A 140,678-nucleotide genomic window follows, 5' to 3' on the forward strand; every position below is an offset into this window, starting at 1 on the left:
CACCATCTGGAGGATTGCCAGCAGTAATGGATTTGTGGTTTCTACACGGTACTGGGCTGTGAAGAAGTTCTGAGCCTAAGCAGAACCCATAAAGATGAGTTTAAGCAGAGCCCATAGTGATGAGTCTGAGCAGAGCCCATAGTGATGAGTTTAAGCAGAACCCATAGTGATGAGTCTGAGCGGAGCCCATAGTGATGAGTCTCAGCAGAGCCCATAGTGATGAGTCTGAGCAGAGCCCATAGTGATGAGTCTGAGCAGAGCCCATAGTGATGAGTCTGAGCAGAGCTCATAGTGATGAGTCTGAGCAGAGCCCATAGTGATGAGTCTGAGCAGAGCTCATAGTGATGAGTCTGAGCAGAGCCCATAGTGATGAGTCTGAGCAGAGCCCATAGTGATGAGTCTGAGCAGAGCCCATAGTGATGAGTCTGAGCAGAGCTCATAGTGATGAGTCTGAGCAGAGCCCATAGTGATGAGTCTGAGCAGAGCCCATAGTGATGAGTCTGAGCAGAGCCCATAGTGATGAGTCTGAGCAGAGCTCATAGTGATGAGTCTGAGCAGAGCCCAAAGTGATGAGTCTGAGCAGAGCCCATAGTGATGAGTCTGAGCAGAGCTCATAGTGATGAGTCTGAGCGGAGCCCATAGTGATGAGTCTGAGCAGAGCCCATAGTGATGATGAGTCTGAGCAGAGCCCATAGTAATGAGTCTGAGCAGAGCCCATAGTGATGAGTCTGAGCAGAGCCCATAGTGATGAGTCTGAGCAGAGCCCATAGTGATGAGTCTGAGCAGAGCCCATAGTGATGAGTATGAGCAGAGCCCATAGTGATGAGTCTGAGCAGAGCCCATAGTGATGAGTCTGAGCAGAGCCCATAGTGATGAGTCTGAGCAGAGCCCATAGTGATGAGTCTGAGCAGAGCCCATAGTGATGAGTCTGAGCAGAGCCCATAGTGATGAGTTTAAGCAGAGCCCATAGTGATGAGTCTGAGCAGAGCCCAAAGTGATGCGTCTGAGCGGAGCCCATAGTGATGAGTCTGAGCAGAGCCCATAGTGATGAGTCTGAGCAGAGCCCATAGTGATGAGTCTGAGCAGAGCCCATAGTGATGAGTCTGAGCAGAGCCCATAGTGATGAGTCTGAGCAGAGCCCATAGTGATGAGTCTAAGCAGAGCCCATAGTGATGAGTCTGAGCAGAGCCCATAGTGATGAGTTTAAGCAGAGCCCATAGTGATGAGTCTGAGCAGAGCCCAAAGTGATGCGTCTGAGCGGAGCCCATAGTGATGAGTCTGAGCAGAGCCCATAGTGATGAGTCTGAGCAGAGCCCATAGTGATGAGTCTGAGCAGAGCCCATAGTGATGAGTCTAAGCAGAGCCCATAGTGATGAGTCTGAGCAGAGCCCATAGTGATGAGTCTGAGCAGAGCCCATAGTGATGAGTCTGAGCAGAGCCTATAGTGATGAGTCTGAGCAGAGCCTATAGTGATGAGCCTAAGCAGAGCCCATAGTGATGAGCCAATGCAGTTCACATAGTGATGAGTCTGAGCAGAGCCCATAGTGATGAGTCTGAGCAGAGCCCTGGGAAGGATGACACAGACTGGAATGTTGTTGGGAGTGATGAGAGTGCGGTGGGAATGCTGTGTATTGTGTCCAGGGTGAACAGCTTGGAGGGGGTGCTGTGCAGCGTACACAGCGACATACAGTACTTAGATGTGACAGTTGTATGAAAGTGCTGATATTAGTTGGGGTCACTCATGCGTGCCCACGGTGCCTTAGCAACTGGGGAGAGGACCTTGTTTGAAGGAGGAATAAGGACAGAGGTCACAATAGCAGTAGTCACTATTGAAGGGTGCGTAACAATGCCACTCTCAGCTGCACCCGGCACAAAGGTTTTCCAGCTTGCGGGACCACAATCTAGATGCCAGCAGGCTGAGAGCGATTGTCACCCGGCTAATTAAGCAATTAACCCTTTAATTGCCACCACTGCTACGTTATTATGAGCCCAGCGGACGCTCGTAATTGTAGAAATACCAATTATGATTTTAGAATAATCGTCTGTAACACACACTGTCACCACAGACAGGAATGTTCAGAGGATTTATTCTATACAGTAGCACTCTTCAAGAGACAGGTTCGTTGTTAGTTTGCATTAAGAGCTTAGGGACAAGATTAACACTTTTCAAAATAAAGTTTAATAATAAAAAGGTTAAAATTGGTGCAAATAAAATATTTACAGAAAAAAGTGTTTCAAAGAAATAGAGACACAATTCAGCAATTAGAAGAATTAGATAGAATTTGAGAAATAAGAATACTTGCATTCAATGTCCTTGGTGTTACCAGAGTTCAGAGCTGAGCCAGTGATTGGTTCTCAAACTTGATAGATGTTCCTTTCTTGATGTTACCATGAGAACTCTAACCCCATCTGTCTCTCTCTCTCTTTTTCTCTGAGACCACAGGGGGTGGTAACAGATGCTCCTGACCAATAAACACAGTGGCCATGGGCTGCCCCTAAGGTTTATGACCATACCAAGGAACCTCCCATATAGACAGATTTATAACACAATTCATATCTCTAAATATGTAATGGTTACATTCTTTAAACTGCTAGTTTATCATTCAGCATGTGATTTGGCTTCAAAAGATACTAAACATGAATATATTATCACACAGGGAATATCTTATTGCTATTTTCTATTCTATGTGATAGGGTGATCATGCATGGTCTCAATTCGATCAGTATTTTATTGTGCATTTAACTTTACACTTTATAGAGACATATCTTGTTTGTGTTTAAAGTTATGAATTTGTGTGTAAATGTGTTCAATTAACAGAGCTCTTGAATGGCTCTGTTTTACGACCCATTAGCCATTATCCTCCTTTGCTCGGTTATGGCTTTACGGATTGAGCAGGACAATTGAATTGAGTGTTAATTGAACACATTTACACACAAATTCATAACTTTAAACACAAACAAGATATGTCTCTAGAAAGTGTATAGTTAAATGCACAATCACCCTATCACATATAGAATAGAAAATAGCAATAAGATATTCCCTGTGTGATAATATATTCATGTTTAGTATCTTTTGAAGCCAAATCACATGCTGAATGATAAACTATGGCCCTCCAGTTGTTCAGGAACTACAATTCCCTTCGTGCCTAGCCATGTCTGTGAATGTCAGAGTTTTACAATGCCTCATGGGATGTGTAGTTCTGCAACAGCTCGATGGCCGTAGTTTGAGGATCCCTGCTCTAAAACATGCACTGGTCATCCCCATACTTTAAAAGCCATCCTTCGACCCTACCAATCTTAACAATATTCAACCTATCTCCTTGCTCCCCTTTTCCTCTAAGCTCCTTGAACGCCTGGCCTACAACCAACTGAGTGACCACCTCATTAAGAAAACCCTTCTTGATACCCTTCAGTCTGGATTTCGCCCCTTAACACTCCACAGAAACTTCTCTTTTAGAAATCACAACTGACTTACTAACAGCAAAATGCAATGGAGACTTTTCTGTACACCTACTTCTGGATCTTTCGGCTGCCTTTGATACGGTTGACCACCCCTTCCTACTCAAAAAACCTTACTCCTTCGGCCTCCGTGACTGTGATATCCACTGGCTCTCATCCTACCTATCCCTCTGCACCTTCAGTGTCACCTACAGTTCTACTTCCTCCTCTCCTCTTCCTTTCTCCTTCGGGGTCCCCCAAGGTTCTGTTTTTGGACCTCTCCTATTTTCAATCTACAGTCAGCTGATTGCCTCCCATGACTTTTAATATCATTTCTAAGCTGACGACCCTGAAATCTATCTCTCCTTCTCAGCTCACTCCATCAGTCTCCTCACGCATGACCAACTTACTAACAGACATATCAGCCTGGATGTCACACCACTTCCTCAAACTCAACTCCAAAACAAGCTCATAATATTGCCTCCCCCGCTTGCCTCTTCCCCTGACTTCTCTGTCGAGAGCAATGGCACAACCATACACCCATCAATGCATGCCAGAGTGCTAGGTGTTATCCTTGACTTCCTTTTGGCCCCACATCCAATCACTTTCCAAGACTTGCCGCCTCAACCTCCGCAACATCTCCAAAATATGTCCCTTCCGAACCAATGAAACCACAAAGCTTCTGATCCACTCCCTGGTCAGGGGAGTACTGGGCCAGAGGGCAATTGCCCCCTGGGCCACTCTGATGTCTTGTAAAAAGGCTGCACCGCTTCTGCCACGGACATGCCCACATTCTCTTCTGGTGAAGACAAGGACAGAGTGCAGGCCTCCCTCCCCAGCATAGATGGTCTAAACTGTCTGAGCCGAGGCTGGTTCCATGCCCCACTGAAGACTCTCCTCCCCTGGCCAGCCCCATCCAAGCTGTCCTAGCTCCCCCAAACCGCCCCCCTGCCGGCCAGGTTGGGAACCCGGATTCAGCCAGTGAGTAGAGAGTACCTGGAGCAGGGCTTCAGCCTGGAGTGGGGATCAGGAGGAGGGCGGGAAAAGGGAGAGTGGGAGGGGGGCTGAGTGACTGCACCATGGTCCTCTGGTTTGTACTTGCCCCCTGGGCCAAAAGTTGCCAGTCTGCCCCTGTCCCTGGTTATCTCTCGCCTTGACTACTGCATCTCCCTCCTCATTGGCTTACCTTCAAATAGGCAACCCCCCCCCCCAGTCCATCATAAATGTTGCTGCCAGACTCATCCACCCTGCTCAGCATCTGCTACCCCTCTCTGCCAATCCCTCCATTGGCTTCCACTCACCCAACAAGTAAATTCAAAATACTAACAATACTAACAATAACTTACAAAGTCATCCACAACTTGGTCCCCAGCTACGTCATTAACCTAGTCTCAAAATACCAACCTAATCGTTCTTTGCTCCTTCCAAGACCTCCTGCTCTCTTGTCGTCTCCTCCTATACTCGCCACCAGGACTTCTCCCGAGCCTCTCCCATTCTTTGGAATTCCCTACCCCAATCTATCCGACTGTCCCCCAACTCTATCCACTTTTAGACAATCCCTGAAAATGTTTGTCTAGAGAAGCCTATTCTGCCCCCACCTAACAACTGTTCTTTTATTTTCTTCATCAGCTCATCCCCCACAGTTATTACCTTTTATATCTCTTGACCTTCCCTCTGATTCCTCCTGTATTGAATTGTATTGTAACTGTACTGTATGCCCTAATGTTGTAACGCTCTGCGCAAACTGTTGGTGCTATATAAATCCTGTATAATAATAATACAAATATTGATCTGGTGGTCTGAGGACTTGTGAGATCCATCTCAGGTCTATGGTCTCCCCAGGTGTATGATCTGGGTGTGTGAGGGATTGTGAGGTCCATCTCAGGTCTATGGTCTCCCCAGGTGTATGATCTGGGTGTGTGAGGGATTGTGAGGTCCATCTCAGGTCTATGCTTTGCTGCAGGTTTTTCGCCTTCCTCTGTATCAACTGCGGGTATAGGATTGTGTATATGGGATTGTATGGTTGGGTTTTCATTACTGTTTTTTTTTTTATTGGTTGAGCCAGATGGACTTGTGTCTTTTATTCAACCTGACTAACTATGTATCTATGGCCTGCCCAGGTATATGATCTGGTGGTCTGAGGGATTTTGAGGTCCATCTCAGGTCTATGGTCTGCCCAGGTATATGATCTGGTGGTCTGAGGATTGTGAGGTCCATCTCAGGTCTATGGTCTGCCCAGGTATATGATCCGGTGGTCTGCGGGATTGTGAGGTCCATCTCAGGTCTATGGTCTTCCCAGGTATATGATCTGGTGGTCCAAGCGATTGTTAGGTCCATCTCAGGTCTATGGTATGCCCAGGTATATGATCTGGGGGTCCAAGCGATTGTTAGGTGCATCTCATGTCTATGGTCTGCCCAGGTATATGATCTGGTGGTCCAAGCGATTGTTAGGTCCATCTCATGTCTATGGTCTGCCCAGGTATATGATCTGGTGGTCCAAGCGATTGTTAGGTCCATCTCAGGTCTATGGTCTGCCCAGGTATATGATCTGGTGGTCTGAGGGATTGTGAGGTCCATCTCAGGTCTATGATCAACAAAATATCTGAGATTACGATTTCTGATGTCAGCATATCGGCCTGACTGTAACAACTACACAATGCCTGGCGGCTTCAAGCCGGCCCAATATGACCCTTTCGTTGCTCCCTCAGAGGTTCTGTACATCCAGCACAAACCATTTTCCATCTGCACCTCGCTCAGGAAGAAATTGTTTATTCTCCGTGTGATGAATATTTTGCATTTTATTAGCACTGATATGATATTTCCATTTTACAAAAAAGACTCCAGACGTTGTGGAGCCTTCAATATGCGGTGGCCCCGGTCCCCTGCTATAGCAATAGGGCCGCTGAGGTGACAGTTGTCCACCCTTAGCTGCACACAAGTCAGTCCACTACATGTTGGCAGCTCAGTGCTGATTGAGGTCTGCAGGCCCGCTCTGCCCGCTCTGCCCGCTCTGCCCGCTCTGCCCCTAATGTGAAAACATTTGTCCCTCTATTGATCATTGAATTAGTCAAATATCTGCAGGATCATCTCATCTGTCATTTTACTGTCACCGGTTGGACGGGAGTGATGGTGCGGAGGGCCCCACATTACCATTATATCAAAGTGGAACTTTAGTCAGAAAATGAAGTCCTGTAGATCACTCCAAGCCGGCCCCTGTTGTAGGTATAGGAGATTTATAACTTTAAAAATAAGTTTCTTTACTGTTTAACCCCTTCATGCCTACGCCTATTTCTGACATTTGTTGCTTATGTAAGGGATGCCAAAAATCAGGTACCCCATAAAAAAAAAAAAAAACCTAAGAAGTATCACATTTCCAGCTCCAGCAGTCCAGGATTATAGCACTGTTCACAGAGAAAGTAAAACTCATGGCATTTCTATTAAAGCACAAGTAGAGGAGTTAAAGCCTGAATGATGGAGTGTACATTTTAATGGAACAATGCTAATATAGCAGGGGGAACCAAAAAGACAGACCTTTGATTCTGGTTGGAACAAAAATGCAGTTGCTATCCTGTCTATCAGACTGAAGGTCATGCTTTATGTCATTGCAGAAACTTTTCAATAAAAACACTTCTGGTTTCACCTGACCCACTCCCTGCGCACATTGAAATTATTGACCATTTTAAGCATATGTGCAACACTTACAATTTAAAAGTAATATTTTTTGCTAGAAAATTACTTAAAACCCCAAAACATATTTTATATATATATATTAACAGAGTTGTATAAAGTACTCAAAACCCATACTTGAGTAAAAGTACAAGTGCTCGATCAAAAAGTGACTTGAGTAGAAGTGGAAGTGCTCGATCAAAAAGTGACTTGAGTAGAAGTGGAAGTGCTCGATCAAAAAGTGACTTGAGTAGAAGTACTAAAGTATTCAACATTTTTTGTACTTAAGTATTGCAAGTAGTTTTTTTTTTAAATTTTGCTACTCAAGTACTGAAAGTAAAAGTACAAGTACTGTGTTATGTAGTTATTAAAGAAAGAAGTCAAAAGTTTGAACATCATATTGTTTTTTATTATTTCAAATGCAGCTTTTATTTATACATACAGTAGCTTTTATTTTCGTATGCGCTGATAATACACAATGTTTTGAGCTTCATGAAACTTTCATCTACTGTTCTGGTAGTGGTAATTTTTATATTAGTAATGAGTAACTATGCAGCACAAAAAAAAATATTGGAGTAGAAGTATTGAAATCATCGAAAAAAATGTAGTGAAGTAAAAGTGGAAGTAGGAGAAAAAAATTCTACTCTAGGAAAGTACAGATACCGCCTTTCCGTACTTAGTACAGTAGTGAAGTAGTTTTACTTAGTTACTATACATCTCTGTATATATATATATATACAGTATCTGACAAAAGTAAGTACACCCCTCCCATGTGACAACACTGAAGAAATGACACTTTGCTACAATGTAAAGTAGTGAGTGTACAGCTTGTATAACAGTGTAAATTTACTGTCCCCTCAAAATAACTCAACACACAGCCATTAATGTCTAAACCGCTGGCAACAAAAGTCAGTACACCCCTAAGTGACAATGTCCAAATTGGGCACAAAGTGTCAATATTTTGTGTGGCCACCATTATTTTCCAGCACTGCCTTAACCCTCTTGGGCATGGAGTTCACCAGAGCTTCACAGGTTGTCACTGGAGTCCTCTTCCCCTCCTCCATGATGACATCACAGAGCTGGTGGATGTTAGAGACCTTCCCCTCCTCCACCTTCTGTTTGAGGATCCCCACAGATTCTCAATAGGGTTTAGGTCTGGAGACATGCTTGGCCAGTCCATCACCTTTACCCTCAGCTTCTTTAGCAAGGCAGTGGTCATCTTGGAGGTGTTTGGGGTCGATATCATGTTGGAATACTGCCCTGCCCCCCAGTCTCTGAAGGGAGGGGATCATGCTCTGCTTCAGTATGTCACAGTACATGTTGGCATTCATGGTTCCCTCAATGATCTGTAGCTCCCCAGTGCCGGCAGCACTCATGCAGCCCCAGACCATGACACTCCCACCACCATGCCTGACTGTAGGAAGACACACTTGTCTTTGTGCTCCTCACCTGGTTGCCCCCACACACGCCTGACACCATCTGACACCAAATAAGTTTATCTTGGTCTCATCAGAGCACAGGAGATGGTTCCAGTAATCCATGTCCTTAGTCTGCTTGTCTTCAGCAAACTGTTTGCAGGCTTTCTTGTCCATCATCTTTAGAAGAGGCTTCCTTCTGGGATGACAGCCATGCAGACCAATTTGATGCAGTGTGCGGCGTATGGTCTGAGCACTGACAGGCCAACCTCCCCCACCCATTCAACCTCTGCAGCAATGCTGGCAGCACTCATACGTCTATTTCCCAAAGACAACATCTGGATATGACGCTGAGCACGGCACTCAACTTCTTTGGTGGACCATGGCGAGGCCTGTTCTGAGTGGAACCTGTCCTGTTATACCGTTGTATGGTCTTGGCCACCGTGCTGCAGCTCAGTTTCAGGGTCTTGGCAATCTTCTTATAGCCTAGACCATCTTTATGTAGAACAGCAATTCTTTTTTTTCAGATCCTCAGAGAGTTCTTTGCCATGAGGTGCCATGTTGAACTTCCAGTGACCAGTATGAGAGAGTGAGAGCGATAACACCAAATGTAACACACCTCCCCCATTCACACCTGAGACCTTGTAACACTAACGAGTCACATGACACCGGGGAGGAAAAATGGCTAATTGAACCCAATATGGACATTCTCACTTAGGGGTGTACTGACTTTTGTTGCCAGCGGTTTAGACATTAATGGCTGTGTGTTGAGTTATTTTGAGGGGACAGTAAATTTACACTGTTATACAAGCTGTACATTCACTACTTTACATTGTAGCAAAGTGTCATTTCTTCAGTGTTGTCACATGAAAAGATAGAATAAAATATTTACAGAAATGTAAATGAGGGGTGTGCTCACTTTTGTGAGATTCTGTATATATATATATATATATATATTTTTTTAGCAGAGACTCGGGAGAATAAAATGGCGGTTGTTGCAATATTTTATATTACACAGTATTTGCTCAGCAGTCTTTCAAATTAAATTTTTGTGAAAGAAATACACTTTCATTAAAAAAAAAAGAACAAAACAGTAAAGTTATCCCAATTTTTTTGTATAATGTGAAAGATGATGTTGCGCCGAGTAAATAGATACCTAACATGTCACGCTTTAAAATTGCGCACACTTGTGGAATGGCGACAAACTACAGTACTTAAAAATCTCAATAGGCGATGCTTTAAAAAATTTTAACAGCTACCAGTTTAGAGTTACAGAGGAGGTCTAGGGATAGAATTGTTGCTGTCACTCTAACGATCGTGGCGATACCTCACATGAGGTTTAAAAACGTTTACATATGTGGGTGCGACGTACGTATTCTGCACGTGAGCCTGGAGGGATGGGGCGCTTTAAATTTTTTTGTCTTATTTATTTTATTTATTTATTAATACACTGTCCCTTTTAAAAAAGAAAATGAATCACTTTTTTTGCTGTGACAAGGAATGTAATCATCCCTCTGACAGTAACAGGCAGTGACAGGTCATCTTTATGGGGGTGTCCTCTCCCGCTGCTTGTAATAACAGATGAGCGGCTGATTAGCTGCATCAGTTATTACTACAAAAAAAGCCGACTGACCACTCTAAAAAAAACAGTCCCGGGGTGACGCCTGCAGCTGCATATCATCCCCCGACAACCTCTGGAAGCCGAGGTCACATATTTGTGTTCCGTCAGTGGGAAAGGGTTGAAATCCAGCAATGCTCGGTCTTACCCCGCTCTGCACACGCTCAGTTGCTCTCCATTTTAGGCATTTTTAGGCACTGCCGAGTTTGTAGAGACCGATCTACTGACAGCCTTCGGAATTAAACCCTCCTGTCCTTTACAGCCAAGGAAGCTGCTTCTGGTTAACCACTTACCTGCCGACCGCCAGCCATACATATACTGCGGCAAGTCGGTTTCGTGCAATAGCCAGATTGAGAGCCAATCAGCGGGTCCGGCAGACGCAATGTCTGCCGGCCATCTGAGATGACTCCCTGGAGAGACAGAGCGGCGGTCTGTCACAGATGAACACAGAGATCTTGTCTTCCTGTTATTTAGGAACACGGATCTCTGTGTTCATCCAGTGAGTCCATCCCCCACACAGTTAGTAAGTACTCCCTAGGGACACACTTAAAGGAGTTGTAAAGTCTCAAGGTTTTTCACCCTAACCACTTACCACAAACCAAGGAGGGTGTCTATGGGAATGTTTGATGAGAAGGCCTGGTCCCCCACCTTTCCTGGCCTGCCAGGTTGCATGCTCGGATAGGGGTTTGGTAAGAAATTTTCAGGGGACCCCATACCATTTTTTTTTTTCACATTTTTGTATTGAAAAAATCTTTTTGTTTGTTTTTTTCAAGAAAGCTTGCAGCCGGGAAAATGTATTTTTATTTTTCATTATAAATGTCAGTTTTGCTGCAGCAGGTTCTATACATCGTACAGATGCACCACTTTACCGGCAGACTAAAGGGTCGTCCCCCCCCCCCCCGACACTATATTTAACCCCTTCCCCCCTAAGGGTAAAACATATCTAAATGCCTAAGCCCAGTTTTGCAATTTTGTCACGTGTTGGTGAAACCGTACATATTATTACTACTTTGTGCTTCCAGGTGGATTATACCGCATTTTTTTCAGGACAAATCGGGCTTTCATTTGGTGGTAAATGGTAATGGATATGTCCTGATTTTTTTTTTTTTTTTTATAAAATGAAAACTGGCCCAAAGTATTAAAAAATGTATTTATTTTTGTTTTTTAATTTAATTGTATATTTCTTGGTACTACCATATCCTACCACCAAAGACCAACCCAAAATAATTTATACCACATTTTTTTCAGGACAAATCGGGCTTTCATTTGGTGGTAAATGGTAATGGATATGTCCTGATTTTTTTTTTTTTTTATAAAATGAAAACTGGCCCAAAATAAAAAAAAAAATAAAAAATTAATTGAATTGTATATTTCTTGCTATAACCATATTCTACCACCAAGGACCAACCCAAAATAAATTGCCGATCGCAGCAATACCACATATGTGTATGTTAGTTGTTGTTTGTACCCGTAGTACGGCCCAGAAACAATAGTACGCATTTCGCTTTTTTTTTTTAATCCTACCTAAAAATACGCCGACACTAACTGACACTGATACTAATTTAAAAAAAAAAATACTGACCCTGACCTGGACCCAAACACTAACCCTGGCATTGACCAAGATCAAACCTTTATTAATATTTTTTCTTTTTCTTCATGCATTTTTTTTTTTTTAATCTCTGCAAGGACAGAGAATGATACAATGTATCTCACTTGTCCATTCACAGAAGCAGAAAACACGGAGGCGGGCCTTTCAGTGACTGATCACTGTGCTAGCCAATCAGAAGCGATCACAGTGATCACGTGACCTGGAATCGGCTGTCCCGGTCTCTGTGCTGAGAGATGCGGCACTCTCCCAGCACCAAGGGAGATATGCAAATATGCGGCCCCATGGAAAAAAAGCCCAGTCCAGTGGGGGTCGCAAATTTGCATACTGTCGGGATTAAGGGGTTTAAGGGATTTTTAATTTTGAATTTTGATTGTTTCACTTTAAGCATCATTAAAAATTACTGCTCCTTTAAAAACGATCTTTTTAAAAAAAAAACATTTTGCATTGATCCGTGTCCCCCAGGTCAGTACCCGGACCCCCATGTCCCTTTTTATGGCCAATAACTTGCATATAAGCTTTCAAAATGGGGACTTTTGATTTTGCAATCTCGGGTCCCATAGACTTAAATAGAGTTTTCGGTTCGGGTCCGAACTTTTTCCATGTTCAGGAGTTCTGGTGTGAACAGAACCGGGGGAGTTCTTCCTCTTTGTGGCAGTAACATTTTAGAGGGTGTGGGTGGGAATTCGTATCCATTTGTGAGGTCAGGCACTGATGTTGGATGTGATGACCTGGCTCACATGTTGGGCCTCACGTTGGGCACCAAAAAAAAAAAAAAAAACTGGCTCCCAATTGGTATTCCCATTCATCCCAAAGGTGATCAGGTGATCGGGTGATCAATAGAGAGGAGGTCAGGAATCTGTACAGGACGCTGGAGTTCCTTAATGGAGCTGGCTTTGTACATGGGGGGAGGGGCACACTCATGCTGGAACAGAAAAGGGTCTTCACCAAACTGTTACCACAAGGTTGGAGGAGGACAATTGTCTATAAAAAGAGTCCCGTTGGCCTATGACAACCAAGGTCCCATGAAAGAATTGTTGGTCTCGTAGTTCATTCACATTTCTTTGGAGGTTCTGAGGACACTCAAGGTCCTTCAAACCCAACTGTCAAGCTATCATGTACCTGGTAGCAGATCCTTCACCTCTGATTCCGGGCCCCTGGTAGTGTAGACAGGAGGTGCAGGGGTACATCCCAAAGGTGATCAGTAGAGAGGAGGTCAGGAATCTGTACACGACACTGGAGTTCCTTAACACTAAACTGGTCACACCATTTCTTAATGGAGCTGGCTTTGGACATGGGGTGGGGGGGGGGGGCACACTCATGCTGGAACAGAAAAGGGTCTTCACCAAACTGTTAACACGAGGTTGGAGTTTGACAATTGTCTATAAAAAGAGTCCCGTAGGCTTATGTCAACCAAGGCCCCATGAAAGAATTGTTGGTCTCGTTGTTCATTCACATTTCTTCGGAGGTTCTGAGGACACTCAAGTTCCTTCAAACCCAACTGTCAAGCTATGACGTACCTGGTAGCAGATCCTTCACCTCTGATTCTGGGCCTCTGGTAGTCTAGTCAGGAGGTGCAGGGGTACAGAGAGGCAGAAGTGTCTGTATGTCTTGCTAGCAGCAGGGCAGGTGTCCATGCTGGGCAGGTGAAGTCATCAGACGGCTCCAGTAAGCAGGCGATCAGATGGACAGCCGGTACTGGACATCAGGCAGAGAAGCAGAGTCAGACAGGCCGGGTCATACACAGACAGGATGGATTGGGTACAGGGCACAAGCAGGAGCATGGTCAGGAACCGATCAGAGAAGCAGGAGCCAATGGAGCAGACAGATGTTGCGGTCAGAGGAGAAGCCGAGGTCAGTTCAGGCAGAGTTCGGAGAGTAGTCAAGACGAGCCGAGATCAGCAACTGGAATCAGGATACAGAATTACGGGATAGACAGGAGGCTGAAGACAAACCAGCACTGATCCTGAGCTATGGCCAATTTTAAAAAGCCCTTTTGGTGCCAACATCTGTCACAGGTGCAGGTGAGTGCTGGCGCATACGGGAATGTGCGGGTGCATGGGTCAGTGCGAGTGCATGGGTCAGTGCGAGTGCGAGTGCATGGGTCAGTGCGAGTGCATGGGTCAGTGCGAGTGCATGGGTCAGTGCGAGTGCATGGGTCAGTGCGGGTGCATGGGTCAGTGCGAGTGCGAGTGCATGGGTCAGTGCGAGTGCATGGGTCAGTGCGAGTGCATGGGTAAGTGCGGGTGCATGGGTCAGTGCGGGTGCATGGGTCAGTGCGAGTGCATGGGTAAGTGCGGGTGCATGGGTCAGTGCGGGTGCATGGGTCAGTGCGGGTGCATGGGTCAGTGCGGGTGCATGGGTCAGTGCGAGTGCCCAATTTCTACGAGCATGAAAAGGAAGATGTATTGGCCTGTGCACGGAAGTCCATCCAGAGGAGTCATCCCGTCTATTGGCAATGGCAAACCTTTCCTTACAAATCACTTCCTATCTCTTCTGCTGTCAGATTGACTGGAGAACTGAACACGGAATCTCCCGGTTATTGATGTCCTTTGTCTGCCCACTTATCAATGAATGAATTATTGGTAACCATAATGTGAAGAGTCACCGGCACAATGTTCATGTGATCACAGATTGTTGTGTGTGGACAAATCCTCCATAATGTCCTCACTCTTGTCTGTCCGTGTTTCTGTCCATGTTTGTCTGTCAATGTTTGTGTGTCCGTGTTTGTCTGTCAATGTTTGTGTGTCCGTGTTTCTGTCCATGTTTGTGTGTCCATGTTTGTCTGTCCATGTTTGTGAGTCCATGTTTGTCTGTCCATGTTTGTCTGTCCATGTTTGTCTGTCAATGTTTGTGTGTCCGTGTTTCTGTCCATGTTTGTGTGTCCATGTTTGTCTGTCCATGTTTGTGTCCATGTTTGCGTGTCCATGTTTGTCTGTCCATGTTTGTCTGTCCATGTTTGTGAGTCCATGTTTGTGAGTCCATGTTTGTGTGTCCATGTTTGTGTGTCCATGTTTGTGTGTCCATGTTTGTCTGTCCATGTTTGTGAGTCCATGTTTGTCTGTCCATGTTTGTCTGTCCATGTTTGTGAGTCCATGTTTGTCTGTCCATGTTTGTCTGTCCATGTTTGTGAGTCCATGTTTGTCTGTCCATGTTTGTCTGTCCATGTTTGTGAGTCCATGTTTGTCTGTCCATGTTTGTCTGTCCATGTTTGTGTGTCCATGTTTGTGTGTCCATGTTTGTCTGTCCATGTTTGTGAGTCCATGTTTGTCTGTCCATGTTTGTCTGTCCATGTTTGTGTACCCATGTTTGTCTGTCCATGTTTGTCTGTCCATGTTTGTGTGTCCATGTTTGTCTGTCCATGTTTGTCTGTCCATGTTTGTGTGTCCATGTTTGTCTGTCCATGTTTGTCTGTCCATGTTTGTCTGTCCATGTTTGTCTGTCCATGTTTGTGAGTCCATGTTTGTGTGTCCATGTTTGTGTGTCCATGTTTGTCTGTCCATGTTTGTCTGTCCATGTTTGTCTGTCCATGTTTGTGCTCTCATGTTTGTGTACCCATGTTTGTGTACCCATGTTTGTGCGCTCATGTGTGCTCTCATGTTTGTCTGTCCATGTTTGTGTGTCCATGTTTGTGTGTCCATGTTTGTGCGCTCATGTTTGTGTACCCATGTTGTGTGCTCTCATGTTTGTCTGTTCATGTTTGTGTACCCATGTTGTGTGCTCTCATGTTTGTGCTCTCATGTTTGTGTACCCATGTTGTGTGCTCTCATGTTTGTGCTCTCATGTTTGTGTACCCATGTTGTGTGCTCTCATGCACAGGGCCTTCCTTCTCCTCTTTATATCCTGTATGATAATATTGAATTATAATTGCGGTCCCGGTGCTCGGTCCTGCGTAGGACGGTCTCATCTGGTTCCAGCCAACACTCTAATCCCTCTTATCTACCATAGAGAGAGAAGGGGAAATGACAGGCAGAGGAAGATGGGACAGTTACCAGGAGACTCAGCGAAGTCAAACACTGACAAGTTCATAGCTATAGATAATTATCAGTGTGACCTTCCCAGTCTGTGCTGTACTCCTCTGCTGCACCGTGCATCCGGCCTGCAATCTGCCAGCTGCAACCTCCTCATAGCATGAATTCAGTCACTGCTTTCATTATTAAAGGAGAAGTATCAACAAAATCAACCTTTATAGGCACCTCCATTGGGGTTGCCACCTTTTCTTCAAGTTAAACCCGAACAATTAATTGCAGCACATCAAGTGAGTCTGCAGAGTTTCCCCTTTACATCTGAATCCGCAGAGTTTCCCCTTTACATCTGAATCCGCAGAGTTCCCCCTTTACATCTGAATCCACAGAGTTCCCCCTTTACATCTGAATCCGCAGAGTTTCCCCTTTACATCTGAATCCGCAGAGTTCCCCCTTTACATCTGAATCCGCAGAGTTCCCCTTTTACATCTGAATCCACAGAGTTTCCCCTTTACATCTGAATCCGCAGAGTTCCCCCTTTACATCTGAATCCACAGAGTTCCCCCTTTACATCTGAATCCGCAGAGTTCCCCTTTTACATCTGAATCTGCAGAGTTTTCCCTTTTACATCTGAATTCACAGAGTTTCCCCTTTACATCTGAATCCACAGAGTTCCCCCTTTACATCTGAATCCACAGAGTTCCCCCTTTACATCTGAATCCGCAGAGTTCCCCTTTACATCTGAATCCGCAGAGTTCCCCCTTTACATCTGAATCCGCAGAGTTTCCCCTTTACATCTGAATCCGCAGAGTTTCCCCTTTACATCTGAATCCGCAGAGTTCCCCCTTTACATCTGAATCCGCAGAGTTCCCCTTTTACATCTGAATTCACAGAGTTTCCCCTTTACATCTGAATCCACAGAGTTCCCCCTTTACATCTGAATCCGCAGAGTTTCCCCTTTACATCTGAATCCGCAGAGTTCCCCCTTTACATCTGAATCTGCAGAGTTCCCCTTTTACATCTGAATCTGCAAAGTTCCCCTTTTACATCTGAATCCACAGCTGTTTAGAAATTAATGGCTGTGTGTTGAGTTATTTTGAGGGGACAGTAAATTTACACTGTTATACAAGCTGTACACTCACTACTTTACATTGTAGCAAAGTCTCATTTCTTCAGTGTTGTCACATGAAAAGATAGAATAGGAGGGGTGTACTTACTTTTGTGAGATACTGTACAAGTACCATATAGAGGAATGATGACCATCAGCAGTGACTGCGACCTGTTCAGGCAAGAGCAGCTCAGTCTACGTGCCACCATGAGACTGGTACAGACATTCTCAACCAACTTTCTTCCACCGCCCCATTATTCTCCCTTTACTGATAAAATAATTTCTTGCTGCTCAGGACACACAAGTGAAGTAAGAAGTAGATGTTGTCACCTTCCATGATTTTCAATCCCATGCAGGCTCAGAGAACAGGCCTCATGTAGACACCATTGTCCTCTACCTGGCAGGAGACATGTTTTCATCCTCCAATGCCAACCAGTGGTGATCAGTTTACTGTAGTTTGGTCGGTTATAATTTGACTTTAATGGCTGCTATGGGTTGCTGCATATTGCAAAGGTTCATTGCTTTTTGCATTGTCAGTAGACAATCCAGGATGGAGCAAACATGGTACATTTGGTCCAAGAACCATTATGAGCAATCCCTTTAATTGGCCTTGTGCCACGCAGTAGAGGATGCGGTTACCATGACAATGGCGTGAGGCCCATTCAAACATTCCGAGGTTTAATGATTAAGATATTAATGGAAAACACAGCCTACCTCCAATCAGCACACTGTTTTATGTACACGGGAGAGTGGCAGGATAGCGCCCATCACTGTAGACAAGCACAGGAGAAAGGGGTACTGGGATGGCTTCTGTCATTAGGAGGGGAGATGATCCGGCTCTATAGAGACAAGAGCAGTAAGTGGAGGAATAAAGGGGGCTCCTGGTATTTGGAGATGATAGCTGTAAGGGGCAATGATAGTAGAAGAGAGGGGTGGTGAGAGGCACTTGGCTTGGTCTCTGAAGCTGAAAATGCTGAGGGGGTGGTTGGTTTCCGGAGATGATGGTGATAAGGTGGGGCGATGAGGGGTGGTTGGTCTCTGGGGATAATGGTGATAAGGAGGGGTGGTGAGGGGGTGGCCAGTCTCTGGGGATAATGGTGAGAAGTGAGGGGGTGGTTGGTTTCTGGAGATGATGGTGATAAGGTGGGGCGATGAGGGGGGGCTGGTCTCTAGAGATAATGGTGATAAGGAGGGGTGGTGAGGGGGTGGCCAGTCTCTGGGGATGATGGTGATAAGGAGGGGGGTGGGGGACTGGTCGGCTACTGGACATGATGGTGATAAGGGGTAGTCAGGAGAGAAGTGAGGGGGTGGTCTCTAGAGATAATGGTGATAAGGAGGGGTGGTGAGGAGGTGGCCGGTCTCTGGGGATAATGGTGATAAGGTGAGAAGTGAGGGGTGGTTGGTTTCTGGAGATGATGGTGAAAAAAGGAGGGGGGGGGGGGTTGAGTGGTCAGTCTTTGGGGATGGTGGTGATAAGGAGGGGGGGGAGGTAGTTGGTCTCTGGAGATAATGGTAATAAGGTAGGGCGATGAGGGGTGGTTGGTCTCTGGGGATGATGATGATAAGGTGGGTGGTGAGGGTTGGTTGGTCTCTGGAGATGATGGTGTTGAGGGGTGATGAGGAGCTGGTTGGTCTCTGGGGATGATGGTGATAAGGTGGGTGGTGAGGGTTGGTCGGTCTCTGGAGATGATGGTGGTGAGGAGGTGGTTGGTCTCTGGGGATAATAGTGATAGGTGAGGTGTTTGATCTCTGGTGATAAGGAGGGGTGGTTGGTCACTGGAGATGATAGTGATAAGGTGGAGCAGTGAGGGGTAGTTGGTCTCGGGTGTTAAGGGTGAGGGGTAGTTGGTCTCTGGAGATGATGGTAATAAGGTGGGTGGTGAGGGTTGGTTGGTCTCTGGGGATGATAGTGAGGAGGGGTGGTTGGTCACTGGAGATGATAGTGATAGGTGAGGTGTTTGATCTCTGGTGATAAGGAGGGGTAGTTGGTCTCTGGAGATGATGGTGGAGCGGTGAGGGATAGTCCGTTTCTGAAGATGATGGTGTTAAGGAGGTGGTTGGTCGGTCTCGGAGGATGATAAGGTGGGTGGTGAGGAGTGGCCAGTCTCTTCATGACCTTTGCTCTCCTGGGTGTCTTTGTCTCCTTCTCTCTCCTTCACATCATAAACTTCGGATTATTTTTCTCCATTGACGTGTACCAAGATGGTGGCTCAGGAAGGCGCTGTGATACTTGGAGGTCGGAGTGGAGTAGGACATGGCCAGGTTCTCTGCACAGGTGAGCAGGTCCCTGATAAGGCAGTACAGCCAGCCCTCCTGTACCGGCCCGTGCCTTATTAGCTGGAAAGGGGGGCCCGGGCAGCTGCTGAGCAGGAGAGCTGACTGTACTGCCTATGCTGACACTGATTTTCATGCTACAAGCAGGCAGTCAGCGCAGACAAGGCAGAGGCTTGGGCACTGCAATCTGTAACAGAGGAAGCACGGAAACGCACTTGTTGCAGTGCTTCTGTCACTATACATGTGGAATCGGGGAAGATGGAGGAGGGCAGACCAGTGTCAGTCGGGAAGAGGGCAGGCAGACCAGTGTCAGTCGGGAGGAAGGCAGGCAGACCAGTGTCAGTCGGGAGGAAGGCAGGCAGACCAGTGTCAGTCGGGAGGAAGGCAGGCAGACCAGTGTCAGTCGGGAGGAGGGCAGGCAGACCAGTGTCAGTCGGGAGGAGGGCAGGCAGACCAGTGTCAGTCGGGAGGAGGGCAGGCAGACCAGTGTCAGTCGGGAGGAGGGCAGGCAGACCAGTGTCAGTCGGGAGGAGGGCAGGCAGACCAGTGTCAGTCGGGAGGAGGGCAGGCAGACCAGTGTCAGTCAGGAGGAGGGCAGGCAGACCAGTGTCAGTCAGGAGGAGGGCAGGCAGACCAGTGTCAGTCGGGATGAGGGCAGGCAGACCAGTGTCAGTCGGGAGGAGGGCAGGCAGACCAGTGTCAGTCGGGAGGAGGGCAGGCAGACCAGTGTCAGTCAGGAGGAGGGCAGGCAGACCAGTGTCAGTCAGGAGGATGGCAGGCAGACCAGTGTCAGTCGGGATGAGGGCATGCAAACCGGTGTCAGTCGGGATGAGGGCAGGCAAACCAGTGTCAGTCGGGAGGTAGGCAGGCCAACCAGTGTCAGTCGGGATGAGGGCAGGCAGACCAGTGTCAGTCGGGAGGAAGGCAGGCCGACCAGTGTCAGTCGGGAGGAAGGCAGGTAGACCAGTGTCAGTCGGGAGGAAGGCAGGCAGACCAGTGTCAGTCGGGAGGAGGGCAGGCAGACCAGTGTAAGTCGGGAGGAGGGCAGGCAGACCAGTGTCAGTCGGGAGGAGGGCAGGCAGACCAGTGTCAGTCGGGATGAGGGCAGGCCAACCTGTGTCAGTCGGGAGGTAGGCAGGCCAACCAGTGTCAGTCGGGAGGTAGGCAGGCAGACTAGTGTCAGTCGGGAGGAAGGCAGGCAGACCAGTGTCAGTCGGGAGGAGGGCAGGCAAACCAGTGTCAGTCAGGATGAGGGCAGGCAAACCAGTGTCAGTCGGGAGGTAGGCAGGCCAACCAGTGTCAGTCGGGAGGAAGGCAGCCAGACCAGTGTCAGTCAGGAGGAGGGCAGGCAAACCAGTGTCAGTCAGGAGGTGGGCAGGCAGACCAGTGTCAGTCGGGAGGAAGGCAGGCAAACCAGTGTCAGTCCGGAGGAGGGCAGGCAAACCAGTGTCAGTCCGGAGGAGGGCAGGCAAACCAGTGTCAGTCGGGAGGAGGGCAGGCAAACCAGTGTCAGTCGGGAGGAGGACAGGCAGACCAGTGTCAGTCCAGTCGGGAGGAGGGCAGGCAGACCAGTGTCAGTCGGGATGAGGGTAGGCAGAGCAGTGTCAGTCGGGATGAGGGCAGGCAAACCAGTGTCAGTCGGGACCAGTGTCCGTCTGTGCGATGCGAATTCAGCCATGCAGATTGCATAGCTGAATTTGCATCGCATTCGGATCAAAGTCGCACTGGACCCTTTTTTTCGGTCTTCACCAGAATCGGATCGCATTGGTTTTCCTGTCCAAACCGGCAGTTTACACTGCGATATGCAAAATAATCTGGGGGTGTCGTTAACTTTGTATTGACACCCTCAACAATTTGCATATGGCAGTGTGAACTGCCTGCGAGTCGGGTGCGATGCGGGAACCCACAGTGGATTTTCAGGGTTCCAGTGTGGACCGGCTGCTGGAGGAAGATTTCTGTAAATGTAGTTCATCCCTAATCCCCCCCTCCCTGTGTGGGGCCCCCCTGTGTGCTTGGGCCCCCTACAAGAGGACCAGTTGTTCCCCCCCTCAGCAGCCCTGTGTATACCCCTAGCCACTGCCTCCATTACTAAAGGGGGGGGTGGCAATTTGGCGGGCAGTAAAAGCACAGCTCAACCATGGGTTTTTACCACCCCCCAAACTCAAGTGTAAATGAGCCCTAAGGACTCAGTCATCCAATACTCTGGCTGCATGAATGAGTAAATTGTTCACACAGCCGGAGCGGCCTGGAAGGAGACGCAGGGGATGGATGAACACAGCCACAGCTCTGATTTGGACAGGTGTGCAATTGTAGGGGAGTGGTCCTGAATGCACACTTTTTTGGGGACCGTACACCAATCACCTGGAGTGTAACATATGCTGCCTGAACGTAGCGCCCGGTGTCCCCAATACCTCATTCACACTCCGCTTTATTTTTAGATTTAGTGCGATTTCTATTGTGTTTGTTTCCACTAATAATGATTTTAGTGTATTTCTAGTCTATCAAATCAATATTTTTGGGAGGGGGGGCTGTCAGGTAGACTGTACAGGGGGGGGGCATGTCAGGTAGACTGTACAGGGGGGGGGGGCATGTCAGGTAGACTGTACAGGGGGGGGGGGGGCGGGAATGTCAGGTAGACTGTACGGGGGGGGGGGGGAATGTCAGGTAGACTGTACAGGGGGGGGGGGGGGAATGTCAGGTAGACTGTACAGGGGGGGGCATGTCAGGTAGACTGTACAGGGGGGGGCATGTCAGGTACACTGTACGGGGGGGGGGGTTCTGTCAGGTACACTGTAGGGGGGGCATGTCAGGTAGACTGTACAGGGGGGGGGCATGTCAGGTAGACTGTACGGGGGGGGGGCATGTCAGGTAGACTATACGGGGGGGGGGCTGTCCTGTAGACTGTACGGGAAGGGGGGAGGCCCTGTCTGGTAAACTGTACGGAGGGGGGGGGGGGGGGGGAACTGTCAGGTTGATTGTACAGTACAGGGAGGGGGGGGCCTTTCCGGTAGATTATATGGGGCCCCGTAATTTCTATCAGCAGCCCTGCAGGTGAGTGTGAGACGAAGAGGAGGGAACAGGTATGGGAAGGGTGGGGGAGGGGGTGTGAAGTTCCTCTTTTTGAGGGTGTGATGATGGGACGGTCCTGTGGTGAGGACAGGTTTGGTGACATCGGGGGAGGGGGACATTTATCACATGTGACGTCTGTCATGAAGTTCCCCTATTCTGATTGTTGTTTCTCCCCTCCCCCATTGTCACGTTTTCCTCCCTTCCTGTCACCCCGGAGGGGAGATTTCTGAACACTGGAGAGTGGAAAATCTGCTGCAGCTCTGCATGGGAGCCAATCAGCTTCCATTGTCAGAGGCTCCACCCCTAATAATACATACCTGTGCCCCCCAACCCCCATCTCTCAGCTCAGTGCAGCCAGGGACATGGCATTGTCATTTATTATATGGCCCAGCTGCAACCTCCAATTGGTGATAGCCGTGCGCCTGGCTGCCCCCTCACCAGGGTATAGTGCAGTTGGTGATAGCCGTGCGCCTGGCTGCCCCCTCACCAGGGGGGTATTGTAGGCATTTGGATGGGACCAGTACAGACAATGAAGGGGGAGGAGCTTCTCTGTACCCATTATAATCCTCATCCATATTCTATAAAAGGCTTGGGGGCCCCAAGCTGCTGCCATGCCGGGGGCCCCTCTGTGACGGAAGTGAATGATAGAGCGGAGTCTGGGATCTCGGACATTTTTTATTGCAGGACATTTGCAGTCAGTCCTGTGTGCGGTTCTATGTCTAGGACGAGGTGCTCCCCCGCCATCTGGAGGCGGGGTCTGGAGTGGAGATTGTCCGTGGTAACATGCTTTCCGTCTGTCCACAGGAAATGGGAGGTGCCTCGAGTGTGTCAACCAATCAGCTGGAAGCAAGAACGGTGCATATCAAAATCCCGCTACAGGAACAGGTGAGGGGAGAAGGCGGGGCGGGCGGAGCTACAGGGAAGACAGCTGGAGGTGCTGTGCAGGAGGCTGCCGGCGGTACCGGGTCACATGACCGTCCATTGCAGGATGGTGCTGTCCTTTCCGCCAACAGAGATCAGAGTGCTGTCGTTGTGCAGGAAGGAGACGCGGGTCACATGACTGCTGTGTCCACCATACCGGTGACTGGGAGCCTGGACCGAGACAATGCAGACAAGGGTCAGTGTCACCGCAACCAATCAACTTCCCCCTTCCCCCCCATAATCACCGCAACCATTCATCCCATCCCCCCCCCCCCCATAGTCACCGCAACCAATCATCTCCCCCCCCCCATAATCACCACAACAAATCACCCCCCCCCATAGTCACCGCAACCAATCATCTCCCCCCCATAGTCACCGCAACCAATCATCCCATTCCCCCAACCAATCATCCCCCCATAGTGACCGCAACCAATTATCCCACCCTCCCCCATATTGACCGCAACCAATCAACCCCAATAATGACTGGAACCAATAACCTCCCTCCGTAGTGACCAGAACCAATCATCCCCCCCCCATATTGCCCAGAAACAATCGCCTCCCCCATATTTCCTAGAACCAATCATTACCCCCCCCCCCCCCCATAGTGACCGTAACCAAACCACCTCCCCCAATAAGGACTGGAACCAATCACCTTCTACAATAAATGACCACCCCCAAAATGATAAAAAGAACCAATCACCCCCCATAATGACCAGAACCAAGTAGGCTCATTGATAGTAACATAGTAGTAGTTGAGGTTGAATAAAGACAATAATCCATCCAGTTCCCCCTGTGTAGGTGTGTGTGGGCGGAGTTCCCCCTGTGTAGGTGTGTGTGGCTGTAATCATCTCACATATCCCTGAATGTTCTGATCCTTGAGATGTACGTCTAAGAGTCTTTTAAAAGTAGCCATACTTCCCGCAGTTACTACCATTTGTGGTCGAGAATTCCACAATCTTGTAGCCCTAACAGTAAAGGGCCCCCTGCGTAGTCTGAGGTTGATGGAGGTCGGGAGGGAAGGCACATTGATGGAAGAGAGGAGAGAAGACTGAACAAGGCCAAACTAAATAATACACCTCAGGAAGTGCCGCCATGGCTAACAGAAGATAGACTTGGAACTAAACTAGAGAAACTTAACATAAATAAATCACTGGAACCGGATGGCTTGCACCCGAGGGTTCTTAAAGAGCTCAGCCAGGTGATTGCCAGACCATTATTCTTGATCTTTAAGGATATACAGACGGGTATGGTGCCAGCTGATTGGAAAAAAGCCAACGTGGTACTTAAAAAGGGGCCGAGATATATCCCGGGTAACTATAGGCCGGTCAGCCTAACATCTGTAGTCTGCAAGATTTTGGAGGGGATGATAAGTGACCACATACAAGACTTTAGTAATGAAAACGGTATTATTAGTAGTAATCAGCATGGATTCATGAAAAATCGTTCGTGCCAAACCAATCTATTAACCTTCTACGATGAAGTGAGCTGCCACCTAGATAAAGGTAAGCCTGTGGATGTGGTGTACCTGGATAAAGGAAGGCCTGTGGATGTGGTGTATCTGGATAAAGGAAGGTCTGTGGATGTGGTGTATCTGGATAAAGGAAGGTCTGTGGATGTGGTGTATCTGGATAAAGGAAGGTCTGTGGATGTGGTGTATCTGGATAAATGAAGGCTGTGGATGTGGTGTATCTGGATAAAGGAAGACCTGTGGATGTGGTGTATCTGGATAAAGGAAGGTCTGTGGATGTGGTGTATCTGGATAAAGGAAGGTCTGTGGATGTGGTGTATCTGGATAAAGGAAGGTCTGTGGATGTGGTGTATCTGGAAAAAGGAAGGTCTGTGGATGTGGTGTATCTGGATAAAGGAAGGTCTGTGGATGTGGTGTATCTGGATAAAGGAAGACCTGTGGATGTGGTGTATCTGGATAAAGGAAGACCTGTGGATGTGGTGTATCTGGATAAAGGAAGGTCTGTGGATGTGGTGTATCTGGATAAAGGAAGACCTGTGGATGTGGTGTATCTGGATAAAGGAAGGCCTGTGGATGTGGTGTATCTGGACTTTGCAAAGGCCTTTGACACCGTTCCCCACAAACGCTTACTGTACAAACTAAGGAAGGTAGGTATGGACCATAGGGTGAGTACCTGGATAGAGAACTGGCTCCAGGGGAGAGTACAGAGGGTGGTGATTAATGGGGAGTACTCGGATTGGGCGGGTGTGGAAAGTGGGGTCCCCCAAGGTTCTGTCCTGGAACCAATCCTGTTTAATTTATTCATAAATGATCTAGAGGAGGGGATATCGAGTACAATCTCAGTATTTGCGGATGATACTAAACTAAGCATGCCAATATCTTCTATGCAGGATGTGGAAACCTTACAAGCGGACCTGAACAAAATAACGGGGTGGGCAACTACATGGCAGATGAGGTTTAATGTTGAAAAATGTAAAGTAATGCACTTGGGTGTCAGAAACCAGAAAGCAAGCTACTCACTAGGGGGGGGAACCTCTGGGTGAGTCTAGGATGGAAAAAGACCTGGGGGTACTGGTAGACAACAGGCTTGGCAGTGGCATGCAATGCCAAGCCGCCGCAAGCAAAGCCAACAGAATACTGGGAAGTATAAAAAAGGGGATTCACTCCAGAAATAAAGAGATTATTCTTCCGCTCTACAAGACTCTGGTCCGGCCACATCTGGAGTATGCTGTCCAGTTCTGGGCACCGGTCCTCAGGAAGGATGTGCTGGAACTGGAGAGAGTCCAGAGAAGGGCAACAAAAATAATTAGGGGAATGGAGGACATCAGCTATGAGGAAAGACTACAAGCACTGAACCTATTCTCTCTGGAGAAGAGACGATTGAGGGGGGATATGATATCAATGTACAAATACTGTACTGGTGACCCTAGCATAAGGAACAAACTTTTTAGAGAAAGGGAATACAATAAGACACGTGGCCACTCACTAAAACTAGAGGAAAGGCGGTTTAACCTTAAAGTATGTAGGGGGTTCTTTACTGTCAGAGCAGTAAGGATGTGGAATTCTCTTCCGCAAACAGTGGTATCAGCAGGGAGCATCGATAGTTTCAAAAAACTATTAGATGGGCACCTTAAAGACCACAACATACAGGGGTATACAATGTACTAACATACAGGGGTATACAATGTACTAACATACAGGGGTATACAATGTACTAACATACAGGGGTATACAATGTACTAACATACAGGGGGTATACAATGTACAACATACAGGGGGTATACAATGTACAACATACAGGGGTAATACAATGTACAACATACAGGGGGTAATACAATGTACAACATACAGGGGGTAATACAATGTACAACATACAGGGGGTATACAATGTACGACATACAGGGGGTATACAATGTACGACATACAGGGGGTATACAATGTACAACATACAGGGGGTATACAATGTACAACATACAGGGGGTATACAATGTACAACATACAGGGGGTATACAATGTACAACATACAGGGGGTATACAATGTACAACATACAGGGGTATACAATGTACGACATACAGGGGGTATACAATGTACGACATACAGGGGGTATACAATGTACGACATACAGGGGGTATACAATGTACGACATACAGGGGGTATACAATGTACGACATACAGGGGGTATACAATGTACGACATACAGGGGGTATACAATGTACGACATACAGGGGGTATACAATGTACGACATACAGGGGGTATACAATGTACAACATACAGGGGGTATACAATGTACGACATACAGGGGTATACAATGTACGACATACAGGGGTATACAATGTACGACATACAGGGGTATACAATGTACGGTTAACAGCAAACAAACACACACACACACACACACACACACACACACACACACATCATAGGTTGAACTGGATGGACTGATGTCTTTTTTCAACCTCACTATGCAACTATGTAAGGTTGAGGTGTTGGATTTGGCTTCCAAATTCAACAGATCTCAATCCAAATCAAGCATCTGTGGGATGTGTTGGAAAAACGAGTCCAATTCATGGAGGCCCCACCTCACAACTTACAGGACTTAAAGGATCTGTTAGTGATGACTTGGTGCCAGAGATCTGAGCGTACCTTCAGAGGTCTAGTGGAGGCCATGTTTGGACTGGCCAGGAAAGGGGGACCTACCCAATATTAGGTTGGTGGTCATCATTTTATGGCTGATCAGTGTCTGAGTATTTATCCACTGTCCATGTATGTTGGCTAGGACAATGTAACTATACTGGATGAGGAACTACCTACCTACATAGTGACCACCTACAGCAACACACAGACATATCCTCACATATGAAGAGCCCCTCTTACCCCAGGGAACCAAACAGACATCCTCACATATGACGAGCCCCTCTTACCCCAGGGAACCAAACAGAAATATCCTCACATATGAAGAGTGACTCTTACCCTGGGGATCACACAGGGGTAGCTGAACAAACGCACTCCTCCAAAGTCATCTCCTGTGGCCACCAGCTTCCGGTCATGTGACTTGTTGACAGCATTTATATCTGTCCCATCCGCTCCGTCTGGCCACACCCCTGGAGAAGAAACGCATGTTAGTAGAAAGGGAGAGGGTTGTATCATCCTGTATTCTGGGCATTATATGTATATTATTATTATTATATTATACAATACGGGGCATTACACCCCCTGCTAATTCTCATTCCTTTATATAGAGGTCTCTTCGTATACAGGCCAAGCTGACCAGGTAAAGTGACATTTACAGGACAGAGACAAACCCTAGAACATTTGTGGGGGTGCTCACAGGGCTCACCTTCTATTCATAAACATAGTTAATATGATTGTGCTCTATATTATAAACATATAATCATATGCCAACCTCTATTTGGGTGGCTGGGAGAGACAGGTACTCTCCAGTGATTATATGGAATCTTGGCTTTCTTAATATTTTAATGTTCAATAGTTTTTATTAAAGATTTTACAAAAGAACATATAAAAAAGTAGGAAATTGGAACAACCAACAAGCCAAATAAAAAAAGGTTATGGCAACATTGTACAAACATGTCAATGGCTTCCTTATATTTTAGGTTGGCATCGTTATATAGACGATTTACTAATTATTTGGACAGGTCCAAGATAGGAATTAGAAAATTTCCTGAAAACTCTCAATACAAATGAATTTAACCTCAAATTCACTCATACCATCAGTACAAAAGGTTTATCTTTCTTGGATATCCAGATCAACATTCTCCCTACAGGAGAATTAGAAACAGACCTGTATAGAAAGCCAAGCGCAGCGAATACCATTTTGTGCGCAGCAAGTGCCCATCCTGCCCCCCTAGTGAAAAGCATGCCCTATGCACAGTTTCTCCGTCTTCGAAGAAACTGTTCATCTGATGCTAATTTTCAGCTTCAAGCGAATGGTTTACGAAACAGACTTCTGGAGAGAGGTTACACCAAAACTCTTTTAAGAAAAGCTTTCAATAAAAGCTAAAGCACGCCCTGGAGCTGAGCTAATCTATAACACAACAATTAAAAAAGAAACGAAAACAGTGAAATTCATTACTTAATATTCCATGCACGAAAAAACATTACGTAACATCATGGCCAAACATTGGCATCTATTAACAGATGACTATACATTGGCCAAGTATCTTAAACCTCATCCAGAAGTAGTTTACAGGCGAACCCCCTCTATCCGAGATAGTTTGGTCAGTAGCCATTATAAACCAAAAGGCCAACTCCATACACAACCAAAGGGGACCTATAGATGTAGGCACTGTGCCCGCTGCCCATGGGTTAAGGAGGGAAGAGGTGTGTCCCTCCCGAACGGCAGATGGCACAGGGCAAATTACTCTGCGGATTGTACCACACAGAGCATTGTGTATTTTATGCAGTGCACCTGCCATGCCTTTTATGTGGGAAAGACGGTACGCCAATTTAATCAAAGAATTGGCGACCACTTATACTACTAGGAAGGTGGTAAAATACAAAACAACAGTATCTCAACACATAGCATTACACCATAGATACAATAACTCAGTTGTCAGCTTTTATGTGTTGGAAGTAATACCCCCAGATCCTAGGGGAGGCAACTGGGACAAACGAGTGCTTCAAAGAGAGACCTATTGGATAGAATCTCTCAATGCCACTGAATCTCTCGGCATCAATGAGGTCCTGACATACAGGCCTTTTCTTTAAGGTGTGAGGACATAATAAGCAAGAACACAGGAATATATGGATCGAGTTTATTGATTGAAATGGAGAAAGTATACTTAAAACTTAATCCAAGCCGAGCAGCCCTTGAGGTCCAAAAGATATACAGTCTAAGGCAGTGGTCCTCAACTCCGGTCCTCAGGGCCCACTAACAGGCCAGATTTTAAGTATTACCTTGGGGAGATGCAGACTAGAATACTTTAATCACTGAGCAGCAAATTATATCACCTGGTATGTATTTCAGTTATCTTGCAAACCTGGCCTGTTAGTGGGCCCTGAGGACCAGGGTTGAGGACCACTGGTCTAAGGGATAAGTTCAACAATATGGTGGTTTTTGTTTTTGAAAAAGAGAACAATGGTTGTACGAAAAAATAGATTTGAAATTATGTAATGTATTTGTAACGTAGTTGTTCATAAAATTAACAAATTATGAAATAACTTTGTAATATAATGATCTAAATGCTTTTGACATTAAATCTAAGTATGGATAACATCTATATATGGATTTATTAAAATCTTCGTAATGCGTTTTGATTTCAGGTATGTCCTATATTGGATCCTAATGAGCTTTGGTGTTGTGCCCTATACATGCGGTGCTCCGATTTGGCCACTGGGTGGTGCTGTGGATCTTTCTCCGGCGAGTGCTGCGGTCTCTGAGCAAGGGGCGGAGACATACCTTTGATGCTTCCGCCCTCACTTGCGGCTGCTGGGAACCCACGACATGTGGAGTTCCCATACATAGCAGTGTGCGTGCGCCGAACGGCGCATGCGCACTTGGAGACCGGACCCGGAAATACGTCACCTCCCACCGGAGGTGACGTGTTTGGGTTGGGGCATAAATACAGCTACATGCTGCAATGGCGGTAGAGGAGCAGGGAGGCAATGGTGGCAGGACGTTAAGGTAACAAATCTATGTAATTACAGTGCCTTGCGAAAGTATTCGGCCCCCTAGAACTTTTCAACCTTTTGCCACATTTCAGGCTTCAAACATAAAGATATAAAACTGTAATTTTTTGTGAAGAATCAACAACAAGTGGGACACAATCATGAAGTGGAACAAAATTTATTGGATATTTCAAACTTTGTTAACAAATAAAAAACTGAAAAATTGGGCGTGCAAAATTATTCAGCCCCTTTACTTTCAGTGCAGCAAACTCTCTCCAGAAGTTCAGTGAGGATCTCTGAATGATCCAATGTTGACCTAAATGACTAATGATGATAAATAGAATCCACCTGTGTGTAATCAAGTCTCCGTATAAATGCACCTGCACTGTGATAGTCTCAGAGGTCCGTTTAAAGCGCAGAGAGCATCATGAAGAACAAGGAACACACCAGGCAGGTCCGAGATACTGTTATGGAGAAGTTTAAAGCCGGATTTGGATACAAAAAGATTTCCCAATCTTTAAACATCCCAAGGAGCACTGTGCAAGCGATAATATTGAAATGGAAGGAGTATCAGACCACTGCAAATCTACGAAGACCTGGCCGTCCCTCTAAACTTTCAGCTCATACAAGGAGAAGACTGATCAGAGATGCAGCCAAGAGGCCCATGATCACTCTGGATGAACTGCAGAGATCTACAGCTGAGGTGGGAGACTCTGTCCATAGGACAACAATCAGTCGTATACTGCACAAATCTGCCCTTTATGGAAGAGTGGCAAGAAGAAAGCCATTTCTTAAAGATATCCATAAAAAGTGTCGTTTAAAGTTTGCCACAAGCCACCTAGGAGACACCAAACATGTGGAAGAAGGGGCTCTGCTCAGATGAAACCAAAATCAAACTTTTTGGCAGCGATGTAAAACGTTATGTTTGGCGTAAAAGCAACACAGCTCATCACCCTGAACACACCATCCCCACTGTCAAACATGGTGGTGGCAGCATCATGGTTTGGGCCTGCTTTTCTTCAGCAGGGACAGGGAAGATGGTTAAAATTGATGGGAAGATGGATGGAGCCAAATACAGGACCATTCTGGAAGAAAACCTGATGGAGTCTGCAAAAGACCTGAGACTGGGACGGAGATTTGTCTTCCATCAAGACAATGATCCAAAACCTAAAGCAAAATCTACAATGGAATGGTTCACAAATAAACATATCCAGGTGTTAGAATGGCCAAGTCAAAGTCCAGACCTGAATCCAATCGAGAATCTGTGGAAAGAACTGAAAACTGCTGTTCACAAACGCTCTCCATCCAACCTCACTGAGCTCGAGCTGTTTTGCAAGGAGGAATGGGCAAAAATTTCAGTCTCTTGATGTGCAAAACTGATAGAGACATACCCCAAGAGACTTACAGCTGTAATCGCAGCAAAAGGTGGCGCTACAAAGTATTAACTCAAGGGGGCTGAATAATTTTGCACGCCCAATTTTTCAGCTTTTTTATTTGTTAAAAAAGTTTGAAATATCCAATAAATTTCGTTCCACTTCATGATTGTGTCCCACTTGTTGTTGATTCTTCACAAAAAAATTACAGTTTTATATCTTTATGTTTGAAGCCTGAAATGTGGCAAAAGGTCGAAAAGTTCAAGGGGGCCGAATACTTTCACAAAGCACTGTATATACTATGAGTATGATACCAATAAAGTCCCCCCAAAGCCCACATTCACCAATCCCCCTTAGAAGGGTTTGGTAATACAAACATTTCTATTCATAAACGTCATTGATTTTGCCCGGAGTTCCACTTTAGCAGGGAAGCCTACTGGTTGCATTCCAGGCCCTCCGTTTTTTTTTTTGGCAATCACTCGGGATTGGCTCCGGCCACATTGGGTTATTGTTTGGATGCGTTAGAACTTAACTGGAAAACCTTTTGTAGTTTGTCACCCCCTGCTGGCCAGTAGATCTGTCTTGCTCAGAAACGGCCAGGGCTGGGCACAGCTGACTGGTCATCACAATTGGTCTTCAGGATTTCATTGGCTTCCCTTGTAGGCTTACCCCAGCCTGCCACTGACACCCCAAAATCATCACCATCTCTGTACGGACACCCCAAATCATCACTATCTGGGGTCAGAAGTCGGTGTCAGGGACCACAGGTTGTGAACCTTTTGGAATTTATGGATTTCTGCACAGATGGCTCAAAAAATGTGATCTGATCGTCATCTAATCAATACCCCACACACACTCCTATCACTCCACCTTCACCTATCAATGATACCGATGGAAATAGGAAGTGAACCCCCAGAATTACGACACGGTGAGTCAATACAGAGTGCCCAGGTCTGATATCCATCTCATTGTAGGATATCCATAACCCGAGTCTGTTATCCATCTGATTGTAGGACATCTGTAGCCCGGGTCTGATCTCTCTCTTTGTAGGAAATCTATAACCAGAGTCTGATATCCATGTCATTGTTAGACATCTATAGCCCGGGTCTGATCTAATTGTAGGACATCTATAGCCGGGTCTGATATCCATCTCATTGTAGGACATCTATAGCCGGGTCTGATATCCATCTCATTGTAGGACATCTATAGCCGGGTCTGATATCCATCTCATTGTAGGACATCTATAGCCGGGTCTGATATCCATCTCATTGTAGGACATCTATAGCCGGGTCTGACCCCATCTCATTGTAGGACATCTATAGCCGGGTCTGACCCCATCTCATTGTAGGACATCTATAGCCGGGTCTGACCCCATCTCATTGTAGGACATCTATAGCCGGGTCTGACCCCATCTCATTGTAGGACATCTATAGCCGGGTCTGATATCCATCTCATTGTAGGACATCTATAGCCGGGTCTGATATCCATCTCATTGTAGGACATCTGTAGCCGGGTCTGATATCCATCTCATTGTAGGACATCTGTAGCCCAGGTCTGATATCCATCTCATTGTAGGACATCTATAGCCCGGGTCTGATCTCTCTCTTTGTAGGACATCTGTAGCCCGGGTCTGACCCCATCTCATTGTAGGACATCTATAGCCGGGTCTGACCCCATCTCATTGTAGGACATCTATAGCCGGGTCTGATATCCATCTCATTGTAGGACATCTGTAGCCGGGTCTGATATCCATCTCATTGTAGGACATCTGTAGCCCGGGTCTGATATCCATCTCATTGTAGGACATCTGTAGCCCAGGTCTGGTCTCTCTCTTTGCAGGACATCTGTAGCCCGGGTCTGATATTATGCATCTCATTGTAGAAGATCTATAGCCAGGTCTGATATCCATCTGATTGTAGGACATCTGTAGCCGGTTCTGACATTGATCTCATTGTAGGACATTTGTAGCCAGGTCTGATATCTATCTCATTGTAGGACATCTACAGTATAGCTGGGTCTGATATCTACCTCAGTGTAGGGCATCGATAACCCAGATCTGCTATCCAGGACACGCCATCCAATCAGAAGAAAGGCTTTTTTTTTTTTTTGGGTCTACAAAGTCCTGCAGCTGGACCCCTTACACACACACACACACACACACACACACAGAGATCACAAAGACTCCAATGTGCCATTATCAGGTTCCCTCCCCCCAGGGACCAAGAAGACCATAGTGCCACCATCATTGACCTGCATTCTCTAAGTCAGTGGTCCTCAACTCCGGTCCTCGGGGCCCACTAACAGGCCAGATTCTAAGTATTACCTTGGGTAGATGCAGACTAGAATACTGCAATCACTGAGCAGCAAATGATATCACCTGTGATAATTTAGTTATCTTGAAAACCTGGCCTGTTAAGCCCCGTACACACGCGTCGAAAATTGGCAGAGAATTTTCGTCCGACGACCGATCTGCCGATTTTCGGCTTGTTAGTATGATGATTCCGACAACCGACTCCGACTTTTCGGCCGAAAAAAATCTGGTATGCAGGCTATAAAATTTTTGTTGGCCGTCAACACAACGGCTGATTTTTGTGCAGTCAGTACAGATTTCGACAGGGAAAAATCTGATGAGCAAGACTGGGCATGCTCAGAGAAGAAAGAACACAAAGAAAGCAATCCAACACATGACATCACTTCTGAAGTAGAATTTTGTTGGGGAGAAAATTCGCGTCTAGGCACATTCCAACCAACAAAACACCACTCTGGACAAAAGACGGACGCGATCGGTCGGCCGATAATCGTTGCATGTGTACGGGGCTTTAGTGGACTAAAGCCCCGAGGACCGGAGTTGAGGACCACTGCTCTAAGTAATTTGTTATCCTGTAGCAGAGAGCTCAGCTGTGTACTGTCAGACAGAGAGCTCTGGTCTGGCCACGTCTTCCCACACTTCACTTACCCAGCACATGGAAGCTGAGAGTACAGGAAGCGTTCTCCCACTCCGCGTTCCGCACACTCTCCGCACTCACAATCTGCTTTGCCGAGTCCGGATCCCCTGAGCAGAGAAGAAAAGATCAACATCATCATCTATAAATATTGTATCCCATTACCCAACACCTCCTATGGGATCAGCACACTTCTACCTGCTGGAGGACTCTGCTCCTTCCTCTACAACTCTTCTCTCCTGAAATACTCTGCACTGCTGGAGGACTCTGCTCCTTCCTCTATAACTCTCCTCACCTGAAATACTCTGCACTGCTGGAGGACTCTGCTCCTTCCTCTATAACTCTCCTCTCCTGAAATACTCTGCACTGCTGGAGGACTCTGCTCCTTCCTCTACAACTCTCCTCTCCTGAAATACTCTGCACTGCTGGAGGACTCTGCTCCTTCCTCTATAACTCTCCTCTCCTGAAATACTCTGCACTGCTGGAGGATTCTGCTGATCTTATATTGAAAAGAATCAAGCATCAAATTTTATACAAAAGTAAAAAACAGAACTATAGTACAATATGCCAACAGAAAAAATAGGAATACACATTTATGTGCAGAATATATACAATATATACATAGTCGGATACCAAAACTATTTACATAAAGCAGCAGAGAGGGCCTAAGAGGCACAACCCATCACCTATGTATGCAGCCATTTATCAAAAACTGAGCATTAAGAAAAAATCTAGGGTGATAAGAGACAGAAAGCCACACCCGGGAAAGAGACTCCTGGCAGTCAGGGAGGCTTGAAACCCCTCCACGCCTTCAGCCAAGCCCTCTGACCCCACTTGTCTCTCTCAAACACCCGAATCTTCCCCACCTCATGCAGAATGTCACACACCACCACCTGAACAGGAAGGATTTTACGCCGAAGGGTGACCTGACACCGTGCGTTCCATGTGTAATAACGGACTACTAAGCTAACTAAAAAAAGTGTATCCAAACAAAAGCCCCCACCAGTATTGAATGCTCCGTACACCCACTCAGCATAACCCAGCCTGGAGAGGAAAGGAACACCGAGGGCCCGCCCCACCTGTTTGTATACCTCTATGTTAAAAGGGCAATGAAGCAGAAAATGGTCCATAGTCTCCTCCTCACCTGTACATTCCTCCCGAGGACAACCACGATCCATCCCACTGCGGAATTTCAAATTGCCCCGAACATAGAGCCTTCCATGGAAGCACAACCAGGCCAGATCCCTAAGTTTAAGAGGGACTCTAGCCAAACTAATCAGTGTTAACCCTTCCCTCAAACTGTGCCTGGGCAATCCCTTAAGGCCAGTGGGTCATGAAAGACTTCGCTCAAGACTCAGCTCATAAGGACTTTCCTCGGAGCGGATCTGAGATCTTCAGTCGACAATCGCCACTGCAACTTCATACTGGGAGTGACATAGCCTGGAAGCTGACCACGATGACCCCTGAGATTCTTCACTTGGCCACCTTCTTCCCAAAGTCGTAGAAAAAGCCTAAACCAAGATCTAAACCTGCCTGCCCATCCAGGAGGTTCCACTGCAAGCATACTACCAATGTTAAACTTGAGAAATAGCAGTGAAAAGAAAAAAGAACGGGGTTGACCATACCTAAGCCACCCTCCCTCCTGGACAGATAGGTGACATTCCTCTTGATGAGGTTCAGTCTGTTCCCCCACAGCACCCACAAGAACAGTTTGAGGCCATAATCGCCAGGTCCAAATTCAATGCCTAGTATCTTAATTTTTACCTGGGGCACTGGAAAGGTGTCCAGGAGATCAAACCCCTCACCTTCCTTTCCCATCCAGAAAACTTCACTCTTTTCCTGGTTGATCATGGAGCCTGATGCTTCAGAGTACCGTGATGTCAGAGAGACCACCTCCTCCGCTTCATCTACCCCAGTGACAATCACTGACACATCATCCCCATATGCAACAGTCCTCAAAAAGGCGGCTCATCTGGGATTCCTACTGGTACTCCACACAACATGCTGCTCTCTAGCCTCCTGATGAAAGTGTCAATTGCAAACACAAAGCAGGGGACTCAGGGGACAACCCTGGCGCACCCCAGAGCCAACCATAAAGGACTGTCCAATCCAATCCAACTATTATCAAGAGGGAAGCATTCTGCCCCCTTATACAAAACTTTTAACCAATCAACAAAACCACCCGGCAGACCATACTTCCTAAAGAGCAACCACAGGTACTCATGATTGACACGATCGAAAGCCTTTGCCTGATCCAATGCCAGTAAATACTTTCCCCAGCCTGCAGCCCTGCACTGCTCCAAGGCCTCTCGAAAAGCTAAAAACGCTGTGAAGAGGCTCCTACCCTGGATCGAACAGTGCTGATGGCGAGAAAGGATAGACTCTGCTACTGCCGATAGGCGCCAGAAAAGTATCTTCGCCAGCACCTTTCTTTCGACATTGAGAAGGCTGATGGGGTGCCAATTCTCAATCATCGAAGGATCTTTACCTTTTGAAAGAAGAATCACAGCTGAGTGTCTCATGGAAGGGGGAAGCACCCCCTCAGCAAGACAACTGTTAAAAACCTCTACCAAATGTGAGGCCAGAATAGACTTAATGGCTTTGTAAAACTCAGCCGTCAGACCATCCGGTCCAGGTGACTTCTTGATGGCAAGCTGTTCAATTGCCCTCATCAACTGATCTCCTCTGTCAAATTCATCAAAGGGACATCTCCACCATTTAGACCTGGAGTAGAGTCCAAAAAGCTTTCCATCTTGTCTCGGTCAAGCTTTTTCCTCCCAAGAAGTTCAGCATAAAAAGACCTCACGACCTCCAGGATCCCTGACCTGGACTTTGTCAAGGAACCTGTACTATCCTTAAGGCCAACGACCATCTTAACAGCTACACCCTGTTTGCAGTTCTGGTAAGGGTCAGGCGAGTGGTATTTCCCATAGTCCCGCTCCAGAACCAAAGAGGTATGCCGGTCATATTGACACTTCCTGAGGAGGATTTTCACTTCAGAGATTGCCCCAGGATCTCCTCCTCTCGAGACAAGAATATCCAGCTTCCTCCGCAAACGTTGGTAGGTCATGTATCTATTAAACTGTTTTTTATTGGCTAGGCCCCTGAAGAATCCAGCAATCCTCTTTTTGGTCAGCTCCCACCACTCAGCCTTGCTGCTACAAAAGTCCAGGATGGTCACCTGTGCCTGAAAGAATTCCTCAAAGGATTGTCTAACATGTTCTTCCTCAAGGAGAGTCGAATTTAATCTCCAGATGCCTTTGCCCCTCTGAGGGAAGTCTGAAGCATTCAAGACCACAGATAGCATACAGTGATCAGAGAACTCCACTGCCTGCACCACTGGGGGTGAGAAAGCAGAGGCCTCCTTAAAAAAAAACCTATCTATCCTACTCTGACTTACCTCGATGAAAGGTGAACCCTGTGTCATCCGGAAGGTGCTTAATGTGCACATCCACAAGACCAGCATCCCTAACCATACTATTTAAAAAAACGCTATCATATCCCAGCCGGTCATTGAAGTCCTTCCTGTCCTTGGGCCTAGTCACAGTATTAAAGTCACCTCCAAAAACCATTTGCCGGGATGTAAAAAGAAATGGCTTGATCCTTGTAAAAAGGCATTTCCTGTCCCACTTTGTGTGCGGCCCATAAATATTAATTAGGCGCAGGTCCTGCCCTCCCACAAGGACGTCTAAGACCATACATCTCCCAATCTCCACCTCAATAACCTGCCGGACAGTTACCATGCCGGTTTTAAACAACACCGCCACCCCGCCGTAAGGCTCGGCCGCAAGAGACCAGTAAGATGGACCATACCTCCACTCTCTCTTGGCCATATGAATATCTGCCAAGGAGGTGAGCCTAGTCTCCTGCAAAAATAAAATTTCAGCATCTAATTGGCTGAACAAAAAGAAGGCCATAGAACGAGTTCTTACTGACTTAATACTGGCGACATTTATTGTCACCACTTTTAAACGGAGGGGGAACCGCCATTTGGGTTATTGGGTGGATTGCTTCTTAGCTCCCCTCTGCTGCTCATCACCAGAAGCCTCTCTCTTTCTTGAGGCCTCCTCCAACTCCATTTCAGAATCTGACCTTTGCTCTGAAGAATCCCCAGATGAGGAGATATCCAAAGCAGAAGCCCTAGAATGGTTGGAGACAGTCACTGGGGCATCCTGTCCCTGTTCCGTCCTCACCGCCTGTCTCTTCCGCCTCACAACTCTTCTCTCCTCCAGGTACTGCAGGTCAGATTCAGAGATGCTTTCATCTCTTGCTTTTTTCTTTGAAGTCTTCACAGAAGACTTCTTTACAGAAGAAGCAGCAGGACCCTTTTTTGTACCCTCTACCACTCCTGGTGGGGGGGGGGGGGGGGCTTCCTTTATGTCAGACTTAGGAGGGGAAGACTCATGGGGGATAACTGACTTAGTGGGCACAGACTTGGAAGGTTCTGAAACAAGAGTAGCGGGTACACAGCCACAGAAAGAATACTTACAGACACAGGAACTGGGGAGGGATCCTGAACAGAACTAGGGGAGCCATGGGGGTCAGTCCCCGCAGAGGAGGATGGTACACCAGGGGCCTCATCCTCCAACCTGTCCAGCCTCAACAGTTCATCTATTCCCTCTTTCTCTATATTGTGCCAGGCCTTAGGACATTAGCTGTAGGGGTGGCCAAGGCACAGGTTACACCTTGTCATCTGGGTGCCGTCCCTGGCCACATGACCCTGTCCTCAACACACTGAATATATTTATGCTGAACAGGAGGAGCTAAAATGCCCCTTTTTTCCACAGCGGTGACAGCTTTGGCTGACCAGGGTTGAAAATAGTCATCCTATGCCTCCCTATGAAAGCCGAGGAGGGCAGGTGACACAACATTCCCAACCCTGGCTAACCTGACCGTTGCCAACCAACCCCGAGTCCAGATCCCACGTTCATTAAGGATTTTATCTGGCCTTGTCAAAACCTCACCATAATTCTTTAACCAGACCTATAAGTCTCGAGCAGGAACACTTTCATTAGTGAGGATGATAGTTCTCTTTTTTACAGTTAACCTTTGTGAAACAGCAACTGGTGCCAGACCTTCCCATTCGGGTCTTGACCTGCACAGAGCCTCATATCGTTCCCAGAACAAGTTAAGACCCTCTGGCCTGGTGAAGCCAATTGTGTACTCCCAGCTACGTGTATTAGGGCATAAAGGTCTTTTGCCCCAAAACCCATCTTCAAAATCATGTCTACCACCACATGCCCTGCTGGAGGGATTCCCATTTAAGAATGCCTACATTACACCTTGGACCCCCAGCAGAAGCCAGAGACCCAATACCAGATCCAGGGTTGCTCAAAGTGGCAGCTTGTGGTGGAAAACCTTGCTTGGAAGCGGAGTTCCTCTTTGGCTGTAGCACTGGCTTGATAATATTGGCATGAGCACAGCCTATCACCTGAGCAAAAGAAGGCTTATCAGGGCAAAAGCCCCACACTGATGTAGCTTTAGTTGGTATATTACTATTATTATTATTAACTGCTTGTACTGAGCCAGCAGGATTGTCCATTATACCTGTATGGGTTCGATTGTCCATTACACACATTAGTGGGATGGTCCATCACACCTGTACTGGAACAATTGCTATCAGACCCACAAACATCAGGTATAGTCACAGTTTCTGCTACAGTACCACATGTCTCCTGATGCTGTACTGTAGAGTCCTGCACAGCAGCTGTGACTGGAACAAAAGCTTTGGGCTCAGTAAAAGGAGGGTTAATGGGTTCTGCTGGCATTTGTAGTCCCTCAGCTGAAATGTAATTTCTTAAATGCAGTTTTTCCTGAGAGGAAACATCAGCAGGCAAGGTATTGCTGGATATAAAGTTACCAGCCTGGGTGTCATTGGGCAAACCCTCAGCTTTGGTCATGGTGCTAAATGGCACAAAAATAGTTTTATCCATTACTTGGGACTTGGTAGGCTTTACCTTATCAGGCACATTGTCAGGTAAGTTCTCCTAACCAAACACCAGCTGATCCCCCCCCCCCCCCCGCATTGAAGACTCCATTGCCTGGATCACTCTCAGCATGCCTCCTGAGCCCTGAGACAGCAATGGGCTGCTTACCTCACCCTGAGAGGGCAGGGGGGCAGAACTTGGGATCTCCTGCTCCACCCCCATCTTTGCCATCCTTGAAAATCTCTGGTCATTACAAAACTTCTCCTTGAAAGGCCCATCTCTGCCTTCCATCATGGCCACAATGGTTTCCTGGTGTTCCATCCGGACCTTAGCCAATTGGATTTCCGAATCCATGGTTCAGAATATACAAGCCCTCATACTGCTTTCGCAGACATTTCAACTCCGCTCTCAGTTTGTAGAGCTGGTCTTTCTCTTTATTCAGGACCTTGATCCTGGCCACCATTCGCTCCCGAATGGACTCGGCACCTTCATCCTAACCAGGGGCAGAGAGGTCACCAGCCATGGCTTGTACAGGAGCAGAGAGGTCACCAGCCATGGCTTGTACAGGAGCAGAGAAATCACCAGCCATGGCTTGTACAGGAGCAGAGAGATCACCAGCCATGGCTTGTACAGGAGCAGAGAGATCACCAGCCATGGCTTGTACAGGAGCAGAGAGATCACCAGCCATGGCTTGTACAGGAGCAGAGAGATCACCAGCCATGGCTTGTACAGGAGCAGAGAGATCACCAGCCATGGCTTGTACAGGAGCAGAGAGATCACCAGCCATGGCTTGTACAGGAGCAGAGAGATCACCAGCCATGGCTTGTACAGGAGCAGAGAGATCACCAGCCATGGCTTGTACAGGAGCAGAGAGATCACCAGCCATGGCTTGTACAGGAGCAGAGAGGTCACCAGCCATGGCTTGTACAGGAGCAGAGAGGTCACCAGCCATGGCTTGTACAGGAGCAGAGAGGTCACCAGCCATGGCTTGTACAGGAGCAGAGAGATCACCAGCCATGGCTTGTACAGGGGCAGAGAGGTCACCAGCCATGGCTTGTACAGGGGCAGAGAGGTCACCAGCCATGGCTTGTACAGGGGCAGAGAGGTCACCAGTCATGGCTTGTACAGGGGCAGAGAGGTCACCAGCCATGGCTTGTACAGGAGCAGAGAGATCACCAGCCATGGCTTGTACAGGAGCAGAGAGGTCACCAGCCATGGCTTGTACAGGAGCAGAGACATCACCAGCCATGGCTTGTACAGGGGCAGAGAGATCACCAGCCATGGCTTGTACAGGAGCAGAGAGATCACCAGCCATGGCTTGTACAGGAGCAGAGAGGTCACCAGTCATGGCTTGTACAGGGGCAGAGAGGTCACCAGCCATGGCTTGTACAGGAGCAGAGAGATCACCAGCCATGGCTTGTACAGGAGCAGAGAGATCACCAGCCATGACTTGTACAGGAGCAGAGAGATCACCAGCCATGACTTGTACAGGAGCAGAGAGATCACCAGCCATGGCTTGTACAGGAAGAGAGACCACCAGCCATGGCTTGTACAGGGGCAGAGAGGTCACCAGCCATGGCTTGTACAGGAGCAGAGAGATCACCAGCTATGGCTTGTACAGGAGCAGAGAAATCACCAGCCATGACTTGTACAGGAGCAGAGAGATCACCAGCCATGGCTTGTACAGGAGCAGAGAAATCACCAGCCATGGCTTGTACAGGAGCAGAGAAATCACCAGCCATGACTTGTACAGGAGCAGAGAAATCACCAGCCATGACTTGTACAGGAGCAGAGAGGTCACCAGCCATGGCTTGTACAGGAGCAGAGAGATCACCAGCCATGGCTTGTACAGGAGCAGAGAGATCACCAGCCATGGCTTGTACAGGAGCAGAGAGGTCACCAGCCATGGCTTGTACAGGAGCAGAGAGATCACCAGCCATGGCTTGTACAGGAGAAGAGAGACCACCAGCCATGGCTTGTACAGGAGAAGAGAGACCACCAGCCATGGCTTGTACAGGAGCAGAGAGGTCACCAGCCATGGCTTGTACAGGAGCAGAGACATCACCAGCCATGGCTTGTACAGGGGCAGAGACATCACCAGCCATGGCTTGTACAGGGGCAGAGAGGTCACCAGCCATGGCTTGTACAGGAGCAGAGAGATCACCAGCCATGGCTTGTACAGGAGCAGAGAGATCACCAGCCATGGCTTGTACAGGGGCAGAGAGGTCACCAGCCATGGCTTGTACAGGAGCAGAGAGATCACCAGCCATGGCTTGTACAGGGGCAGAGACATCACCAGCCATGGCTTGTACAGGGGCAGAGAGGTCACCAGCCATGGCTTGTACAGGAGCAGAGAGATCACCAGCCATGGCTTGTACAGGGGCAGAGACATCACCAGCCATGGCTTGTACAGGGGCAGAGAGGTCACCAGCCATGGCTTGTACAGGAGCAGAGAGATCACCAGCCATGGCTTGTACAGGAGCAGAGAGATCACCAGCCATGGCTTGTACAGGAGCAGAAGAATACTTGCACTGCTGGAGGACTCTGCTCCCTCCTCTATAACTCTCCTGAAATACTCTGCACTGCTGGAGGACTTTGCTAGTGTTGATCGAAAAAAAAAAAAAACCCTGATTCCCCCCCATCTACACTGGTGGATGGGAATTCCTCCTGCTGAGTGAATGTATTCCTCCAGCGAGGAGACTCCCCACCATCACAATACACTGATAGAATGCAGGTCGGATGGTTCAGGGAAACCCGCCAGGCTGGTTGTAGAGAAGTTGATGGGTATACGGTTATCCTCCATGTACATCAATACAGACTCTCTGGGACTCACAGTACAGGACTTCGTAGTCTCCACTGTTGGTCATGAAGCTGGAACTGTCTGAGGCCCAATCCAGGTGTGTGATGTAGCTGGAGTGACCCTGGAAATACAAAGGATCGGGCTGTATACTGAGATACTCATACACCCCCCGTATACCGCTCCATATCCCCCCTCCTGTATACAGCTAAATATACACCCCCCATATAGCGCTCCATATACACCCCCCTGTATACTGCTCCATATAAACCCCCCCTGTATACCGATCCCTATCCCCCTCCTGTATACTGCTAAATATACACCCCCCATATAGCGCTCCATATACACCCCCCCTGTATACCGATCCCTATCCCCCCCTCCTGTATACTGCTAAATATACACCCCCCATATAGCGCTCCATATACACCCCCCCCCTGTATACCGATCCCTATCCCCCCCCCTCCTGTATACTGCTAAATATACACTCCCCATATAAACCCCCCCTGTATACCGAGCCATATTCCCCCTCCTGTATACAGCTAAATTTACACCCCCTATATAGCGCTCCATATACACCCCCCCCCCCCCTGTATACCGATCCCTATCCCGCCCTCCTGTATACTGCTAAATATACACTCCCCATATACACACACCCTGTATACCGATCTATATCCCCCCTCCTGTATACCGCTCCATATACACCCCCCTGTATACTGCTCCACATCCCCCCCAGATACCACTCCACCATCCCCCCTCCTGTATATATCGCTCCACATAACCCCCCCTCTTGTATATCGCTCCACATACCCCCCCTTGTGTATGATATACAGTCCATACACCCCCCCCCCCCCGGTATACCGCTCAAAACACACCCCTAATGTATGATATACAGTCCATTCACACTTCCGCTCCTGTACACAGTCTACTACCCCCCACCCTCCTGTGCACCGTCTTCACATCCACCCCACCCTCCTGTACAGTCTTCACATCCCCCCTCCTGTACACAGTCCCTACACAAACCCCCCCTGTACACAGTCCAGACCCCCCCCTGTACACAGTCCAGACCCCCCCCCTTCCTGTACACAGTCCAGACCCCCCCCTCCTGTACACAGTCCAGACCCCCCCCCCCTCCTGTACACAGTCCATACACCCCCCCCCGCCTTCCTGTACACAGTCCAGACCCCCCCTCCTGTACACAGTCCATACACCCCCCCCCCGTACACAGTCCATACACCCCCCCCCGTACACAGTCCATACACCCCCCCCCCCTCCTGTACACAGTCCAGACCCCCCTCCTGTACACAGTCCATACACCCCCCCCCCGTACACAGTCCATACACCCCCCCTCCTGTACACAGTCCATACACCCCCCCCCTCCCTCCTGTACACAGTCCATACACCCCCCCCCTCCTGTACACAGTACACAGTCCATACACCCCCCCCCTCTCCTGTACACAGTCCATACACCCCCCCCTCCTGTACACAGTCCATACACCCCCCCCCCTCCTGTACACAGTCCATACACCCCCCCTCCTGTACACAGTCCATACACCCCCCCCCCCCTCCTGTACACAGTCCATACACCCCCCCCCTCCTGTACACAGTCCATACACCCCCCCCCTCCCTCCTGTACACAGTCCATACACCCCCCCCCCCTCCTGTACACAGTCCATACACCCCCCCCCCTCCCTCCTGTACACAGTCCATACACCCCCCCTCCCTCCTGTACACAGTCCATACACCCCCCCCCTCCCTCCTGTACACAGTCCATACACCCCCCCCCCCCTCCCTCCTGTACACAGTCCATACACCCCACCAGTAGTCTGCAGAGGTCACTCACCATACACTTGCCCACACGCCGGTACTCTCGCCCTTCCTCTGCCACTTCGTAGAGATAAGTGAAGTTGTCGTGCGACCCAACAGCCAAATACTGACCATCTGTGACAGAGACATGAGGACCATGAGCATCATAGAGCAATCATTACATGGGGGGGGGGGGGGGGGGGCATGTGACAGGAGACAAGGACCATACCGGGACTGTAGGAGATACAACTGATTTGCTCGCCAGCGTCTGAGATACTGGTCACTATGACATGGGACTGAGCGTCCAACACCAGGAACCTGCAAGACAGAAGACTGGAGTGTTATACAGACCGGACCATATAATGACCATCAATTATTACCAGGGGGAGGGCCATCGCCTAGAACAGAGGACCACCATGACTAAGAATGGGGTACAGAGGGGGGGACCATGACTAAGAACGGGGTACAGAGGGGGGACCATGACTAAGAACGGGGTACAGAGGGGGGACCATGACTAAGAACGGGGTACAGAGGGGGGACCATGACTAAGAACGGGGTACAGAGGGGGGACCATGACTAAGAATGGGGTACAGAGGGGGGGACCATGACTAAGAACGGGGTACAGAGGGGGGGACCATGACTAAGAACGGGGTACAGAGGGGGGGACCATGACTAAGAACGGGGTACAGGGGAGGGACCATGACTAAGAATGGGGTACAAAGGGGGACCATGACTAAGAATGGGGTACAGAGGGGGACTATGACTAATAATGGGGTACAGAGGGGGACCATGACTAATAATGGGGTACAGTGAAGGCCTATCCTTGTATATATGGTTCCTTACCTTCCAGTACAGGTCCCCACAGCTACGACACTGCCGGATGGGTGGAAGGCGGCCACTCTTACAGGGTCCTATGGGGGGGGGGGGGGCACATGGAGAGTAAATGTTATATAAAGTATGCAGAGTGCAGCCTACTCCTGTCATGCAGTATTGATCGAGGTACCAGACGAATTACAGCCAAAACAAAACCCCATTTTTAAACAGACAACTATTGGTTCCACCAATTTAAAATTCGATTAGTTGGCCCCCTAGAGGAAATTAAAATGTGAGAGTTCTTAGGAGCATCTCCAATGAGCGGTGTGACCTTGGCATAGAGGAGCCTGAGGATACGAATGGTGGGCCAGATAACTTCCTGTCCATACCCATGGTATAATGGTGCTCCTCCCCCTCCGAATCCCACAACCAGATTGGACTAATTGCTCCAATTCCGGCACCATCACCCCCCCCCCCCCCAATATGTACAGGAGTGCTACCCCCATACCAGGACCATGTCCTAGACACCACCCCTCCCATACAGCAGTACTGTCCCCTACCAGGACCATGTTCTAGACACCCCCCATACAGCAGTACTGCCCCAATACCAGGATCATGTCCTAGACACCCCCCATACAGGAGTACTGCCCCAATACCAGGATCATGTCCTAGACACCCCCCATACAGGAGTACTGCCCCAATACCAGGATCGTGTCCTAGACACCCCCCCCCCCCCCCATACAGCAGTACTGTCCCTATACCAGGATCATGTCCTAGACACCCCCCATACAGCAGTACTGCCCCAATACCAGGATCATGTCCTAGACACCCCCCATACAGGAGTACTGCCCCAATACCAGGATCGTGTCCTAGACACCCCCCCCCCCCCCCCCCCATACAGCAGTACTGCCCCTATACCAGGATCATGTCCTAGACAACCCCCATACAGCAGTACTTCCCCCTATACCAGGATCATGTCCTAGACACCCCCCATACAGCAGTACTGCCCCAATACCAGGATCATGTCCTAGACACCCCCCATACAGCAGTCCCCTACCCAGGACCATGTCCTAGACAACCCCCATACAGCAGTACTGCCCCCCCCTATCCCAGGATCATGTCCTATACACCCCCCCCCCCCATACAGGAGTACTGCCCCTATACAGGATCATGTCCAAGACACCCCCTATACAGCAGTACTGCCCCCTACCAGGACCATGTCCTAGACACCCCCTATACAGCAGTACTGCCCCCTACCAGGACCATGTCCTAGTCACCCTCCTCCCATACAGGAGTACTGCCCCGTTCTGGGATTGTTCACTAGATTCTGCCCCCAATACAGCAGTACTGCCCGCTACCAGGATCATGTCCTAGACACCCCCCATACAGGAGTACTGCCCCAATACCAGGATCATGTCCTAGACACCCCCCATACAGGAGTACTGCCCCAATACAAGGATCGTGTCCTAGACACCCCCCCCCCCCCCCCATACAGCAGTACTGTCCCTATACCAGGATCATGTCCTAGACACCCCCCATACAGCAGTACTGCCCCAATACCAGGATCATGTCCTAGACACCCCCCATACAGGAGTACTGCCCCAATACCAGGATCGTGTCCTAGACACCCCCCCCCCCCCCCCCCATACAGCAGTACTGCCCCTATACCAGGATCATGTCCTATACACCCCCCCCCCCCCATACAGGAGTACTGCCCCTATACCAGGATCATGTCCTAGACACCCCCTATACAGCAGTACTGCCCCCTACCAGGACCATGTCCTAGTCACCCTCCTCCCATACAGAAGTACTGCCCCGTTCTGGGATTGTTCACTAGATTCTGCCCCCATACAGCAGTACTGCCCGCTACCAGGATCATGTCCTAGACACCCCCCATACAGGAGTACAGCCCCAATACCAGGATCATGTCCTAGACACCCCCCATACAGGGAGTACAGCCCCAATACCAGGATCATGTCCTAGACACCCCCCATACAGGAGTACAGCCCCAATACCAGGATCATGTCCTAGACACCCCCCATACAGGAGTACTGCCCCGTTCTGGGATTGTTCACTAGATTCTGCCCCCATGCTCTGTTGGACGAGGTTTCTGGTTGCTCGCAGTGTAATCTCGCAGAGTATTGGAGCAGACCAGAGACCTATTTGCCAGCACTGGCTAAATACAGCAGGGGAGAAGTACATTTACACTACATACAGACTACCCCTGGCCTGTACACATTCCGGCCTTTAGGGTCCCGATCCCGGGGTCTCACCTCCAGTGTGGTGGTCCAGACTGGTTGATGCTCTTTGCTATTCCAGAGATGAACCAGCTTGTCATGGCCACAGGTCAGGAAGAAATCGAGAGACGGGTGGCAGCAAAGACCCCAAAGTTCATCCGTGTGACCCTAAAAGAGAGCAGAGGAGAAAATCCTGAGTCATGTCCCAGAAATTCAGTCCTCCACTTATCGCACTACATGATGGATAGCGAGTATTAGAGCCAATAAAATAAACCCGTCTGAGGACCCAGAATATCTGAATGGTCAGGCACCGTGGGGGTTCATTTACTAAAACTGGGGAGTGCAAAATCTGGTGCAGCTGCGCATGGTAGCCAATCAACTTCTGACTTCAACTTCAATTAAACTTTGCAAAAAAAAAAAAAAAAACTTGGAAGCTGATTGGTTACTATGCACAGCTGCACCATATTTGTCCCGCACATCCCATCACTATTATGCAAGTTTATGGAAAAATGTATTAGACCTTCTGACCTCCATCTCAGGTCTACAGTTTGTCCAGGTGTGTGAGGGATTGTGAGGTCCAGCTCAGGTCTGTGGTCTGCCCAGGTATATGATCTGGTGGTCTGAGGGGTTGGGAGGTCCATCTCAGGTCTGTGGTCTGCCCAGGTGTATGATCTGGTGGTCTGAGGTGAATGCGCTGTCTATCTCAGGTCTATTGACTGCCCAGGTGTATGATCTGAGCATGTGAGGGATTGTGAGGTCCATCTTAGGTCTATGGTCTGCCCAGGTATATGAACTGGTGGTCTGAGGGATTGTGAGGTCCATCTCAAGTCTGGTCTGCCCAGGTGTGCGATTTGGTGGCCTGAGGGAATTTTTAGGTCCATCTCAGGTCTGCGGTCTGCCCAGGTGTGTGATCTGGTGGTTTAAGGGATTAGGAGGTCCATCTCAGGTCTACCCAGGTGTGTGAGGGATTGTGAGGGCCATCTCAAGTCTGTGGTCTGCCCGGGTGTGTGGTTTGGTGGTCTGAGGGATTGTTAGGTCCATCTCAGGTTTATAATCAGCCCAGGTGTGTGATTTCACCCTCAACACCCCAAAGAAACTGCTCTCCTAAAACTCACAAACAACCTACTAACCGCAAAATCCAATGGACACTACTCTGTACTTTTATTTCTGGACCTCTCTGCTGCCTTTGATATGTTTTACCTCCCCCTCCTCCTCCTCAATACAAAAACAAAACTTTACTCCTTTGCCTCCATGACTGTGCTCTTCCCTGGTTCTCATTCTACCCATCGCACTGCACCTTCAGTGTCACTTACAATCATGGCCACCATCAGGGGGGTACAGTGCATACACTTGTAAGGGGCCCGAGCGTCTGCAGGGTCCCGGCTGCCTGGGGAGGATGGGAAAAGGGGGCGGGTGCAGAGGTGCTCCATGGCTGCGCTGACTTTCTGAGTGCGAGTCTGAGCTGCTGCTGTCATTGAGCTCACATCGGGCTCTTTGCTGCCACCTCTGGCCACTTTCTGTATGTGCAATCCTCATATGTGCGGCCTCTACTCTATCCTGGACTGCAGCGCCTCTCTGTGTCAGACACATGTGCTGAGAGGACCACCTTACATGTAAGAGCTGTTCTACAAGGGGGGGGGGGGGGGGGGGTTGTGTACATGTGCTGGGAGGACCACCTTATATGTAAGAGCTGTTCTACAAGGGGGGGTTGTGTACATATATCTGTATACAGGTCTGTATGTGAATATATGTATATAAATCTGTGTATATGTAATGTCTGTATACGTGCGTGCATATTATATATATATGTGTACATGTCTATGTGTGTGTGGGCATGTTCTGTGTGTATGTGTGTAATGTCTGTATACAGGTCTGTTTCTGTGAGTACGTATGTGTTTCTGTGTATATGTATGTATGTACGTACATGTCCGTGTATCTCTGTGTGTATGTGTGTCCGTACATGTGTGTGTCTGTGTGTACATGTGTGTCTCCGTTTGTGTGTACATGTCTGTGTGTATGTATGTGTACGTGTGTGTATGTACATGCGTGCGTGTCTGTACATGTCTGTCTGTACAGGTCTGTCTGCATGTGTCTGTCTGTGTGTGTGTGTGCGCTCGTACATGTCTGTGTGTGTCTGTACAAGTCTGTCTGCACATGCGTGTCCCTGTGTGTCTGCATACATGTGTGTCTGTACGTCATATGTACACGTGTGAGGGGGGCGGAGTGCGTACAGCTGCTGGATTGGATATTTTTGGGCAAAATATAATTCTTTACTGTTAAATGATGAAAGCACAGATGACTTGGAATGCGCTTTTCATTCTCATATATAAGGCTCCTTTCACACGAGCGCTCCGATCAGAACCGATCCCTGTCAGTTTTTCAGGCGGATCTGATCGGATCCTCCATGCATCCCTATGGGACAGCGGATGCCAGCGGTGTCATGTCCGCTGACACCCGCTGCCATCCGCATCCGATCCTGTCCTTGAAATCCGGACGGATGGAAACCTATTTTCCATCCGTCCAGGGGATCGGATGAGAGCAGACAGGCGGTCCATTCTCATCCGATTCCCCCATAGAGATGCATGGGGCCTCCGACACCTCCCTCTTCGCACACAGTGCGGAGACGGAGCTGTCATCCGCCTGCTCAGCGGGGATCGGCGGATCGATCCCCGCTGAGCAAAGAACGGACCGCAGCAGGCAGCGAAGCGTGTGAAAGGAGCCTTACGCTGTAAGTGTTAAAACAAAAAAGTGTGCACTGAAGGACTCCCCAATAATCGGTATTGGTTCTGATAATGGTGTGTTGGCGTTTTTTTATATTTGACCACTACTGGATTACGGTATGTTTGGAATATATCTGACGGGAGTCACTTTGGTTGGGGGGCTTGTGGAACCCAGATTACTTTAGAGAGGTCGGGAAACTCCTTGTCCAGCTTCCCCGGCCCCTCTTATGTGTAAGTCACTCTGTGTCTATTAGGGGCGCAGGGTGACCAAGAACCTCAGTCGGGTCTGCACTAATTGGACTCGCTGTACAACACACCGGACTCAGCCTTTCGTGTTACCCCGGCTATCCTGGGTTCTATATGTGGGGTTTGTGTGACCCCGGCTATCCTGGGTTCTATATGTGTGGTTTGTGTGACCCCGGCTATCCTGGGTTCTATATGTGGGGTTTGTGTTACCCCGGATATCCTGGGTTCTATATGTGTGACCCCGGATATCCTGGGTTCTATATGTGTGGTTTGTATTACCCCGGCTATCCTGGGTTCTATATGTGTGGTTTGTGTTGAACTTAAGACAGTAATATTAAGAAGAATATTCCTCAAAAAAATATAATAAGATGAACAATTTCACCTTTCAGACTGTTAGAATATTGGATATGGTGTCTCATAGACCTCTGCTGGATAGGTTGAGGTGAGGTTTGTTATTGTTAAGTGCGTGTATCCCATTGTTCTGTCTGCCTTAAGATAAACTTATTATGGGATGTATATGTGTATGTGGATTAGCTTCTAGAGGGGAGGGGGGGGGGGGGGAGTTCTCCAGCAGCCCTTCCTAAAGACTGTCTACTGTTGGAAAGTTGAATACACCTGTGTGTCATGTTACTGAATGTAGTTCCCCGTCCAGTGTGTCATTATGCAAAGATGGGGGGGGGGGGGGGGAGGGAATTGTCCCCTGAGTGTATATCTGTTTGTGCCTGCGATTCAATAAGTCCCCGTTTCACACTAAGGCGACCTGTGAGGCGACCCTGGTCGCCTCACAGGTCGCCTTCCATAGGGAAGCTGCGGACCCGTTCTAATAGGAGCGACACAAGTCGCTCCGACTTAGAAAAGGGTCCGGAGCTTCTTTGGGGGGACCCGGAGGCGACCGCCATAGACTTCAATGTTATGAAGTCCGTGGCGGCCGCTCCGAGGTCGCGGCGCGCTGCTCGCACCGCGACCTCGGAGGTCGCCCCCCCGAAGTCGGATCGCCCCTGTGTGAACGGGGCCTAAAGAGTTAGTTGCTTTCAGACACATACAAGCTAAGTTCAGGATAGATTTTGTATGAGGGCGGCTGGAATCTCCATCCATGTTCAGACTGGAGGAAGCACACAAGTACAGTGTGGGTCAGCGGTCCCGTTACACTGGTTGGCAGCGGTGGGATGCTTCCTGCAGTCTGGGACATACAGGATTTATATAGCGCCAACAGTTTGCGCAGCGCTTTACAATGTGAAGGAAGACAATACAGTTACAATACAGTTCAAAACAGGAGGAACTAGAGGGCCCTGCTCGTTCGAGCTTACAATCTAGAAGGGAGGGTCAAGTGAAACAAAAAGGCAATAACAGGGACATCCAAACATCTACTGGGATCCAAGGTCCGGATAGCAGAAGAGGAGAGGTACAGATATCAACCGCCATGGAAGTGGAATTCGGAAGGAGGTTGCAAGAGATGCAGATACAGCACAGGGGACCAATGTCAGAGCATGTCCTGCTAGGATGGTAGGATGTTATCCGCTTGAAATCTGGAAGGAAACGCTAGCCCATGAGCAGCGACACTAGGGAAAAATCCTCCCCTCCATCCAGGAAAGGTTCTGGTCGCAGTATGGATTGTGGGTGCTGGTTTTGGGAGAATAAAACCGCACAAGGAACGCACAAGGAATGGAAAGTTGAGTTAAGCAGGCTGGTCCAGGAGGAGATACGATTGGACGAGAGCTACAGAGCTCTGCACTGGTATGTAACCCAAGTGTACCCATGGACAGCGGACGACAACTCCAACGGAAGGCTTTGGCTACGGCGGCCTAGGGCTGTCATTAGAGAAATGGTCAGAGGACCCTAACTTTGGGAGGGATTTGGAGTGGCGATTAGAGGAAATTATGGATTCCAGAGAAAAGATCCTGAACATCTCGGAAGTGCTCTGGGCACTGGAAGATATGGAGTTTCTGGCCATTCAGGAATGGGAGCTGGAGACAGACGGCTGCTAGACTCTGCTCAGCACCAGCCAGTGTTACCGGGAGAGGAGATTGTAGGTCTCTCATCCCAGCAGCAGCCAACAGCACTGGGAGTGGAGACAGTAAGTCCCACTACCCAGCACCAGCCACAGCCAGCGGTACTGGGAGAGGAGATTGTAGGTCCCTCGTCCCAGCAGCAGCCAACAGCACTGAGAGTGGAGACGGTCGGTCCCACTACCCAGCACCAGCCACAGCCAGCGGTACTGGGAGAGGAGATTGTAGGTCCCTCGTCCCAGCAGCAGCCAACAGCACTGAGAGTGGAGACGGTCGGTCCCCCTACCCAGCACCAGCCACAGAGTACAGATTTACCTGACTTTTCATCGGAGGATGATATGGGTGATAAATCACCCGCCAAAGTGTTGGCACTGGGCCCAAGTGCCACCAGCCTGTGGCCCTGGACTTTCAGCAATTCCAGAGACTGAGGATTTAATAGACTTTTCTGCTGAGGAGGAACGTCTCAGTGAGCTTACAGCAGAAGAGCGAGCATCCAGGCCTAGCACTGCTAACCTCTGCCTGCAACAATTGGTGGCCCAGGAAGATGTGTGCAAGGCCACTGACTTTTCAGTTTACTTCCCTGCGTAACAATGGCATCAGGGCCTAATATCACTGAGCTCTGCCCAACACCAACAGCAGCTTCAGCCTCTTTGAGAGAAGAGGCAGCCGGCCTTGCTACACCACCACTGACAGGGACCTGGGATTTCCTGCCAGCAGCATCTGTGGAATTACAAGAAACTTCTACAGCAGAAGAGCTGACAACTGGACAGAGGGTCCAAGACATCTGCCCCACACCTGCAGCAGTTCCAGAGGCCCAGGGTGAGAAGGTGGAGGTCACTCCCCAGCAGCAGACGGCGCCCCAGAATGAGGACACCAACCCAGCAGAAGAGCTGGCAACAGGGCAGAGTGCTGCTGGCCTCTGCCCTCAACTAACAAAGGATGGGTTTCCTGAGAAAGTGGATGGGACTACAGTCTTCAATTGTATACCCCAGGGATGCTGGGGCAGTCGGCCCAGATCCCCAACAGCCTGACAAAGTGAGCCCAGCCACCCTGTCTTCTCTCCAGTGGCTGAAAGGACTCCTGGGAGAAGGGCCAGTCCAACACTTATCCACAGCGGGGGGTATGTTCTAGAGAGAGGCAGAGGTTGGCTGGGTGAGTAACGATGTGTTCTGGACAATTTGTTTGGGGTACTGGGTGGGTGCAGACATTGGAGGATGGGAACTATGGACGAACTTTGAAAGTCAACTCGTTTGGGGTCTCCTGCGTTAGTCGACTTCGGAAAGGGGAGAGATGTGACGGGAGTCACTTTGGTTGGAGGGCTTGTGGAACCCAGCTTACTTTAGAGAGGTCGGGAAACTCCTTGACCAGCTTCCCCGGCCCCTCTTATGTTTAAGTCACCCTGTGTTCATTAGGGGCACAGGGTGACCAAGAACCCCAGTCTGGTCCGCACTAATCAGACTCACAGTACAACCACACTGGACTCAGCATTTGGTGTTACCCTGGTTATCCTGGGTTCTTTATGTGTGGTTTGCGTTGAACTTATGACAGTAATATTTAAGAACAATATTCCTCAAAGAAATATATGAAGATGAAAAATTTCACCTTTCAGACTGTTAGAATATTGGAAATGGTGTCTCATAGACCTCTGCTGGATAGGTTGATGTTAGGTGGGGTTTGTTATTGTTCTGTCTGCCTTAAGATAAACTTATTATGGGATGTATATGTGGATGTGTATTAGCTTCTAGAGGGGAGGGGGATTTCTCCAGCAGCCCTTCCTAAAGACTGTCTACTGTTGGAAATTTGAATACACCTGTGTGTCAGGTTACTGAATGTAGTTCCCCGCCCAGTGTGTCATTATGCAAAGAGGGGGAGGGGGGGGGGGAATTGTCCCCTGAGTGTATATCTGTTTGTGCCTGTTTTTCAATAAAGAATTGTTGCTTTCAGATACATACAAGCTACGTTCAGGATAGTTTTTGTATGTAGGGCGGCTGGAATCTCTATATATGTTCAGACTGGAGGAAGCCGTATACTGACGGAAGACCACAAGTACAGTGTGGGTCGGCGGTTCCATTACATATCACTTCTGCTTTAATGTATGAATTGTTTAAAGGGACAGCACCCTTTATTATTTTATTGGCTTATTTTTTTCTCCTATGAGGATTACACATGTTTGAGGCAGCGCCACCTACAGGACACCCATTTCCTAGATTTACCTGAAGGACTCACGGTTATGTCTGGTGGACAGATTCCGTGGGGGGGCCCTGGGAAATGTTGGGGGCCAGGCCTAAAGCTCTGTAAGGGGCCCCACAGTTTGATGGCTGCCCTGCTTACAATTCTACTTCCTCCTCTCCTCTTTTTTTTTGGACCTCTCCTATTCTCCATCTACACCTCATCTGATTGCCTCCCATGGCTTCCAATACTATTTCTACGCTAAGGACATCCAAATCCATCTCTCCACCCCCCCCCCCCCCCGCTCACTCCATCAGTCTCCTCACACATCACTGATTAACTAACAGTCTGGATGTCACACCACTTCCTCAAACTCAATTTAGCTAAAATTGAGCTCATAATTTCCCTCCCCCACATGCCTCTTCCCCCGACTTCTCTGTCAAGATCAATGACACAGCTTTCAGCCGGTGTTCTGCCGAAAACTCCATCGACGTTACTGCCGGTGAGCGTACACCCGGAATAATGGAGATTTCCACCACCGGCAGCCTTTACACTCCGGTAGATGCTATAATTAGTTGATGCTATTGTTAGTCCACCCGCTAGTAACCAAAAACATGGCAGCCTCCAGGGCAGCCACAATTAACGGGCGGACTAACAATCTGCACTAATTATAGCATCTACCGGGATGTATAGGCTGCCGGTGTTGTGTGAAAACACCAAGTGGTGGAAATCTTTGATTATTCCGGGTGTACGCTCACCGGAAAGAACGTCGGAGAATTCAGCAAGTTGGAGTTTTCGTCAGAACACCGTCCTGTCTCAACATCTCCAGAATACGCCCCGACCTAACCAACGACACCACAATGCTTCCAATTCACTCCCTGGTCGTCTCTCACCTCAACTACTGAAACTCCCTCCTCATTGGATTATATTAAAATAGGCTCCTCCCCCTTCTGTCTATCATGAATGTTGCTGCCAGACTCATCCACCTTACAAACCACTCAGCGTCTGCTACCCCTCTCTGCCAATCCCTCCATTGGCTGCCACTCACCCAACAAATTCAATTAAAAATACGAAGTCATCCACAACTCAGCCCCCAGCCAGGGCACTAACCTGGTCTCAAAATAGCAACCTAACCGTTCTTTGTTCCTCCCAAGACCTCCTGCTCTCTAGCTCTCGTCACCTTCTCCCATAGCCGCCTCCAGGTCTTCTCTCAGGCCGCCTCCAGGTCTTCTCTCAGGCCGCCTCCAGGTCTTCTCTCAGGCCGCCTCCATCCTTTGGAATTCCTACCTCAATCTGTCCAACGATCTCCTACTCTGTCTACTTTTAGGCAATCCCTGCAAACTTTTCTCTTCAAAGAAGCCTATCCTACCCCCATCTAACAAATGTTCTTTTATTTACTTCATCAGCCCCATCCCCCAAAATGATTACCTTTTTTATAATTTGACTCTCCCTCTTAGGATTGTAAGCTCTCAGGATCAGGGCAATCCCTGAAAAAAATCTTCTCTCTTCAGATAAGTCTATTCTGTCTCCACCAAACAACTCCACTTTTATTTTCTCCATCAGCTCACTCACCATAGTTATTACCTCTTGTATTAATTGACCCTCCCTTTTAGATTGTATTTAGTTGTATTGTAACTGTACTGTCTGCTCTCATGTTGTAAAGCGCTGCACAAACTGTTGCGGCTATATAAATCCTGTATAATAATAAAAATAATGACCTGGTGGTCTAAGGCAGTGGTCCTCAACCCTGGCCTACAGGGCCCACTAACAGGCCAGATTTTAGGTATTACCTTGGGGAGATGCAGTCTAGAGTACTGCAATCACTGAGCAGCAAATGATATCACCTGGGATGCATTTCAGTTATCTTGGAAATCTGGCCTGTTAGTGGGCCCTGAGGACCAGGGTTGAGGACCACTGGTCTAAGGGATTGGGGAGGTCCATCTCAGACCTATGGTCTTCCTAGGTGTATGATCTGGGTGTGTAAGGAATTATGAGGTCCATCTCAGGTCTATGGTCTGTCCATGTGTAGGATCTAGGGGTCTGAAGGATTGTGACGTCCATCTTAGGTCTATGGTCTCCCCAGGTGTGTGATCCGGCCATGTGAGGGATTATAAGGTCCATCTCAGGTCTATGGTCTGCCCGGGTGTATGATCTGCTGGTCTGAGGGATTGTGAGGTCCATATCAAATTTATGGTCTGCCCAGGTATATGATCCGGTGGTCTGAGGGATTGGGATGTCCATCTCAGGTCTATGGTCTGCCCAGGTGTATGATCTGGGGGTCTGAGGGATTCTGAAGTCCCAGCCTCTTGCTTGTTTTGAGCTCTGCCCCAGAATGATGATGAATTGCCAGTCTTGTATTACACACACCATAGACGCACTACCTGTATCAGACAATTCAGGCCGCTCTGCAGACTGCCGCTCATCACACAGTTCTTTGTGGTCCCCACATACAACGTGTCACTCCCTCGGCCTTCTGTAATTGTCCTGACTGGCCCAAAACATTCTGGAATCTGAAGTAGGAAAGCACATAGAACAAATATTAATCCTTTCCTTGGACTCCAGAACCCCCACCCCTGTCCCACAGCGCCCAGACTCCACAACCCCCACCCCTGTCCCACAGCGCTCAGACTCCACAACCCCCACCCCAGTCCCACAGCGCCCAGACTCCACAACCCCCACCCCTGTCCCACAGCGCCCAGAACCCCCACCCCTGTCCCACATTGCCCAGACTCCAGAACCCCCACCCCTGTCCCACAGCACCCAGACCCCAGAACCCCCACCCCTGTCCCACAGCGCCCAGACTCCAGAACCCCTACCCCTGTCCCATAGCACCCAGACCCTAGAATCCCCACCCCTGTCCCATAGCGCCCAGACTCCAGAACCCCCACCCCTGTCCCATAGAGCCCAGACCCCAGAATCCCCACCCCTGTCCCATAGCGCCCAGAACCCAGAATCCCCACCCTTGTTCCATAGCGCACAGACCCCAGAACCCCCACCCCTGTCCCACAGCGCCCAGACCCCCACCACTGTCCCACCGTACCCGGGTCTCCTGCACTTTCTTGTATTCTCGATCCCATAGAATGATTCTGCCGTCTTTGCCACCTCCAGAAAGAAGAGTGCCATCCCTACATACACAGAGAGCAAAAATACCGCCATCATGGGCACCGCACACGGCATGAGAGATCCGGTGACTGCCTGCAAGAGACAGGTGTGTCAGCTTACCTTTCAAGTATGTCTGGCATTTGTCTGTCCCCACCTTTACCCCCCACAAGTGATTGGTGTGTGCCTGTCCTTAACTTTACCCCTCAACATGCAATTCATGTCTACTTGTCCTTACCTTTACCCCCCCCCCCCCCCCATGCGATTGGTGTCCATCTGTCCTCAACTCTACCCCCCACGTGGTTGGCCCTCATCTCACCTTTACCCCTCACATGTGATTCGTGTTCATCTGTCCTCACCTTTACCCCCCCCCCCCCACATGATTGGTCTCCATCTGTCCTCACTTTCCCCCCCCCTATGTGATTGGTGTTCATCTGTCCTTACCTTTACCCCCTATGTGATTGGTGTTCATCAGTCTTCATCATAACCCCCACCGTGATTGGAGTCCATCTGTCCTCACTCCCCCCCCCCCCCCCCCACATGTGATTGGTGTCCATCTGTCCTTACCCCCTATGTGATTGGTATCCATCTGTCCTTCCTTTTTCCCCCCCACATGTGATTGGTGTCCATCTGTCCTTACCCCCTATGTGATTGGTATCCATCTGTCCTCCCTCCCCCTCCCCCCCACATGTGATTGGTATCCATCTGTCCTCACCTTTACCCCACACGTACAAGTTCCCATTGGAGTCTCCAGTGACCACATCCCCATTCTCTGCAAATGCCACACACAGGACAAAACGTGGTTTCTCGTATTTCTGTGGAGGGAAATGTCACCATTAGTGTCACAATCTGGCGCTGGTCATTCATTGGCTGTTTCCTGTGTCCATCTCCTATGGGAATCACAGAGGAAGAATTCCAGCAAACACTGCAGCTGAATACAGAACGGAGGAAGAACCAAGGCTGCCATCTCCTATTTTCTGAATATACTAGTTCCCAGGCTGTCATCCATTGGCATCAGTTCTTTTAGAGTCACTGGTTTGTACATTCTGACATCACTTTCCTGGCCTTCATGCTACTTTGTATTAGGCAAGACAGCCAGGGAACTAGCATTTTCAGAAATTTATCAGCAATGATGGCCCCCATTCTGCTTTACTCTGTAATTCATTTCTACCAGGCTGCATACAGCTCCACAGATGGTCATTGGGGGTGTACTTCCTGTGTCTGAATTCTTTACCAATCACATTCAGACTTTCACAACAGGGATGAATCTGATTGGAGGAGGTTCGTGATACATCCAGTGGTGTATTTTGGTTTTGTGCTGCCCTAGGCAAGACTAAAATTGGGTGCCCCCCTTCCGACTCCTATGTAAATTTGCCCCACTCCTTCCTTTATAAAAGGGATGTGACTCCCTCCAAAATTGAAGGACTCCAAGTCCCAGCATGAGAGAGAGACAGAGACACAGAGAGACAGAGACAGAGACACAGAGAGACAGAGACAGAGACACAGAGAGACAGAGACACAGAGAGAGAGACAGAGACACAGAGAGAGAGACAGAGACACAGAGAGAGAGACAGAGACACAGAGAGAGAGACAGAGACACAGAGAGAGAGACAGAGACACAGAGAGAGAGACAGAGACACAGAGACAGAGAGAGACAGAGAGAGACAGAGAGAGACAGAGAGAGACAGAGAGAGACAGAGAGAGACAGAGAGAGACAGAGAGAGACAGAGAGAGACAGAGAGATGTGATTGAGAGGCGGCTCAAAAGAGTCTCAGGTGGAGGGGGGTGGCTTTTTTGCTGCCCCCCTGCAAAGTGCTGCCCTAGGCCTGGGCCTTGTTGGCCTAGGCCAAAATACAGCACTGGATACATCATCTGTATGTGGGAATTCCCATCATGCATTGTAATCAGAGTTCCCAGGCTCATTGACAGAAGGTTGCGTGATGGATGGGCGCAGTACAGCGACACCTGAATACAATATACTGAGCAGGTGGGTCGTATTTTTTCTATAAATCACAAGGCTTTCACTTCATTTAAAGGGGAATATTAGAGCCTCAATAGGTGGCATTAATTGCCAGTGGCCATTGGATATTTGGTTTTCCAGCACATTTTCTTGTTTGTGTTCCTCTTCTATTCCACAGTGACAATCTTCCAACTTCTTACCTCGAATACACCCTGCCTCTTGCTCAACAGGGCGGTTCCTCCAGCTGCCCCTGCTCCCGTGACCCCTTCAAGGCTCCAGTAATACAGCTGGGACTTGCCGCAGGTGATAATCAGGTTGGGTTCAGTGGGATGGAAGATGGCGGCCAGCACTGGCTCTGTGGAGCACTGGGAATGAAAAGTATCGGTGTTTTGGTGGCATTTCAAATTACTATGATTGATTAGTTCTTATGAAGGTTAATGAGTACTTACCTTTACCTCGGTCACCTTCTGCTCACGCTGCCACTGCCACACAGACAAGACGTGGTCCCCAGACTCATCACAAGCACACAAATGGCTGCCACCATCCTGTGAGGAGAAGAGATGCTCGCCAGTCACATGTTTTAAGAAGGGGGGTTTGGCTCTATGGCGGGAACACTCACCGTCTTCGAGAAGCCAAGACAAGTCACTGCTCGGTCAAAATGGCCAACTCCAATGACATGAAGGGTGCAGAGGCTGACTGAGTGCCAGATGCGGACATGAGGAGGCAGAGCCTGCGGGAAGAATACAAGGAATGCTAAATATAATAGTACAACCCGCTACTATAAGACTGCTATAGGTGAAAGAACTGGAAGACACGTATATTGTATGTATCCACCGAGAAATGCAGATTCATGGAGAGGTCTCATAGGTGGAAAGCCAACATCAAGAGCGCCTGTGACTTACCTTGCCATCATGGGAGTTGCCAGCTACTTGCCCGCTGGCAATGGTGACGGAGTCTGGGTGGACAGCCAGGCTGCGAAAGACGGATAGACGTTATTTTACACTTATTGGTAATTAGATGGACATTGTGTGGAAGTGACCTTGGTGAGAGGTTTGAAGTGCCTACCTTTTGATGTCATCCGTGTGTCCTCGGTAGTGGCGTTGGGTGCCAGCCACGGGGTCATACAAGACACAGACCGCAGCTGTAAAGTACAGCAACTCTCCTGACGGCAGGATGTAGAGGTTACTGCGGCAGTCCCGACCCCGGTACCCGTATCTGTGCACACCTCCTGTTAAGGACTATGGACAGGCATGTGGACGTGGTTGAAAGGACTGTGACAGACCCAACCAGGCCAGGGGCTTTTGGAGAGGAATAGGGGCAAGCCTCCTCCCCACTGGTTATGGCCCATGTAGATGTCCACCTTTGGAGAAGGATCTGCTAACAACGTAATGGACGCTTAGAGCAAGGCTTGGGTTATTTCTCAGAATAAAAGGACAATAAAGCTTCCCTTCTGGAGTGGATGGAAAGGTATAATAATATTCTTGTACAGGTTAATGTTCAGAGGGAATATGGTGGTCCTCCTGCAGACTGGATTGGAGAGGCTCCTTCACTTGGGATAGAAATATTGATCAGCAATATCCCTCAAGAAGATCTATTAATTCCACCTTTTCAGACTAATGGAACATTTTAGGAGTTTGTCTCAGACTGTTGCTAGCCAGTCTCAGGTGGGGTGGGAATCACGGTTTATGTTATTTGCATCCTAGATGTGAATTCCCATTGTTAGTCGAGTCACCTATTGTTTTTGTCTGTTGGCTAACTTGGCTAACTCTTGGAGGTTTCTAAACAATTGGATTAGCCTTGTGTCAACTCTATCTCCTTATCTAACCATTGTGTAATGTTTTGGATAAATATTTGGTTTTATTGTTCATGGGATGACTGGCCTATTTTTAAAGTGTACAAAAACCTGTTTCTCTTACGTCCTCCGACAGTCGCCGCCTCCTCCAAGTCATCACTGTTGGGTATTGTCTTCCCATCCGCAGGAGTAGCTAGGCATATAGACTTAGTCCAAAGACAAAGACATTAGCATATACACACCCATGGGGGCTGTCCCATCTGGTCAATACCCCCCCTGCATCACCACTCCCAACTCAGTTGTCTGCTGGAAGGGTTTGGAGAGCAGAAGACACCGTTTGGCTAAAGCACCTAAGCAGGGTGCCAAGCATTCTGTCACAAGGATGGCACAGGGCAATGGTCAGACTGAGATAGAAGATTCAGAAGAGGTATTACAAGGAAGGATACACCCATTCCAGCTGCAGCTCTCTTGTTGGAAGTTCTCCTTTTGCTTCTATATTGTAGGAGGCCACCAGCGAATCCGGAACATATAGGGGAACGGAGCGACCCCTTAAATACAACTTCACCAGTCCCTCTTCTGTATGGAGAGAGAAGGAAAGAAGTCAGATATCACTGCATAGAATGATTGGTGTCATAATATACACTGTTCACACAATAGAGAGTGCCATAATATACACCGTTCACCCAATGGGGAGCACAAATATACACCATTCACCCAACGGGGAGCACTGTAATATACACCGTTCTCCGAACACGAAGCACCGCAATATACACCGTTCACCCAACGGGGAGCACCGCAATATACGCCGTTCACCCAACGGGGAGCACCGTAATATACACCGTTCACCCAACATGGAGCACCGTAATATACACCGTTCACCCAACATGGAGCACCGTAATATACACCGTTCACCCAACATGGAGCACCGTAATATACACCGTTCACCCAACGGGGAGCACCGTAATATACACCGTTCACCCAACGGGGAGCACCGCAATATACACCGTTCACCCAACGGGGAGCACCGCAATATACACCGTTCACCCAACGGGGAGCACTGTAATATACACCGTTCACCCAACATGGAGCACCGCAATATACACCGTTCACCCAACGGGGAGCACTGTAATATACACCGTTCACCCAACATGGAGCACTGTAATATACACCGTTCACCCAACATGGAGCACTGTAATATACACCGTTCACCCAACAGGGAGCACTGTAATATACACCGTTCACCCAACATGGAGCACTGTAATATACACCGTTCACCCAACAGGGAGCACTGTAATATACACCGTTCACCCAACATGGAGCACTGTAATATACACCGTTCACCCAACAGGGAGCACTGTAATATACACCGTTCACCCAACAGGGAGCACTGTAATATACACTCACCAGCCACTTTATTAGCTAGTCCCGGGTTGGACCCCCTCTTGCCTTCAAAACTGCCCCAATTCTCTGTAGCATAGATTCTTCAGAGATTTTGGGCCATATTAACATGATAACATCACGCAGTTGCTGCAGATTTGTTGGCTGCACATCCATGATGTCAATTTCCCATTCCACCACATCCCAAAGGTGCTCTATTGGATGAGATGTGGCGAGTGTGGAGGCCATTGGAGGACAGGGACCTCATTGTCATGGTGAAGAAACCAGTGGTGAGATGATTGGAGCTTTGTGACATGGTGCATTATCCTGCTGGGAGGAGCCATCAGAAGATGGGGACACTGTAGTCATAAAGTGATGGACATGGCCAGCAACAATACTCAGGTAGGGGGTGGCATTTAAACAATGCTCAATTGGTACGAATGCCTCATTTCCACTGAGCGGTACGGTTCGGTACAGTTCAGAACAGTACACCTTGATCAGGCTTGCGTTTCGACCGTCAACATTACCTCAGCAAAAACAGCACCTCGACAGTGTAGCTCCACCCTGTTGGTACGGTACTAATGTGCTTGGTACCCCAATGAAAGAGTCCCAAAAAAGTGGTACGGTTCAGAATTAGGGTACCATTCGCAACTTTTGACAATGGAAACAGCGAAAATTGCGCACCGTACCAAACTGAACCGTACCGCTCAGTGGAAACGAGGCATAAGGGGCCCAAAGTGTGCCAAGAAAATATCCCCCACTCCATTACACCACCAGCCTGAACCGGTTATACAAGGCAGGATGGATCCATGACACCAAATTCTGACCCCACCATCTGAATGTCGCAGCTGAAATCAAGACTCAGACCAGGCAACGTTTTTCCAATCTTCTATTGACCAATTTTGGTGATCCTGTGTGAACTGTAGCCTCAGTTTCCTGTTCTTAGCTGACAGGATTGGCACCTGGTGTGGTCTTCTGCTGCTGAAGCCCATCTGCTTCAAGGTTCAATGGGTTGTGTATTCAGAGATTGTAGTCTACATACCTTGGTTGTAATGAGTAGTTATTTGAGTTACTGTTGCCCTTCTAACATCTCTTACCCATCTGCCCATTCTCCTCTGACCTCAACAAGGCATTTTCCTCCTCACAACTGCCGCTCACTGGATATTTATCTATTTTTCCAACCAATCTCTGTAATCCCGAGAGATGGTGGTGTGTGAGAATCCCAGAAATACTCAGACCAGCCCGTCTGCCACCAACAACCATGACATGTTCAAAGTCACTTCAATCCCCTTTCTGGATGCTCCATTTGAACTTCAACAAGTCGTCTTCACCACATCTAGATGCTTAAATGCATTGAGTTGCTGCCTTATGATTGGCTGATTAGCAATTTGTGTTTCCAAGCAATTAAACAGTGTGGCAGAGCATTGCATTGCCCTGCCAGGGTCTAGAAAGTCATTGTGACCCAGAATTCTCAACCAGGCAGGTTGAGAGGCTCCAGGGAGCTTGTAAATGAAGCCAGTTTCCTCTGTTTTATAAAGTCCAGTTTTGGACCTGGAGCCTGGAGATTTCTAAGTGATCCGGGTGGGATGAAATCTTTAATCCTGGTCCAGCTATTCAGTATAGCCAGAATACTAATTGGTCAGGTGTGTGCTGTCCTTTTAATAATGACCTGACCATGGTTCTGGGCTCCACCCCGGCAGACAGGTGGTCTGGCCCAGGAGTCAGAAGGGCTCTACGTGGGAGTTAGTGCAGCACGAGGCTGCTATCTGTGTGCACCCTGTTAGTGCAGCACTGCTATCTGTGTGCACCCTGTTGGTGAGCCAACCGTCTGTAGGAGACAGATAAGGGCCTGAAGTGTAAGGCCGGAGCAGCAGCGCTACAAGTAGGAGCCAAAAAGGCTGAATGTCGTTTAGGTTGATGAGCAATGGAATGCGGAAAACGCCTGCGAGGGAAATTCAAGTTTTGGTTGCTGAACTTTCTTTTAATAAAAATGGGCAAACCTAGCCCTTAAAAAGCAGAAACAGCGAGGGGCGTGGTCCTTAAAGCTCTACATTTGATGCGAGTCCCTACAACAGGGATACCTAATAAAGAGGCCGGTGAGTGTACACCAATTACCCAACAGGGAGGGAGCTCCATAATATAATATACACCATTCACCCAACATGGAGTGCCATGATATACACCATTCACCCAACATGGAGTGCCATCATATACACCATTCACCCAACATGGAGTGCCATATTATATATCATTCACCCAACATGAAGTGCCATCATATACAACATTCACCCAACAGGGAGTGCCATATTATACACCATTCACCCAACATGGAGTGCCAAAGCATACACCATTCACCCAACAGGGAGTGCCATAATATATATCATCTACCCAACATGGAGTGCCGTTATATACACCATTCATCCAACATGGAGTGCCATATTATATATCATTCACCCAACATGGAGTGCCAAAGTATACACCATTCACCCAACAGGGAGTGCCATAATATATATCATCTACCCAACATGGAGTGCCGTTATATACACCATTCACCCAACATGGAGTGCCATCCTATACACCATTCATCCAACATGGAGTGCCATATTATATATCATTCACCCAACATGGAGTGCCATAATATACACTGTGCACCCAATATGGAGCGCCATTATATACACCGTTCACCTAACGGGGAGTGCCATATGTCCAGTCTGAGGCCCCATATTGAGAGAGAGGTGTACATGCTTTAACTCTCAGATAGCAGAGATGACCCCCAGCATCCAGATAATATCTTGAAAAACCTTTCTGACAAGAAACACAAAAAACTTGCGGCACGGAGGTGTGAGGGGCCCTGAGGACTGTTGGGACCAGATGAGATCACTGGATACAGCCAACGTTCTGAGGGCACCATGCAGACTCGGATGTGGGTTCAGACTTGGTTTGTCAGATTGTACAGACTGAGGGGTTGATTGTACAGACTGAGGGGTTAATTGTATAGACTGAGGGGTTGATTGTATAGACTGAGGGGTTGATTGTACAGAATTTGGATGGATTGTTTAGGGCAGGACTGTGCTCCAGGCTAGAACCTTCTAGAGAGCCTCGTTTCCAGAAGGGTCAGAAGAATTGTACATGGTGGGGTGGAGCTCTGGTAGAAGGTAATCTGTGGACAAGGTGGGAGAGATCTCTGGTACAGGGGGTCATCTGTGGACATGGTGGGAGAGATCTCTGGTACAGGGGGTCATCTGTGGACATGGTGGGAGAGATCTCTGGTACAGGGGTCATCTGTGGACAAGGTGGGTTGGATCCCTGGTACAGGGGTCATCTGTAGATATAGTGAGAAGGAACTCTGGTGCAGGCGTCATCTATATACACGGTGAGAGGGATCTCTGGTACAAGGGGTCATCTGTATACATGGTGAGAGGGATCTCTGGTACAGGGGGTCATCTGTTGACATGGTGGGAGGAAATCTTGTCTAAATTCCCAAAGCACATAATTTTAGATCACTAGGCTCATCTGTAGTGGGTGCTGTAGTGACTACCAGCTGGACACTGGATAGAACCAATCAATGCACAGATCAATGCCATACTCGCCAGCACACCATGGATTTTCAACTGCAGTTCAAAGCTTTTATTGCAGAGGTCACATCACAAAGATGTTCTTCTTGGGTAGAAGGTATTCCTCAGACATGGTGGGGTGGATCTCTAGTAGAAGGTATTCCTCAGACATGGTGGGGTGGATCTCTAGTAGAAGGGTCCTCTGTAGTATATGGTGGGATGGATTTCTGGTTCTCCAGTACCAGGCCTTCCTCAGACATGGTGGGTTGGATCATTTGTACAGGGGTCCTCTGTAGATATGGCAGGATAGATCCCTGGTTCTCCAGTGGAAGGTCTTCCCCAGACATGGTGGAAGGGAAAGGTGGTAGAGGGGTCCTCTGTGGATATGATGGGATGGATCTCTGGTAGAAGGGTCCTCTGTAGATACAGTTGGAGGGGAACTCGGATAGAAGGGTCCTCTGTAGCTATGGCGGCATGGATCTCTGGTTCTCCAGTAGGACTTCCTCAGACATGATGGGAGGGATCTCTGGTACAGCAGTCTTCTGTGGACATAGTGGGAGAGATATCTGGTACAGGGGTCCACTGTGGACATGGTGGGAGGGATATCTGGTACAGGGGTCCACTGTGGACATGGTGGGAGGGATATCTGGTACAGGGGTCCTCTGTGGACATGGTGGGAGGGATATTTGATTCTCTGGTAGAAGGGTCCTCTGTAGATATGATGGGGGGGGGGGATCTTTGATAAAAGGGTCCTCTGTAGATATGACGGGATGGATCTCTGGTAGAAGGGTCCTCTGTAGATATGATGGGGGGGGGGGGATCTTTGATAAAAGGGTCCTCTGTAGATATGACGGGATGGATCTCTGGTAGAAGGGTCCTCTGTAGATATGGTGGGGAGGGATCTCTGGTAGAAGGGTCCTCTGTAGATATGGTGCTAGGGATCTCTGGTGGGTAGTCTTCCTCAGACATGGTGGGGTGGATTTCAGGTAGAAGGGTCCTAACTAGATATCGTGAGGGGTGGGGCGGGGGGGGGGATCTCTGGTAGAAGTGTCTTCTGTAGATATGGGGGGGGGATCTTTGGTAGAAGGGTCCTCTGTAGATATGATGGGATGGATCTTTGGTAGAAGGGTCCTCTGTAGATATGATGGGATGGATCTCTGGTAGAAGTGTCTTCTGTAGATATGGGGGGGGGGGAATCTTTGGTAGACGGGTCCTCTTTAGATATGGGGGGGGGGGGGATCTTTGGTAGAAGGGTCCTCTGTAGATATGATGGGATGGATCTCTGGTAGAAGTGTCTTCTGTAGATATGGGGGGGGAATCTTTGGTAGAAGGGTCCTCTTTAGATATGGGGGGGGGATCTTTGGTAGAAGGGTCCTCTGTAGATATCGGGGGGGGGGATCTTTGGTAGAAGGGTCCTCTGTAGATATGATGGGATGGATCTCTGGTAGAAGGGTCTTCTGTAGATATGGGGGGGGGGGGATCTTTGGTAGAAGGGTCCTGTGTAGATATGGCAGGATGGATCTCTGGTTCTCAGGTAGAAGATCTCCCTCAGACATGGTGGGTTGGAACTCTGTATCTATTATTCCGGATGGCTGTGTACCCGACATGAAAGATTCATGAAGCCGGCACAGCTTGTACGTTGACGTCTTGTATTTGTTCCCGGAATAATAGGGATGAGGAGGCAGTAGAACACGCAGAGAACTAAATTATGAATCAGCAGCCACTGGGGAGCGAGGGCTAAAAACAGCCGTTCAGACAAGAGAATTATGGGAAAGGGGTGAAGACAGCTCAGGTGAGATGAACACCGGCCTGCTCTGTAACCTGCTTGTACTGTAGATGAGGCAGCCAGTGAATCTTGCTTCTACATTCACATTGAGTGAATACTGATCTATTCCCAGGAGAGGGGATTCACAGCCTCTCAGTGGGGAAACTGGAGCAATTGTGCTTAAAAATCTAACCGGAGCCGACTGCCCCTTTCACATGTGCCCCAATACCAATGTATATTGGAAGAATGTTCACTAATCCCGCTGTATATGGACAGATTGGATGAATGTTTCTTAATCCCACTGTATATTATGGACAGATCCCTCCCTTGGTTGAAAGATCGAAGGAGCTGCATGGAAAACTGTCAGCCAAAAGAGTGGCCACAACCCTAAGAATTAATTAAGGAATAACGGAGGGTAATAAAAGAACACCGGAAGGGTAAAGAAAGGGTAGTAGAGAAGTAGTGGCTGAGTAATATATGGGCAATGGAGGGGTAATGGAGGGAATGGTAAGACGGAGCGGGTAATGGAGGGAATGGTAAGACGGAGCGGGTAATGGAGGGAGTGGTAAGACGGAGCGGGTAATGGAGGGAGTGGTAAGACAGAGCGGGTAATGGAGGGAGTGGTAAGACAGAGCGGGTAATGGAGGGAGTGGTAAGACGGAGCGGGTAATGGAGGGAGTGGTAAGACGGAGCGGGTAATGGAGGGAGTGGTAAGACGGAGCGGGTAATGGAGGGAGTGGTAAGACGGAGCGGGTAATGGAGGGAGTGGTAAGACGGAGCGGGTAATGGAGGGAATGGTAAGACGGAGCGGGTAATGGAGGGAGTGGTAAGACGGAGCGGGTAATGGAGGGAGTGGTAAGACGGAGGGTGTAATGGAGGGAGTGGTAAGACGGAGGGGGTAATGGAGGGAATGGTAGGTAGGAGGGGTAATGGAGGGAATGGTAGGTAGGAGGGGTAATGGAGGCAATGTGGAGGGGTAATGGAGGGGGGGGGTAGTAGAGGGATAGTGGGGGAGTAACATGTCCAGACCAGGTGAAGGTCTGAGAACCTGTTAGTTGACTTTGGATAAAATGAGAAGTGTGACAGACCCAACCAGGACAGGGGCTTTTGGAGGGGACTGCAGGGTGGCCTCCTACCCACTGACTACGGGCCCTGGCTTTTAAGGGAACACTACTCTTTGGGAGGTGGGTGCCTGGGGGACCCTTGGAGTGGTCTTGATTTTGATTCAAGTTCATGTCTCCCCAAAACACACAGACTCTGGGAATCTAGGCCCAGGATCCATGTTAAGGTCCTAGATGCCCCATTACAAACAATAACTGCTCCACACTGCGAGACTCAAAACAGTGGTATTATCATCAGCTCAAAGTAACCTGATTCTGCTGTATCCTGATATAATCGGTGTTGTGTGTCATGTGCTTTTCTCCCATTGTTAACCAAGTTCCCTATTGTTTCTGTCTGTCTGCTATTATTGTGTTCCCTCCACCTAGGCTGGTTTGGGTGATTAGGTAATTAGCCCATGGTAATTATATCGCTGTCAGCTAATCATTGTTAGAAGTAGATTAGCATAGTTTGTGTTGGTTGTTGTTTATCCATGTTAATTATATCTCTGTTTACAGTTTGTATTGTTAGAGGAATATGATCCCACCTCTGCCACCAAATGTGACCGAACCGTCCAGCACTCCGTTCAGGTGCTTCCATCAAAATAAAGCTTCCTCCAGTCTGTAACCAGGAGTCAGATATTATAGCGGCATATTGCACCCAAGATATTAGACGGAACTTGTTCAGATGCAAACTGAAACTGTTTATTAAAAACATGACACAGAAATGATAACACTACACATTCAGGTGAGGCTGATCACATTATCGTATGCAAATGAAACCGTATACAGCGATATAATTACTAGAACAAAAAGGAACAACCAACATATACTATATGCAGATCCACCTCTAGCAACTAATAGCAGTGACAGCGATATAATTAATATGAGCTAATTAGCTTTTCACTTAAACCAGCCTAGGTGGCCGGACTATTCGGCACCTACAACCCTGAATAATACACATGCTTATAAGCATAAAACCTAATAATATCGCACAATAGTTCCATAACAAGACAAGATTTATGTCGTCATCTACAGGAGAAGCTCAGGCAAACAGAAACAAAAGGTGATTTCATTAACTCATTTAACACTGGGACTGCACCCCCATAGGAGGCACACACAAACGGGCCTGCCCCCCTAGGAGGCACACAACGGGACTGCCCCCCTAGGAGGCATACAAAAATGGGAGAGATGGGAGAGATACACGTGTCTAAGTCATTAGAGGATAAACCATGTCCCAATTAACAATGGGAGAGACAGGCTTACAACAAACACATTGGAGCACAGGCGACTTGCTGATGATTTTAACATCCATGAGTCTCACAGTGTGGAGCAGTCATTATTGGCAACGGAGCAGCTGGGGCCTAAACATGGAAGTCCCACAGTCTGTGTGTCTTGGGGAGACATGAACTTGAATGCAAAGTAACATTACTCCAAGGGTCCCCCCAGCATACACCCCACCAAATAGTGTTCACCTAAATGCCAGGGCTCATAGTCAGTGGGTAAGAGGCTTCTCCCAGTCCTGTCCTGGTTAGGTCTGTCACAAGGAGTAATATAGGGATAATGGAGGAGTAATGGAAGGATAGTTGAAGAGTAGTGGAGAAGTAATAGAGGGGTTATGGAGGGGTAATGAAAAAGTAATATAAGGGTACTGAAGGGAATAGGGGAGGAGTAGAGGAGGAATAATACAGGAGTAATGGAGGGATAGTGGAGGAGTAATGGAAGAGTAATACAGGAGTAATGGAGGGATAAGGGGAGGAGTAATGGAGGGATAGGGGGAGGAGTAGAGGAGTGTAACGAAGGGATAGGGGGAGGAGTAATGGAGGAGTAGAGGAGTGTAACGGAGGGATGGCGGAGGAGTAACGGAGGGATGGCGGAGGAGTAACAGAGGGATGGCGGAGGAGTAACGGAGGGATGGCAGAGGAGTAACGGAGGGATGGCAGAGGAGTAACGGAGGGATGGCAGAGGAGTAACGGAGGGATGGCAGAGGAGTAACGGAGGGATGGCAGAGGAGTAACGGAGGGATGGCAGAGGAGTAACGGAGGGATATGGGAGGAGTAACAGAGGGATATGGGAGTAATGGAGGGATAGGAGGGAGGAATAAAGGAGTGTAACGGAGGGATAGAGGAGGAGTAATGGAGGGATAGGGGGAGGAGTAATGGAGGGATAGGGGGAGGAGTAGAGGAGTGTAACGGAGGGATGGCGGAGGAGTAACGGAGGGATGGCGGAGGAGTAAAGGAGGGATGGCGGCGGAGTAACGGAGGGATGGCGGAGGAGTAACGGAGGAGTAACGGAGGGATATGGGAGGAGTAGGAGGAGTAATGGAGGGATAGTGGAGGAGTAATGGAAGAGTAATACAGGAGTAATGGAGATTAGGGGAGGAGTAATGGAGGGATAGGGGAGGAGTGTGACAGAATCCGGACACCGCGACTGGGTATCTCCGCCAAGAAGCTGCTTCCTAAGCTCTAGAACACGTGATCCATGAATCTGGCTATAGTTACCCCAAGAACTCGACAGTACAAGTTTTGGAATCAAACAAGAATCAAACTGTTTATTCAAAACACATGCACACAGAGATATACAATCTGACAATCCCTCCCCCTTAGCCAATCCACACAAACATACACATCCCATAATAAGCTTACTCAAGGCAGACAGGAACAATAGAACAATGGAATGCAGGTATTCAACAACAACAACAAACCCCACCCCACTAGCAAGGGTCTGAAGCACTTTTGCAATATCCTAGCAATCTGCAATATATCTTCATATATTCCCTGAGGGACACCTTTCAGAAATATTATTGTCCCAAGTGAAAGAGGCCCTTCACTTTTTCAACACAAACCACACATATAGAACCCAGGATAACCGGGGTAACACGAAAGGCTGAGTCCAGTGTGGTTGTGCAGCGAGTCTGATTAGTGCAGACTCGACTGGGGTTCTTGGTCACCCTGTGCCCCTAATAGACACAGGGTGATTTACACATAGGAGGAACTGGGGAAGCTGGACAAGTAGTCTCCCAACCTCCCAAAAGCAACCTGGGTTCCACAAGCCCCCCAACCAAAGTGACTTACGTCACATATCTCCCCTATGGGCAGGAAACTAACACAGAAGGAGACCCCAAACGGGTTGACTTTGAAGTTAGTCCGTAGTTCCAGTCCCCCAATGTCTGCACCCACACAGTACCCCAAACAAATTGTCCGGAACAGATCGTTACTCACCCAGCCAACCTCTGCCTCTCTTGCAGAGTATAACCCCTGCTGGGGAGAAGTATGGACTGGTCCTTCTCCCTGGAGTCCATTTAGCCGCTGGAGAGAAGACAGGGTGGCTGGGCTCATTCCATCGTGCTGTTGGGGATCTGGGCCGACTGGGGTATCCAGGTGGAGACAGTAGTCTCATACCCTTTTTCTCTATGAAAATCCGCCAGTGCTTGTACAAGGCTGACATCCTCCTGTCCCAATGCCAGACCTTTTCTGGGGTTGTGTAAGTGGAAACCGAAGTCCCATCCACTACCACAGGGAATCCATCTTCTATTGGTTGGGGGCAGAGGCCAGCAGCACTCTGCCCTGTTGCCATCTCTTCTGCTGGATTGCGGTCAGTGAATACCGCAGTCCCATCCACTGATATCGGCTCAAGCTGCAGTTGTGAGGTGCCGATTGCATTCTCACCCTGGAGATCCTGCGGAGTGGATTGTTGTGGGCAGAGGCCAGTAGAGTTCTGCCCAGCTGCCAGCTGTTCCACTGGGTAGTAAAGTGAAACATCAGTGGCCTTGCACAAATCCTTCAGAGCCAGTTGTTGTATGTAGGGGTCCACAGCGCCATGCTCTAAAGTCAGCTGTTCTGCAGGAGGCTCACCGAGTTGTCCTCCTCAACAGAAAAGTCTATTATATCCCCGTTCTCTGGTGGTGTCTGGGGATCAGGATTCACCATCTCCTGTCTGTGGAGTCCAGAAGACGTTACTGGTGCTGGGCAGGGGCTAGCAAAGTTCTGCCCTGTTGTCAGCACTTCAGCTTTGGGAACAGCAATCTCCGGAGTTTCCACTGCCGACTCATAGGCATGCTGCTAAACGTGTCCTAGCAGTTTCCTGTATGCCCTTTCCAGATGCTGTTCTTTCCTTAGCAAGTGTTCTAAATCAGGTTCAAGCTCTGAGACCCCTGTGAGACGGAGCATAGCCTCTCTGTATTCTCGCAGGTCCTCAAGGGTAGGTTCCCCTTCATCCCCAAACACAAACACATCTGTAAGGCTCTCCCACAGCAATCCAGGGCCACCAAAGTCCTATCCCTCCGGAGAGCATTCTGATATCTCTCCTAAATATTTCTGCTCTGCGTGCCATTGCAGAGCCCGATACTGACTGTCCAGCTCTATCTCCTGCTGGACCAACCTGTCCAACTCAGATACTTAATGCTCCTGGGGCCGCTCTCCCAGGAATGCCATCCGCAACCTCCGTTGATCACCGGCCCGTTCCCCTGGGGTTGGAAAGCACTTTCCCTGGTATATACCAGCAAGCTGGAGGGCTCCAAGTCAGAGCCCAACCCAAATGTTCTGCCTGAGCTCCAGGTATTGATCCGCAGATACCGTCCTGGGGTATACTGAAAGGGCGATCCGCAGCACCCCCTCGAACTCTGATGCCAGGTCCATATCTCCGTTGGGTCGACCAAAGTCTGCTATCCTAATCTTGGATCCCGGTGGAGGTTTGGATGTCCCAGACTGCAGGAAGAATCCCACCGCTGCCACCAATGTGAAGGAATCCAGACGCTGCGACTGCCAAGAAGCTGCTTCCTAAGCTCTGGAACATGGGATCCGTGAATATAGTGTGTGTATATATATATATATATATATATAATATATATTAGTGAACTATAGTCACCCCAAGAACTCAACAGTACAAGTTTTGGAGTCAAACCAGAATCAAACTGTTTATTCAAAACACATGCACACAGAGATATACAATCTGACAACCCCTCCCCCTTAGCCAATCCACACAAACATACACATCCCATAATAAGCTTACTCAAGGCAGACAGGAACAATAGAACAATGGAATGCAGGTATTCAACAACAACAACAAACCCCACCCCACTAGCAAGGGTCTGAAGCACTGGAGGGATGGAGGGATAGGGGAGGAGCGATGGAGGGATAGGGGAGGAGTAGAGGAGGAGTGATGGAGTCCATCTCTTCTTTCCTGACAGCCAATTACAATGTATCCACTATCTTTTTCCATCTATTGGTGGCACTCTATGATCAGAGCTGAGGAGCAGGACATACAATATACAGTACAGGGGGGGGGGGGGACATACGATATACAGTATAGGGGGGACATACAGTATAGGGGGGGGACATACGATATACAGTATAGGGGGGGGACATACGATATACAGTATAGGGGGGGACATACGATATACAGTATAGGGGGGGACATACGATATACAGTATAGGGGGGGGACATACGATATACAGTATAGGGGGGGGACATACGATATACAGTATAGGGGGGGACATACGATATACAGTATAGGGGGGGACATACGATATACAGTATAGGGGGGGACATACGATATACAGTATAGGGGGGGACATACGATATACAGTATAGGGGGGGGACATACGATATACAGTATAGGGGGGGACATACGATATACAGTATAGGGGGGGACATGGTCTGTGTGTACAGTGTGATGATCACAAATCAGGACAGACAGAGACATTTTCCTCTCCCGAGGTCTCCTAATGAGGAAGAGATTTCCCCCCCCCCCCCCCCCGGGAGTCTCACCTCCCCTGCCGCCAGTAATTAGCGCCCCTCATTTACTAATCACACGCACTGTATGACATCACTCACCGGGGAAGAAGACGACCTGCTTGGTCTTACTGCAAAGAGAGAGAATAGGATATTGTCATTGTGAGCTGAACACAGAGCACCCCTCCCCCTACAGAGCGCCCCTCACCCCCTACAGAGCGCCCCTCACCCCCTATCCTCACCCCAATCCTCATCCCTACAGAGCGCCCCTTACCCCTACAGAGCGCCCCTCATCCCTATCCTCACCCCTACAGAGCGCCCCTCATCCCAATCCTCATCCCTACAGAGCACCCCTCATCCCTACAGAGCGCCCCTCATCCCTATCCTCACCCCTACAGAGCGCCCCTCATCCCAATCCTCATCCCTACAGAGCGCCCCTCACCCCAATCCTCATCCCTACAGAGCGCCCCTCACCCCTACAGCGCGCCCCTACCCTTAATCCTCATCCCTACAGAGCGCCCCTCATCCCAATCCTCATCCCTACAGAGCGCCCATCACCCCAATCCTCATCCCTACAGAGCACCCCTCATCCCTACAGAGCGCCCCTCACCCCAATCCTCATCCCTACAGAGCGCCCCACATCCCAATCCTCACCCCTACAGAGCGCCCCTCACCCCAATCCTCATCCCTACAGAGCGCCCCTCATCCCTACAGAGCCACCCCAATCCTAATCCCTACAGAGCGCCCCTCACCCCAATCCTCATCCCTACAGAGCCACCCCAATCCTAATCCCTACAGAGCGCCCCTCACCCCAATCCTCATCCCTAAAGAGCGCCCCTAATCCCTACAGAGTGCCCCTCACCCCAATCTGCATCCATACAGAGCGCCCCTCACCCCAATCCGCATCCCTACAGAGCGCCCCTCACCATTACAGAGCGCCCCTCATCCCTACAGAGCGCCCCTCATCCCAATCCTCATCCCTACAAAGCGCCTTTCACCCCTACAGAGCTCATCCCTATCCCCTCATCCCTATCCCCCATCCCTATCCTCATGCCTACAGAGCGCCCCTCACCCCAATCCTCATCCCTACAGAGCGCCCCTCACCCCAATCCTCATCCCTACAGAGCGCCCCTCACCCCTACAGCGCGCCCCTACCCTTAATCCTCATCCCTACAGAGCGCCCCTCATCCCAATCCTCATCCCTACAGAGCGCCCCTCACCCCAATCCTCATCCCTACAGAGCGCCCATCACCCCAATCCTCATCCCTACAGAGCGCCCCTCATCCCTACAGAGCGCCCCTCACCCCAATCCTCATCCCTACAGAGCGCCCCACATCCCAATCCTCACCCCTACAGAGCGCCCCTCACCCCAATCCTCATCCCTACAGGGCGCCCCTCATCCCTACAGAGCCACCCCAATCCTCATCCCTACAGAGCCACCCCAATCCTAATCCCTACAGAGCGCCCCTCACCCCAATCCTCATCCCTACAGAGCCACCCCAATCCTAATCCCTACAGAGCGCCCCTCACCCCAATCCTCATCCCTAAAGAGCGCCCCTCACCCCAATCCGCATCCATGCAGAGCGCCCCTCACCCCAATCCGCATCCCTACAGAGCGCCCCTCACCATTACAGAGCGCCCCTCATCCCTACAGAGCGCCCCTCATCCCAATCCTCATCCCTACAAAGCGCCTCTCACCCCTACAGAGCTCATCCCTATCCCCTCATCCCTATCCCCCATCCCTATCCTCATGCCTACAGAGCGCCCCTCACCCCAATCCTCATCCCTACAAAGCACCCCTCACCCCTACAGAGCGCCCCTCATCCCTACAGAGCCCCCCTCATCCCTACAGAGCCCCCCTCATCCCAATCCCCATCCCTACAGAGCGCCCCTCATCCCAATCCTCATCCCTACAGAGCGCCCCTCATCCCTACAGAGAGCCCCTCCCCATCTCTAGAGAGCGCCCCTCTTCCCTACAGAGCGCCCCCACCCCTATCTTCATCCCTACAGAGCGCCCCATCCCAATCCTCATCCCTACAGAGTGCCCCTCACCCCAATCCTCATCCCTACAGAGCGCCCCTCATCCCTACAGAGCGCCCCTCATCCCTACAGAGCGCCCCTCATCCCAATCCCCATCCCTACAGAGCGCCCCTCATCCCAATCCTCATCCCTACAGAGCGCCCCTCATCCCTACAGAGCGCCCCTCATCCCTACAGAGCGCCCCTCATCCCTATCCTCATCCCTACAGAGCGCCCCTCATCCCTACAGAGAGCCCCTCCCCATCTCTAGAGAGCTCCCCTCTTCCCTACAGAGCGCCCCCACCCCGATCTTCATCCCTACAGAGCGCCCCCCACCCCAATCCTCATCCCTACAGAGCGCCCCTCATCCCTACAGAGCGCCCCTCACCCCAATCCTCATCCCTACAGAGTGCCCCTCACCCCAATCCTCATCCCTACAGAGCATCCCTCACCCCAATCTGCATCCCTACAGAGCGCCCCTCACCCCTATCCTCAACCCTACAGAGCGCCTCCTCACCACAATCCTCATCCCTACAGAGCGCCCCTCACCCCAATCCTCATCCCTACAGAGCGCCCCTCATCCCTGCAGAGAGCCCCTCCCCATCTCTAGAGAGCGCCCCTCTTCCCTACAGAGCGCCCCCACCCCTATCTTCATCCCTACAGAGCGCCCCCCACCCCAATCCTCATCCCTACAGAGCGCCCCTCACCACAATCCTCATCCCTACAGAGCGCCTCTCATCCCTACAGAGCGCCCCTCACCCCAATCCTCATCTCTACAGAGCGCCCCTCACCCCAACCCTCATCCCTACAGAGCGCCCCTCACCCCAATCCTCATCCCTACAGAGCGCCCCTCACCCCAATCCTCATCCCTACAGAGCGCCCCTCATCCCTACAGAGCGCCCCTCATCCCTACAGAGCGCCCCTCATCCCAATCCTCATCCCTACAGAGCGCCCCTCATCCCAATCCTCATCCCTACAAAGCGCCTCTCATCCCTACAGAGCGCCCCTCACCCCTACAGAGCGCCCCTCACCCCTACAGAGCGCCCCTCACCACAATCCTCATCCCTACAGAGCGCCCCTCATCCCTACAGAGTGCCCCTCACCCCAATCCTCATCCCTACAGAGCGCCCCTCACCCCAATCCTCATCCCTACAGAGCTCCCCTCACCCCAATCCTAATCCCTACAGAGCGCCCCTCATCCCAATCCGCATCCTTACAGAGCGCCCCTACCCTTAATCCTCATCCCTACAGAGCGCCCCTCATCCCAATCCTCATCCCTACAGAGCGCCCCTTATCCCAATCCTCATCCCTACAGAGCGCCCCTCATCCCAATCCTCATCCCTACAGAGCGCCCCTCATCCCAATCCTCATCCCTACAAAGCGCCTCTCACCCCTACAGAGCGCCCCTCATCCCTACAGAGCGCCCCTCATCCCAATCCCCATCCCTACAGAGCGCCCCTCATCCCAATCCTCATCCCTACAGAGCGCCCCTCATCCCTACAGAGAGCCCCTCCCCATCTGTAGAGAGCGCCCCTCTTCCCTACAGAGCGCCCCCACCCCTATCTTCATCCCTACAGAGCACCCCTCATCCCAATCCGTCCCCCTCATCCCTACAGACATCTCCCAGCACAGCCCCCACCCCGATCCCTACAGACATCTCCCAGCACAGCCCCCACCCCGATCCCTACAGAGATCTCCCAGCACAGCCCCCACCCCGATCCCTACAGACATCTCCCAGCACAGCCACCACCCCGATCCCTACAGACATCTCCCAGCACAGCCACCACCCCGATCCCTACAGACATCTCCCAGCACAGCCACCACCCCGATCCCTACAGACATCTCCCAGCACAGCCCCCACCCCGATCCCTACAGACATCTCCCAGCACAGCTCCCACCCCGATCCCTACAGACATCTCCCAGCACAGCCCCCACCCCGATCCCTACAGACATCTCCCAGCACAGCCCCCACCCCGATCCCTACAGACATCTCCCAGCCCAGCCCCCACCCCGATCCCTACAGACATCTCCCAGCCCATCCCTCACCCCAATCCCTACAGACATCTCCCAGCCCAGCCCTCATCCCGATCCCTACAGACATCTCCCAGCCCAGCCCTCACCCCGATCCTTATGGACATCTCCCAGCACAGCCCTCACCCCGATCCCTACAGACATCTCCCAGCACAGCCCTCACCCCAATCCCTACAGACATCTCCCAGCACAGCTGTCCCCCCGATCCCTACGGACATCTCTCTGTACCTGGATCCCTTCTTCATGGTGTCCGCTCTGCAGTGCTCAGAACTTCCTCATCCAACTGCCAGTCCCACCCTTATCTCTGGAGACACACCCACCCCGGGGGAGGGGGAGAGACCTGACCGCATCCTGCTTACTGACATCCCTACCCCCACCCAGATCCCTTCGCTCAGATCCCTACCCGATCCCTATCCCCATCCAAATCCCTACCCCCACCCAGATCCCTTCACTTAGATCCCTACCCTGACCCCTACCCCTTCCCTGCACCAATATCCCTACCCCTTCCCTGCACCAAGACCACTACCCCTTCCCTGCACCAAGATCCCTACCCCTTCCCTGCACCAAGACCCCTTCCCTGCACCAAGACCCATACCCCTTCCCTGCACTAAGACCCCTACCCCTTCCCTGCAACAAGACCCCTACCCCTTCCCTGCACCAAGATCCCTACCCCTTCCCTGCACCAAGATCCCTACCCCTTCCCTGCAACAAGACCCCTACCCCTTCCCTGCACCAAGATCCCTACCCCTTCCCTGCACCAAGATCCCTACCCCTTCCCTGCACCAAGACCCCTACCCCTTCCCTGCACCAAGACCACTACCCCTTCCCTGCACCAAGATCCCTACCCCTTCCCTGCACCAAGATCCCTACCCCTTCCCTGCACCAAGACCCCTTCCCTGCACCAAGACCCATACCCCTTCCCTGCACCAAGACCCCTACCCCTTCCCTGCACCAAGATCCCTACCCCCTCCCTGCACTAAGACCCCTACCCCTTCCCTGCAACAAGACCCCTACCCCTTCCCTGCACCAAGATCCCTACCCCTTCCCTGCACCAAGATCCCTACCCCTTCCCTGCAACAAGACCCCTACCCCTTCCCTGCACCAAGATCCCTACCCCTTCCCTGCACCAAGATCCCTACCCCTTCCCTGCACCAAGACCACTACCCCTTCCCTGCACCAAGATCCCTACCCCTTCCCTGCACCAAGATCCCTACCCCTTCCCTGCACCAAGATCCCTACCCCTTCCCCGCACCAAGATCCCTACCCCTTCCCTGCACCAAGACCCCTACCCCTTCCCTGCACCAAGACCCCTACCCCTTCCCTGCACCAAGACCCCTACCCCCTCCCTGCACCAAGACCCCTACCCCTTCCCTGCACCAAGATCCCTACCCCTTCCCTGCACCAAGACCCCTACCCCTTCCCTGCAACAAGACCCCTACCCCTTCCCTGCACCAAGATCCCTACCCCTTCCCTGCACCAAGATCCCTACCCCTCCCCTGCACCAAGATCCCTACCCCTTCCCCACACCAAGATCCCTACCCCTTCCCCACACCAAGACCCCTACCCCTTCCTTGCACCAAGACCCCTACCCCTTCCCTGCACCAAGACCCCTACCCCTTCCCTGCACCAAGATCCCTACCCCTTCCCTGCACCAAGACCACTACCCCTTCCCTGCACCAAGATCCCTACCCCTTCCCTGCACCAAGACCCCTACCCCTTCCCTGCAACAAGACCCCTACCCCTTCCCTGCACCAAGATCCCTACCCCTTCCCTGCACCAAGATCCCTACCACTTCCCTGCACCAAGACCCCTACCCCTTCCCTGCAACAAGACCCCTACCCCTTCCCTGCACCAAGACCCCTACCCCTTCCCTGCACCAAGATCCCTACCCCTTCCCTGCACCAAGATCCCTACCCCTTCCCCGCACCAAGATCCCTACCCCTTCCCTGCACCAAGATCCCTACCCCTTCCCTGCACCAAGACCCCTACCCCTTCCCTGCACTAAGACCCCTACCCCTTCCCTGCACCAAGATCCCTACCCCTTCCCTGCACCAAGATCCCTACCCCTTCTCTGCACCAAGACCCCTACCCCTTCCCTGCACCAAGACCCCTACCCCTTCCCTGCACCAAGACCCCTACCCCTTCCCTGCACCAAGATCCCTACCCCTTCCCTGCACCAAGATCCCTACCCCTTCCCTGCACCAAGATCCCTACCCCTTCCCTGCACCAAGACCCCTACCCCTTCCCCGCACCAAGATCCCTACCCCTTCCCCGCACCAAGACCCCTACCCCTTCCCCGCACCAAGATCCCTACCCCTTCCCTGCACCAAGATCCCTACCCCTTCTCTGCACCAAGACCCCTACCCCTTCCCTGCACCAAGACCCCTACCCCTTCCCTGCACCAAGACCCCTACCCCTTCCCTGCACCAAGATCCCTACCCCTTCCCTGCACCAAGACCCCTTCCCCGCACCAAGATCCCTACCCCTTCCCTGCAACAAGACCCCTACCCCTTCCCTGCACCAAGATCCCTACCCCTTCCCCGCACCAAGACCCCTACCCCTTCCCCGCACCAAGACCCCTACCCCTTCCCTGCACCAAGACCCCTACCCCTTCCCTGCACCAAGATCCCTACCCCTTCCCTGCACCAAGACCCCTTCCCCGCACCAAGATCCCTACCCCTTCCCTGCAACAAGACCCCTACCCCTTCCCTGCACCAAGATCCCTACCCCTTCCCCGCACCAAGACCCCTACCCCTTCCCTGCACCAAGATCCCTACCCCTTCCCCGCACCAAGATCCCTACCCCTTCCCCGCACCAAGACCCCTACCCCTTCCCCGCACCAAGACCCCTACCCCTTCCCTGCACCAAGATCCCTACCCCTTCCCTGCACCAAGACCCATACCCCTTCCCTGCACCAAGACCCCTACCCCTTCCCTGCACCAAGATCCCTACCCCCTCCCTGCACTAAGACCCCTACCCCTTCCCTGCAACAAGACCCCTACCCCTTCCCTGCACCAAGATCCCTACCCCTTCCCTGCACCAAGATCCCTACCCCTTCCCTGCACCAAGATCCCTACCCCTTCCCTGCACCAAGACCCCTACCCCTTCCCTGCACCAAGACCACTACCCCTTCCCTGCACCAAGATCCCTACCCCTTCCCTGCACCAAGATCCCTACCCCTTCCCTGCACCAAGATCCCTACCCCTTCCCCGCACCAAGATCCCTACCCCTTCCCTGCACCAAGACCCCTACCCCTTCCCTGCACCAAGACCCCTACCCCTTCCCTGCACCAAGATCCCTACCCCTTCCCTGCACCAATATCCCTACCCCTTCCCTGCACCAAGATCCCTACCCCTTCCCCGCACCAAGATCCCTACCCCTTCCCTGCACCAAGATCCCTACCCCCTCCCTGCACCAAGACCCCTACCCCTTCCCTGCACCAAGATCCCTACCCCTTCCCTGCACCAAGACCCCTACCCCTTCCCTGCACCAAGATCCCTACCCCTTCCCCGCACCAAGATCCCTACCCCTTCCCTGCACCAAGATCCCTACCCCCTCCCTGCACCAAGACCCCTACCCCTTCCCTGCACCAAGATCCCTACCCCTTCCCTGCACCAAGATCCCTACCCCTTCCCTGCAACAAGACCCCTACCCCTTCCCCACACCAAGACCCCTACCCCTTCCCTGCACCAAGATCCCTACCCCTTCCCTGCACCAAGATCCCTACCCCTTCCCTGCACCAAGACCCCTACCCCTTCCCTGCACCAAGACCCCTACCCCTTCCCTGCACCAAGATCCCTACCCCTTCCCCACACCAAGACCCCTACCCCTTCCCTGCACCAAGACCCCTACCCCTTCCCCGCACCAAGATCCCTACCCCTTCCCCACACCAAGACCCCTACCCCTTCCCTGCACCAAGACCCCTACCCCTTCCCCGCACCAAGATCCCTACCCCTTCCCCACACCAAGACCCCTACCCCTTCCTTGCACCAAGACCCCTACCCCTTCCCTGCACCAAGACCCCTACCCCTTCCCTGCACCAAGATCCCTACCCCTTCCCTGCACCAAGACCACTACCCCTTCCCTGCACCAAGATCCCTACCCCTTCCCTGCACCAAGACCCCTACCCCTTCCCTGCAACAAGACCCCTACCCCTTCCCTGCACCAAGATCCCTACCCCTTCCCTGCACCAAGATCCCTACCCCTTCTCTGCACCAAGACCCCTACCCCTTCCCTGCACCAAGACCCCTACCCCTTCCCTGCACCAAGACCCCTACCCCTTCCCTGCACCAAGATCCCTACCCCTTCCCTGCACCAAGATCCCTACCCCTTCCCTGCACCAAGATCCCTACTCCTTCCCTGCACCAAGACCCCTACCCCTTCCCCGCACCAAGATCCCTACCCCTTCCCCGCACCAAGACCCCTACCCCTTCCCCGCACCAAGATCCCTACCCCTTCCCTGCACCAAGATCCCTACCCCTTCTCTGCACCAAGACCCCTACCCCTTCCCTGCACCAAGACCCCTACCCCTTCCCTGCACCAAGACCCCTACCCCTTCCCTGCACCAAGATCCCTACCCCTTCCCTGCACCAAGACCCCTTCCCCGCACCAAGATCCCTACCCCTTCCCTGCAACAAGACCCCTACCCCTTCCCTGCACCAAGATCCCTACCCCTTCCCCGCACCAAGACCCCTACCCCTTCCCTGCACCAAGATCCCTACCCCTTCCCCGCACCAAGACCCCTACCCCTTCCCCGCACCAAGATCCCTACCCCTTCCCTGCACCAAGATCCCTACCCCTTCCCTGCACCAAGATCCCTACCCCTTCCCTGCACCAAGACCCCTACCCCTTCCCTGCACCAAGACCCCTACCCCTTCCCTGCACCAAGATCCCTACCCCTTCCCTGCACCAAGATCCCTACCCCTTCCCTGCACCAAGATCCCTACCCCTTCCCTGCACCAAGACCACTACCCCTTCCCTGCACCAAGATCCCTACCCCTTCCCCGCACCAAGATCCCTACCCCTTCCCTGCACCAAGACCCCTACCCCTTCCCTGCACCAAGACCCCTACCCCTTCCCTGCACCAAGATCCCTACCCCTTCCCTGCACCAAGATCCCTACCCCTTCCCTGCACCAAGATCCCTACCCCTTCCCTGCACCAAGATCCCTACCCCTTCCCTGCACCAAGACCACTACCCCTTCCCCGCACCAAGATCCCTACCCCTTCCCCGCACCAAGATCCCTACCCCTTCCCTGCACCAAGACCCCTACCCCTTCCCTGCACCAAGACCACTACCCCTTCCCTGCACCAAGATCCCTACCCCTTCCCTGCACCAAGATCCCTACCCCTTCCCTGCACCAAGATCCCTACCCCTTCCCTGCACCAAGACCCCTACCCCTTCCCTGCACCAAGATCCCTACCCCTTCCCCGCACCAAGATCCCTACCCCTTCCCCGCACCAAGATCCCTACCCCTTCCCTGCACCAAGACCCCTACCCCTTCCCCGCACCAAGACCCCTACCCCTTCCCCGCACCAACACCCCTACCCCTTCCCTGCACCAAGATCCCTACCCCTTCCCCACACCAAGATCCCTACCCCTTCCCCGCACCAAGATCCCTACCCCTTCCCCGCACCAAGACCCCTACCCCTTCCCTGCACCAAGACCCCTACCCCTTCCCTGCACCAAGATCCCTACCCCTTCCCTGCACCAAGACCCCTACCCCTTCCCTGCACCAAGATCCCTACCCCTTCCCTTCACCAAGACTCCTACCCCTTCCCTGCACCAAGATCCCTACCCCTTCCCTGCACCAAGACCCCTACCCCTTCCCCGCACCAAGACCCCTACCCCTTCCCCGCACCAAGACCCCTACCCCTTCCCTGCACCAAGATCCCTACCCCTTCCCTGCACCAAGACCCCTACCCCTTCCCCGCACCAAGACCCCTACCCCTTCCCCGCACCAAGACCCCTACCCCTTCCCTGCACCAAGATCCCTACCCCTTCCCCGCACCAAGATCCCTACCCCTTCCCCGCACCAAGACCCCTACCCCTTCCCTGCACTAAGACCCCTACCCCTTCCCTGCACCAAGATCCCTACCCCTTCCCTGCACCAAGATCCCTACCCCTTCCCTGCACCAAGATCCCTACCCCTTCCCTGCACCAAGACCCCTACCCCTTCCCCGCACCAAGATCCCTACCCCTTCCCTTCACCAAGACCCCTACCCCTTCCCTGCACCAAGATCCCTACCCCTTCCCTGCACCAAGACCCCTACCCCTTCCCCGCACCAAGACCCCTACCCCTTCCCTGCACCAAGACCCCTACCCCTTCCCTGCACCAAGATCCCTACCCCTTCCCTGCACCAAGACCCCTACCCCTTCCCTGCACCAAGATCCCTACCCCTTCCCCGCACCAATACCCCTACCCCTTCCCTGCACCAAGACCCCTACCCCTTCCCTGCACCAATATCCCTACCCCCTCCCTGCACCAAGACCCCTACCCCTTCCCTGCACCAAGACCCCTTCCCCGCACCAAGATCCCTACCCCTTCCCCGCACCAAGACCCCTACCCCTTCCCTGCACCAAGATCCCTACCCCTTCCTTGCACCAAGACCCCTACCCCTTCCCTGCACCAAGATCCCTACCCCTTCCCCGCACCAAGATCCCTTCCCTGCACCAAGACCCCTACCCCTTCCCTGCACCAAGATCCCTACCCCTTCCCTGCACCAAGATCCCTACCTCTTCCCTGCACCAAGATCCCTACCCCTTCCCTGCACCAAGACCCCTACCCCTTCCCTGCACCAAGACCCCTACCCCTTCCCTGCATCAAGAACCCTACCCCTTCCCTGCACCAAGACCCCTACCCCTTTCCTGCACCAAGATCCCTACCCCTTCCCCACACCAAGATCCCTACCCCTTCCCTGCACCAAGACCCCTACCCCTTCCCTGCACCAAGACCCCTACCTCTTCCCTGCACCAAGATCCCTACCCCTTCCCTGCACCAAGACCCCTACCCCTTCCCTGCACCAAGACCCCTACCCCTTCCCTACACCAAGACCCCTACCCCTTCCCTGCACCAAGATCCCTACCCCTTCCCTGCACCAATATCCCTACCCCCTCCCTGCACCAAGACCCCTACCCCTTCCCTGCACCAAGATCCCTACCCCTTCCCTGCACCAAGACCCCTACCCCTTCCCTACACCAAGATCCCTACCCCTTCCCCGCACCAAGACCCCTACCCCTTCCCTACACCAAGATCCCTACCCCTTCCCTGCACCAAGACCCCTACCCCTTCCCTGCACCAAGATCCCTACCCCTTCCCCGCACCAAGATCCCTTCCCTGCACCAAGACCCCTACCCCTTCCCTGCACCAAGATCCTTACCCCTTCCCTGCACCAAGATCCCTACCCCTTCCCTACACCAAGATCCCTACCCCTTCCCTGCACCAAGACCCCTTCCCTGCACCAAGACCCCTACCCCTTCCCTGCACCAAGACCCCTACCCCTTTCCTGCACCAAGATCCCTACCCCTTCCCCACACCAAGATCCCTACCCCTTCCCTGCACCAAGACCCCTACCCCTTCCCTGCACCAAGACCCCTACCTCTTCCCTGCACCAAGATCCCTACCCCTTCCCTGCACCAAGACCCCTACCCCTTCCCTGCACCAAGACCCCTACCCCTTCCCTACACCAAGACCCCTACCCCTTCCCTGCACCAAGATCCCTACCCCTTCCCTGCACCAAGACCCCTACCCCTTCCCTGCACCAAGATCCCTACCCCCTCCCTGCACCAAGACCCCTACCCCTTCCCTGCACCAAGATCCCTACCCCCTCCCTGCACCAAGACCACTACCCCTTCCCTGCACCAAGATCCCTACCCCTTCCCTGCACCAAGACCCCTACCCCTTCCCTGCACCAAGACCCTTACCCCCTCCCTGCACCAAGATCCCTACCCCTTCCCTTCACCAAGACCCCTACCCCTTCCCTGCACCAAGATCCCTACCCCTTCCCTGCACCAAGATCCCTACCCCTTCCCTGCACCAAGACCCCTTCCCTGCACCAAGATCCCTACCCCTTCCCTGCACCAAGACCCCTACCCCTCTTCCCTGCACCAATATCCCTACCCCCTCCCTGCACCAAGACCCCTACCCCTTCCCTGCACCAAGACCCCTACCCCTTCCCTGCACCAAGATCCCTACCCCTCCCCCCATCCTATCTGCGTTGTCTGTTCTGCTCCCATCTGACACCAGCTGCCCCCAGTACATCCCCCAGGTGAGGGGACAGCCAGGTGCACAGCTGCCCAAACGTGTTATCTGGGCCCTCTGGCTTCTGCTAGGTTGTCCTGTGTATGATCCTGGGGGGCGTCACCATTGCTGCCTTCTCATCCTGATCCCGGTGAGGAAGAGCTCAGGATGGGGGGGGTTCAGACTTCACTGGCTGCATGCTTGTTCCTGGTCAGTGATTCCCAGGGATGGGGATGACGGCCCCTCCTATGATATGCAGAGATCACTCTGAGCATGCTGGAGAGGAGGAATCCCTATAATCCCTGACTGCGCTCCAGGATAGGGGAGGATGAGGATGAAGATGAAGAAGGGCCCAGTCCCCCCCCTCCCCCATCCATCCTGACATTGCCGTGTTTACAGATCTGTGTGTGCGGCTCCCCCCCTCCTGAGTACACAACCCCACCCCCACCCCATGTGTACACAGGGAGGAGGATGGGGATTATAGTCCAGCTGTATACTCACCCATCCCTTCTCCCACTGCCAGCCAGCAGCAGGCGGCTCCGGGCATCCGAGGCGTCCCGCTTCATGTAGGAGAGGCGCTCCGGAGATAGAGGGCGCCGTACACTGCAGGAGGAGATCAGAGAGCGACATCACCCTTCTCATATACCCTGCGACTACCTACCTACCTACACCATATATATACCCTGCGACTACCTACCTACCCCCTATATACCCTTCAACTACCTACCTACCCCCTATATACCCTTCAACTACCTACCTACCTACCCCCCATATACCCTGCGACTACCTACCTACCTACCCCCATATACTCTTCAACTACCTACCTACCCCCTATATACCCTTCAACTACCTACCTACCTACCCCCCATATACCCTGCGACTACCTACCTACCCCCATATACCCTTCAACTACCTACCTACCCCCTATATACCCTTCAACTACCTACCTACCCCCCATATACCCTGCGACTACCTACCTACCCCCTATATACCCTTCAACTACCTACCCCCCATATACCCTGCGACTACCTATCCCCCATATACTCTGTGATTACTTACCTACCTACCCCCTATACCCTGCGACTACCTACCCCCTATACCCTGCGACTACCTACCCCCCATATACTCTGCAACTACCTACCTACCCCATAGACCCTGCGGCTACCTACCTACCCCTCATATATACCATGCGGCTACCTACCTCCCCCCATCTACTCTGCGACTACCTACCTACCCCCATATACCCTGCGGCTACCTATCCCCCATATACTCTGCGACTAACTATCCCCCATATACTCTGCGACTACCTACCTCCCCATATACTCTACGACTACCTACCTACACCCCCAGATACCCTGCGACTACATACCTACCTCCATATTCCCTGCGACTATCTACCTACCCCCCCCCCCCAGATACCCTGCGACTACCTGCCTACCCCCTATATACCCTGCGACTACCTACCCCCCCATATACCCTGTGACTACCTACCTACCTACCCCATATATACCCTGTGACTACCTACCCCATATATTCTGCGACTACCTACCTACCCCCCATACACCCTGCGACTACCTAGCTCCATACCCTATATATACCCTGCGACTACCTACCTATCCCATATACCCTGTGAATACCTACCTACCTACCCCATATATACCCTGTGACTACCTACCCCCCATATAGCCTGCGGCTACCTACTTACCACCCATATACCCGGAGACTACCTACCTACCCCCTATATACCCTGCGACTACCTACCTACCTACCCCCAATATACTCTGCGACTACCTACCCCCATATACTCTGTGACTACCTACCTACCCCCCATATACTCTGTGACTACCTACCTACCCCCATATACCCTGCGACTACCTACCTACCCCATGTATACCCTGCCACAACCTACCTACCTACCTCCATATATACCCTGCGACTACCTACCTACCCCGCTTATACCCTGCAACTACCTACCTACCCCATATATACCCTGCGGCTACCTACCCCCCATATACCCTGCAACTACCTACCCCCCATATACTCTGCGACTACCCACCAACCCCCCATATACCCTGCAACTACCTACCCTCCATATACTCTGCGACTACCTACCTACCCCCCATATACCCTGCAACTACCTACCCCCATATACCCTGCGACTACCTATCCCCCATATACTCTGTGATTACTTACCTACCTACCCCCTATACCCTGCGACTACCTACCCCCTATACCCTGCGACTACCTACCCCCCATATACTCTGCAACTACCTACCTACCCCATAGACCCTGCGGCTACCTACCTACCCCTCATATATACCCTGTGGCTACCTACCTCCCCCCATCTACTCTGCGACTACCTACCTACCCCCATATACCCTGCGGCTACCTATCCCCCATATACTCTGCGACTAACTATCCCCCATATACTCTGCGACTACCTACCTCCCCATATACTCTAAGACTACCTACCTACACCCCCAGATACCCTGCGACTACATACCTACCTCCATATTCCCTGCGACTATCTACCTACCCCCCCCCCCCAGATTACCTGCCTACCCCCTATATACCCTGCGACTACCTACCCCCCCATATACCCTGCGACTACCTACCCCCATATACCCTGCAACTACCTACCTACCCCCCATATACCCTGCGACTACCTACCTACCCCCCTCATATACCCTGCAACTACCTTCCCCATATACCCTGCAACTACCTACCTGCCCCTCATATACCCTGCAATTACCTACCTACTGCCCTCATTTACCCTGCAACTAACTACCCAGCCACCCTCATATACCCTGTGACCACCTACCTCTCCTCATATGCCCTGCGACTACCTACCTAACTCCCCATATACCCTCTGACTACCTACCTCCATATACCCTACGGCTACCTACCTAACCCCCTTATATACCCTGCGACCACCTACCTCTCCTCATATAGCCTGCAACTACCTACCTACCCCCATATACCCTGCTACCACCTGCCTACCCCCCCCTCATATACCCTGCGACTACCTACCTACCCCCATATACCCTGTGCCTACCTACCTACCCCTCATATACCATGCCACTACCTAACCCTCTCCCTTATATACCCAGTGACTACCTACCTACCCACCCTCATATACCCTGCGACTATCTACCTACTGCCCTCATATACCCTCTGACTACCTACCTACCCCATCATATACCCTGCAACCACCTACCTAGCCACCCTCATATACCCTGTGACCACCTACCTACCCCCTCATATACTCTGCGGCCACCTACCCCCCTCATATACCCTGTGGCCACCTACCTCTCCTAAAAAAAACCTGCGACTACCTATCTCTCCTCATATACCCTGCGGCCATCTACCCTTCCTCATATACCCTGTGACCACTTACCCCTCCTCATATAGCCTGCGACCACCTACCTCTCCTCATATATCCTGCGACCACCTACCCCTCCTCATATACCCTGCGACCACCTACCTCTCCTCATATACCCTGCGACCACCTACCCCTCCTCATATACCCTGCGACCACCTACCTCTCCTCATATACCCTGCGACCACCTACCCCTCCTCATATACCCTGCGACCACCTACCTCTCCTCATATACCCTGCGACCACCTACCTCTCCTCATATACCCTGCGACCACCTACCCCTCCTCATATACCCTACGACCACCTACCTCTCCTCATATACCCTGCGACCACCTACCTCTCCTCATATACCCTGCGACCACCTACCCCTCCTCATATACCCTGTGACTACCTACCTCTCCTTATATACCCTGCGACCACCTAACCCTCCTCTCTCCTCTGTATACTATGGGAGGAGCCTATACTCTGTATACTATGGGAGGAACCTATCCTCTGTATACTATGGGAGGAGCCTATACTCTGTATACTATGGGAGGAGCCTATCCTCTGTATACTATGGGAGAAGCCTATCCTCTGTATGCTATGGGAGGAGCCTATCCTCTGTATACTCTGGGAGGAGCCTATCCTCTGTATACTATGGGAGGAGCCTATCCTCTGTATACTATGGGATTAGCCTATACTCTGTATACTATGGGAGGAGCCTACCCTCTTTATACTATGGGAGGAGCCTACGCTCTGTATACTGTGGGAGGAGCCTATCCTCTATATAGTATGGGAGGAGCCTGTCCTCTGTATACTATGGGAGGAGCCTATCCTCTGTATACTATGGGAGGAGCGTATCCTCTGTATACTATGGGAGGAGCTTATCCTCTGTATACTATAGGAAGAACATATCCTATGTATACTATGGGAGGAGCCTATCCTCTGTATATTATGGGAGGAGCCTATCCTTAGTATACTGTGGGAGGAGGCTATACTCTGTATACTATGGGAGGAGCCTATGCACTGTATTCTATGGGAGGAGCCTATCCTCTGTATATTATGGGAGGAGAGTATCATCTGTATACTCTGGGAGGAGCCTAACCCCTGTATACTATGGGAAGAGCCTATCCTCTGTATACTATGGGAGGAGCCTATCCTCTGTATACTATGGGAGGAGCCTGTCCTCTGTATACTATGGGAGGAGCCTATCCTCTGTATACTATGGGAGGAGCCTGTCCTCTGTATACTATGGGAGGAACCTATCCTCTGTATACTATGGGAAGAGCCTATCCTCTGTATACTATGGGAGGAGCCTATCCTCTGTATACAGAGATGTATAGTAACGAAGTAGAACTACTTAAGTACTGTACTTAAGTACCGAAATGCGGTATCTGTACTTTCCTAGAGTAGAATTTTTTTCTCCTACTTCTACTTTTACTTCACTACATTTTTTCGATGATTTCGATACTTCTACTCAAGTATTTTTTTTTTGTGCTGCATAGTTACTCGTTACTTTTAAAAAAATTACCAGTGCCAGAACAGTAGATGGCAGGTTGCATAAAGCTCAAAAAAATGTGTATAATGTCATTTGTAAATCAGCGCATACGAAAATAAAGGCTGTGTATAATAAAAGCTGCTATACCAAATCTTTCCAATAAAAAGAAAATATGAAACAAACAAATAAATGGTGCTACAGCGCTTAAAGTGCATCAAGAAACTACTAACAAACACAGGTTAATCATTTGAATAAATCATTTGAAATAATAAAAACAATATGATGTTCAAACTTTTGACTTATTTCTTTAATAACTACATAACACAGTACTTGTACTTCTACTTTCAGTACTTGAGTAGGATTTTTTTTTTCAAAACTACTGGTACTTTTTACTTTTAGTACTTAAGTAGCAAATTTTTTGAAAAAACTACTTGCAATACTTAAGTAAAAAAAATGTTGAATACTTTAGTACTTCTACTTAAGTAACTTTTTCTGCGAGCACTTCCACTTCTACTCAAGTAATTTTTTGATCGAGCACTTGTACTTTTACTCAAGTAGAAATTTCGAGTACTTTATACAAGTCTGTCTGTATACTATGGGAGGAGCCTGTCCTCTGTATACTATGGGAGGAGCCTATCCTCTGTATACTATGGGAGGAGCCTGTCCTCTGTATACTATGGGAGGAACCTATCCTCTGTATACTATGGGAAGAGCCTATCCTCTGTATACTATGGGAGGAGCCTATCCTCTGTATACTATGGGAGGAGCCTGTCCTCTGTATACTATGGGAGGAGCCTATCCTCTGTATACTATGGGAAGAGCCTATCCTCTGTATACTATGGGAGGAGCCTATCCTCTGTATACTATGGGAGGAGCCTATCCTCTGTATACTATGGGAGGAGCCTGTCCTCTGTATACTATGGGAGGAGCCTATCCTCTGTATACTATGGGAGGAACCTATCCTCTGTATACTATGGGAAGAGCCTATCCTCTGTATACTATGGGAGGAGCCTATCCTCTGTATACTATGGGAGGAGCCTGTCCTCTGTATACTATGGGAGGAGCCTATCCTCTGTATACTATGGGAAGAGCCTATCCTCTGTATACTATGGGAGGAGCCTATCCTCTGTATACTATGGGAGGAGCCTATCCTCTGTATACTATGGGAGGAGCCTGTCCTCTGTATACTATGGGAGGAGCCTATCCTCTGTATACTATGGGAGGAGCCTATCCTCTGTATACTATGGGAGGAGCCTGTCCTCTGTATACTATGGGAGGAGCCTGTCCTCTGTATACTATGGGAGGAGCCTATCCTCTGTATACTATGGGAGGAGCCTATCCTCTGTATACTATGGGAGGAGCCTGTCCTCTGTATACTATGGGAGGAGCCTATCCTCTGTATACTATGGGAGGAGCCTATCCTCTGTATACTATGGGAGGAGCCTATCCTCTGTATACTATGGGAGGAGCCTATCCTCTGTATACTATGGGAGGAGCCTGTCCTCTGTATACTATGGGAGGAGCCTATCCTCTGTATACTATGGGAAGAGCCTATCCTCTGTATACTATGGGAGGAGCCTATCCTCTGTATACTATGGGAGGAGCCTATCCTCTGTATACTATGGGAGGAGCCTGTCCTCTGTATACTATGGGAGGAGCCTATCCTCTGTATACTATGGGAGGAGCCTATCCTCTGTATACTATGGGAGGAGCCTGTCCTCTGTATACTATGGGAGGAGCCTGTCCTCTGTATACTATGGGAGGAGCCTATCCTCTGTATACTATGGGAGGAGCCTGTCCTCTGTATACTATGGGAGGAGCCTATCCTCTGTATACTATGGGAGGAGCCTGTCCTCTGTATACTATGGGAGGAGCCTATCCTCTGTATACTATGGGAAGAGCCTATCCTCTGTATACTATGGGAGGAGCCTGTCCTCTGTATACTATGGGAGGAGCCTGTCCTCTGTATACTATGGGAGGAGCCTATCCTCTGTATACTATGGGAGGAGCCTGTCCTCTGTATACTATGGGAGGAGCCTATCCTCTGTATACTATGGGAGGAGCCTATCCTCTGTATACTATGGGAGGAGCCTGTCCTCTGTATACTATGGGAGGAGCCTGTCCTCTGTATACTATGGGAGGAGCCTATCCTCTGTATACTATGGGAGGAGCCTATCCTCTGTATACTGTGAGGTTCTCCGCTGTACTGACCAGTGTCCGTTTGTCTGCAGTGCTATCCTCTCTCTGTCTGTCTATGCTGACCTATGGCCATCTATCCGCAGTGCTGACCTTCCTCAGGGATGCACATCTGGTGATTTGCTCAGACTACAATACAATGGGAATGAGCGGCCAGTAAATGTTGAGGTTTCTGTTGCCAGTTGTGTGGAGTTCTGATGGGTTACGGATCTTTATGTTAGGTCATGTGACATGGATGGGGGTGTACTTACCTTTTGGAGAACACTGGTGTGCCCCCTTTTTTGGGGGAGGAAGGTGAGGTAGACATGCCGCTCCTCCTGCGGGGGGTGAGGCCATTCTGTGATGAGCGCGGGGGAGGCTTTACTACATGGGCCCCTAAAAAAGACACATTGTATCAGATCCATGGGCCCCTAAAAAAAGACACATTATATCAGATCCATGGGCCCCTTAAGAGACACATTGTATCAGATCCATGGGCCCCTTAAGAGACACATTGTATCAGATCCATGGGCCCCTAAAAAAAATACACATTATATCAGAGTCATGGGCCCCTAAAGAGACACATTGTATCAGAGTCATGGGCCCCTAAAGAGACACATTGTATCAGATTCATGGGCCCCTAAAAAGACACATTGTATCAGATTCATGGGCTCCTAAAAAGACATTGTATCAGATTCATTGGGCCCCTAAGAGACACATTGTATCAGATCCATGGGCCCCTAAAGAGACACATTGTATCAGATTCATGGGCCCCTAAAAAGACACATTGTATCAGATTCATGGACCCCTAAAAAGACATTGTATCAGATTCATTGGGCCCCTAAGAGACACATTGCATCAGATTCATGGGCCCCTAAAGAGACACATTGTATCAGATCAATGGGCCCCTAAAAAGACATTGTATTACATCAGGCATGTCCAAAGTCCGGCCCGCGGGCCATTTGCGGCCCCTAGGCCGCTTTAATATGGCCCCACAGATAATTTGGAAAAATCTATTGTTGTGGCCCCTGTGAATCCCAGAGCGCTGCTCAGGACCACTGGGATCTCTGGATCTTTCCACACCCATGTTACTTGTGAATACACTAAATGTTAACATCCACCGCCCATCCCCACCAGCTTTATATCCCTTGCTCAATATGGCCTCAGACTTAAGGCCCGTACACACGATACGAAAATCGGAAGTAAAATTTCATTCGACAAACGATCTGCCGATTTTCGGATTGTTAGTATGGTGCTTTCAACAGCCGATAACGAATTTTCGGACGACAAAATCTGGATGTGCAGGCAGTAAAATTTTTATCGTACGTCAACACAACGTCCGATTTTCCTTTAATTAGTACAGTTATCGTCCGAAAAAAATCATAATAGCAAGACTGGGCATGCTCAGACACGAAAGAACACAGACAAAGCAATTCAACACATGACATCGCTTCTGAAGCTGAATTCCGTCGTACGAGAATTCTCCTATGAAAGTAACTTCTTCCCTTTCCATATGAGACCAACATGCAACAAAAATCAGACGCAAGATCGTTCGATAATCCGATCGTGTGTACGAGGCTTTAGCCTGATAAGGGAGCACTAAAAAACACAAATAAATTTGGCGCTAGTATGACAGGACCAGCGCTCTCTCCATGATAACCGGAATAACGCTGTTTAGATTTGTCATCCATGAGACGAAATGAAAAGTCTGCCGTTAGCAATAAACTTTGCATAAAATAGTTCATTTGCATTTAATTTTAATGGTCCAAAGAATGTCAGGCAAAATGGGCGGCCCTCACGCATGTTCACTTCATCAAATCTGGCCCTCTTTGAAAAAAGTTTGGACACCCCTGTATTAGATTCATGGGCCCCTAAAAAAAAAAAAAACATTGAAACACATTTAGTGGCCCCTAAAAAGACATTGTATCAGATCCATGGGCCCCTAAAAAAAGACACATTATATCAGATCCATGGGCCCCTAAAGAGACACATTGTATCAGATCAATGGGCCCCTAAAGAGACACATTGTATCAGATCCATGGGCCCCTAAAAAGATACATTGTATCAGATTCATGGGCCCCTAAAGAAACACATTGTATCAGATTCATGGGCCCCTAAAAAGACACATTGTATCAGATCCATGGGCCCCTAAAAAGACACATTGTATCAGATTCATGGGCCCCTAAAAAGACACATTGTATCAGATCAATGGGCCCCTAAAAAGATACATTGTCTCAGATTCATGGGCCCCTAAAGAGACACATTGTATCAGATCCATGGGCCCCTAAAAAGATACATTGTCTCAGATTCATGGGCCCCTAAAGAGACACATTGTATCAGATTCTTTAGAGATATTTGTCCAATCCCTGTATTCCCTGACTCCTTCCTATGTCAGAAGATGAGTCCTAGATCACCAGGTCCTGTAACGGTCCAATCAGAACGCTGGCTTTCCTCTATGTGTACCTTCCATGTAAGGTATGTCTGTGCCCCGGTCATGGTACGGATAGAGGAAGTCACAGCTGGGCTTCTTCTGTAATGTTTCACTTTCACAAACTTTACACCTCCATCATCTTCTACACCGTTCTATTGATGATTATTGACAATCAGCATCCGTCTGGACCGTTTCACTCCACCTTTTGCAACATGTCCCACCATGTTACCCCCGTATTTAGCCCAACCCCCTGCACACCTGCCCATCCCCCACAGCTGCTTCATTCATTCACAGAAATCTATGAATGAATAAACTACAAGACCCATCCGCCACCCCAGAAGAAAAACTTCCAGATATTGATGGAACAAACCTGTGCTGATCAACTCACTTACAGTCCATTGACGCTTCCTCCAGATCTCTACCTAAAGTGCGTGCAGAAAAATGAGCAAAGAGCTGGAGGGAAAGTCTACAGGAAACTGAGGTTCCACCCGCCATCTACATACCCCCTACTGTCATACACTCCTCTCCTCTACATACCCCCTACTGTCATACACTCCTCTCCTCTATATACCCCCTACTGTCATACACTCCTCTCCTCTACATACCCCCTACTGTCATACACTCCTCTCCTCTACATACCCCCCACTGTCATACACTCCTCTCCTCTATATACCCCCCACTGTCATACACTCCTCTCCTCTACATACCCCCTACTGTCATACACTCCTCTCCTCTACATACCCCCCACTGTCATACACTCCTCTCCTCTACATACCCCCTACTGTCATACACTCCTCTCCTCTATATACCCCCTACTGTCATACACTCCTCTCCTCTACATACCCCCTACTGTCATACACTCCTCTCCTCTACATACCCCCTACTGTCATACACTCCTCTCCTCTACATACCCCCCACTGTCATACACTCCTCTCCTCTACATACCCCCTACTGTCATACACTCCTCTCCTCTTTATACCGCCCACTGTTATATCCTCCATACTCCTCTCCTCTACATATTGCCCACTGTCATACCCTCCACACTCCTCTCCTGTACATACTGCCCACTGTCATATCCTCCACACTCCTCTCCTGTACATACCGCTCACTGTCATACACTCCTCTCCTCTTTATACCGCCCACTGTTATATCCACACTCCTCTCCTGTACATACCGCTCACTGTCATACACTCCTCTCCTCTTTATACCGCCCACTGTTATATCCACACTCCTCTCCTGTACATACCGCTCACTGTCATACACTCCTCTCCTCTTTATACCGCCCACTGTTATATCCACACTCCTCTCACTGTACAGGAGAGGAGTGTGGGGGATATGACAGTGAGCGGTATGTACAGGAGAGGAGTGTGGAGGGTATGACAGTGAGCGGTATGTACAGGAGAGGAGTGTGGAGGATATGACAGTGTGCAGTATGTACAGGAGAGGAGTGTGGAGGGTATGACAGTGAGCGGTATGTACAGGAGAGGAGTGTGGAGGATATGACAGTGAGCGGTATGTACAGGAGAGGAGTGTGGAGGGTATGACAGTGAGCGGTATGTACAGGAGAGGAGTGTGGAGGATATGACAGTGTGCAGTATGTACAGGAGAGGAGTGTGGAGGGTATGACAGTGAGCGGTATGTACAGGAGAGGAGTGTGGAGGATATGACAGTGAGCGGTATGTACAGGAGAGGAGTGTGGAGGGTATGACAGTGGGCGGTATGTACAGGAGAGGAGTGTGGGGGATATGACAGTGGGCAGTATGTACAGGAGAGGAGTGTGGAGGGTATGACAGTGGGCGGTATGTACAGGAGAGGAGTGTGGAGGGTATGACAGTGGGCGGTATGTACAGGAGAGGAGTGTGGAGGATATGACAGTGGGCGGTATGTACAGGAGAGGAGTGTGAAGGATATGACAGTGAACAGTATGTACAGGAGAGGAGTGTGGAGGGTATGACAGTGGGCGGTATGTAGAGGAGGGGAGTGTGGAGGATATGACAGTGAGCGGTATGTACAGGAGAGGAGTGTGGAGGGTATGACAGTGAGCGGTATGTACAGGAGAGGAGTGTGGAGGATATGACAGTGAGCAGTATGTACAGGAGAGGAGTGTGGAGGGTATGACAGTGGGCAGTATGTACAGGAGAGGAGTGTGGAGGGTATGACAGTGAGCAGTATGTACAGGAGAGGAGTGTGGAGGGTATGACAGTGAGCGGTATGTACAGGAGGGGAGTGTGGAGGGTATGACAGTGAGCGGTATGTACAGGAGAGGAGTGTGGAGGATATGACAGTGAGCGGTATGTACAGGAGAGGAGTGTGGGGGGGTATGACAGTGGGCGGTATGTACAGGAGAGGAGTGTGGAGGATATGACAGTGGGCGGTATGTACAGGAGAGGAGTGTGGAGGGTATGACAGTGAGCAGTATGTACAGGAGAGGAGTGTGGAGGGTATGACAGTGGGCGGTATGTACAGGAGAGGAGTGTGGAGGGTATGACAGTGGGCAGTATGTACAGGAGAGGAGTGTGGAGGGTATGACAGTGGGAGGTATGTACAGGAGAGGAGTGTGGAGGGTATGACAGTGAGCAGTATGTACAGGAGAGGAGTGTGGAGGGTATGACAGTGAGCAGTATGTACAGGAGAGGAGTGTGGAGGGTATGACAGTGAGCGGTATGTACAGGAGAGGAGTGTGAAGGGTATGACAGTGGGCAGTATGTACAGGAGAGGAGTGTGGAGGGTATGACAGTGGGCAGTATGTACAGGAGAGGAGTGTGGAGGGTATGACAGTGGGCAGTATGTACAGGAGAGGAGTGTGGAGGGTATGACAGTGGGCAGTATGTACAGGAGAGGAGTGTGAAGGGTATGACAGTGAGCAGTATGTACAGGAGAGGAGTGTGGAGGGTATGACAGTGAGCAGTATGTACAGGAGAGGAGTGTGGAGGGTATGACAGTGAGCGGTATGTACAGGAGAGGAGTGTGGAGGGTATGACAGTGGGCAGTATGTACAGGAGAGGAGTGTGGAGGGTATGACAGTGGGCAGTATGTACAGGAGAGGAGTGTGGAGGGTATGACAGTGGGCGGTATGTACAGGAGAGGAGTGTGGAGGGTATGACAGTGGGCGGTATGTACAGGAGAGGAGTGTGGAGGGTATGACAGTGGGCGGTATATACAGGAGAGGAGTGTGGAGGCTATGACAGTGAGCAGTATGTACAGGAGAGGAGTGTGGAGGGTATGACAGTGGGCAGTATGTACAGGAGAGGAGTGTGGAGGGTATGACAGTGAGCGGTATGTACAGGAGAGGAGTGTGGAAGATATGACAGTGGGCAGTATGTACAGGAGAGGAGTGTGGATAGTATGACAGTAAGCAGTATGTACAGGAGAGGAGTGTGGGGGGTATGACAGTGGGCGGTATGTACAGGAGAGGAGTGTGGAGGGTATGACAGTGAGCGGTATGTACAGGAGAGGAGTGTGGGGGGTATGACAGTGAGCGGTATGTACAGGAGAGGAGTGTGGAGGATATGACAGTGGGCGGTATGTACAGGAGAGGAGTGTGGAGGGTATGACAGTGAGCGGTATGTACAGGAGAGGAGTGTGGAGGGTATGACAGTGGGCAGTATGTACAGGAGAGGAGTGTGGAGGGTATGAGAGTGGGCGGTATGTACAGGAGAGGAGTGTGGAGGATATGACAGTGAGCGGTATGTACAGGAGAGGAGTGTGGAGGGTATGACAGTGAGCGGTATGTACAGGAGAGGAGTGTGGAGGGTATGACAGTGAGCAGTATGTACAGGAGAGGAGTGTGGAGGGTATGACAGTGGGCGGTATGTACAGGAGAGGAGTGTGGAGGGTATGACAGTGGGCAGTATGTACAGGAGAGGAGTGTGGAGGGTATGACAGTGAGCGGTATGTACAGGAGAGGAGTGTGTAGAATATGACAGTGGGCGGTATGTACAGGAGAGGAGTGTGGAGGTATGACAGTGGGCGGTATGTACAGGAGAGGAGTGTGGAGGGTATGACAGTGGGCGGTATGTACAGGAGAGGAGTGTGGGGGATATGACAGTGGGCGGTATGTACAGGAGAGGAGTGTGGAGGGTATGACAGTGAGCGGTATGTACAGGAGAGGAGTGTGGAGGATATGACAGTGAGCGGTATGTACAGGAGAGGAGTGTGGAGGATATGACAGTGAGTGGTATGTACAGGAGAGGAGTGTGGAGGGTATGACAGTGGGCAGTATGTACAGGAGAGGAGTGTGGGGGGGTATGACAGTGAGCGGTATGTACAGGAGAGGAGTGTGGAGGGTATGACAGTGAGCGGTATGTACAGGAGAGGAGTGTGGAGGGTATGACAGTGAGCGGTATGTACAGGAGAGGAGTGTGGGGGGTATGACAGTGGGCGGTATGTACAGGAGAGGAGTGTGGAGGGTATGACAGTGAGCAGTATGTACAGGAGAGGAGTGTGGAGGGTATGACAGGGGGCGGTATGTACAGGAGAGGAGTGTGGAGGGTATGACAGTGAGCGGTATGTACAGGAGAGGAGTGTGGAGGGTATGACAGTGAGTGGTATGTACAGGAGAGGAGTGTGGAGGATATGACAGTGAGTGGTATGTACAGGAGAGGAGTGTGGAGGGTATGACAGTGGGCAGTATGTACAGGAGAGGAGTGTGGAGGGTATGACAGTGAGCGGTATGTACAGGAGAGGAGTGTGGAGGGTATGACAGTGAGCGGTATGTACAGGAGAGGAGTGTGGAGGGTATGACAGTGAGCGGTATGTACAGGAGAGGAGTGTGGAGGGTATGACAGTGAGCGGTATGTACAGGAGAGGAGTGTGATGGGTAATATTGGGGGAAGGGCAGTATGTGGGGGTAATATTGGGGGAAGGGCAGTATGTGGGGGTAATATTGGGGGAAGGGCAGTATGTGGGGGTAATATTGGGGGAAGGGCAGTATGTGGGGGTAATATTGGGGGAAGGGCGGTATGTGGGGGGGATAGATTTTTCAGCATGTCAGACATTTGTTATTGATCACCCCCTCCCCCGATCACATGGAACGTCAGATGTGTTATGGCCCCTCTTGTATTGCAGTGATTTTCTCTACTGAACTACAAGTCCCAGCATGTCTTTGTTTTTATTATGAGAGGTCATGTGTTTGTGGGCGGGGTTTCTTTGTTCTACCCAATCTCAGTGAAGTATATTGGCCCCTCCCCCCAAAGCCCATGTGGGATTGGACACATCTGACACATGGCGGGTGTTGTGCACCAATCAGGTTTCAGCGGTCATTTTGGCCGGACTGGTTGGAAAACAAATTGTGGAATCTGATTGGTTGGTGTGGTCAGAGGGGGGGTGGTCCATGGCTGTGAAGCAGAGCGCCCCCCGGTGGATGGAATGATATTGGTGCTCAGTAATGGGAGTATTTGTGTTTATTGATGATCTCTCACCTTGTCTCCCCCGCAGGGGGTCGCCCCTCTCCTCGCAGACTCGCAGCCTCCTCAGTGCGTCGCTCAGCGCAGCCCGCAGGACCTGCATCTCATCCTCCTGCAGCTGCAGCCTCTGTTCCAGGTTGGATATTCGGTCATCGGTGTCCATGGCGCTGGGGCCGGACAGGCCGTCATCTAGGGTGCAATCTGGAGATTAGAGAGCTCATAGGCCTGGAAGGGTTAATCGGCTCCTATAGATGTATAGCATCCCCTCCCCCACCCCGCAGATGGTACCAGGCTGTGCCACCCTCACAGGGCCCATTGTCTCTCCTCCCTCCCCCCCCCCACCACCACCATCCTCCGCCATCCTCACCATTACAGTACTGCAGCAGGGAGCTGGTGTCATAGACAGAGCTGCCCCCGGCCCCGGACTCCGACATTCTGCCCGCCGTCTGCTACCACCGTGTCCCAATCTTCTCTGTCCTCCCTCTGCCTGCCAGACTCCCGTCCTTTCTTCTCACATCCCTCCTTCTCCCGTCACCATGGTAACTGCTTCCTGCAGCATCTTCTGTTCTGATACTACCCCCCCCTCCAATCCCCCATCACTGGAGAGCATGCTTCCCTCTGTATATATAATATATACTCTCCCCTCCCCTTCCCAATCCCATCATTGGAGAGCATGCTTCCCTCTGTATATATAATATATACTATGCCCTCCCTTAACCAATCCCATCATTGGAGAGCATGCTTCTCTCTGTATATATAATATATACCCCCCCCCATCCCATCATTGGAGAGCATGCTTCCCTCTGTATATATAATATATACTATGCTCCCCCCCTCCCCTTCCCAATCCCATCATTGGAGAGCATGCTTCCCTCTGTTTATATAATATACCCCCCCCCCCCCATCCCAGCACTGGAGAGCATGCTTTCCTTTGTATATATAATATATACTATGCCCTCCCTTCCCAATACTATCATTGGAGAGCATGCTTCTCTCTGTATATATAATATATACTATGCCCCCCCCCCAATCCCATTATTGGAGAGCATGCTTCTCTCTGTATATATAATATATACCCCCCATCCCATCACTGAAGAGCATGCTTCTGTCTGTATATATAATATATACCCCCCATCCCATCACTGGAGATCCTGCTTCCCTCTGTATATATAATATATACTATGCCCCCCCCCAATCCCATCATTGAAGAGCATGCTTCTCTCTGTATATATAATATATACTATGCCCCCCATCCCATTATTGAAGAGCATACTTCTCTCTGTATATATAATATATACTATGCCCCCCCATCCCATTATTGAAGAGCATGCTTCTCTCTGTTTATATAATATATACTATGCCCCCCCATCCCATTATTGAAGAGCATACTTCTCTCTGTATATATAATATATACTATGCCCCCCCATCCCATTATTGAAGAGCATACTTCTCTCTGTATATATAATATATACTATGCCCCCCCATCCCATTATTGAAGAGCATGCTTCTCTCTGTTTATATAATATATACTATGCCCCCCCCCCCCCCAATCCCACTATTGGAGAGCATGCTTCTCTCTGTATATATAATATACCCCCCCATCCCATCACTGGAGATCCTGCTTTCCTTTGTGTATATAATATATACTATACTCCCCCCCCTCCCCTTCCCAATCCTATCATTGAAGAGTATGCTTCTCTCTTTATACATAATATACCTCCCCCCTTCCTAATCATGTCATTGGACAGAATGCATCCCACTGTACAGTATATATAATATATACTCTCCCCTCCCCTTTCCAATCCCATCATTGGAGATCATGCTTCTCTCTGTATATATAATATATACTATGCTCCCCTTCCTGATCCTGTCATTGGACAGCATGCATTCTATTATATATATATAATACACACTACCACCCCCCCCCCCAAAAAAAAAAAAACAACAAATCCTGCCATTGGACAGAATGCATCCCACTGTACAGTATATATGATATATACCAAACCCCCCTCCCCAATCCCATCATTGTATAACAGTGTAAATTTGTAATAAATGGTCTGGGGCTACATGAGTGCTGCCGGCACTGGGGAGCTACAGTTCATTGAGGGAACCATGAATGCCAACATGTACTGTGACATACTGAAGCAGAGCATGATCCCCTCCCTTCAGAGACTGGGCCGCAGGGCAGTATTCCAACATAACGACCCCAAACACCTCCAAGACGGCCACTGCCTTGCTAAAGAAGCTGAGGGTAAAGGTGATGGACTGGCCAAGCATGTCTCCAGACCTAAACCCTATTGAGCATCTGTGGGGGATCCTCTGTGCAAGGTCTCTAACATCCACCAGCTCTGTGATGTCATCATGGAGGAGGGGAAGAGGACTCCAGTGGGAACCTGTGAAGCTCTGGTGAACTCCATGCCCAAGAGGGTTAAGGCAGTGCTGGAAAATAATGGCGGCCACACAAAATATTGACACTTTGGACTTAATTTGGACACTTAGGGGTGTACTTGTAGCGGTCAGAGGAGTAGGGGACCGCAATGCAGAATTCAAGTACGGTACAGCAGACAATGAGGCTGAAGCAGATACCGGCTTTATTAACCAACAGAGTATAATGGCCGGAGAATGATGTTAACAGTAATAACAGATTACATAGGTTTACAGCCAAGTTAACTGCAACGTGATACATAAAATGGCGCTCCCGCCAACGCACACACAGAAGTACAGGCTACTCTGCTATATGATCCTATCTGATTCCCGCTAACCGGGACACGTTGCTGCAACGCTCTGTCTACAGAAACCTGCTCTATGCCCTGCCACAGGTTAGCACCGGTGCACACTCACAGTTCTGTAGGTACAGCTGCTTTATCTCAGTCTCTGTGATGGTGGATGTAGTCAGGTCTCTGGATCTGTCCCTTGCTATCTGTAGCTTCAGTCTCTTATGCACTGGTCTGGGTTTCTTTGCAGGTAGTTTATCTTGTTCTGTCACTTGGAGGTCACTGCAGTATGGCCCCTTGCTCTGTAACTTGCTTGAGGTGCTATGGGATGTTCTCTCCTCTCTTTCTCTGGTTCTCAGCTGCTGTCCGTAGTATCACAGTTCAGCTCTGTCCCCTCTGGCAAGATCCTGTTGCTCTGTCCCGGGATTATACAGTCTATATGCCCTCTCAAGGCCACAGCATGCAGTCCCTTTTCTCAGCTCAGCACAGCCATAGAGAGAGACGAACACCACACCGTCCCAGGAACTTCCTGCTCCCTCCTCCTTTCCAGAAAGATCCCTTCACTTAAAGCAACAACAGTGACATCTTGTGGCTGAAAGATGCATGACAGTCTGTGGGAATTTCTTAATAGAAGTACAGTGTGATGGACTTTAGTCATTCAAGGGGCTGATCCCCTACATGCCTCCCCACTTAACGATGGTCGTCCTCGGCCATCCTATATAGTCCATGGGGAAGAAAGTGATTATTACAATCTCTAACAGCAGCACAACATTGTCCACAACACATACAGGTGGACCAAATGAACTGATCAGCATTGTACCTGTTTGGTGGAACCCCTGCAGTAGACCTATTGGATCTCCGGAGGTCTTGACTATCTGTGAGGGACTGACTTTCCTCATTGGGAGCTGCCAACCTGGGTTCCTCCTCATTGCGAGCCGGTGGTGGTTCTGTAGCATAAGCTTCATCCCCTGTGGCCTGGGGACCTTCCGTAGTGTCAGGAACAATCCACCAGTCTTCATCATTGTTTTCATTGGAGATAATGAGTTCTGAGGACGGGACAGGAAGTGTTGTCTCTTCAGCAAGTTAGGGATCTTCAGATCGACATGGCCGTAACATATTCCTATGTAGGATCCTTGAGGCAAACTCCTCATTTTCCACCCGTACTTCGTAGAACGGGCCATTGGGGTACACTCTTCTGATCACTTTGTAAGGTTGTACCTCCCAACGCTCACTCAACTTGCCTCTGGGACGTTTCTCCCACACCAGTACCCGGTCTCCAGGTTGCAGCGGAACCTCCTGGAGGGGAGGACGGTCAGTATGAGTTCTCTCTTGCAAACGCTGACCTGCTAACCGGCGGATGGTCTGGAGCCGTTGACGGTGTTCTTTCACCCATGAGGTGGTCGATCGTTCTATTAAGTCCTGTGGTTGTTCTAAATTCAGTTCAACAATTTCCCGGCCAGCTCTGGCGAACAATAGCATGTACGGAGTATACCCGGTTGTGTTGTGAACCCGATTATTGTAAGCCCAGACTAATTCATGGAGGTAGTCTGGCCAGTGCATCCTTTTGTCTTCCTCTAATGTCCTCAACATCTGAAGCAGGGTCCGGTTGAAGCGCTCGCAGGCCCCATGAAAGCACGCTCCTTGATCTGAATGGATCCGCTTCGGACACCCGTAGACTCGGATGAAATCTTGACAGATGGCCCGAGCTGCAGACTCCGCCGTCTGGTCTCGAGTTGGGGTGACCACTGCAAATTTAGAGAAGTGGTCAATCATGACCAGGCAGTATTGTGGACCTCTGGTGGATTGTCCCATGAGAAGATAATCTATCATCAATACTTCCAGCGGTTCTTTGGTCTGTATGGGCTGCATGGGTGCCCTCTGTTCGGTGCTTTTGGTGAGTTCACACATTCGACACTGCCGGCAGACTTCCTCAACCGTGGCCTCCAGTCGTGGACAATATACATAGCGTTGCAGCCACTGGAAGGTCTTAACTGGCCCGAAGTGAGCTCCAAATTCATGAGCCTCCTTGGCTACCTCTCGTGCCATGCTTCTGGGTATTACTACCTGCCACCTTGCCTCTATATCAGAAGGCTGCTGCCACTTGCGGTACAAAACAGCTCCATGAATTTCCAGTCTATCCCATTGGTGTAGAATGGACTTCATCTCGGCATCAAGCTCAGTCCTTTCTTCTCTGTCAGGTTTTCTTTGCTGGGACACCCAACCTTTCATCTGCCGCAGTCCGACATCTTCATCCTGTATTGGGTCCCATTCTTCATTGGTTCTTCCTAATGCCTTGGGTAGCACTCGGGCCTCCCCACTTGTCTGTGCTGCAACTGCTGGAGGTGTAAACCTGCGGAAGTCTGGAGTTTCATCCTCTTCTTTTTGTTCATCCAGATCCCCTACTGGAGTCTCAAAAGTAACCCTCGACAGACCATCGGCATTAGTGTTCTCTGTAGCAGAGCGGTAGCGGATCGAGAAGTCATACTTGGCAAGGCGAGCTGCCCAACGCTGCTCCAGGGCTCCCAGTTTGGCAGTATCCAGATGGGCCAGGGGGCTGTTTTCGGTCTGTACAAAGATCTTAGTCCCTGTCAGGTAGCCCGCAAATTTTTCTGTCATGGCCCACACCAGGGCAAGGAGCTCCAGCCGGAAGGAACTATAGTTATGAGGGTTTCACTTTGTATCCCGCAACGACCGACTGGCATAAGCGATAACTCTTTCACGTCCTTCTTGTAGCGCCCCAAGTCCATAGAGGCTGCCATCAGTCGATAAGAGGAATGGTTTGTCAAAGTCAGCATAAGCCAAGATGGGGCCGATGTCAGGGTTTCTTTCAGGGCCTGGAAGGCCTCTTCCTGCTTCTGTCCCCAGGGGACACTTTGACCCTTGGGCCTCCCAGCTGTTCCTCTCTGCAGCTCATTCAGAGGGCCCGCTATCTTTGCGTAGTCTTTGATGAATCGCCGGTAATATCCGGTCAGACCGAGGAAAGCCTTCAACTCCCGCAGTGTTCTGGGCGCTGGCCATTGTTGTATTGCAGCCATTTTGTCTTGAGATGGCAGCACCCCATCTTGGGACACCGTATGGACTAGGTACTCTATCTTCCTCTTGAAGAGATGACACTTCTTTGGCTTTATCTTCAGGCCATGGGATCGCAACCGCTTGAGTACCTGTCCTAGTCGGTCTAGGCGTTCTTGAAAAGTAGCGGAGTATACAATGATATCATCCAAGTATATCAAGGTTGCTTCAAAATTCAGGTCTCCCAGACACTTCTCCATCAGCCGCTGGAAGGTGCTCGGGGCATTAGATAGCCCGAATGGCATCCTGTTAAATTCGAATAATCCCATGGGGAGTATGAATGCAGTCTTGGCCCGGTCCTTCTCGGCCACCGGTACTTGCCAGTACCCGCTTGCTAGATCCAGGGTGGAGAAGTATTTAGCCCGCCCTAGGGCTGTCAGGGACTCCTCGATGCGTGGCAGAGGGTATGAGTCTCGTGTGGTGCATGCATTCAACCGCCGATAATCCACACAAAATCGAATAGTGCCGTCCTTCTTCTTGACAAGCACCACTGGGGCTGCCCAAGGACTTTGACTACCTCGTACCACTCCTGAATCTATCATCTGTTTCAACAATGTCTTCACTTCCTGGTACAACTTGGGCGGGATCTGTCGATATCTCTCCCAGATTGGGTCAGCGTCCCCGGTCGGTATCTCATGTGTGATAGCATCTGTGCAGCCAAAGTCATCGGCATGGCGGGCAAACGCAGCCTGATTCTCCCACAGCATGGCTTCAACCGCCCGCAAACGGTCTGGACCGAGATTCTTCACATCTATCTCCATTTGGTCCATAATGGTTCTCCCATTCCATTCTGTGGTCGGAGCCTCTTCGGGTCTGGCAGTAACTGCCAGTGTCCATGCAGCATTGCCTGTTGGAGCTAGAGTCACTTCTTCCCGACTTAGCACTTCTCCCCGATGTAAGTACACACGGGCCAGTTCTACTCCAGGCGCCAAAGCGACTTCCAGATGTCCCACATTCACAGCTCTTATGGGTACTCGTCCATTCTGGACCACTGCCAGTGTCCGGGCCACTAGGGCATCCTGACCTAGTTCTCCTAGACCCCCTGGTTCGATGATCACCTCCATACCTTCAAGGTTGCGGAAGGTTCCCACAGGCAGTGTCAGTATAGTCTCCCGACCAGGAGGAAGACTGAGGGTAGCCTTTCCCGGCACTCAGATAGTTCCCACGGACTGGTGTACTGGGACACTCTTCTGTGTCCCACAGAACCGGATCAACCGTTGGAAAGCTTTTTGCGTGGGTTTGTGTGGGGTGGCTTGCTTCCAATAGCCAGGTTCTCGTTTAGTGAACATGATCTGATCCAACTCTCGTAGAATATTCATGCCCATTATCACCGGTACATCCTCCTTGAACGTCTCGGGGACCAGCAGAATGCCTTTTCTTCCCACTTCCTGTCCACACAGCCGTACGTTCATCCACACGACTCTCGTGACCGGAATTTGCTGATGGTTCGCAGCTGTAACTCGGACCAATGTCTCTCGTTCTGGCTTAGCCAGTGATTGGAAGAAACGATTGAAGTATGACTCAGGCATGGTCGTCACCTGTGATCCGGTATCTACTAAGCAGTTGAATGGGATTCCTTCAAATTCAGCTTGTATGACGGGGCACCCTGCGACCAGGTGTTCAGAGCTGTGCTGGGTGTCTTGACTCTCCACCTTCCCCGCAGTACGCCCACTACTGCGGGGGCCAGTAGTTTAACGCCGGCTCTGAGCGTCTAGATAGATCACTCTGACACTCTCTGGCGAAGTGTCCTTCTTCTCCGCACCGCCAGCACTGTGTCCCTGGACCATAGTCCCTCCGCCTGCGTGCGGGAGGCGCCCTGGCTGGCCTTGTTGGAAGATATTGAGGAACTTGGTTTGACGGTGAACTCGGGTAAGGATGCTGTGGTGTAGGAACCAGTGGGGCAATCTGATAGGGCGGTTGTTGGGGCGGATAGGCAGCCCCAGAGGAATAGCTCGACTCCATTCGTCTTTCCATTTGTGTCAATTTTTCGTGCATAGCACTCAGGGAGCTTTGCAGGTCTTGTACCACTTTAACTAGGACCTCTTCCTTCCCCACAACCCCAAACGGTGTGGCGGTCTGGGTCCGTATAACTCCGGAGGCATAACTTTCTTCTTTACTGCGTGCCACAGCCTCCGCCAATATTTGCCAAAAGTTCAGAGTAGGGTCCACCCTGACTCGCTCCCGCAGAACCTGTCTCAGGGGAGAGCTGAAGAGTCCCAGAATAAACTGTTCCCGCAATATTCGGTCGGCAGATCCCATGCCAGATACTCCGTCTGCCTCCTTTTTCTGTACCTCAGCCCATACTTCTTGTAGAGCCATCGCATATTGTGAGACCCCTTCATTTTCTTGCTGAACCCGGTAGAAGAATTTCGCCCGGAGGTGGCCCGCACTAGCTGTTTCACCGTATATTTCTTCCAGAAATCGCACAATCTCTTGCAAGGTGCTGCGTGTGGCTTCTGATTGTAGAAACACATTCTTTCGGGCCTCACCCTCCAGGGCAGCCAAAGCAATTTCTACCTGTAATTCTGGGCTGACATTGTAAATTCTTGCAGCGCTCTGTAATCTTGTCACCCAGTCTGACAGTGACATGTTCTTGCCATCAAATTTTGGCAGCAAGTTAAACAGCATGCCCATAGGGAGGGCCCTTGCAGGGGTTCCACCATTGCCTGAGGTACTCACATTAGCATCATGCACATTTCCTTCAGCCGCCTCCATCTCTGTAACCGTACCCTGCTCGCAGCGCCACTTGTAGCGGTCAGAGGAGTAGGGGGCCGCAATGCAGAATTCAAGTACGGTACAGCAGACAGAGAGGCTGAAGCAGATACCGGCTTTATTAACCAACAGAGTATAATGGCCGGAGAATGATGTTAACAGTAATAACAGATACATAAAATGGCGCTCCTGCCAACGAACACACAGAAGTACAGGCTACTCTGCTATATGATCCTATCTGATTCCCGCTAACCGGGACACGTTGCTGCAACGCTCTGTCTACAGAAACCTGCTCTATGCCCTGCCACAGGTTAGCACCGGTGCACACTCACAGTTCTGTAGGTACAGCTGCTTTATCTCAGTCTCTGTGATGGTGGATGTAGTCAGGTCTCTGGATCTGTCCCTTGCTATCTGTAGCTTCAGTCTCTTATGCACTGGTCTGGGTTTCTTTGCAGGTAGTTTATCTTGTTCTGTCACTTGGAGGTCACTGCAGTATGGCCCCTTGCTCTGTAACTTGCTTGAGGTGCTATGGGATGTTCTCTCCTCTCTTTCTCTGGTTCTCAGCTGCTGTCCGTAGTATCACAGTTCAGCTCTGTCCCCTCTGGCAAGATCCTGTTGCTCTGTCCCGGGATTATACAGTCTATATGCCCTCTCAAGGCCACAGCATGCAGTCCCTTTTCTCAGCTCAGCACAGCCATAGAGAGACGAACACCACACCGTCCCAGGAACTTCCTGTTTCCTCCTCCTTTCCAGAAAGATCCCTTCACTTAAAGCAACAACAGTGACATCTTGTGGCTGAAAGATGCATGACAGTCTGTGGGAATTTCTCAATAGAAGTACAGTGTAATGGACTTTAGTCATTCAAGGGGCTGACCCCCTAAATACTCATTTTTGTATCCAGTGGTTTAGACATTAATGGCTGTGTGTTGAGTTATTTTGAGGGGACAGCAAATTTACACTGTTATACAAGCTGTACACTCACTACTTTACATTGTAGCAAAGTCTAATTTCTTCAGTGTTGTCACATGAAAAGATAGAATAAAATATTTACAGAAATGTGAGGGGTGTACTTACTTTTGTGAGATACTGTATGTACATTCACCATGCAATATGCTAACCTTCTCAGTGCATAGTTAAATAATATACATAACAGTTAACCTGATGTAGCCGGGTCGCACGGCTGGCATTGTTCAAACTGTTGTTTGTTATTAACCACTTAAGCCCCGGAGGATTTGGCTGCTAAACGACCAGGGGGTATTTTGCGATTCGGCACTGCGTGACTTTAACGGACAATTGTGTGGTCGTGCGACGCTGTACCTAAACAAATTTGACGTCCTTTTTTTCCCACAAACAGAGCTTTCTTTTGGTGGTATTTGATCACCGGTGCGCTTTTTACTTTTTGCGCTATAAACAAAAAAAGAACGTCAATTTTGCAAAAATAACAATATTTTTCACATTTTTTTATATGAAATTCCCCAAAAAAAATGTAAAAATCAAAATTTTTTAACATTTTCGGCCAATTTGTTTTATGCTACATATGTTTGGTAAAAAAAATCGCAAAAAACGTATTTTTATTGGTTTGCGCAAAAGTTATCGCGTTTACTAACAAAGGGAAAGATTTTTGTCATTTTTGTTGTTTTTTTTTTTAACGTGTAATGGCGGCGATCTGCGATTTTTTTTGCGGTATTGTGACATTGGGGCGGACAGATCGGACCCTTGACTGACATTTTTGACACTTTTGGGGTTACCAGTGACATTTCTACAGTAATCAGTGCTATAAATATGCACTGTTACTGTAAAAATACACTGGTAGCGAAGGGGTTAACTTTATTTGAGAGGGAGGGGCTGTGTGTGTCCCTAGGGGCGTGATTCTTTCTGTGATTGGCTGTGACTTGAGGTGTAAGGACACTGATCAACGGTTCTACATAGTAGAACCGTGTGATCAGTGTTTTTACACCGAGGAGAATGACAGGTGGCTTGTTTACACAAGCTGCCTGACTTTCTCCCTCTCCCCCGACGATCGCTGAGTGACCGGCGGACATCGGGTCCGCCGGTCACACGCGCGGGGGGGTCCGTGACCGCGCGGGAGTGGGAGCGCACCTCCGGCGGCGCGCGCTCGCTCCCCAGACCCTCCCAGGCTAGTGACGTTAATTAACGTCACTTTGCCTGTGAGGGGCTGACCGCCGCAGTAAATTTACTTGCGGCGGTCGGCAAGCGGTTAAAGTTCTGCAAAGACAGTGACTTTGGAATTATGGGAGATATAGTCCGGGAGGAGCCAGGATCGTAGACTGCTTTGAGAGAGAGACTCTTCTCCCAGGGAGCAATGGGACGTGCGGAGCTTGCTGGGGGTGTCTTTATAAAGGGGGGCGGGATCTATTCTCGCTCTCTTGCCTCGAGCACAGCGCACTGGGAGGAAGGGGAAGAGCTGCTGCGGATCGCAGGAGAATAGGCCGAGGCCTAGTGGTGGACACCGGAGCTGAAGCGGGCGGTGTGAGTGTGTGGAGAAGTCTCAGTAGGGTGACCGAGCGGAAGGTTGCTGGCAGGCAGAAGGAGATGCTGAGCAGAGCAGGGCCTGGCCGCAGCGGAGAGCGGAGTTCCTGGTTTGGGTGAAAGACATCCGGTATCTACATCTGCATTAATCACAGACCTAGGCTGAGTTAGGGCAGGACTACCAAACTGTTTGCTTCAACAAGGCCATCAGGATCTGTTTGCCTACATCTCTGTGGATTACAATTATTGATTGCTTTGGAGAATATAGTTCATCAGCATTACCTTTATTGGATTACAATTACTTTCCATGGATTGTTGGGATTTCTTTGCCGGTGAAGACTAGTGAAGCCTCACTCTCCTGGAGACTCTTGCAATTCAGCATAAAGGGGGCCCCTTTAGTACACAGAGTGCACTCTGATAGTAATCTAGCGTTGTTATATTGTTTATTCTACAATAAGTTACTAAGTGTAGTTACAGCCCGTTCAGACTGGCGCGACACGACTTTGTGGGGCGACCTGTGCACCGCGACTTCGGCGCAACTTGCACGGACTTCATATAATTGAAGTCAATGCAAGTCGCCTCCAGGTCGCCCCAAAGTAGTACAGGACCCTTTTTCTAAGTCGAGAAATGGCGAGCGACCGACCGCGACTTGTCAGGCGACCAAGTCGCCTGACAAGTCGCGCTAGTCTGAATGGACTCTGATTCTAATCTGTGGTCACTCTCTAAGTACACTAATACAATTCAATGTGTCTTTATTGTTGCTGAACGCAATCCTCTAGCATACATATGCATTTATTTGCATATGCATGTGCGGCCTGTGTTCCAGATCCTGAGTGCTGAACTAAACCTAAATCCTTGGTTGGGAATTCAGGATCTACTTCCTTGGCAACATTTGAATTATCTCTGATTCTGTTTGTATACTCTTGTTTATTTCAACAGTCAAAAGCAGTAAACTGATTCATGACTGCAATACTTGTGGTCTCAATCATTCAGAATGACAGAACAAAAAGTGTCAGTTGGGTCGGAGCAGGCTCAGGGCCGAAGAAGTGAAGTGGATACCCATGCAATAAGCCACCCCCTTGGGGGCAGGGCTACACTAATATACTCCCAAATTATGTTATCAGACAAAGAGGGGAAATCACAGAGAGATACCAATACCAGCTATAACGGTATAATTCTCTCAAGAGATGGGAAAAACATCAAGGCTTCACTTATGACATTCCAGCACATTCGTTGAGTATGCCAACAAAGAATATACTATGAACCTTCCCCCATTTATGTGTAGGTGGATGGGTTAAAGCGGTTTTATTTACCTGATCCTCCTCTCCCACAGTCTCTTACGTCCTCCTTGACTGGACCCCATAGCCTCTCCTCCCTGGTACTCCAGTCAGATGTTTTTGATGTAATTAAGACTGATGCAGGGACCATAGCCATGTAATGGACATGAAGACACTGAGGGTTTCATTTACTTAAGCTGGAAAGTACAAAATCAGGCTCACTTTTGCATAGAAACCAATCAGCTTCCAGGTTTTATTGCCAAAGCTTAATTGAACATGCTGAAGTTAGAAGCTGATTGGTTTCTCTGCAGAAGTGAGCCTGATTTTGCACTGCCGGAACATGGGGGAGAACCTTCTGCCAGGGTAGATAAGAGTGGCTTTACCTTCCCATAGAATTAATGAGCATATAACCCTCACAGTGCAGGCGCAGCCCCGCTACAAGGGGGGACTTTTACTTTTCCGGGAGTTCACCTTTAAAACCAGACTTCAGCAAAACAGTTCTGGGTGGCATGAAGGAGGGTTAGGACTTGTCCCCCTCCCTTCCTGTCCCATAACTGTTGTCACATCCTCACAGAATGTCACCAGGACAACAAATGGGGATCTAAACCTTCCTATCTCAAGACAATGTTTTTTTACAAAGCACTTTGATCAAATTTTAGCTTTAATAAGCTCCTTGGGGGTGGACCTTTAAGTTGAGAAATGTATCGTCCCATCAGATGCATCGTCCTGTGCATAATCCAATCAGATATATCCTATGTATCATCCAATCAGATATATCCTATGTATCATCCAATCAGATATATCCTATGTATCATCCAATCAGATGCATCATACCTGAGAACACGGAGCTATCACACATCAGAATAAAGAGTTATCAGAACCAAGAACACAAAGCTATCAGATCTGAGAATACAGATCCATCAGACCTAACAACAAGGAGCTATCAGACCTGAGAACCCGGAGCTATCAGACCTGAGAACCTGGAGCTATCAGACCTGAGAACCCGGAGCTATCAGACCTGAGAACCCGGAGCTATCAGATCTGAGAACACGGAAGCTATCAGATCTGAGAACACGGAAGCTATCAGATCTGAGAACACGGAAGCTATCAGACCTGAGAACCCGGAGCTATCAGACCTGAGAACACGGAAGCTATCAGATCTGAGAACACGGAAGCTATCAGATCTGAGAAATCTGAGCTATCGGACTACATAACATGAAGCTATCAAACCTGAGCACATGGAGCTATCAGACCGGAGAATACAGAGCTATCGGGTCTGAGAACATGGAGCTATCAGACCTGAGAACACTAAGCTGTGAGATCTGAGAACATGGTGCTATCAGACCTAAAAACAGGGAGGGAGCCATCAGACCCGAGAATACAGAGCTATCTGACCTGAGAACATGGAGCTATCAGACGTGAGAACACAGAGCTATTAGACCTGAGATCAAGGAGCTATCAGACCTGAGAACATGGAGGTATCAGACCTGAAAAATCTGAGCTTTCAAACCTGAGCACATGGAGCTATCAGACCAGAGAACACTGAGCTATCAGACCTGAGAATACAGAACTATCAGACCTGAGAACACGGAGCAATCAGACCTGAGAACACGGAGCTATCAGACCTGAGAACACGGAGCTATCAGACCTGAGAACACGGAGCTATCAGACCTGAGAACACGGAGCTATCAGATCTGAGAAATCTGAGCTATTGGACCTGAGAACACCAAGCTATCAAGCCAGAGCATATAGAGCTATCCGACCTGAGAACACGGCTCTATCAGACCTGAGAACATGGAGCTATCAGACCTGAGAAATCTGAGTTTTCTGACCTGAGAATAAGGAGCTATCATACCTGAGAATAAGGAGCTATCATACCTGAGAACACAGATCTATCAGACCCGGGTATAAGGAGCTATCAGACCTAAAAACATTGAGCTATCAGACCTGAGAACACATAGCTATCAGACCTGAGAGCATGGAGCTTTCATACCTGAGAATGCGGAGCTATCAGATCTGAGAACTCAAGGCAATCAGATCTGGGAACACTGAGCTATCATTCCTGAGAACATGGAGCTATCATACCTAAGAACGCTGAGCTAATATACCTGAGAACGCTGAGCTATCAGACCTGAGAACACCGAGCTATCATACCTGAGAACATGGAGCTATCAGACCTGAGAACACTGAGCTATCAGACCTGAGAGCATGGAGCTTTCATACCTGAGAATGCGGAGCTATCAGACCTGAGAATGCGGAGCTATCAGACCTGAGAACACGGAGCTATCAGACCTGAGAACATGGAGCTATCAGACCTGAGAACATGGAGCTATCAGACCTGAGAACATGGAGCTATCAGACCTGAGAACGCTGAGCTATCAGACCTGAGAACATGGAGCTATCAGACCTGAGAACACGGAGCTATCAGACCTGAGAACATGGAGCTATCAGACCTGAGAACACGGAGCTATCAGACCTGAGAACATGGAGCTATCAGACCTGAGAACATGGAGCTATCAGACCTGAGAACATGGAGCTATCAGACCTGAGAACTCAAGGCAATCAGATCTGGGAACACTGAGCTATCATTCCTGAGAACATGGAGCTATCATACCTGAGAACGCTGAGCTATCAGACCTGAGAACACGGAGCTATCACACCTGAGAACGCTGAGCTATCAGACCTGAGAACACGGAGCTATCACACCTGAGAACATGGAGCTATCATACCTGAGAACACTGAGCTATCAGACCTGAGAACACGGAGCTATCAGACCTGAGAACACGGAGCTAATAGACCTGAGAACACGGAGCTATCAGACCTGAGAACGCTGAGCTATCATACCTGAGAACACTGAGCTAATAGACCTGAGAACACGGAGCTATCAGACCTGAGAACACGGAGCTATCATACCTGAGAACACTGAGCTATCAGACCTGAGAACACGGAGCTATCAGACCTGAGAACACGGAGCTAATAGACCTGAGAACACTGAGCTAATAGACCTGAGAAAACTGAGCTATCAGACCTGAGAACACGGAGCTATCATACCTGAGAACACTGAGCTATCAGACCTGAGAACGCTGAGCTATCATACCTGAGAACACGGAGCTATCACACCTGAGAACATGGAGCTATCATACCTGAGAACACTGAGCTATTAGACCTGAGAACACGGAGCTATCAGACCTGAGAACACGGAGCTAATAGACCTGAGAACACGGAGCTATCAGACCTGAGAACGCTGAGCTATCATACCTGAGAACACTGAGCTAATAGACCTGAGAACACGGAGCTATCAGACCTGAGAACACGGAGCTATCATACCTGAGAACACTGAGCTATCAGACCTGAGAACACGGAGCTATCAGACCTGAGAACACGGAGCTAATAGACCTGAGAACACTGAGCTAATAGACCTGAGAACACGGAGCTATCAGACCTGAGAACACGGAGCTATCATACCTGAGAACACGGAGCTATCAGACCTGAGAACACAAACCTTTTATACCTGAGAAGTTGGAGCTATAAGAGCATGGAGCTATCAGAAGTAAGAAAACTACAATTTCCGAGATTACAGAGTTTTAGACCGGAGATTATGGCACAGTGCCACTTCTCTTGTCCTGTATGCTGTGCTTTATTCTCAGTATCTCTTCTTATTCTCTATATATGGACTCTGCGCAGTACCACTTCTGTTTTGGTACAGAGACTGATGTGACTGGCTCAGTGATCTCTGTACAGCACTGCGGTATATGTCAGAGCTATATAAATGTATAATAATAATAGTGTGTGACGGGGACGACGACGATGACATTAGAGTGTAAGCTCCTCCTGCGGGGGGGGGGGGTGTTATTAGTTAATATATGTAATGCTCCCCTCCCCCGTTAATGGTGGGTCCTCTATGATTAGTACATAGGTGGTAATGGAGGTAAGTGATGCGTTGTCTCACTTATCATATAATTGGATTGTTTACAGCCGTATCTGCGTCCTTCCCACGCTGCACTTATCTCGGATTATTCCCCTCACTGTCTGTCTCACCTCTCCAGGGAAAGTCTTGCAGCGCCCGGTCTCGGTATCAGTCACCCGCTGATGGTATAGGTTGGTGTCCCCTCATACAGGTGAGAGTCACCGTTCTCCCTCCCCACATACACATCCTTATCTGTATGATAGGTCTGCCAGACTCCATCTGGACTCCATCCATCCACAGCCCCTTTATGGGGCACAAAGGAAGCTTAGCCTATGTTTAGGGGGCAACATCACCCCAAGGGGTACATAGTGGGGGGAGGTCACTCTACTATTTATGTCCTCTGTAGGGCACTCTGTTACCCTTTGGGGGTATCTCAGATCCTGTATGCTCACTGGGGCTCTCTGTAACCCTCCGGAGGGGGGGGGGGGATGTTGGCCTCCTAGAACTCTCTGTTATGGCTCTCTGTTACCCCCTAGGTGGGTTGTTGTCTCATATGCCCTTGTTACTCTCTGTATGAAATCTTGGCCTCCCATATATTCTGTGAGTCTTCCTGTTACCCTGTGGTAGGATAGAAGCCTCCTGTGTCAACCTTGAGGGAATCTTGATCTCCTGTATCCATAGTGGGGCTCTCTGTTACCCTTTGGGGGATCTCTGCCTCTTATTACCTCATTGGGGCTCTCTGTTACCCTTTGGGGAGATCGCTACCTCTTATTACCTCATTGGGACTCTCTGTTACCCTTTGGGGAGATCTCTACCTCTTATTACCTCATTGGGACTCTCTGTTACCCTTTGGGGGGATCTATGTCTCCTATTACCTCATTGGGGCTCTCTGTTACCCTTTGGGGAGATCTCTACCGCTTATTACCTCATTGGGGCTCTCTGTTACCCTTTGGGGAGATCTCTACCTCTTATTACCTCATTGGGGCTCTCTGTTACCCTTTGGGGAGATCTCTACCTCTTATTACCTCGTTGGGGCTCTCTGTTACCCTTTGGGGGGGGATCTCTGCCTCTTATTACCTCATTGGGGCTCTCTGTTACCCTTTGGGGGGATCTCTGCCTCTTATTACCTCATTGGGGCTCTCTGTTACCCTTTGGGGGATCTCTGCCTCTTATTACCTCATTGGGGCTCTCTGTTACCCTTTGGGGGGATCTCTGCCTCTTATTACCTCATTGGGGCTCTCTGTTACCCTTTGGGGAGATCTCTACTTCTTATTACCTCATTGGGGCTCTCTGTTACCCTTTGGGGAGATCTCTACCTCTTATTACCTCATTGGGGCTCTCTGTTACCCTTTGGGGAGATCTCTACCTCTTATTACCTCATTGGGGCTCTCTGTTACCCTTTGGGGAGATCTCTACCTCTTATTACCTCATTGGGGCTCTCTGTTACCCTTTGGGGAGATCTCTACCTCTTATTACCTCGTTGGGGCTCTCTGTTACCCTTTGGGGGGGGATCTCTGCCTCTTATTACCTCATTGGGGCTCTCTGTTACCCTTTGGGGGGATCTCTGCCTCTTATTACCTCGTTGGGGCTCTCTGTTACCCTTTGGGGGGGATCTCTGCCTCTTATTACCTCATTGGGGCTCTCTGTTACCCTTTGGGGGGATCTCTGCCTCTTATTACCTCATTGGGGCTCTCTGTTACCCTTTGGGGGGATCTCTGCCTCTTATTACCTCATTGGGGCTCTCTGTTACCCTTTGGGGGGATCTCTGTCTCTTATTACCTCATTGGGGCTCTCTGTTACCCTTTGGGGAGATCTCTGTCTCCTATTACCTCATTGGGGCTCTCTGTTACCCTTTGGGGGGGGGGATCTCTGTCTCTTATTACCTCATTGGGGCTCTCTGTTACCCTTTGGGGGGGGGGGATCTCTGTCTCTTATTACCTCATTGGGGCTCTCTGTTACCGTTTAGAGGATCTATGCCTCCTGTATGCTCTGTTTTGCTTTGGGGGGGGATCTCAGCCTCCTATATCCGCCATAGGGCTCTCTGGAGAGATCTTGGCCTTTTAGAACCTCTGTAAGACTCTATGTTATCCTCTACGGGAATCTCAGCTTCTTATATCCTCCATAGGGCTCTCTGTTACCCCTGGGGGAGGTTGGTCTCCTAGAACCTCTCTGTTATCCTCTGGGGGATAGTTGGCCTCCTAGATCCTCTGTGGGGTGCTCTGTTACCCTCTGCAGGGATTTCAGCATTCTACATCCTCCATAGAGCTCTCTGTTACCCTCTGGGGGGATGTTGGCCTCCTTAAGGCTCTCTGTAAGCCTCTAAGGCGATGTAGCCATTCTACATCCTATGGGTAGCTCTATATTATCCTGTAGGGTGATCTGAGCCTCCTATACCCTTCATAGGGCTCTCTGTCACCCTCTGTCGGGATGTTGGCATCTATAAGGTTTTGTGTTGCCCTCTGGGGGATTCTTGGCCTCCAAAGGGCTCTGTGTTACCCTCTGGGGGATTTCAGCATCCACAGGGCTCTCTGTTCCCCTCTGGGGGGATATCGGCCTCCATAGGGTTCTCTTTTACCCTCTGAGGAGATCTCTGTCTCCATAGGGCTCTCTGTTATCCTCTGGGGGGGGGGGGGGGGGATCTTCGCCTCCATAGAGCTTTCTGTTACCCTCTAAGGGGGATCTCAGCCTCCGTAGGGCTCTGTTGCCCTCTGGGGGGGGGGGGGGGATTGTGGCTTCCATAGGAATCTGTGCCACTCTCTGGGGTTCTCTAGGCCTCCATAGGGCTCTCTGTTAACCTCTGGGGGGAATCTTGGCCTCCATAGGGCTTTATGTTACCCTCTGAGGGGATCTCAGCCCCTACTGTGCTCTGTTAATCTCTTGGGGGATCTCGGTCCCCATAGGGCTCTGTGTCACCCTCTGTAGGGATCTTGGCCCCCATAGAGCTTTGTGTCACCCTCTGGGGGGGATCTCGGTCTCATAGGGCTCTGTATCATCTTCTGGGGGGATCTCGGTCTCATAGGGCTCTGTATTATCCTCTGGGGAGACCTCAGCCTTCATAGGGCCCTCTGGTAACCTCTGGACTCTGTGCTACACTAGGGGGTCTCTCAGCCTCCATAGGGCTCTCTATTACCCTCTGGGGGGGGGGGTCTTGACCTCCATAGTGCTCTGCATTACCCTCTGGGGGGATCTTGGCCTCCATAGAGCTTTCTGTTGCCATCTGGGGGAATCTCGGCCTCCATAGGGCTTTCTCACTTACCGTAGATGACACTTTTAGCTCTCTTTTGATTATGCTTTATTTTAGCTCTTGGTCATCCTCATTCACATTTATTGTCTTATTTTTTTAAATTCACTTTTTAGCCAATGTTAACACCTCATTCGATGTCTCTATCTTTTGCTGTTTTTTTTTTTTGCACCTGCATTCTTCTATAGATTCCACTTTCACTCTCCTTTTTTTTTTTGTATGCTTTCGCTCCCTTCACTTTCTAGGTGTTTGTATTTTATTTTATTTTTTGGGGTCATTGGCATGCCAGATGCCCCCTCTTCCTTTTGTGGGTTTTATTTGTGTTCTCCTCTCATGGGTCAATTCTTTTCACTAATCTTATTCATTTTCTCTTTAATTTCTTGGTGCCCCTGTATACATTTATATTGTTACATGTGTATTACTATACAATATACATATACAGTGCTTTGCAAAAGTATTCGGCCCCCTTGAACTTTGCGACCTTTTGCCACATTTCAGGCTTCAAACATAAAGATATAAAACTGTATTTTTTTGTGAAGAATCAACAACAAGTGGGACACAATCATGAAGTGGAACAAAATTTATTGGATACTTCAAACTTTTTTAACAAATAAAAAACTGAAAAATTGGGCATGCAAAATTATTCAGCCCCCTTAAGTTAATACTTTGTAGCGCCACCTTTTGCTGCGATTACAGCTGTAAGTCGCTTGGGGTATGTCTCTATCAGTTTTGCACATCGAGAGACTGAAATTTTTGCCCATTCCTCCTCGCAAAACAGCTCGAGCTCAGTGAGGTTGGATGGAGAGCGTTTGTGAACAGCAGTTTTCAGTTCTTTCCACAGATTCTCGATTGCATTCAGGTCTGGACTTTGACTTGGCCATTCTAACACCTGGATATGTTTATTTGTGAACCATTCCATTGTAGATTTTGCTTTATGTTTTGGATCATTGTCTTGTTGGAAGACAAATCTCCGTCCCAGTCTCAGGTCTTTTGCAGACTCCATCAGGTTTTCTTCCAGAATGGTCCTGTATTTGGCTCCATCCATCTTCCCATCAATTTTAATCATCTTCCCTGTCCCTGCTGAAGAAAAGCAGGCCCAAACCATGATGCTGCCACCACCATGTTTGACAGTGGGGATGGTGTATTCAGGGTGATGAGCTGTGTTGCTTTTACACCAAACATAACGTTTTGCATTGTTGCCAAAAAGTTTGATTTTGGTTTCATCTGAGCAGAGCCCCTTCTTCCACATGTTTGGTGTCTCCCAGGTGGCTTGTGGCAAGCTTTAAACGACACTTTTTATGGATATCTTTAAGAAATGGCTTTCTTCTTGTCACTCTTCCATAAAGGGCAGATTTGTGCAGTATACGACTGATTGTTGTCCTATGGACAGAGTCTCCCACCTCAGCTGTAGATCTCTGCAGTTCATCCAGAGTGATCATGGGCCTCTTGGCTGCATCTCTGATCAGTCTTCTCCTTGTATGAGCTGAAAGTTTAGAGGGACGGCCAGGTCTTCCTAGATTTGCAGTGGTCTGATACTCCTTCCATTTCAATATTATCGCTTGCACAGTGCTCCTTAGGATGTTTAAAGCTTGGGAAATCTTTTTGTATCCAAATCCGGCTTTAAACTTCTCCACAACAGTATCTCGGACCTGCCTGGTGTGTTCCTTGTTCTTCATGATGCTCTCTGCGCTTTAAACGGACCTCTGAGACTATCACAGTGCAGGTGCATTTATACGGAGACTTGATTACACACAGGTGGATTCTATTTATCATCATTAGTCATTTAGGTCAACATTGGATCATTCAGAGATCCTCACTGAACTTCTGGAGAGAGTTTGCTGCACTGAAAGTAAAGGGGCTGAATAATTTTGCACGCCCAATTTTTCAGTTTTTTATTTGTTAACAAAGTTTGAAATATCCAATAAATTTCATTCCACTTCATGATTGTGTCCCACTTGTTGTTGATTCTTCACAAAAAATTACAGTTTTATATCTTTATGTTTGAAGCCTGAAATGTGGCAAAAGGTCGCAAAGTTCAAGGGGGCCGAATACTTTCGTAAGGCACTGTATATAGCTATATATTCTTTTGTAGATTGATACTACCTGGGGGCGCTATTGCACACTTTCATACTTTTCACTCATATGGCCTGCCCTCTGTGTGCCCGAGGGTTCGGTTGGGTTGTTCCGCCACAGTCCACCGGACAGGCATTTTTCCTTGATCCCCGGCTCCATGGCTGCTGGTTTTATTTTTCCTTTCCATTGTTTCTTTTTTTTCTTCTTTTTGAGCCGATCTGTAAATATTGAGGCTTCATGCCTTGTTTAATTATCCCCGCGTTATGATTCCTTTTTCCCTCCCCTTTTCATTGTTTATTTTTTATATGACTTCATTACTACGGCATTTTTTATTCATTTTTTTAGACATAATTCTTGCATCTACTCCTGATGAGTGGACCAGCTCCACGAAACGCGTAGAGTGTTAGGATGACAAGAATCTACTCGGTTACTATATAATGCGACATTTTGTATTTTTCTCTACCTGCTATATTGGGAATACCAATACTGCTATGAATATGAAATTATATAATTATATTTTATACTTATTTATTGATTGTGGATCAGCTCAATATATATAATTTTATGCCTGTTAATTGATTGTACCATTAAATGTGTTTTTGCTATCATGTAATAAAAGTACTAACGTGTATATCTTGTGATTTGCCTCATCTAAAGTCCCATGACCAATGTATTTTCTTTTGGCTTTCTGTTACCCTCTGAGGGGATCTCAGCACTCCATAAGGCTCTGTTACCCCCAGGGGGGAACTTGGCCTCCATAGGACTCTCTGCCACTCTCTTGTGGTCTCTAGGCCTCCATAGGACTCTGTGCCACCCTCTTGTAGTCTCTAAGCCTCCACATGGCTCTCTGTTACCATTTGGGGCAATCTTGGCCTCCATAAGGCTTTTTGTTATCCTCTGGGGGGATCTCAGCCTCAATTGGGCTCTTTGTTATCCTCTGGGGGTATCTCAGCCTCCATAGGGCTTTTTGTTACCCTCTGGGGGAATCTCAGCCTCCATTGGGCTCTGTGTTATCCTCTGGGGGTATGTCAACCTCTTTATATATCTGTATTACCCTGTGTGGGGGATCTTGGCCTCCATAGGACTTTCTGTTACCCTCTTGGGGGATCTCTGCCCACAAAGGGCTCTGTGCCACCTTCTGGGGAGATCTCAAGACTCCATAGGGCTCTGTGTTACCCTTTGGGGGATCTCGGCCCTCATAGGGCTCTGTCACACTCTGGGGGATATCAGACTCCATAGAACTCTGTTACCTCCTGGGGGGATCTCCACCTCCATAGGGCTCTGGGGGATTTAAGCCTCCATAGGGCTCTGTGTTATTCTCTTGGGGGATTTTGGCCTCCATAGGGCTGTGTATTATCCTCTGGGTGGATCACAGCCTTTATAGGGCTTTCTGGTACCCTCTGGACTCTGTGCTACCCTAGGGGGGTCTCTCAGCCTCATATGGCTCTCTGTTACCCTCTGGCGGGGTCTTGACCTCCATAGTGCTCTGCATTACCCTCTGGGGGAATCTCGGCTTCCATAGAGCTTTCTGTTGCCCTCTGGGAGAATCTCGGGCTTCATAGGGCTTTCTGTTACCCTCTGAGGGGATCTCATCCTCCATAGGGCTCTGTTAACCACAGGGGGGAACTTGGCCCCCATAGGACTCTGTGCCACACTTTTGTGGTCTCTAGGCCTCCACAGGGCTCTCTGTTACCCTTTGAGGCAATTTTTGCCTCCATTGGGCTCTGTGTTATCCTCTGGGTGGATCTCGGCCTCCATAGGTCTCTGTGTCACCCTCGGGGGGATCTCAAGCCTCCATAGGGCTCTGAGTTACCCTGTGGGGGGATCTTGGACTCCATATGACTTTCTCGTACCCTCTGGGGGGACCTTGCCCTCCATAGGACTCTGTTACCCTCTGAGGGGATCTCAGCCTCCACAGGGCTCTGTTACACTCTGAGGGGATCTCAGCTTCATTGGGCTCTGTGTTATCCTCTGGGGGTATCTCGGCCTCCTTAGTGCTCTGTATTACCCTGTGGGGGGATCTTGGCCTCCATAGGACTTCCTGGTACCCTCTGGGGGGACCTTGGCCTCCATAGGACTCTGTTACCCTCTGAGGGGATCTCAGCCTCCACAGGACTCTGTTACACTCTGAGGGGATCTCTGCCCATTTAGGGCTCTGCGTCACCTTCTGGGGAGATCTCAAGACTCCATGGGGCTCTGTGTTACCCTCTGGGGGGATCTCGGCCCTCATAGGGCTCTGTGTCACCCTTTGGGGGATATTGACCTCCACAGAGCTCTGGTAAAATCTGGGGGGATCTCTGCCTCCATAAGGCTCTGGGGGATGTAAGCCTCCATAGGGCTCTGTGTTATCCTCTGGGGGGATCTTGGCCTCCATAGGGCTCTGTGTTATCCTCTGGGGGGATCTTGGCCTCCATAGGGCTCTGAGTTACCCTCTGGGGGGGTCTCAGCTCTCATAGGGCTCTGTGTCACCCTCTAGGGGGGGGGGTCTCCGTCTCCAAAGGGCTCTGTTACCCTCTGGGGGGATCTTGGCCTCTATAGGACTGTGTTACCCTCTGGGGGATCTCAACCACCACAGGGCACTGTTACTTTCTGGGGGGGGGGGGGGGGGGAAATCCGCCTCTATAGGGCTCTATGTCACCCTGTGGGGGGATCTCGGCCTCCATAGGGCTCTGTATCACCCTCTCAGAGGATCTCAGCCTCCATAAGGCTCTGTGTTACCCTCTGGGAAGGTCTCAGGGGTTACAGACAGTCATTTTGTGATGCCGGATCCATCTGCGGGCGGAGGACAGACAGTTACTGATGAGAGTTTCCTTCCTCTAATGTCATTACTGTCCCCACATCCTACTCTTACTGTCATCTGTCCTCCGGGGGTCCTGAGGCTGGGAGGAGGCTGCACAAGATGATGGGGGATATATAGACGGAGGGGGCTGGAGAGACCATTTACAGTGAAGAGTTTAATGGGGGATGAGAGGCATCATTATAACAAGAGGGGCAATGAGAGCCCTCCAGAGTGGATGGGATGGGGGAGGGAGGAGGCCCGGACTCCTCGTACCTGATATCAGACTGTTCTCTGTTGTTCTCTATTGATCACTTCATCAATAAATGCAAAGGAACGCCACACACTGGAGGTAAAACTCGTTAAACTTTAACAATGTCATCAATGTGTCTGATATGAGAGAATGTAGCCAGTCACTAGGGTCATCCACCGATACCAGGAGGAAAATTTGGCCCCATTGTTCTTCGCTGATTCCAGTAAAACTGAGACGGAGTGAGGGATTCTGCTGGGAAGATTGACAAGACATTGGTTTCCACCATTGCAGACCTGTGAGAATGTTCATACAATGATGGGTCATATACCGTCCAGTTGATGGAAAGGCTGGGTATATACACTGCTGCGAAAGGTATTAGGCAGGTTTGAAGAAATGCTGTAAAGTAAGAATGCTTTCGGAAATCTATATTTTAATTGTTTCTTTTTAATAATTTACAAAATGCAAAGCGAGTGAAGAGAAAAAAAAATATCTAAATCCAATCAATATTTAGTGAGACCGCCCCTTGGCTTCAAACCAGCATCAATTCTTACATTCGCACACTTTGTACACAAAAAGTCAGGTATTTTGTAGGATTAGAGTCAGGTGTATGATTAACTGGTTCTACCAAGCAGGTGTTAATGATCATCAATTTCATATGTAGGTGAAAACACGGTCATTAACTGAAACAGAAACTGTGTAAGAGACTTAAAATTGGGTGAGGAACAGCCAAACTCTACTAAGCTACTAAGGTGAGGTTGTGTAAGACAGTTTCATGTCACAGGTCTTACACCATGGCAAGACTGAGCACAGCAACAAGACAGGAGTGAGTTATACTGCATCAGCAAGGTCTCTCCCAGGTAAAGATTTCAAAGCAGAATGGGGGATCGAGATGTGCTGTTCAAGAACCGGGCAACGCTGAGTAGCATAAACGGAGTGGTCAGGTAATGTTGAGGAGCATAGACGCAGTGGTCGGGTAATGTTGAGGAGCGTAGACACAGTGGTAGGGTAATGATGAAGAGCGTAGACACAGTGGTAGGGTAATGCTGAGGAGCGTAGATACAGTGGTTGGGTAATTTTGAGGAGTGCAGGCGCAGTGGTCGGGTAATGTTGAGAACGTTAGACGCAGTGGTTGGGTAATGATGAGGATCATAGACGCAGTGTTTGGGTAATGTTGAGAACAGTAGACACAGTGGTTGGGTAATGTTGAGGAGCGTAGACACAGTGGTTGGGTAATGCTGAGGAGCGTAGACACAGTGGTTGGGTAATGCTGAGAAGTGTAGACACAGTGGTAGGGTAATGCAGAGGAGTGTAGGCGCAGTGGCCGGGTAATGTTGAGAACGTTAGACGCAGTGGTTGGATAATGATAAGGATCATAGACGCAGTGTTTGGGTAATGTTGAGAACAGTAGACACAGTGGTTGGGTAACATTGAGGAGCGTAGACGCAGTGGTTGGGTAATGCAGAGGAGCGTAGACACAGTGGTTGGGTAATGTTGAGGAGTGTAGGCGCAGTGGTTGGGTAATGATGAGGAGCGTAGATGCAGTGGTAGGGTAATGTTGAGGAGTGTAGGCACAGTGGTAGGGTAATGCTGAGGAGCATAGACGCAGTGGTAGAGTAATGTTGAGGAGTGTAGGCGCAGTGGTAGGGTAATGCTGAGGAGCGTAGACACAGTGGTTGGGTAATGTTGAGGAGTGTAGACACAGTGGTAGGGTAATGCTGAGGAGTGTAGACACAGTGGTTGGGTAATGTTGAGGAGTGTAGGCGCAGTGGCCGGGTAATGTTGAGAACGTTAGACGCAGTGGTTGGGTAATGATGAGGAGCATAGACGCAGTGTTTGGGTAATGTTGAGAACAGTAGACACAGTGGTTGGGTAACATTCAGGAGCGTAGACACAGTGATCGGATAATGTTGAGGAGCCTAGACGCAGTGCTTGGCCAAGGAAACATAATGCAGCAGATGAAAGGAACATCATGCTTCCTTTCCTTTCACATCAGAAGATGTCCAGCAGTGCCATCAGCACAGAACTTGCGAAAACCAGTGGGACCTAGATATCCCATCTACTGTCCGGAGAAGTCTGGAGAAAACCAGTGGAACCCAGGTACACCCATCTACTGTCTGGAGTAGCCTGGAGGAAACCAGTGGGACCCAGGTACTCCCAATCTACTGTCTAGTGAAGTCTGGAAGAAACCAGTGGAACCCAAGTACCCAAATCCATTGTACTGTGAAGTCTGATGGAAACCATTGGGACCCAGGTACCCCCATCTACTGTCCCAAGTACCCCCATCTACTGTCAGAAAACCTCTGGAGGGAACCAGTGAGACCCAGGTAGTCTGGCTGAAAAGTCTGGCTGAAACTGGTGGGAGCTAGGTACCCCCATCTACTGTCTAGAGAGGTCTGGCTAAAACCAGTGGGACCCAGGTACCCCCATCTAATGTCCGGAGACATCTGGAGGAAATCAGTAGGACCAAGGTACATCCATCTACTGTCTGGAGACATCTGGAAAAAAAACAGACCCAGGTACACCAATCTACTGTCCGGAGAAGTCTGGATCAGGGGCGGACGTACAGGGGTCGCAGGGGTCGCCATGGCGACCGGGCCCCATGCTGCAGGGGGCCTTAGAGGGCCCCCTGTATGTATAGAGATGAGGAGCGGCAACCGCAGCTGAGACCGGAGCTCCCCGATAAATCGGCACTGAAGGAGCTGGTCTCGTATAGCAAACTGAAAGCAGAGAGTGTGCTGTGCTCTCTGCCTCCCCCTACAGTGCAATACCCGGTCGGCAGGAAGTTACAGGAAGGTACAGACCTCTCTCTAACATTTTTTAAAAAGGCTTTCTGTGTGTATGTATGTGTGTGTGTGTGTGTGTGTACTGTATGTGTGTGTATGTGTGTGTACTGTATGTGTGTACTGTATGTGTGTACTGTATGTGTGTGTATGTGTGTGTACTGTATGTGTGTACTGTATGTGTGTGTATGTGTGTGTACTGTATGTGTGTGTACTGTATGTGTGTGTACTGTATGTGTGTAATGTATGTGTGTGTACTGTATGTGTGTAATGTATGTGTGTGTACTGTATGTGTGTGCATGTGTGTGTACTGTATGTGTGTGTACTGTATGTGTGTGTATGTGTGTGTAATGTATGTGTGTGTACTGTATGTGTGTGCATGTGTGTGTACTGTATGTGTGTGTACTGTATGTGTGTGTAATGTATGTGTGTGTACTGTATGTGTGTGTAATGTATGTGTGTGTACTGTATGTGTGTGTACTGTATGTGTGTGTAATGTATGTGTGTGTACTGTATGTGTGTGTACTGTATGTGTGTGTACTGTATGTGTGTGTATGTGTGTGTACTGTATGTGTGTGTAATGTATGTGTGTGTATGTGTGTGTAATGTATGTGTGTGTACTGTATGTGTGTGCATGTGTGTGTACTGTATGTGTGTGTACTGTATGTGTGTGTAATGTATGTGTGTGTACTGTATGTGTGTGTAATGTATGTGTGTGTACTGTATGTGTGTGTACTGTATGTGTGTGTAATGTATGTGTGTGTACTGTATGTGTGTGTACTGTATGTGTGTGTACTGTATGTGTGTGTATGTGTGTGTACTGTATGTGTGTGTACTGTATGTGTGTGTACTGTATGTGTGTGTATGTGTGTGTACTGTATGTGTGTGTAATGTATGTGTGTGTACTGTATGTGTGTGTACTGTATGTGTGTGTACTGTATGTGTGTGTATGTGTGTGTACTGTATGTGTGTGTACTGTATGTGTGTGTAATGTATGTGTGTGTACTGTATGTGTGTGTATGTGTGTGTACTGTATGTGTGTGTACTGTATGTGTGTGTACTGTATGTGTGTGTATGTGTGTGTACTGTATGTGTGTGTATGTGTGTGTACTGTATGTGTGTGTAATGTATGTGTGTGTACTGTATGTGTATGTATGTATGTATGTATGTGCGTGCATCTATATATGTATGTGTGTGCATGTATTTATATGTGTGTGGATATATGTACGTGTGTGTGCTTCAAGTTATTGCCCATTTGAGTTTATGGACTTTTAAATGAAATGATTTTAAGCTGAAGTGTGCAGTAATTCAGTTATTATATAATAGTCAGTTTTCTCAATTTACTTTAAACACGTAAGGGCTCTTTTTTTTTTTTCCACGTAGCGGATGACATTTGTGTCATCCGGTCCGTATGTCCGCATATCATCCCATCCGTTTGCGGATGATATGCGGACATAATGTAAGTCTATGGGCATTGCGGATGACACCGCTGACATCCGATTTTGCTTCCTTTCCGTTTTTTAAACGGAAGAAAAATATGGTTCTGTTCCGTTCCAAAAAACGGAACAGAACTGAAAGGAAGAAAATCGGATGTCAGAGGATGGTATTCCGCTGACATCCGCAGTGCCATTGACTTACATTATGTCCGTAAATCATCCGCAAAAAAATAGGATGATTTGCGGACATACGGAGCGCCCGTGTGAAAGGGCCCTTCAGGTGGCTAGGAGGTACCACCATTCCTGCGCTACTGAAATTTTTCTATTTTGTATTGTGTGATCTAATTCATATTACAACATTTATACACGATTTCATTACCTATAATTACTTGTATATAAGTAGCAGCATTGTGTTATATGTGTCCTATACTCCTGAGTGCATAGGGTCACTCTGCAATTGTTTTCCTTTTATGGGTGAATTTGGAGGTGTTTCTTTAGTCCACCAGCATTATTACTGTTCCCATTCCCCCCTCCCCACCATTGCTGCCACTGATCCCACTTCCCTCCCCACCATAGCTGCCACTGAACCCACCCCCTCCCCACCATTGGCGCCACTGATCCCACACCCCCTCACCACCATTGCCGCCATGGATCCCACCCCCCCCTCACAACCATTGCTGCCACGGATCCCACCCCCCCCTCACCACCATTGCTGCCACTGATACCACCCCCCTCACCACCATTGCTGCCACTGATACCACCCCCACCACCATTGCCGCCGTTGAAACCAGAAACAAATGTTTTACTTTGTTATACATTGGAAAAAAAAAGTGTCAAAAATATGCTTTTTCGGGGGGTGGGGGGCCCTTCATGATTTCTTGCACCTGGGCCCTAAGAAATCTAGTTACGCCACTGGTCTGGATGAAACTAGCGGGACCCAGGTACCCCCTCAACTGTCTGGAGAAGTCTGGTGGAAACCAGTGGGATCCAGGTACATCCATCTACTGGTTCAGAAAAGTCTGGTGGGACTTGTAAAAGTACTGGTAAGTACCCCCATTTACTGTCCAGGGAACTCTGGAGGAAACCAGTGGGACCCAGGTACCCCCATTTACTGTCCAGGGAAGTCTGGCTTAAACCCAGGTACCCCCATCTACTGTCTGAAGACATATGAAGGAAACCAGTAGGATCAAGGTACACCCATCTACTGTCCGGAGAAGACTGGGTGAAACCAGTGGGACCCAGGTACCCCCATCTACTGTCTGAGGAACTTTAGAGGAAACCAGTGGGACCCAGGTACCCACTTCTGCTGTCTGCAGAAATCTGGAGGAAACCAGTGGTACCCAGATACCCACTTCTGCTGTCTGCAGAAATCTGGAGGAAACCAGTAGTACCTAGATACCCCCATCTACTGTCTGGAGAAGTCTGGGACCCAGGTACCCAAGTGGTCTTCATGAAAAAAATGCCTCCAAAAAGCCTCCGATGTGGAAACAAGGCTAAGCCACTCAACTATGCAGGTAAACAAAAAATCTGGGGGCAGAAAAATGGCAGCCGGTGCTCTGGACTGATGAGTCACAATGTGAACTATTTGGTTATAGCAGGAGGCTGTATGTTGGGGGAAGGGCTGGAGAGGGGTACAATAATGAGTGTTTGCAGACAACTGTGGAACTTACTGGAGGTTCCTTACAAGTTGGAGGCTGCATTTCTGCAAATGACGATGTTAGAGATTTGGTCAGGATCTATGGTGTCCTCAATGCTGAGAAATCCAGGCAGATACTTCTCCATCATGCCATACCATCAGGGAGGTGTGGCCCCAAATATATTCTGCGGCAGGACAACCTCCTCAAACATACAGCCAATGTCATCAAGAACTATCTTCAGTGTAAGGAAGAATAAGGAGTCCTGGAAGTGATGGTTTGGCCCCCACAGAGCCCTGATCGCACTATCATGGTGTATTTCCGGGATTAAGGATACAAGGCGGTAGACATCCACAAAAGATCTGTGCTTAGTTCTCTATGATGTACATAGAACAACCTACCTGCCGAGTTCCTTCACCAACTGTGTGCAAGTCTACCTAGAAGAAGGCAAAAGGGAGGGGGGGGGGGCAACCCAAATATTGATTGGCTTTGGATTTCTCTTCATTTACTTTCCATTTTCTTCATTAATAAAAAATAAACATATAACCATATAACTCTTCGATTTCTGCAAGCATTCTTCATTTACAGCATCACACCTGCCTAAGACTTTTGCACAGTACTATATATATATATACTGTATATAGGAGACAGTATTAGAATACATAAAAAGATATATATATATACAGTATATATATAGTATCAGCAGACAGAAGATTGGAGATGATGTATTGGGGTTTCTGTCATCCAATCAGAAGTGTAGTTTGTCCCAGGCTCACCTTCCACACCCCAGTATACACCTCTATAGAGTGACATCACCCCGTATACTCTATGTGTGATCTCCGCTCCTCCTCCATTCTGGGATCAGACGGTCGGAGAGCGGAGTTCTGGTGAGCAGAGGAGTAGTGAGGGTTATAGAGACTGGATGTGTGACTTCCCATAGAGATATATATATATATAGAGAGAGAGAGAGAGAGAGAGAGAGAGAGAGAGAGAGATAAAGATAGAGAGTTATATATATACATGTATAGAGATATTAATATATATAGAGAGAGATATAGATATATGTATATGAAGAGAGAGATAGGGATCAATAGAGAGCTAAATAAAGAGAGAGATATATAAAGAGACGAATTTCGGGGTCGGCGAAGACGGTGACAGATGAGGATTTCTATCTCCAATCACTGATTCCGGGATTTCACTTTCCTCACTCTGATAGAAACAAGTAAGAAAATGTACACTGTGCTCTCTATATCTATACACTGTGCTCTCTATATCTATACACTGTGCTCTCTATATCTATATACTGTGCTCTCTATATCTATACACTGTGCTCTCTATATCTGTATACTGTGCTCTCTATATCTATACACTGTGCTCTCTATATCTGTACACTGTGCTCTCTATATCTGTACACTGTGCTCTCTATATCTGTACACTGTGCTCTCTATATCTATACACTGTGCTCTCTATATCTGTATACTGTGCTCTCTATATCTATACACTGTGCTCTCTATATCTATACACTGTGCTCTCTATATCTGTATACTGTGCTCTCTATATCTATACACTGTGCTCTCTATATCTGTATACTGTGCTCTCTATATCTGTATACTGTGCTCTCTATATCTGTAAACTGTGCTCTCTATATCTGTACACTGTGCTCTCTATATCTGTACACTGTGCTCTCTATATCTGTACACTGTGCTCTCTATATCTATATACTGTGCTCTCTATATCTATACACTGTGCTCTCTATATCTGTATACTGTGCTCTCTATATCTATACACTGTGCTCTCTATATCTGTATACTGTGCTCTCTATATCTGTATACTGTGCTCTCTATATCTGTACACTGTGCTCTCTATATCTGTACACTGTGCTCTCTATATCTGTATACTGTGCTCTCTATATCTGTATACTGCGCTCTCTATATCTGTACACTGTGCTCTCTATATCTATACACTGTGCTCTCTATATCTGTATACTGTGCTCTCTATATCTATACACTGTGCTCTCTATATCTATACACTGTGCTCTCTATATCTGTATACTGTGCTCTCTATATCTATACACTGTGTTCTCTATATCTATACACTGTGCTCTCTATATCTATACACTGTGCTCTCTATATCTGTATACTGTGCTCTCTATATCTATACACTGTGCTCTCTATATCTATACACTGTGCTCTCTATATCTATACACTGTGCTCTCTATATCTATACACTGTGCTCTCTATATCTGTATACTGTGCTCTCTATATCTGTGTACGGTGCTCTCTATATCTATACACTGTGCTCTCTATATCTATACACTGTGCTCTCTATATCTGTACACTGTGCTCTCTATATCTGTGTACGGTGCTCTCTATATCTATACACTGTGCTCTCTATATCTATACACTGTGCTCTCTATATCTGTATACTGTGCTCTCTATATCTATACACTGTGCTCTCTATATCTATACACTGTGCTCTCTATATCTATACACTGTGCTCTCTATATCTGTATACTGTGCTCTCTATATCTGTATACTGTGCTCTCTATATCTGTACACTGTGCTCTCTATATCTGTGTACGGTGCTCTCTATATCTATACACTGTGCTCTCTATATCTATACACTGTGCTCTCTATATCTGTATACTGTGCTCTCTATATCTATACACTGTGCTCTCTATATCTATACACTGTGCTCTCTATATCTGTATACTGTGCTCTCTATATCTATACACTGTGCTCTCTATATCTGTACACCGTGCTCTCTATATCTGTATACGGTGCTCTCTATATCTATACACTGTGCTCTCTATATCTATACACTGTGCTCTCTATATCTATATACTGTGCTCTCTATATCTGTATACTGTGCTCTCTATATCTATACACTGTGCTCTCTATATCTGTACACTGTGCTCTCTATATCTGTATACTGTGCTCTCTATATCTATACACTGTGCTCTCTATATCTGTATACTGTGCTCTCTATATCTATACACTGTGCTCTCCATATCTGTATACTGTGCTCTCTATATCTGTATACTGTGCTCTCTATATCTGTACACTGTGCTCTCTATATCTATACACTGTGCTCTCTATATCTATACACTGTGCTCTCTATATCTGTATACTGTGCTCTCTATATCTATACACTCTCGTCTATATATCTGTGTATATATATATATATATATATATGGAGGATACAGGACAGTATATAGATGGAAGATACGGGACGATATATAGAAGGAGGACATGAAACGGTATATAGATGGAGGATACGGAGTGGTATATAGATGGAGGATATGGGATGGTATATAGATGGAGGATATGGGATGGTATATAGATGGAGGATACGGAGTGGTATATAGATGGGGGATATGGGACGGTATATAGATGGGGGATATGGGACGGTATATAGATGGAGGATATGGAACGGTATATAGATGGAGGATATGGGACGGTATATAGATGGAGGATATGGGACGGTATATAGATGGAGGATACAGGACGGTATAAAAAAGGAGGAAATGGGACGGTATATAGATGAGGATATGGGACGGTATATAGATGGAGGATACAGGACGGTATATAGATGGAGAATATGGGACGGTATATAGATGGAGGATACAGGACGGTATATAGATGGAGGATATGGGACGGTGTATAGATGGTGTGACGGTATTCACCGTCACTGGAATTTAAAGACAGATAAGTAATGGTTTGGATTGCTTCATATTTGTCAGCAATATCTCCATATAGGAATATAAAGATTTATTCCCATTTGCCATGAAATCTGTAATTCCTAAATGCTGTGTATATTACATATCTTTCAATGTCAGACAGGTTTTCCTTTTGTTGTGTATTGGGAGGGAATGTGGATTGTCTCATTGTTAAGTGTTAATGACCTCCCATTGTTCTGTCTGTCTGCCTTAAGAGAAACTTATAGGTATGTGGATTGGATGCTAAGGGGGGGGGGGGGGAGGGGGGGATTGTCCCACATTGTTTATTTTGTACACTGTATGAGAGTGTAAAACTCTGTTTCTATTGGATGGTGAATATTATGTTCAGTCTTCAACAAGGTCCATCTGGGCGGTAACTTTGTGGGTGAAAACTGTATATAAGTCTTGTTCAATAAAGTTGTTGTAGAGTTCCTTCACCCTCAATCTAGAGTTCTGTCTCTTATTGGGGGAATCTGCTGCAAGGGATTGCTATGTCTTCCACACTCCCTTGGATAATCACTGAGCTCTTGTAAGAGCTTGTGTAAGAGCTTGTTCTGCTGCACTCTCTGGGGAAAGAGAGGTTCACCCACAGGAACCTGGAGCCTTGTCGTTTGTCCAGGATGGGTAGAAGATGCCAAGACCCTAACCAAGCTGCGGCGGTTCGTGGGGTCTGAAGTGGTTACGGTGTCTGGTGGAGTGCTTGGAGCCCTCGGAAAGCACTAGGAGCATCCGTTAACGGAGGTACCCGCTCAGGGGTGCCTTGTTCCGTTACATTGGTGGCAGTGGTGGGATGGCGTCCTAGTGTGAGAAGAAGCAGCTCGGAGACACCGGTAACGTTATGGAGCGAGCTAACACCCGTGCAGCGTCCCCATATGAGGAGGAGTTTCTCTGGAGGTTGCAGCAACACTTGGTCCAACAGATGGGCCTGTATCAGAGGAAGCCATACTGGACTGGAGAGATTTCACTCGAAAGGAAATGTGGTATGAGGCCTTAGAGAATGCGCAGTGGAGGCGGAGAGAGAACCTTCCCAGCGAAGAACAGCGGTCCCAGGTATACGTTGCCCTGTGGTTACCTTTCCTAGGACAGCAACCCCTGGATGAGTGGGTGACGGAGCTGTGCAACCTGATTTGGAAGGAGTTGTGGCTGGATGAAGCTTACCGGGCACTAAAGCGGTACACCACCGGGCACGACCACTGGATGGCTGATGACAATATGCCGGAAAGTGAGGACTATATTGGCCTGGGCTTGCTGTGGGAGGCCTTTGTGGAGAGGGACTTTGGATGTCCAGCAGAGTTTCGGTGATGGGAAATCCAGGACACCAGGGAAGCCCTACTGGGTCTCCCCAAAGCAGATGACTTGGGGTCAGACCTGATTCATCTGGTCAGAATGGAGTGGGAACTGGAGCAGGACTACCAACGCCTGCTCTGCTCCGTTCCACCCCAATCTACCCTGCAAGCAGAGTCCTGGGTGGCAGATCCAGACCCACAACCCTTCAGTTGGAGAGACAGTACAGACTGGGGGTACTGTGAAGACCCACAGATGGCAGGTGGAGATGGGACCGAGGTCTCTCTACCGGCCCTACAGGGAGGCTGGGCAGGCAGCCCAGGTCCCCAGCTACAGCAGGAATTACAGGGAGCGAAGGTGTCGTCCTTCCTTCCAAGCAGCAGTGTACCTTCCAGGGAGAGGAGACAACTAATCCTTCTCCCCAACCACAGGGAGACAACAGCGCTGACCCCAATGGTACAGATGGGACCGCGGTCTCTGCACCAGACCTACAGGGATGCTGGGCGGCCGATCCAGATCCCCAACCTGCCCCGCAGGAATACCAGGAGGAGGAGGTAGGCGATCTCTCCTCTCTACAGCAGACCCCCAACCAAGTTCTGGGGGTAGTATTCGCCAATCCCAACCCAGCAAAAGAGCTGGTAACAGGGCAGAGTGCTACCAACCTCTGCCCAGCACCTGCAAAAGCTACAGTCCTCATTTGTACACCCCAGGGATGCTGGACAGTCGGGCCAGATCCCCAACAGCCTGACGAAGTGAGTCCCACCACCCTGTCTTCTCTCCAGCGGCTGAAAGGACTCCCAGGAGAAGGGCCAGTCCACGCTTATCCCCAGCAGCGGGTATGTGCTACAAGAGAGGCAGAGGTTGGCTGGGTGAGTAACACTGTTATCCCGACAATTTGTTTGAGGTACTGGGTGGGTGCAGACATTGGGAGGGCCTGTGGAACACAGCCTACCTTAGAGAGGTTGCAAAGTTCTTCTCTCAGCCTACTAGGCTCCTCTTATGTCTAAATCCCCCTGTGTCTATTAGGGACACAGGGTGCCCAAGAAGCCCAGTCTGGCCTGCCCAAACCAGACTTTCACAGACTGATCGGCTATGATAGCTCCATGCGCCTTGCCAAGACAAACTTACAAACTATGTGGAACTTTGTCAAGGAAGCTGCCATGATGGATGGACTCTTTGGGACTTGTTACCCGACTAACTCAGGCACAGACCGATTGGAGGTCTGGTACCTAGATTAGTCTACCTTTGGGGGGAAGATATGTGACGGTATTCACCATCACTGGAATTTAAAGAAAGATAAGTAATGGTTTGGATTGCTTCATATTTGTCAGCAATATCTCCATATAGGAATATAAAGATTTATTCCCATTTGCCATGAAATCTGCAATTCCTAAATACTGTGTATAATACATATCTTTCTATGTCAGACAGGTATTCCTTCTGTTGTGTATTGGGAGGGAATGTGGATTGCCCTTTTGCATTGTTAAATGTTAATGACCTCCCATTGTTCTGTCTGTCTGCCTTAAGAGAAACTTATAGGTATGTGGATTGGATGCTAAGGGGGGGGGGATTGTCCCACATTGTATATTTTGTACACTGTATGAGAGTGTAAAACTCTGTTTCTATTGGATGGTGGATATTATGTTCAGTCTTCAACAAGGTCCATCTGGGTGGTAACCTTGTGGGTGAAAACTGTATATAAGTCTTGTTCAATAAAGTTGTGCTGAGTTCCTTCACCTCAATCTAGAGTCCTGTCTCTCATTGGGGGTATCTGCTGCAAGGGATTGCTATGTCCTCCATACTCCCTTGGATAATCACTGAGCTCTTGTTCTCCTGCACTCTCTGGGGAAAGAGAGGTTCACCCACAGGAACCTGGAGCCTTGTCGTAGGTCCAGGGTGGGTAGGAGATGACAAGACCCCAACCAAGCTGCGGCGGTTCGTGGGGTCTGAAGTGGGTACGGTGTCTGGTGGAGTGCTTGGAGCCCTCGGGAAGCACTTGGAGCATCTGTCAACGGAGGTACCCGCTCAGGGGTGCCCTGTTCCGTAACAGATGGAGAATACGGGACGGTATATAGATGGAAGATACGGGACTGTATATAGATGGAGGATATGGGATGGTATATAGATGGAGGATATGGGATGGTATATAGATGGAGGATATGGGATGGTATATAGATGGAGGATACGGGACGGTATATAGATGGAGGATATGGGATGGTATACAGATGGAGGATATGGGAAGGTATATGGATGGAGGATATGGGATGGTATATAGATGGAGGATATGGGATGGTATATAGATGGAGGATATGGGACGGTATATAGATGGAGGATATGGGATGGTATACAGATGGAGGATATGGGAAGGTATATAAATGGAGGATATGGGATGGTATATAGATAGAGGATATGGGATGGTATATAGATGGAGGATATGGGATGGTATATAGATGGAGGATATGGGACGGTATATAGATGGAGGATATGGGACGGTATATAGATGGAGGATATGGGAAGGTATATGGATGGAGGATATGGGATGGTATATAGATGGAGGATATGGGACGGTATATAG

General features: G+C 49.4%; 1 protein-coding gene across 3 annotated transcripts; it reads right to left on the minus strand.

The window, feature by feature from the left end:
* Positions 1-22,987: 22,987 nt before the first annotated feature.
* EML2 (EMAP like 2) lies at positions 22,988-103,281 on the minus strand. Of its 3 annotated transcripts, none has more exons than XM_082264344.1 (22): positions 103,107-103,281; positions 102,755-102,940; positions 95,176-95,299; positions 88,374-88,475; positions 75,688-75,716; positions 62,506-62,635; positions 61,333-61,482; positions 61,170-61,239; positions 60,887-60,997; positions 60,717-60,812; positions 60,468-60,632; positions 59,023-59,122; positions 58,249-58,403; positions 57,590-57,718; positions 48,104-48,235; positions 45,861-45,928; positions 45,247-45,335; positions 45,055-45,152; positions 43,251-43,338; positions 34,505-34,600; positions 27,521-27,651; positions 22,988-23,251 (listed from the first exon to the last, which is right to left on the minus strand). In XM_082264344.1, exons 1-22 carry the CDS (start codon positions 103,171-103,173, stop codon positions 23,126-23,128), a joined length of 2,442 nt encoding a protein of 813 aa, XP_082120470.1. In that variant the 5' UTR covers positions 103,174-103,281; the 3' UTR covers positions 22,988-23,125. The 3 variants fall into 3 exon arrangements, with proteins under 3 accessions (XP_082120470.1, XP_082120471.1, XP_082120472.1); XM_082264345.1 differs by having other exon boundaries at positions 102,755-102,928; positions 103,107-103,280; XM_082264346.1 differs by lacking the exons at positions 88,374-88,475; positions 95,176-95,299; positions 102,755-102,940; positions 103,107-103,281 and adding an exon at positions 79,863-79,928.
* Between the last annotated feature and the right edge of the window lie 37,397 nt (positions 103,282-140,678).

Source organism: Pelophylax lessonae, assembly GCF_965119305.1.
Source record: "Pelophylax lessonae genome assembly, chromosome: 7".
Lineage (NCBI taxonomy): Eukaryota > Metazoa > Chordata > Amphibia > Anura > Ranidae > Pelophylax > Pelophylax lessonae.

What these genes read in the sequence shown, in the direction of transcription:
- EML2 (XM_082264344.1), bottom strand. Translation starts at nt 103,173, where the DNA reads ATGTCGGAGTCCGGGGCCGGGGGCAGCTCTGTCTATGACACCAGCTCC. An exon ending in TCTGGACCACCACACTGGAG is followed by an intron (nt 45,929 to 48,103) that starts GTGAGACCCCGG and finishes CCCCCCCCATAG; the next exon opens with GACCCTGTAAGAGTGGCCGC. An exon ending in AGACTACGAAGTCCTGTACT is followed by an intron (nt 34,601 to 43,250) that starts GTGAGTCCCAGA and finishes TTCTCTGCTCAG; the next exon opens with GGGATCCGGACTCGGCAAAG.